Consider the following 119726-nt stretch of genomic DNA (forward strand, 5'->3'; position numbering starts at 1 on the left):
TTCCATTTCTATGAAATGTCCAGAATCGGCAAAACCATAGAGACAGACAGTAGATTAGTGGTTGTCAGGAAATGGGAAGAACAAATAAGTCATATTTTTGGAGTGATGAAATTGTTCTAGAGTTAGATAAAGTTGATGGTTGCACAGCATAGTGAGTACAATAAAAACGACAATAAAGATAGTACACTTTAAAGGGATTAATTTTATCACATGATATTGCTTATATGTGGAATCTGAAAAAATAATACAAATGAAATTATTTACAAAACCAAAATAGAGTCACAAATGTAGAAAACAAACTTATGGTTACCAGTGGGGGTGGGGGGAGGGATAACCTGGGAGGTTTATCCATATATACCCATATATATAGTGGTGTGACATATACACACCACTATATATAAAATAGATAACTAATAAGGACCTACTGTATAGAACAGGGAACTCTACTCTGTAGTGGCCTATATGGGAAAAGAATCTAAAAAGAGTGGATATATGTATATGTATAACTGATTCACTTTGCTGTACACCTGAAACTAACACAACATTGTAGATCAACTATACTCCAATAAAACTTTATTTTAAAAAAGGATGAATTTTCTGTTATAAGAAATATACCTCAGTTTTTTTAAAAAAAATACCTCCATCTTTAGTTCCACGTGTAGTTCTTTTTTTAAAACCTCCTCCCAAATCCCATAAATATATATATTTTGGTTAAATCTAATGAAATAACACTCTAATTCTGGCTTTGATCCACGTCGTCAGGATAATTTTAGCTATAGGAAGTCAGACATTTATGTTTTTGCCTGGATTTGGAAGTCTTCCTAAGGATGCCCATCACCCCACATCACTGCAGCGTTGCTGCGTAAAGGTTATCTAGGGCTGGGTAGCAAATCACATCACAACTCAGCCGCTTAAGACAACAGACTTGGGCTATATCAGAGCTTCTGGGGGTCAGGAATCTGGGAGCAGAGCTGGGGGGTTCTGGCTCATATTTTCCTGTAGGGTTTCTGTCAAGCTGTCTGTCAGCCAGGGCAGCAGTCCCTGCACCCATGACTACGGCTGCAGGACATGCTTTGGAGCGCCCTCCCGTGGCCGTTGGGCAGTGGACTTCAGGGCCTCACCATGAGATTCTTCATAGGGGCTACCCTCAACAGAGCTTCCTCCCAGAGTGAGCGATGAGAGAGAAAGAGAAATGCCAGCTGCTGTGTCTTTTTAACCTAATCTGAGACGTGACACCCATCACTTCTGCCATATTCCACTGGGCCAAAGACCAAGCTAGCAGAGTGTGGGCGGGCACTGCACAAGGGTGTGAACACCAGGAGGCAGGATCACTAGGGCCATCTGGGGGGCTGGCTGCTCCGGGGAGGCAGCAGCTTTCAGACTGGACATACCCCAAACTCAGAAACTCAGTGACACTTCCCGAAGTGCCGTCACTCAGCTAGACAGAGACCCCACTTGAGTGCTGTAAGGTGAAGGCTCCTGCTCAGCAGGAATGACACCCAGGGGTCCAGTTGTTAGTGCTGCTGCTGTGGGAGCTGCCCTGAGGACAGCACGCTGGGGGGCAAAGCGTGCCAGACCCGGCATGAGGCGTCTCTGAATCCGCTCTGCGAGCTCCTCCCTCCGTGAGCTTGGACAGGCCGCTGTCCCACTCCAGGCCTCTGCCTCCGGATTTGTAAAAGAGACAGTGTGATTAGACCAGTGTTTTTCAGTCTGCGATCTCTGGGCCCCCAGGAATCCAAGAAAGTACTGCCAGGTGAAGCTCTGGTTTGATCAGGCCCCATGTAAGAGTTCATTTGGTAAAAAAATAAATAAGTAAAAGTATAATGAAAGGAATGCAGGTATAAAAAGAACGAAGTGGGCTTGAAAGCCACCGTACTCTATGATGTTTGAGCCCCCTGTGCCTTCACTTTTTTTTTTTTTTAACAACTTTATTGGAGTATAATTGCTTTACAATGGTGTGTTAGTTTCTGCTTCATAAAAAAGTGAATCAGTTATACATTTACATATGTTCCCATATCTCTTCCCTCTTGCATCTCCCTCCCTCCCACCCTCCCTATCCCACCCCTCTAGGTGGTCACAAAGCACTGAGCTGATCTCCCTGTGCTATGCGGCTGCTTCCCACTAGCTATCTATTTTACATTTGGTAGTGTATATATGTCCATGCCACTCTCTCACTTTGTCCCAGCTTACCCTTCCCCCTCCCCGTGTCCTCAAGTCCACTCTCTAGTAGGTCTGTGTCTTTTGAATGTCCTGATCTCGGAATCAGCAAAGCCTTCACTACAGGATCACCGTCAGTCACGCTAAAGGTATGCAAAGAATGTGCAGTTATGTTCCATCCCGGGGTTGTCTAGCCAGAGGGAAATTGTCCTTGTATCAGATGTCACAGTAATTGTCATTCAGTCGTTTTCTTGTTGTCTGGAGGGGGAGTAATCATAAGGAAAGGGCGGTGTCCGCAGTGTTGAGAAGGGGCCAACATATCTGCATGGAAAGAGAAAGATCAGTCATGGCAGTTGGAAGCCCGGGCACCGGAAGGAGCGCGGGGGAGACCGTGGGTCTGAGAAAGGGCTGCACCTGGAGTCCTCTGAGCTCTGCTCTCCTCACTGTGATCACCTCAAGCGTGGCCAAGACGAGCAAATGAAGTCGTGGCTCACTTGGAAAGTGTATAAACAGGTAGTGCCCCAGTGGAGGGAGGCTGTGGTGGTGCCGCAGGGGAGAGGGCAGGAGGGTCCCCTGGAATGGTGGCAGCCTCCACCCACTCCCTCTCCACACGGGAATGCAGGCTCAGGGTTGCAGATCTTCACATTTTCCAGGAGAAGCCAGAAATCCAGGTTTTCATGTGAAATTTTCCAATTTTAAAACTTGCCAAAAAAAACTTATCACTGCACCAGACCTGATCCATTGGTCCAGTTTGCAACCGCTGAATTCCAAATGAGTGACTCCATTTTAATTAAAAACACCAGGAAAATCGGATTAAAATTTCCATTCTCCTTCTGAGAATTTGGAGGCACATCATTCAACTACCAAGTCCCTACTGTGTGCCAGGCACAGAGAGGATTCTAGAATGTTCTCATTTTCTCATCACCTTTCTGATCACAGAGCCCACTTTCTCCCTTGTTCCAACTGTTGCAGGAAGGGGGACCCCTTCCAGGGCCCGAGAGCGGGCTCTCGTCTAACACTCGGAAATGAATTGTCCGAGGAGACACGTGCTGACAAAGCAGGAGACTTTACTGGGAAGGGGCGCCCGGGTGGAGGGCAAGAGGGAAAGGGAACCCAGGAGGACTGCTCTGCCACGTGACTCGCTGTCTCGGGTTTTATGGTGAGGGGGTTAGTTTCTGGGTTGTCTCTGGCCAGTCATTCTGACTCAGGGTCCTTCCTGGTGGCGCGCATTGCTCAGCCAAGATGGATTCCAGGGAGGAGGATCCTGGGAGGTTGGTAGGACACATGGACTGGTGTCTCCTCTCTCCTTTGACATTTCTTGAATTCTTCTAGTTGGTGGTAGCTTTTTAGTTCCACGTTCCTTATCAGGAACCTCTGTTGTAAGAGAATTCATGCAAGTGGTTACTATCGGGGCTGGCCAGAGAGCATGGTTTCGGTCAGTGGCTCCCCTAACACATCCATTAAGTTTTCCATATGTGGGAAAGTGGGAAAAATAGAAATAGAAGGGAAGGAGAACCGAAGCCTGGAAGAAAAATTTGGCCAATGTCTCATTCCACCAGCGGGGGTAAAATTATGCCCCCAAAGTCACCATCTTTGTTCCCTCAGAAACTAGCCCAGTGCTCATTACATATTTATCGAAAGACTCAATAACGATTATAGCATACGTCGATGGATCACCCACTGTGTGCCTGCCCAGTGGGGGCATTATCGTATTACCATGCATTTTATTCCTCATAACAGGACTCCTTTGTAAGATGAGGAAACCAAAGGCTTAAAGAGGCTAAGTTACTGGCTGGAGTTCACAGAGCTCTCAAGCTGTGGGGCTGGGATTTAAATCCAGATGTGCTGACGCCAGATCACACATTTTTAACATTATACCGAATGAATGAATGAATGAGTGAGTGAATGAATGAGTGAGTGAATAAGTGAGTGAGTGAGGCCCTCATCCCTTACCCTTCCGCCTCACCCTGCCTCCCAACTCCTGCACTGGTTCTGAGACTTAAAGGCCTGAGTGACATATTTTCAGGTCTCCCAGAGGAATCTTGGGGCCATCAGTTCCCTTAGTGGCTCAGGAGGCTCCTACTTGGCACGGCCTCCCAGGAGCGGTCAGTCTTAAACAGGAGCTCAGCCCCCTTCCTGTCACGCTGATACACTTGGCATCATTTGCCTTTTAAACGTGGTGAAAGGGAAAGATTCAAGAAAGCTGCAGGTTTTATGCATCAAGGAGGGGTATTATTTACCAGCGCACTAGTTTCTGTTATTTTTTTCTGTACCTTAGTGTATAATCAGAGCTCATAAATGTGCTACTGTGTGGGAGGTCTACATTTCCTCCCGATTAAGCGCCCCCAGATGTTCACAGATCCTGACAATTTGTGCCTCCCTGCCTGCTTCAGCTCACCTTCCAGCATCACTCTTCCGCTTTGCTCCAGCCCAGGAGCTCGGAATGTCCCGCCCTGCCCCTGCGGTTGCCTAATCAGTCAGCATTCCCCAGTACTGCAACTCAACCTCTGCCTGTGTCTGTTTCTTCCTTGATGTGGTTGAGCATCTACTGTCTGCTTTGACTCAGAAATCTCTCCTTCATTAGAACCTGACTCCCAAAGGCAGTTGGATTTCCTTGCTGCTTTTGGAAAGCACCAATAGGACTCCCTTGGTGCAACCACAGAAGTCCCTATGTGATACATGCTGGCCTGATGGCTAGACAAGGGATCAGCAAACATTTCTCTACACCGCAGTTAGCAAACTCGCAATTTCAGGGGCTGTTGGGATGAAACCAGGAAATACTGTGGTCCTTCAGATAGGTCCAATGGTCTATTTTTGCAAAGTATCATACCCAAAGGATACTAGGGCTAACTCAAATAGGGGCCTCTCTCTTTTCCCCCAAATCCACCCAAAACAAGCTCCATGGGCTTTGGCCTTTATTCCCCAGGAAAAGACAATGAAAGGATCTTAGAATGACATAAGACTTGGAATCTGCAGAACTGGGGTCACATTCTCGCTCTGCCATGTATTGGCTCTGGGATCTAAATAAAATCACTGAATTTGGGGTTTGTTTTCCTCACCTATAAAAATGAAAGTAATAAGGACAAAAATTGCCTCACAAAATTATTGTGAGAATTACATAAATTGGCATCTGTGAATGTACTTGGAACAGAGTAGGTTTTTTACCAAATGTTAAATGAATTTCTTTAATGAAAGAATAAAGGTGTCCCCTTTCATTTTCCCTTCTCACCATTGAGGTGAAAGAAATATCATTACCTCCAGTGAGGAGCTCTGCACCCAGACCTGAGACCACTTCTGTCTCAGCATGATGGTGCAGTTCGGTCCATCCTAGTCCTGGTTTCTTCTCTCTACCTGGCCAAGAAGTCTGGTGTCACTTTTTACCTCTACTCTTTTACTTAATTTTTTTTATTATGAAAAATTTTACATCTACAGAAGAGTGAAAAGAACAATATAATGAACAATCTACCACCTAGTTAGCATTTTGCCATATTATATATTATACATATTATATATTTTATATATTATGTTATATATGTGTGTATATGTATATATATATATTTGCTGAACTACTGCAGAGATAATGACGCTTCATCCCAAAATATTTCAACAGGCATTTTCAAGAGAAGTCATTTTTTTATAACTAAATTAACATTATACACTAACCAAATTAACAATTTCCTAATATCATCTAATACTGACTTAATGTCAAATTTTCCCAAATTATTTCCAAAATAGATCTTGTAACTTTTTTTGGAATAGGTATCCAATCAAAGATGCATTTGGTTGTTATGTCTCTTAAATGTTTAAAAATCTAGAACAGACTACTTCCCACCCACCCCCACTCCCAGCTTGCCTGCCACATACACACACTTTCTGTCTCCTTTGATGCTAATTTTTTTAAATTAGGGTATAGTTGTTTTACAATGTTGTGTTAGTTTCTACTGTACAGTGAAGTGAATCAGCCATGTATATACACATATCCCCTCGTTTTTGGATTTCCTTCCCATTTAGGTCACACAGAGAACTATGTAGAGTTCCCTGTGCTATACAGCAGGTTCTCATTAGTTAACTATTTTATACATATTAGCGTATATATGTCAATCCCAATCATGATACTAAATTTGATTCCAGGGCTAAGATGGTGATCAGCCAGACCTCCACGTTTTTAAGGTAGAGTGCGCTCCTTTGTAATTAGCAAGGTATGGGGGCGAAGGGGAAGAGGGGCGGGGAGGAGGAGAGTTGGCTATTCTCTTTCCATTCCCCAGTTCTATTTGCTCTTCTGGTGCTGAGGAATAAAGAACATTCCTGGTTCTTCAGGAACAACCGTTGGTTCTGGGGAAAAAAAAATGGACCTCTAGGTGACTTTGACCAAAACAGAAGTTCAGGGAAGGGAGAAATTGCCACCCTAGGGAGATGATAGGAATATTCATTCATTAGATGGCATCTGAGTCAGCTCTTGAAGACTGGATTGGCAGATGTGGAGAAGTGTGTAAAGGGTATCTGGCAAAGGGAACAGCATGAGTGAGGACATAGAAGCAGGAAAGTCTGGCGTGGTGTGTACAAGGAACAGTGAGCCATTTACTTTAAATAGAGGGTGGGCTAGCCCTACTGATACTACCTACAGTGGTGGAAAATACATACAAAAGGACCCAATTGTTGTCAACCGTGGATACCCTCAGGGGTCCAGAGGTCAGAACAAGCATTGCTTTGCTATCCCCCTTGAGTCAGAAGTAAGGCTTACTGTACTTTGCAAGGGTGCAGGGGAGCTCTTTCCCCTTGGGTCTTCCTCCTTGCTGTTCTACTCTTTATCCCAATGGTCTTGGTTCCACGTTATTGCCTCATTCTTTACCTCTGCAGCCAAGCCCCACATCTCCTAGATCTATGCTATCTCCAGATAGCTCAAAGGAGGCAATCCATTCTCTCCTGCTAAATTGATTGCCTCTAATGACTTTAATACTTTATTATGATAAAATACACTAAAAACAAGGATGTTGAGAGTCACAGGGGTGTCAGGAACAAAGAACCCTGTACTGATGAGTGAGTCAGGCAGAATCTCCAAGAGTAGGAAGTAGGGTTGGAAGGGTTGGTTGGGATTTGGTCATCAATGGTTTCTGAACAAAGAAAGGACCAGATCAGAACTCCTGAAATGTATCAATCTTGCAGCAGTGCGTAAGTGCATAAAATGGCTTGGTGAAGAGAAGTGACCTGAAGAGGGGAGATTCGGGTAGAGACACCAGCTGGCAGGTGGCAGGTGACTCTAGAAGCGTGGATATCACTGTGCAGAGAGAGAATGTTGAGATATAGCAAAACAGCACCAAGGATGACTCCTCAGGGGACACCCAAGGGCTGGGAGGTAAAAAGAAGCACCTGAGGAGAAGATAGAAAAGACTCATCCTGAGAGGGAAGAGGTAAACCAACCCATCCCTGTATAATACAAGCAAGTGAAGACATTGCCTGCAAGGAAGGAGTGGTAATAGTACAGTGCTGAACTATCTATATTTTCACAGAGATAAGAGCTGAGCAAGAGACTTTGAGTTGGGTGGACATGTTTCTCCTCCAGCCCTACCACTTGCTCGTCTGCATCCATCTCCCTTTCCTGTGGTCCTCCTCTGCCATCCATAGCTCATCTCTCCTCTAAACTCTGGGACCATCTCTTTCTTCCTTCATTTTCCATCAGTCCCTCCTCTCCCTCTCACCCTGCTCGGCCAAGAAGAGGCTCAAAGACTCTTCTATCTTAAAAACACAAACCAACCAACCTTCCTCAATCTTATATCTACCACCAAATCTTGCCCTTTTTCTCTATCATTCCACATTTAACTCTGGGAGGAAGTTATCTTAGCTGCATCCGTTTGTCTCCTTTTACTCATTCCTTACTGCTGCCCAACCTCCCTTCACCAAAATGTTCTCATTATGATCACTGATGTCCATACAGTTAAATCCAATGGACAATGTTTGGTCTATATCTTATCTTGACTTTGTGAGTCATTGATAATATTAATTACTTTCTTTTTCTTGCAGTCTCCTCTTGCCTTGCCTCTGAACACCACTTATTCCTGTTTCCTCTCATGCCTCTCTGTCCGTTCCCCCTCAGTCTCCTCTGCTCATGCTGTACACACCCTTGGACACCCTCGGGAAGGCCCATGTTGACCACTACCATTTTTATTCTGATGAGTGCCAGATCTGTGTCTCCAGCCCAGACTTCTTCTTTGAGCTCCAGAACCATATATGGTATCTAACTGTCTACCAGAGAACTCAATTTTTATTCAACAAATCCTTATATACTCTGTAACAGGTACTGCTCTAAACACTTTATGATATACTAGCTTATTCACTGCCCCATCCCAAACTGAAAACCAACATGACCAGAATTGAACTCATCACCTTTCCACCCAGCCTCCTCCTTCTCCCCCTGTGAGACTGGCATTGTAGAAGGGCATCCACCACTCACACAGCTGCTCCAGCCAGGAATTACTGGCTCCTCTTAGGCATACCTCTCCCTCACCACCCAATCCTTTCCCTTTCCCTCCAAATACAACTAGTCTCCAAGACTGGCTGATCCCACTGCTTTATCACCTCCCGCTGCCACTGCTTTAATTCAGACCTTCATCACTTGTGACCTGGATCATCTAGAGACTCGCCTGCCTCTGGTCTGACCCCTCTCAAATCCACTCTCCATGATGCTTTCCAAATAATTTCTTCTGACATATAGTTTGAGCCTGTCTCCACCTCTGCCTTCATGTTTAAGTCCTTCCATTTTGCTTCAAGATTTAAAGATGAATAAAATTCTGAGACCCAGGAAATAAGGTTAGGAGGTCCAGGTGGGCTCCGGGATGGCTAGCTGTCTCACGCCTCTGAATATTCTTATTATGCCCTTCCCCTCTTCTCTCTATAACCATCACATACTCCTCCATATGTGACTTTTGCTCTCAGAAGACTTTCTTATTCCAATTTAAACCCCCTTTCTTGGTGTTCCCATAGCATACTTTGCATATATCTGCTGTTGTATATATCATTCTGTCTTTTATTTGTGGTCTCATCATTGACTGTAAACTTCTTAAGAGGAGAGATTAAACATTATGAAACTGTGACTCCCCAGTATTCAAAAAGCTTCTCTTGGATGAATGAACAAATAAATGAATGAATAGCAATAACTGAGTAGCATTATAATTAAATATTTAAGGATGTGGGGTTTTAGATCAATCTAGTTCAGTTCAATCCCAGTTCAACTATCATTTACAAGATCTATGACTTTGGACAAATTTCCTAATACCCAGTACCTTGATTTCCTCTTCTATACAGTTAAGATTAATGAGAGAACTCCATCGGTTCAATGTGATAATTAAATGAGATTATCTATATAAATCAAGTAGCAAAATACCTAGCTCACAGTAATGCTTAATAAATGTTTGCTATTATTACCATCTTTAAATTAGGAAATCAATTACTTTTGAGGAGCTTGGAAGTAATTTTTAAAATGTAGATGGAATATTCTCCCTGAAATGTTTAAAATTAATTTTCATACTTTTTACTAATTATTGTTACTGTTGTTAATTTGCAGAGTTAAAACTTAGTTTATAGCTTGGAAAAGTTCAGCCCAGCCCCTGGCATATCATCAAAACTTCCCCCAAAATGGAGCTGAATTCATGAGATGATCCTACTCTGTTGAAGGTCCCAGAGTCAGATGGCTACGGAATATAATCTTTCATTCCAGGAACTAGGGAATGTTGCCACTCACTTATGCTTTAAGCAGTTTCCTGACTCAGAAGCCAGATGATCAAGATATACATTTACCAGCACCCCAGATACCCACTAACTGTTCATCCCCAGCACATTTCAGAGACAGTCCTTTCTTTCACTGGTTGGAAAGGGCATGGGGATGCAAAGGTATATTCATATTTGTAAAAGCACTACTTTGGATGCTTCAGAACACTTAAATAGAGCAGAGTTAACTCTAAGACTAAACACAAATAGTTTCTGACTTAGCCACGGATTTGGAATATCCACGTAAGGAATACCCATCTTGAGCAAAAAGGAAAACCGACTATAGAATTTTGAAAGCCTGTCTTGGTTACTGAGAGCTCATTTCAACAACTGATTTAACAATATCACAAACTTAATTGACAAACCACTCATCAGCTCAATTTCTTCTATTAATACCCTTTTACCTGAATGTACATTTACAGTTGGAGCCAGTCCAGCTGCTGCTGCCACCAGATGGTTTATAGATGCATGCTGAGACGCATCTGAAAAGTAACATCTGGAAATCTTTGAATCACATTCTTCTTGCTAAAATATCCCTGGGGGAACAGGGGCCTCAAAGAGAGAAAAATCCAAACTTTTAATATATATTGTGAAGGATGTGAGATGTTAAAGTTTTTCTTCCTTAATTAAAAGTTCCAGAGAACAAAACAGAAATTGATGTAGAATTCTAATTGAAAAAGCATTAACACTATCGATAAAGGAGTATCACCTTTCAACTTGTATTATGATGTCATTTATGAGAGCTCATCTTTAATACAAGTTTATGAAAAAGCCCAACCACTCATAAGGTCTGCACTCAGAAACATTTGTCCAACCGTGGTGACAGATTTGCACTGACCCTCTACATGTACATTTGCTCCAAGGGGCCTGGAACAAAAAACTTCCCTGGGCTGTTCCCAGGTTTAATGAGATAATGAATGTGAAAGTGCTTTGTAGAATGAAGAACACTTTGTAAACTATAAAGGGCTACATTAACACAACATTAGTCACTGTTAAAGACAAGCTATTTGACAGAACTCACAGTACAGCAAATAATCTTGGGTAGAGCAAAGAAAAATGATTAGCTCAGGCAGATACAAAACCACAACTAAGTCTTTATTTTCAGACCAGTGATCAAACCACCACAATTTAAGGGTCGGCTCGCATTACAGACCTGGGGTGGGGATGGGGAGGCTGTTCTTGTTTTTTTTTCCCTAACTTTGAAAATACTGTATATAGAATATTATCCTAATTTGGGACTTCCTTCTCTACCTGTGATTTCAGACTTTCTGGGGCCACAGGGTTATTATCAAGTATCCATGGATCCTTATGCTGAGCCAGCCCTGAGAGTAGCCTGGACAATGTGTACTTACTAGGCTCTGGTAAATATTTATTAAATGAATGAATGAACCACCTCATTCATTTACATACTAGTGTATTTCAAATTATGTAAATACCATTGTATTTAGATTATCCATGGCTGCATAACAAACTACTCCAAAACTTAATGGCTTAAAACAACAATGATCTTGTCATTTCTCATGATTCTGTTGGTTGCCTAGGTTGTCCTGCTGGTTCTACCTGGGATCATTCATGTGGCTGCATTCAGCTGGCAATCAGCTGGTGACTGGACTGATAGCTCAGCTGGGACAGGTGGGCCTCTCTCACCCCTTGTGAGGCTAGACCAGCTTCCTCACATTATGGCAGCTAGGTTCCAAGAAGGCAAACCCCAGAGGGCAAGCACTTACCAAGCTATTGCTGTGTCAAGTTTATTGATGTCCCCTTGGCCAAGCAGGTCACTCAATCCAGAGTCAATGTGACAGGAAACTAAACCAAGAGGTTGATTTTTTTTGAACCAATAGTGTGACAATCTATAACAGTGTGATTAATTAATTGTAAATTCAGAGTTACTGAATTCATAAGAGCTTTTGGTCATAATGTTCTCTCAAGCATCAGAATGTTCATTAAAGTTCAGACATTCTTGTGAGGCTCCACTAAATTGTTTGGCAGTTTAAAGGGATCCTTGTAATCAAAAGAGATGGAAGGAATTTAAAGTATTTGATCTTATTGATATATTTGGGATGAGATTTGAAGCATTTGGAAAATATTGCTTTAATATTTATTATGTTCTCCACCATAGTAGGATGATGAGTGCTAACTGAAGAATGTTTAAAAAGTTAATACATTACTGCACTTTTGCTAGAGGAATAAGATAGGATGTTTGTTCTTTCTCATCCAGGGCAGAGCACATCACCCTTAACTCCTCAGGCCCACTGCTCCTATGACTTTAATGTGGCAGAAATCAAGGTTAAAGTACCCAAAGTAAACGTTTGCAAAAAAAAAAAAAAAAAAAGCGACATTGTAAAAAGCTGGCAACTGACAAATATAAAACTTCTACTTTTACATACTAGTTCTATAGTGCCAGCCAATAACTATAAAGTGAGAAAGGCATCAATCAGTAACAGGAGAGCAGGCAGGGGAAATGGCAGGGGAGTGAATGTGCCCATTGACAGAGAATCTAGTGGTCATCCTGTTCAGAGGGGTGAAATAAGAAGTGAGAACTTAAGTGTCTTGGTGAGTTGGATATTTTCCTTGGTGATAATGAGTCTGTGCTTTCTTTGGGCAATCAATCAACTAGCGATGTCGAGAGATCCAAAAGGAGACCAGTTCCCTTCCAGGGGAGTCTCCCTACAAGGATGCTCGCTACACGTGTGGTCAGAAGGCAACGCGTTGGCTTGTGGCCCAACTGCAGGCAGCACTGCTCTGGCTGACTGCAAAGGGCTGCCTTTGGGCACGTGGCCACCAGAGTGGCATAAATTGTTCACCCCATCTTTATTGGCACCTTCCGGACCCCACCCACACAGTTTTCTATGTGATCCTGATGTTTCTCTTAAGACCTTTCTAGCAGACCATTTTCCCAGTTTCTCCTCTGTGGCTCAACACTCCTCTCCAGTTTCCTCTTTGTTTACTTGTTCTTTCCATTAATTTACTCAACATGTCTTGAATGGCAGCTGTGTTCAAAGTTCTCAGTGAGGTCCTGGAGCTACACAGGGCAAATACTGTTGGTTAAGGAAGACATATCCCCAAATAGCCTCCAAAAAGCAGGAAGTGATAGCAAATGTCACACGTGGTAGAATAAAGGGTCAGAGGAAGGAACTGATCTTTTACCTCCATGACCACTGCTTCTCAGCTTTCTTCACGGCCCCTTTTCCTCTTTGCCAGGATTCACTTTCCAGCTGCTTCTGTCTCCCTCACCAGCCACCCAGCCACTCTGGCTTTGATACCTCATCCCAGCCCTGATCATTCTCCTTAAATCCCAGCCACCCTTTCCTCTCTCTATTAGATGTTGTCATTGAAGGATTCTGGGTCTTCAGTCAGGCAGCTTGGCTAAGACTGAACTTACTCTTCTGGGACCTACTGTCACTCCTGTATTCCCAGACTCAACAATGGCTACATGTAACCTACAAGAAACCTTAAGTAGTCTTGGACATATCCTATCTCTGGGTTTCTGAATCTACCTTGCCAGGTACTTGTGGGTTTTACCTTCGTTTTACCTGGGAAATGCCGCATCTCATCCTCTTCCTATTAATTCCCAGGACCATCACACCAACCTACTAACTGGACTCACACCTCCACCTCTTTCTTTTCTAAACTATACTCCAGAGACTTCCCGGGTGGCACAGTGGTTAAGAACCTGCCTGCCAATGCAAGGGACACAAGTTCGATCCCTGGTCCAGGAAGATCCCACATGCTGCAGAGCAACAAGCCTGTACACCACAACTACTGAGTCTGAACTCTAGAGCCCTCGAGCAACAACTACTGAGCCTGCGTGCCACAACTACTGAAGCCCACACACCTATAGCTTGGGATCCGCAACAAGAGAAGCCACAGCAATGAGAAGCCCGCGCACCACAAAGAAGAGTAGTTCCCGCTCGCTGCAGCTAGAGGAAGCCCGTGCACAGCAATGAAGACCCAATGCAGCCAAATAAAAAATAAAAAGCATAGGCTCAAGGGCCAGCCTGATAAACTATCCTCCACTGAGACCAGGATGATTTTTTTTTAATATATAAATTGATCATGTCACTTCTGTGCTTCAGAACTTTATCATTGTACACAGAGTAAATTTTTTGGCATGGCATAGAAGACTGTCCAGATGTGATGTCATTTCCAATATGTTAATACTTCCTCTCCACCCCTACACCCTGCCTGCACTACACACACACACACACACACACACACACACACACACACAGAGATACTTTTAACTCCTTCAGAAAGCTCCTAGGGAAAAAAAAGCATGAAACTCTCAAAAATGAAGAAAAGTGATTAGTAGAGTACCTTCTGTGAAATGCTGACCTTGCCTAGTGTGATTGTCAGGGACGGTCTAAATCTATACGGGCTGTGCACCTCTGATTGCCTTTGGTGGACCAGCCTGTTTCACAACTCTAGAATTAGAGGTTAAGTTGTGGAAAATGGTGGTAATGCAGATGTCCTCTTCCACAACAGGGCAAATGATTCCTTTTCATAACTATGCAAATAAATTTTGTCTCACAGAGGCCACAAACTACTGTAAGTCAAATCTTGATTCAAACTGATTTTAACATCTTACTGGTTCCCTCATTAATTAAAGCATTACATAACATCCTTGGTACATGTTAATTTTAAATTTCTGTGAGAGTCATGAATTTACCACTTGACAATATTTTGAGGATTTTGTCAGTCATCACCAAGATGCTCCAGTGTACTTTCCTGGGGGAGCAAGGGAAACTGCTTTGCAAGAGAAGTCTCCCTCCTGGGCTGCTTATGCCTAAGCCCATCTTTTCTTTGCTCCCAGAGTGCTCCTTAATTGACAACAGAACCTTAACATTTTCCCTCAGTTTTTTATATCAACAAAAATTATGTGTTGTATGCATCAGCTTACACATAATTTTCAATATTTTAGGAAACTTAAAACCTTGAACTGATACTTTTTTATGTAAATTTATTTTTTTTATATATTTATTTTGGGCTGCATTGGTTCTTCATTGCTGCACATGGGCCTTTCTCTAGTTGAGGCGAGTGGGGGCTACTCTGTCTCGGTGTGCGGGCTTCTCATTTCAGTGGCTTCTCTTGTTGCGGGGCACAGGCTCTAAGCACGCGGGCTTCAGTAGTTGTGGCATGCAGGCTCAATAGTTGTGGCTCACAGGCTCTAGAGCACTGGCTCAGTAGTTATGGTGCATGGGTTTAGTTGCTCCACGGCATGTGGGATCTTCCCAGACCAGGGATCCGACCCATGTCTCCTGCATTGGCAGGTGGATTCTTAACCACTGCACCACCAGGGAAATCTCTTGAACTAATATTAATTGAGCCAATAAAAGGAAAATATTGGACACAAGTATTGATTATTTATTTACTTTTGTTTTCATTTTCATAGAAATGAAATATAGAGTGGTTATATTGGGGGTCATTTAATAAACATGGTCATTTTTGCCACCTTAAGAAGGTATAAAAGGATTGGGTGGCAGTAGAAAGTTGTGTTTTGTGTATTCAAGATCTTTTTCTGGCCTGCTAAAATGCTTGTATACGACTAAGGTCAATCATCTATTGTGCAGTTTTCTTTATAAAACAGAAATTAATTACTTTGATTAAAAGTAATGGTAATATAAGTGGTTAAAACTATATAAGAACAATAGCGATGAAGAAAAACAACTCTGTGCATTTTTTATTTTCAAGGGAGAAAGAATAGTTTCATCCTAAAATAAGAGTTTGTTACAGTCAGAATAAGAATGAAGGACAAAACTCGAGAAAAGTACATTTTATTTGCCATGGTTTTGGGTTTTTTAAATTTATTTATTTAATTTATTAATTTTTGGCTGCATTGGGTCTTTGTTGCTGCACGCTGGCTTTCTCTAGTTGAGGTGAGCAGAGGCTACTCTTCACTGCAGTGCGCGGGCTTCTCATTGCAGTGGCTTCTCTTGTTGGGGAGCATGGTCTCTAGGCACGTGGACTTCAGTAGTTGTGGCACGTGGGCTCAGTAGGCTCTAGAGCGCACAGCCTTAGTTGTGGTGCACAGCCTTAGTTGCTCCGCTGCATGTGGGATCTTCCCGGATCAGGGCTCAAACCCGTGCCCCCTGCATTGGCAGGCAGATTCTTAACCACTGCGCCACCAGGGAAGCCCCTTGCCTTGGTTTAAAGCATCTCAGTCTGAAAATAAATTTATGAACTCGGAAAATTTTGATGGGCTTGCTTCCCTGGTTTATTAATGCCCGTGTTTACAACGTGAAAGGTTATTTACCATCTCTGTCATCTACCTAGAAATCAAAGATTGAATGTCTTTGCAGGATAATTTTCTGTGACGATGTTGACTTTATGATGTTTTTGATTATTTTTTTAAAGTTTCTTTACTTGCTCTTCCCTGGTGGCACAGTGGTTGAGAGTCCGCCTGCCAATGCTGGGGACACAGGTTCGTGCCCCGGTCTGGGAAGATCCCACATGCCGCGGAGTGGCTGGGCCCGTGAGCCATGGCCACTGAGCCTGTGCGTCCGGAGCCTGTGCTCCACAACGGGAGAGGCCACAACAGTGAGAGGCCGTGTACCGCAAAAAAAAAAAAAAGTTTCTTTACTTGTGAAAGGGCTGAGTTTCTATAGAATTGTATTATTTTCTTCTGTTTATTTTAAAATATTTTATTGTAATTAGATTAAGTTGGTAAGTTGGTATTGTTTCTCAATCACCCATGATCCCATTTTAATCAAGTGATTAAGATAGGATTAAAACTCCTCTGACAAGCTTTTTAATTTTGTCCTCCCAAGACCGAGCCTTAAGTTTAGAAAGAATAAAATAAAGTTTCCGGAATATTATTTACACCTAAACCTATCATTGAGATAACCTAAAAGGCCCATGGAAAATGGCAACAATTTGTTATTTTGCCTTATAAAAGGAGCAATGTTAGAAATAATTAGGTTTGTTGGCATGCCCATATTTCTTAACAAGCTCAACATTATTGTAAGAGCTGCCTAAGAAGAATTACCAAATCATGAAAAAATCTTCCATGAATTAAGTTAGAATAGGTAAACTTTATTAATATAAATTTTTAAAATTGTATGCTTTATGTGAAATCCCTGGAAACTTTTTAGTGTACTCACTGTCCATATGTTTTTACTTTCAGGGGAAACCACTGCTCAAACTCATATGAAATGTCCCCCAATAGAGGATTTCATTTTTCTATATACTGATATGATCAGTTAATGTAATAAATTAACCTCAGCCTTTCTGTCTTTGTCATTTACAAATAATTTTTGCTTTACTTTTATGCTTGCCTGATGGCTCTCTCATAAGCTATAAACTAGAGTTTCTCTTGTCAACTAAGAAAGAGTCTCAGAGCTTCATGGGAAGGATTGCATCAGGGACTTTGAACTATTGATACTTCAAAGAATAGATTCTCAGGGACAAGCTTCTGAGCTGACACTGCTTGGACAACTTCAGACCACACCAGTGGACTGGGTGGGATTTCCAGGACTCATTTTAGTCTGGAAGCAAATGCCTTTCTGAAAACAAACTGCTGACAGAAAACTTAGCAGCAGAAGAATTAATTATATCATTAATTTTGAACTATAGTATATTAAGAATTAATTACTTACATTAGATTGAACTTGATGAGCTAAGAGTGAACTTGATGAGCTAAGTTTAATTGGAGCTACTTCTTTGGAGTATTGTTCATGTTGCTTTTGTGTGTTTGTGTTTGTAGGGTTTTTTTCTTCATTGGATACATCAGAAAACCCTTTCTCTTTCTTCTTAAGCTATCTCTAACCTTCACTGTAGTAGACTCTGTTTTGCTACCTGAAGTTAAACAAATGGTACCCAATTCTCCCTGACACTCCTCTCCCCTCATCCTTCAATTCAGAAACTCTTATAGTCTCCTAACTTTCCTTGAACAATATAGCTATTGCATGGGTTTAATTAAAATGTCTTCTTTTTGCCAGAATATAATTTAAAACACTGACTTGACAACCAAAGCCATCCACTCTATTTAGAGAAAGACGGAGCACCATATTTGAGAAAGATTCCCGTTTAATTAGATATGAAAAAAGCAACATATGTGGAGCCAGTGCTCACAAAGCTCTCTATTAAGGAGATTGTGAAAGCTTTGGAAAGGGGCAAAGAAGAGGACCTAGTGTCCTATCTAGACCACCCTCTAGGTTATCTCTCTGCTATTCATTGTCTTTGTGCTGTGACACAACTCTGTATGTTGTAGAAATTAATAACACATTTTATTCTCGTCCATGGAAAAGCAAATTGTGTTTGGTGAAGATGCACTTGATTACTGCCCTGTGGATGCTAAGTGGTTTCACATAATTACGCAAATTTATTTCTATATTCCTGATGGCCTATATAAGTCTCTCCTCTTTGATTTCTCCTTTGAACTAGTTATAATGCCCTACTGTTTCCCATATTAATAAATGGGTTAAATAAAGCCTTTGGCATGACTTTATTATCATGATTTTACTTTTGTTAAAAATTTTTATTTTTTTAACAGTTTCAGAGGTTAGCCTAGCTACCCAATGGATTTACCTGACAGAACCAGGTAAATTGCATTGCCTCAGGAGTGCGCTCCATGGGGAGGTTAACCCAGATGTATCTCTTCTTGACACCCACAGGTGAGTTCCAAGTGACAACAGAATTTAACTTTGCTAACTCTCCCCTTCTCTGGTTTATTTTTATTCTTCCCTACTGGATTTTTGTTTTTGTTTTTGTTTTGTTATGGCCAATGAGTTAGTTCCCATTGTTGGTAGGAATGATTAGGAATTTGGTTTTATAATCTCACAATTTGGGTGATTTCTCTAGAAGGATGATAGACATCCATTCTCTGTTGGGAGAGATGACAGATAATTCAGTTCAGTAGGGTTTTTTTTTTTTTTGTTTATCTGTTTGTCCTTTTGTCTAAAATCAATTAATCATTTAGTGCACAGTGGGAGAAGAACAGCTCTTTGGTATATTTATAACAGTGAAATTTTTTTTTGTTTCTGTATTTATCTGTGGCTGAAGTTGCAGATTTAAAGCTATAAGCGCTCTGTGTGTCTGTCTGTCTGTCTTTCTCTAATTCAGAAAGGCCTTTATTGCTCATTGTAAGACTATGGAAAGATTTCCTATTTTTTGAAGGCTTAAGTTTTGTCATGAGTTTGCAGTCCAGCTATTGGCCAGGGCTGCAGTTTCGTGTGAAATCTCGACTGGGCAAGAATCTGCTTCCAAGTTCACTCATGTGGTTGTCAGGACTTATTTCCTCATGGGCTGGTGGGCAGAGGTCTTCAGTTTCGCACTGGCTGTTGGGCAAAAGCCTTCCTCAGTGTCTTGCTACATGGGCTTCTCTAGAGAGCAGATCACAATGTGGCAGCTGACTTTCCTCAGGGTGAGCCAGAGAGCAGGAGAAAGCACCCAAGAAGGAAGTCATGGTCTTCTTGCAACCTGGTATCAGAAGTAACATCTCATCACTCTGTCATATTTTATTCATTGGAAGCAAGTCAGTAAGTCCAGCCTACACTTAAGGAGAAGCAATTACACAAGGTATGAATACCAGGAGGCAGACTCAGTGATCGTCTAGAGGCTGCCTACCACAGATCTCAAAGAGCTTTTATATATGTGGGTTATAGAACTGTCAATATTTCCCATATTAGAAATTGATATTCAGAAATTTTACAAATATTTATTAATTGGCTCATTTAAAGATAGCAATGATAAATGCATTTCATGTTAACATAAATAACATCTTAGCATTACTATTAAAATAATTTCAACCTCATGGACCCCTGAGAGAGAACTGCTGTCTTAAAAGTGTCAGTTTGCTCCAGAATGTGAAAGAGCATAATGAAGAAAAAAGCTTGGAAAGTTAAGTTTCTTTTCCTTGGTTTAACATACCTGCATCTGAATAAAAAGTAATGAAATACGTTAAAATTATAGCAAAGTCCATTCAATGCCAATGGGCTTACTTGATTTACCAACAAATGCATTTGACTATAACATGAAAGGTTATTCTCTGCCTTCTTCATAACCTTCCTGTGTAGTAGAAACTCTGGGTCTTAACAGCATAATTTTCAGAACTTTATATTGACTGTATTAAGGCCTTTATTATTTAAGAAAAAACAAAACAAAGAGTCCTCACTTACAAAAGAACTAAGGTTCTTTTCCATCCCCTGTTATCTTCTATGTTTATCCTTTAATGTGTGATTGTCATTTTGATTGAGTAGGTAACCAAGTACTGTTTCTCTTCACCCAAGACCCTATCTTAGTCAAGTGTCCAAATTTCCTCTTACAACATTTTTTTAAAAAATTTTTGCCTACTCAAAATTAGATCCTAGATATAAGAAAGAATAAAACTTTAGGATCTCTCTTACATCTAAAACTATCTTTCCAGTTCCCTGGAAAATCACAAAATTTGTTCTTTTACCTTATAAAAAGAGAGGTATTAGAAAGAATTTGATTTATTTGATGTGCTTTTACTATAAGAGTTACATGGGAAGAGTTTGTCACATCAGAAAAAATACTCATTCTACCCTAGGTTAAATTTGGATAGATAAAATGTTATTAATATAAATATTCTGGGTATTGTATGCTTTGTGGGAAGTCCCTGGGTAATGGTCAATACCCTTGCTGTTATAATGTTTTTTCCCTCTAGGATAACTTATCAAAACTCTGATGAAGTAGTTTTACAACATTTTCCTACACTTGTCAGAGTCCTGGAGGTGATATTAGCCATATGCCTGATATTAGCCATAATAATTTTGCATATTATTAAAATGTTTAATTGGCCACAATCTTATTTTATTTGCATAAAGCATCTTCTAGGCCAGTGGATGTCAAGCCGGGATGCGCATCAGACTTATTCTTGGAGTTTTATAAAAATTCAAATATCTAGGCCCTACTCTACACTTACTGAATCTTTTTTTATATATATACAGCAGGTTCATCTAGGCCCTACTCTACACTTACTGATTTTTTTTTATATACAGCAGGTTCTTATTAGTTATCTATTGAATCTTTTTACTTAATATTCTAAGAAAAAAATATGCCTTTAGGCTATTATATGTTAACCTTAAGATTTTTCTCTTTATTTTATGTGCCATTGAAACAACCAAATTTCTTCAACCAGTGTATTTTTCATGTTACAAAACTTCATCAGACCTTTCACATTTGAAAATGGTCAATTATAAAATAACCATAGCCATTATTATTTCTGTGTTGTGGAAACTTTTTTTAAAAACCACTCAAATGAAAATAAGCAAAGCCTATTTTTTCTGAGCTTACTATAACAAGGGAGTCAGCCACCATTGCTTGCATCTTGGCAGAAACTCAAAGGCGGGCAGAGGAGTGGGAAAGCTCTATAGTGGGAAAAAAGGGAAGGCTTCAAGTGTGCCCTGATTGGAGGCTGTTGACCTGGAGAAACTGGAGGTGGCAAACTAGAAATGGCACATCCTGTGTGATTGGTTGCGGGGGGCATATTTGGCTTTGCTGGTTGTCTCTAAGTTGGAAGCTGGGGCAAAAATTCAGGAAGCTGTCAGTTTTTTATCAAGTGCTGGCCATTTGGGGCTGATTGCTACAGGAATTATCATTTGGCTTCTTGGATGGGTTGGCTTCTTGGTCTGGTTGCTGCAGGCTGTGGGTCAGAGTTCTACTTTTATATATAGTCTGGTCCTAGTCCATTGGTATATTCAGTCTCCCATCATCATTTACAGATAGCTTTTGTCTCACTGTCTTCAAGCAAATTGCTTGCTTGAAGTCTCTTCTATAAGCTACAGGCCAGTGTTTGTGTCTTCAGCAAAGGACAGTCTTAGAGCCCACCTTGTGGAGATAGACTGTACCAAATCCTACGAACTACTGATGCTTCAAAGACTAATCTCTCAGGTCCAGGATTCTGTGCTGGCTCTGCTTAGACAACTTTCAGAAAACAGCAAGATTTCCAGGACTGCTTTTAGTTCAGAAACAGACAGCTTCAGCTTCATGAAAACAGACTACTAACCCAAGATCCAGCAGAACAAGAATTAATGACATAAGACTGAATGAACTAATGAAAAACATTTTTGTGACTATTCATTTTGAATACTGTTGATATCATTTTCATGTATTTAAGAACGTCATTTTACTTTCTTCCTAAACTTTCCATAATCCAAATCAATTTAGTAAACTCTACTTTTGTAAACTGAAGTAAAACATTTAAAAATGGTATCTGGGGACTTCCCTGGTGGCACAGTGGTTAAGAATCCGCCTGCCAATGCAGGGGACACGGTTCAAGCCCTGGTCCAGGAAGATCCCACATGCCACCGATCAACTAAGCCCGTGCACCACAACTACTGATCCTGTGCTCTAGAGCCCATGAGCCACAACTACTGAGTCTGCATGCCACAACTACTGAAGCCCCTGTGCCTAGAGCCCGTGCTCTGCAACAAGAGAAGCCACCGCAATGAGAAGCCCACACACCACAACAAAGAGTAGCCCCCTTTCGCTGCAACTAGAGGAAGCCCGCACGCAGCAACAAAGATCCAATGCAACCAAAAAATAAATAAATGAACTAATTAATTTTTTTAAATGATATCTGATTATCACTGGACCCCAAATCAGAAGTTCTGAATTCTGACTTTCCTTACTTTCCGTGGCGATGCAGTTACTTGCACAAGTTCTTACCAGAATATAATTGGACAAATGGATTGTGCAACCAAGACCTTAGCTGGAGTGTCACATTTGAGAATGATCCTCATTGAATTAGGTATGACCAGCCTCTTTTAAGGAGCAAGGGCTGACTTTACTCATCAAGCTGATGCCCACAAAGCCCTACTGGAAGTATTAGTTGGGTTCCTGCTTTCTAGAGTCCCATTCTCACAGATAGTAAAGAAGGTCATTTCCTGGAAAGCCAGAAACCTTTGTCAATTTGGGGGACCTGGAGAAGAGAGGAATTTCCTATAGTTTATGGATACTGCAGGTAGAGTCTAGTGGAGAGGGTTTCTTGGGTTTGGCTTTCTAACATGCTCTTCCCTCTGCCTCAAGTCCCTACCTCTACTCCTCTATCAGAAGGATTCCCAAACCAAAGCCAAACAATCCTTCTAGACTGAACTAAAATTCCTCCTCCTCTGGGGAAGGCTTCCCGGCTCCTCCTCTAGATAGAACTCTCCCTCCAGGATTCTCAAAGCACTTGCACATTTTCATTATCCAAAAGGCCTAGAGCACAGCAAAGTACATGGCATCACATGGCAGATGAACAAAAAAGGAGGGAAGGAAGGAAGGCAGGAAGGAAGGGAGGGAGGAAGGGAGGGAGAGAAGACTTGCAGCTAAGAAGAAATAGTGTGTGGCTTAAATTTCAAGAGAGATTGGATTTTAAAATCGGGGAGGGAGCTCAGACTTAGGCTCTCAGTAATGCTACCTCTTAGTCACTTTGGCCTACTTTGGGGTCTGCTGCTAGACTCTCCTTTCCCTCCCTCCCTCTCTCCTTCCCTTCCAGGAATGGGGACATGAAACCCTGGTGTCAAAAGCTGGGGAGACATCTAGTCTGTAATCCTCCATCCCTTATTCCTGCGTGAGCCAGCAAGTTACCTAACCTCTGTCAGCCCTCCGTTTCCTTATCTCTGGAGTGGGAAAAGTGATATCCACGGCCTGGGGTGGCTGGTAAAGTCTGTAAAACCTTTTAGCCCGGGTTCCTGGCCAGAAGTAAAGGCTGGCTATTGTATTGCTATCATCGCCACTCCCCCCTCCAGGAATCCCAGTGCCTGTCCTATTAGCAAGTTAATAAGCAGCCTGACCTCACTGTGCTCCCCTGACACATTTGTAATCCTCAGTGGCCCTTCTGCCTGCCAAGTCTTCTCCCTCTGGAGGTCAGGGTCCGGAGTTAGTGATTTTTGCTAGCCGAGTGTGTTTCTGAGACTCTTGAGGCTCTGATGCCCACTCTGCTCCCAGTCTGCAGAACTGGTGTCCGGAGAATTCTCTGCAGCATCCCCTGGGCATAGTGTGTGTGTGTGTGTGTGTGTGTGTGTGTGTGTGTGTGTGTGTGTGTTTTGGCAGTGGAGAAGCTGGGCTGCGAGGCACAGCCTCTTGGGTGGACCTCCGCTGAGGCCCTGTGTTGGGGAAGAGCCAGCCGCCCACCGGGAGAAAGCAGGGAAGGCTGGGCAGCACCCCTCCCCCTCCCACCCCCGCCTTCCCCCCGCCCCCCTCACCTGCCCCCTCACCTGCCCCCCTCCGGCCACCAGGCTACTTCCGTTTCTTGAAGCTTCTATTTTTAAGAAATGGATAAATGCCAAAATGGGGTCATAAAAAGGGCAATTTATACATTATTCTTTGATGCTTTTTAACAAAAAAGCACCAACTGAATGACCACATTTGGAGACAATATGGGGGTCACATTTCAGGCTTACTGTGCAGGGGAGACCCAGGCTCGCCCAGCCCTGCCTCCGCAGTCCTTGCTGCCCGGTGTGGTCCTCTCCCGGCCGGCGGTGGACGTGGAGGGACGTGCGGTGTGTGTCAGAGGGAGCGGACTGTGCAGGTGATGGGAAGTGGGCGGGAACAAGGCTGGTGCTGGACCTTGCAGGGGACACAGCTTCCTCCCAATCTGGGTGTGCGGGGAACCAGAGGACCCCAGTCCTCACTTCAAAGCCCTACCCAGCCTCGGAGCCAATCCAGTCCAAACTCCAGTCATGGTAAATGGTCACTTCTTTGACCCTGAGGTCACAACCACGTCACCTTATTGCCGGAGCAGATCCCCACGCTCAGCCCTGGGCTCCAGGAGCACCGTCCGGCCCGCCTGGACTTGTGGATGTTCCCCGGGGCCCTGAGAATGAGAAGGACAGGACTGAGGAGTGGGAGGGCACTGGGGCGAGGGGAGGATTGACAAACAACCACGCAGATGATCGTGGAGACGTCAAGGCTCCCCATCTCAGAAAAGTAGAATTCAGGCCCCCGGCCTGTGTGTTGAAAGGATGGGTTGGGGGCCGCTGGATGGGCCCCGCCCAGTCTGACCAGGCCTGCAGCTGGCCTGCTGCCTCTCGGTCCCTGCACTGTCCTCGGTCCAGAGAATGCAGCAGGAGAGCCCTTGCACTTGCCCTGGGACCTAATGGCCAGGCTGAGGACTAGTCTGATTCAGTTCTAAGCCACTAGGCACAGCCATGGGAATAGAAGTCTCTGGCCAACCCTCTGGATTCCTAGGCATATAGGGAGGACATGGCAAGAGGAGAGACCCTTGCCCTGGGTCCCCCCATCTCCCTCACGCTGCCCCCAGCCAGGCTCGTGTGATAGGCCCACGTTATCTCTTTGAATCTGCACAAAACATGGAAGATGCACATGGTCGTTCCCGCTGTTCCACGTTAGGCATTAAGAAACCTGCCCCAAGTGTCTACCGTGGAGTAAGTTTTAGGGCCAAGCACACGCACCTGTGGCTCCCAAAATTCAGCACCTGCTCCCAACATCATGTTGAAATTGCGAAGGGCTGAACACCAAAGGGCGTCTTTCCTGGTCCCGGTCTCTTATGCTGATAACCTCTTCTTGTTCTTCCACGATCCCTGTTCTGCCTTCTCCTCTCTGCCCTCTGCCTTGGCTGAACTTCACACCAGCATCAAAGGCTCCCCTGCCCTCTAGCTTCCCACTGGGCTTGGCAAAGGGAGGCCCCCACGGAGATCCAAGGAAGAGAGATGGGAGGAAGCAGGCAGAGGAGACGCGAGGAAGGCAAGGTAGGAGCATTTCCCCAGCCCTGGCACTCCAATTCCCGGTTCTCTCCTACAGCTCCAGCTCTCCCGCTGGATTCCAGTCACTGCCCTTGCACTGGACCCTTGGCCCAGGGATGGTAATGGCTCTCTCGCCGCTGTTGCTAGCATTGCTGGAAACGTCATCTCTCGTTGGTTTTCCGTAATCCTGCCCCTTCCCTCGTACCCTGCTCCCTCATGAAACCCTCCTCGGTCACCCTGTTCAGGTGTATCTTCTCTCTCCCAGGGGTTCCTGACTGAGCTCTCCTGTTTGCTCCCTCTTCTCAGCTTGCGGTACTCTTGTCTTCCCTCTTCGCATACCCCGTGGTCCCCCGGGTCTACTCTTCCCTTCCCAGCCCCCCTCCATTAATCGTCCTCTGACACAAGATGGAGCTATTGCTTCTGAAGAAAAGGATACAGGATGCCCCTGGTTCTGCGGGGGGCAACCCAGGCCCTGTGTCTGACCATGAAACTTAAAGCTTGGCCTGTGCTGGGGACACATGGACACCCGGGTGGGAGCAGGCAGACCCCTGGCTCTCCACAGCTGTGCCTCTCACTGGGTCTGAGGAGACTCCTACCAATACCTCCTAGACCTGTGTGATGGAACAAGTGTGGTCCAAGGAAGTCAGTCAGTAGAAGATTCTACCTGCTCCTTACCAACCTAGGCTCTTCGGGGCAGACCTTCCTCGGGGTGACTGACAGTGTCAGTGTAGGTATTTTAGTCTTTGTCATTCCTTCACTGTGGGAAAGGGTTGGCAGAAATCCTCTTACAGAATTTATTTTAAAGAATCCAGAGGAGGCTTTTACAAGTCCTTTTTATATTCCGGCTGAGCGATTGAGTGCAAAACTGGAGATTTCATGTGGTTTGGCGCCATCTAGTGAGTTAGGAGCCACCTGTCTACCTGTGGGTCACTCAGCTCTCCTGGAAGTCAGTTTGCCTTCTCACTGGGCAGACGTTCTCTGACTTAGGTGTGCAGGAAAGTCATCCGTTTGCTTGTTAAAAATAAGGATTCCTGGGCTCTACCTGAGGTTTTAACTCAGTCAGGAGGGAATCTAGGAATGTGTTTCTCTAACTAGCATCTCAGATGTTTGTGAGGCAAGGCTCTGGCCCACACATTGAGAACAACTCTCATGAAGAACTGTATCTTCTAAGTGTCCTGCTTTGCGTGGATAATTATGTACACTGACATTGTTCTAAGAACTGTGCTGACCACTCCTAAATCTGTATCTTCAGCAAAAGCTCCTGAGTTTCAGGCTTGTGTTTTTGACTGGTGGCTTCATCACTATGACTAGAGATAGACACACAGATTCACCGTGGTCATCTCTGAATCTCTGTACCTCATCCTCAACCCCCTCTTATTCAGGGGAGGGTCAGTCTTTTTTTGTGCTATTCAGGCCTTCAACTGATTGGAAGAGGCCCACCCACGGTATGGAGGGCAATCCGCTTTACTCCATCTATCAGTTTAAATGTTAAGCTCCTTCAAAAACACCTTCACAGAAACACCAGGATAATGTTTGGCCAAATATCTGGGCACACCATGGCCCCGTCAAGTTGACACGTAAAATTAAGTAAGCATCACAAGGCCACCCTTGTCAACCTGGCACCTATCACGTCATCTTAAACCATATTTAATTTCCAAATAAAGACAATAAGAAGGTCATAATTCCACCTCACACGGGACAACTGTCCTATGTACAATTGAAAAATGCACTAGCTCCTCCTCCAGAAGAGGAAGTAAAGTCCTTGAGTGACATTTACTCTTCTTCTTGATATCTTGTAGCTTAAATACTATGATGTTAAATTAACAATACTTGGGCTTCCCTGGTGGTGCAGTGGTTGAGAGTCCGCCTGCTAATGCAGGGGACACGGGTTCGTGCCCCGGTCTGGGAAGATCCCACATGCTGCCGAGCGGCTAGGCCCGTGAGCCATGGCCGCTGAGCCTGCACGTCCAAAGCCTGTGCTCCGCAACGGGAGAGGCCACAACAGTGAGAGGCCCGCGTACCGCAAAAAAAAAAAAAAAATTAACAATACTTAAATATTATCATATAAAGTCAATACATGTTATGCTTCATGATAAAGGAATAAGACAGGGAAGAAAACAAAAATATTTAATATATGTATTATGTATCTTATATAGAGATATTATATATAATAATACAAATTATAATATATATAATATATATCTTCTTCCACTACTCATTCACTCATCCCATCTTCCTTTTGCTTCACGGTAGGGTGACCCAAACCTTCATCCCTGAAGCGTCTGAGCCATTCACAGTCCTGCCTGGATTGGGTAGCTGTCGTTTTCCATTGATCCTAATCACAGGGCATGGTAATATTTTAAAACACCCTAAGGAATCTCCCATAGTCCCGACATATTCCTCTTTACCGCCCTTGTGGAGTCACAGTCCAATTTCTCTTTGATAGTCAGGCTCAGTCACATAAGTCAGCACAGTAACTCGCTTCTCTGCCTGTTGATTCAGAGGCATGAGGAGCTCAAAGTGACTGAGCGGAAGTCTTAACTCTCAGTTTAATGGAATCATTGTTGTGTCTTCTGGGGCAAGCATTCCTCCCTCTGGAATGAAGACCTCTATGCCAGCAGAGCATAAGGTCATGGGAACAGGAAGCAAAAATTTTGCTAGTGGGTCACTAGGGGTCATCATGAGGGGTGACACTCCCATTCCCACCCCTTAATGCCTGGACTTGTGAATCTGGGCAATGCAAAGAAAGGCATCATATATTGGGTGCTGATTCGGAGCCTATGTAGCTTTCTGGAGAACCATGCCCCCGTCCTGCAACATATTGCCACCTAGCTGGCACTATAATTGAGTCTTCAAGAGGCCATTCCACTGTTGAATCGAGCCATCTGCTTCAGGGTGCTGGTGAACACGGCAAGACCAGTGAATTCCACAAGCATGTGCCCATCGCCGCACTTCCTCCTGCCTGACTGCCTTCAAACTGGGACGTCAGTGTTTTCCTGCCTTCGGACTCAAACTGAAACAGCAGCCCTTCCTGGGTTTTAAGACTGCCGGCCTTCACACAGGAGCCACACCATTAGCTCTCCTGGGGCTCCAGCTTGAGCTGGAGCTGCAGATCCGGGCCTTCTCAGCATCCATAATCACGTGAGCTAATCCCTTACAATTAAAAAAAAAAAAAATGAGTGTGTGTGTGTGGGGGGATAAATAGATAGATAAATAGTAAATATATATAAATATCTTCTATTGCTTCTGTTTCTCTGGAGAACTAATACAGATTTTGGTTCTCGGAGTAATGTTTGACCAAATAGCTGAGCACCCTATGACCCAGTAGAGTTGATATATAAAATTAATCATCACAACACTTTTTCCTTCTTTTAGATCTTTTAGGCACCACCATATTCCCAAACCATACCAGAAAACTTGAAATTATCCTTTAGACTGTCTTCTTCCTCATCCCTCAGACTGCATTGGTTGAAATCATGGCTCTACCATTTACTAGCTGTGTAAACTTAGGGAAGTTACCTAACCTCTCCGGGCCTCAGTCTACTCATATGAAAAGACATTTAATAATACCTACCTCATAAGGTTGTTTTGAGACTTAAAGGAGTTGATATTCAAGGAGCTTAGAAATGTCTAACGCCTAGTAAAGGGCTAAATGTTTATTAAATAAAATAAATTTTATAACTAAATAAATAAATCCAGGGACTTCCCTGGTGGTCCAGTGGTTAAGACTCAGTGCCTCCACTGCAGGGAATGCGGGTTCGACCCCCGGTTGGGGAACTAAGATCCCACATGCTGTGTGGCGTGGCCAATAAATAAATAAGTAAATCCACGTAAAGACTACAGGACAGCAAATAAAAAAATCTTTGAAGCAGAGAAAAGAGAAATTGGCTCTAAAATTGACAATTAAACAGATAACTGTCTGCTCAAAGACAATAATGAACAACAGAATATAGTGGAATTATATCTTTAATTTGCTGAGAGAAAAAATAACTAGAATTATGCAACAATAAAAAATATTTTTCAAATACAAAGATTCACTAAATTAATTTTTTTTTTTTTTTTTTTTTTTTTTTTTTTGCGGTACACGGGCCTCTCACTGTTGTGGCCTCTCCCATTGTGGAACACAGGCTCTGGACACGCAGGCTCAGCGGCCATGGCTCATGGGCCTAGCCACTCTGCGGCATGTGGGATCTTCCCGGACTGGGACATGAACCCATGTCCCCTGCATCGGCAGACGGACTCTCAACCACTGCACCACCAGAGAAGCCCTCACTAAATTAATTTTGAGGCAAACAAAAACTGAAGCAGTTGACCACCAAAGACCATCACTAAAAAGAAATCCAGAAGATTCTTTAGAAAGAAGAAAAATTATTCCAGAAAAAATATCTGATATGTAGAATAGAATAATGAGAAAAGAAAATAGTAAAGATATGAGTAAATCTAAGTAATATTGACTATATAGTACAGTAATAATGATAATGCCTTATGAAATAGAAAAGGAGAACAGTAATAGCATGACAATAGCAGAGAAAGTATGTGAGCCTTAAGCACTTTGGTGGTGGGGGGGGTGGTAATTTGGAAGGAGGAGGTATCCCTTAGAGGCTTGATAGTGAAAGGAAGGGAGGAAGAAACATTTGAATTTAAGTGTCCTTAGAAACAGAGAGTATCACAGAATCAGAAGCATGCCACCAATGATGGCACACACACCACCATTCATCAAAGAACCTGAACTCCATTGTACCAACAGAAGAGGGCACTGTTGAACTAAGAGATGCAGTAAGCCAGCCTCTCAGCCTGGGTTCCCACCACAGCAGAGTTTGAGACCAGGGCTTGTATGCAGATCCCTTGAGAAGTGATCGCAGGGAACAGATGCGAGGGACTAGGGAAAGAGTCAAAGGAAGGAGGGTAGATCAAGCCAAGGGTGCGCCATCAAGCTGGTTACTGCTGTAGGCAACTAGGGCTCAATCTTGCTGGAGGCCCTCTGTGGAGCCCTGTAGAATACAGCATTGTCTGCCCTAGGGATAGAAGGAGGGGGTATTTCATCACTAGTTTAAATGTAATTTAACCCCACTGGTTGATGTGGCAGCCATGGAGGTGTGCTGTTTGGATCTCCCCTCAAGAAAGAATTTGTCATTTAGTTGAAAGGAGGGCAGCCTCCCACTGCAGTGCCCACAGGATTGGCCTTGGCTTTGGAATGAGCTGTGTCCTTCTGGGGCAGCATCCAGTTAGTGAGTGAGCACAGTGGTGGGTCCTAGGACTTTGCCATACGTAGTTAGAGAATCTTTATCTTGTGATGAGAACTTTTAAGATTTACTCTTAGCAACTGTCAAATATGCAATACAGTATTATTAACTATAGTAGCCATGCTGTACATTACCTCCCCATCACTTATCTACTTTATAACTGGAAGTTTGTACCTTTTGACTTTCTTCACTCTTTTTGCCCAGCCCACCGACCTGTTCTCTGTATTTATGAACTTTGGGGTTTTTTTGGGGGGGTGGGGCGTGGGGATTCCACATATAAGTGAGATCATATAGTATTTGTCTTTGTCTGACTTATTTCACTTAGCATAATGCCTTCAAGGTCCATCCATGGTGTCGCAAATGGCAATATTTCATTGTTTTTTATGACTAAATAATATAATACATATTAATATACACAAATATATATTAATTTATATAATATATATTTTATATATCCATTCATCCACTGATGGACACTTAGGTTGTTTCCATAGCTTGGATATTGTAAATAATGTTGCAATGAACTTGGGGGCACATATATCATTTCCAGTTAGTGTTTTCATTTTCTTTGAATACATTTCCAAAAGTGAAATTGCTGGATCATATGGTATTTCTATTTTTAATTTTTTGAAGACCCTCCATACTGTTTTCCACAGTGACTGTACCAGTTTACATTCCCACACACAGTATCACGTACTGTTTTTAGCCTTCAGGCTTCAGCAGAAATTCTGACACCACCATAAATGTCCAATTCAAGATGAAAAGATGTTCAGCCTCTCTGTAGTCATAGAAATGTAAATTAAAGCAATAATAAAATATCATTTTTGACTCATAAGGTTGGCAGAAATTAATAAGAGCAATAACAACCAATTTGGGGCAAGACCTGGAGCAATCCTGCAGGGAGCTGATGAGAATGTGGCTATAATTTTTTTCTTTTCTTTTCTTCATATGGAGAAAGGAGACTTCTGTACCTTGAAAACACTAATTACAGTTCACTGTTTTTTTTTTCAAAATCTAATATGCAATATATCAAAGTGTTAATTCTTTTTTTTTTTTTTTCGGTATGCGGGCCTCTCACTGCTGTGGCCTCTCCCGTTGCGGAGCACAGGCTCCGGACGCGCAGGCTCAGCGGCCATGGCTCACGGGCCCAGCCGCTCCGCGGCATATGGGATCCTCCCAGACCGGGGCACGAACCCGTATCCCCTGCATCGGCAGGCGGACTCTCAACCACTTGCGCCACCAGGGAGGCCCTCAAAGTGTTAATTCTTAAAGCCTAGTTTATCTTAAACCTTCAAGCTCAACCTACAAATCAGTTTCTTCTGTACAAATCCAGCAATGAAAAAGAAGTATAAAAATTGTTTCTACTGGCTCTTTGATTAATGTCAACTAACTTAAGTGTAACAGATTAAATCCTTCTTAAACATTTACTTCATTTATTTTTTAATTAATCACACTTCCTCAGACATTTGAAAGTACAATCACGAATTCAATATATTGGATTCTTCCAGGTAATTGAAACTCCTGTCATGGCAGACTTAACAAGAGCAAAATTATTCTCAGCAATTATGAGAACTGCAAATTAATAAATCAGTCTTGCAAATGTGGTGTGTCAGATTCTCTTACCCATTTCCAACATCGTAAAAACAGAAAAGCAGACAAAGCACATATAAAGCAGTAGAATGATTTCAACACTTGTTACAAATCCCATACAAGATAACCCACTGGAAGGAATTCTGCATCCAGTGTTTCATTATCTCTATAGTTATTTTATACCTGTCTAGGGTTATAAATTGCTACCTCAGGAAACAAAATTATGATCTCAGCTGAATGATTCTATTCCAGCTGCAGGTTGAAAAGTTGACTAATTTTACTGCATGGTTTGAGATGTGTCTGCACCCTCTTTCTCTATTACTTGCTTACCTGTCTCATCGCCCATTTTTTCTAGAGTACTGTGTTGGCACAGGTGGAGGTGATGAGCCTACATGGGGTGGTCACTCCAGCTAATGGGGCCTCATCCATAACCACAGGCTGGCGAGTTTATACATCCTCATGGGAGAGCCTACCCTCTCCTCCACACCAGGAGGAAGGGAAATGTCATGCAAGCCCACCCCTTGAGAATGCATCCTCCCATTTTAGATCAACAAGGAAGCTTCTGTGACGGGCTTTCTTCTCTGTAAAATTTAACTCTTTGTTTAAAAACAAGCCCTCCTATACTCAGCCAGGGAGTACCAGTGGTAACACTCCTGTTTATGAATCTTTGGGGAACAAAGTCCTTTCTTATCAAAGTCAGCCATGGTTGAAACACAAATAGATATACACGCCCCTCATAAATTTTGTTGGCATATCATAGAGTTTGCCAATCGCCCTCTTCTCCCTTCCCTGTTTATCCCAGGTGGAGTCACAGACATCCTCCACCGGCCTTCCTAGTTTCTCCACTCCCCTGCCTGTCATCTGGGGGCTAAGAGTAGGTCTTGTCTACATGGACCCAATACTTGGCCACCAGGAATGAGCCTAAACAGGTTCAATTAGCAATTGAACCTACTGCTGCCTTGCTGGTATGTCCAGGGCCAGGCTTCCATCTCCACTGCCAGCAAAACTCACTACTAAAACACTGAAATTCTCCCCTAGTCCCCAGCCTCCTTGGGTGGGACCTTCCCTTCCTATACCAGTGTTTCTTCAAGGGTGGCGCCGGATCACTTGAAGCAGACTCATTTGAGGTGTTTGTTAAGATACAGAATTCCAGGTCACATCCCAGACATACTGAATATCGGGGATGGACATAGCTCTCCTTCAGTTTGAAAGGTGATTCTTCCACACACCAGAGTTTGAGCACCCTCGATCATCCTTGTCCCTGCCTTCCTTGGACCAATGGAGGTGGCATCCGAGTCCCCGCTGTGAGTGGCGTGGACCTAGGACTCTGTTGACCCTCTGACCGTGGGCATCACCTCTGACCAGCATGACCCTGGCAAGGAGCCACCTTTTGGGTGTAATTCTCAACCATTTTTACTTAAATCCCAGCATGCTCTGTATTCATGGCTTAACTTATATTCTTCCTTAATTTGACTTGACTGCTTTTGTTTTTTATTGCATGATAATTTATTCCATAAGTGCCCCCCTTTTGATAACTTGAAATACTAACGACATGGTTTAATTTCTCTCATAGCAAGTGAAGTTTCTGCCTCGTTAGGACACTCTCTGAGGGGCCACCAATCACAGACTGGCGGGTTTCAGGCCAAAGAACTATTTCCTTCAGTTAGTTGTAGAACTGGAAGCCTGTGCCGAATTGTGCAACTGCAGTGTGATCAGTGCTTTCAGGCAGGGAAACAGCCTCCTTTAGGAAAGGCAGTCAATTCTCTTAGGAAAATGGAGCTTTCAGGTTTGAGCTGCAAAATGAACAGGCCACTCCGCAGCTGGGATGGCCAGGCTCCTGGAGAGCAGGGGAGGGAAGTCCACTCTTTCTTGCTCTGGGCAGCAATGCAAAACCCATCTTCTGCCCCTTCTACTCTGAAGAGTAGCACCCACATCCTTCCACATGGGCTCTCACCCCCGCCCTTAGCACCCGCCTCTGTGGGTTCTAACCCTCAGGATCTTTCCTCTACTTCCCAGGTAGATAACTGATAGATGGACCACACAGGTTATGGATGGTTTGCTGTGTTACCTCTTTTTCTAAGTGAGTCTGAATCTCCATGAGACACGCACAGAGCCATGATGTGTCAGACCTTAAGATGATCTGGTCCAACTCCTCCTCCACGGACAAACAAATGAGCTCAAAGCAGACAATCATCTGAAAAAACACATACTAGGAAGGGGTGGAGCCTAGGTGTGAACAGTCAGAGCCCTGATCTCCTTCCAGTGCCTTCTTTATGCCCCACTACAGACATACTACATGGAGAAAAAGAAGGGACGGTCCCCAAACACTGACCTACCTCCCTCTGTCCACTGCTCTCTCCAGCCTTAACCTCTTCTCTGCATGCCAGACTCATGCATCCATCTGTCTGCTGACAGCTCCTCTTGGGTGTCCAACAGACATGTCCAAAACCAACTCGTAGCCCACCACCTTCAATTTCCTCATTTCAGTAACTGGCACGTCTGTCCTTCCAGTCGCTCAAGTCAAACACCTTGTAGTCCCCCTTGCTGTCCCTCTTATAACACGTTCCATTCACCAGCACATCCTGTGTCCTCCACTTTCTATGCAGGATCTGATCTCCTCTCACCAGCCACACAGTTGGACCAAGGTCCTAGACAACATTTCCTTACATCACCATGGCTTCCTGAATGGTCTCCCAGTGTCTACACCTTTCCCCTTCCTGCAATCTACACTCCACACAGCACCCCGGGTGAACGTGAGCCACCCCTCTCTCATGACCCTCCCACAGCTCCATCTCAGGGTAAAAGCTGTGGTTCTCACAGGCCCACAAGTCCTACAGGACATATAACACCCTCGGCCCCTCCTCCTCTCCCATGGCTCCCGTCCACACTCTGCTCAGGCCACCCTGGCCTCCTGGCCCTCCCTCATCCCTCACACTTGCCCAGCCTGCCACAGGCTCCAGACCTTTGTTCACTCTTTGCTCCTCCACCAACTATCTCCCCATATCTTTGGCACTCACACCCTCACATCCTTCAGGCCCTGCTCAAATATCACTTCAAGGAAGAGGCATTTGACCACCCCATATAAAATTGGAATGATGCTCCTTCCCCATACTCCCTACCCCCTTGCTCTGTTGTTCCCTGGAGCACTTACTATCTGACATACTTTATATTTACCTGTTTATTTACTTTTTTATCACCTTGTTCTACAATATGAGCTCCATGATGGTGGGGAATTTGCCCTGTTCACTGTTGAATGCCCGGCATGTAGAGGGGTGCCTGGCACTTAGTAGGTGCTCAATAAATATTTGGTGAATGAATGGGTGAATGGATGATTCTTGTGGGATATGCTGTGTGAGGCATTTTACGTTCACCATCTCACTTCATCCTCACATACCTGTAAGATGGGTATCATTGTCCTCATTTTACAGACGAGGGAATGAATGCTTAGAAGGGTTAAATACTGAAAACAAAAGCTTCACAGCGCTCATTGCTGGTAATTGGTAGGGTCAGGATTTGAACTCAGTTCTAATGAATTCAAAGCCCATGCTGTTCACATAAAACCAAACCAAAGGAATCAAACATATCACCCTTCTTAGATTTGCATTTTAAAAGACATGGTATGGAGGACATGGTAAAGTATTGAATCCCTAATCGTGGGATTTCATCCACTCTAGCATTAGACCTTCCATGACCCCTCAAGCCATTCACCTAGGTGTGCCTACCCTGTCTGCACCTCTGTCTGCAGCAGGGGCAGCCTCACTGGGTCCCTTTTCATGCAGCTGGCTTGGAAGAGCATCCCCAGCAAAAGCTGTCATCGTTACCCTGCTGTGCTAACTCTGTCTCATTTGTAGCTAGACACTTACGTCTTACCAAAACATTAGCACTGATGGATGAGATGTATCTCTCCAGGGCTGCTCTAGAGCTGTGATAAAATGAGCAAGCCCATTTTTGCCTGTCTCTCCTCCCCTCTGAGTGCCCTCTGAGCCATCCCGCACCTTTGCTGGGGTGCCCTCCTCCTGCCAGTCACACCCAGAGCCTTACTTTCATTTCACGTACACAATGCACACTGTTGCCCTCATCACTCTCTTGGATGGACACACACACAGATATAAACACAGAGTTGTTCCTCCCTATCTTCAGCTTTGGAAGGCAGACCTCAGGGCGTTTTGTGAGAGTCAGACAGGGCATTACAGGTTCAGGCAACACCTTGAAGAAGTCAATAATGTCAGGAAAGGGAGGAGTGTGTTTGAAAAACAGCAAGTAGGCTAGTGTGTCTGCATCAGGGAGGGGCATGGAGCAGGCTGGGAGTGGTGGAGAGCACAGCTGTGAAGGTCAGGGGGGCAAGTGGTGGAGGGGGGTGTGAGGCATCGTCCTGGATCCTGAGTGCAGAGCAGAGTTGTGGTGGATGCATCATCACCGTCCTCCACAATCCTCCTCCCCTACCCTGCATGGGTCAACTCCTAGCCAGTGATGTTTCAGAAAGCCACCCATGGGCTTCCCTGGTGGCGCAGTGGTTGGGAGTCCGCCTGCCAATGCAGGGGACATGGGTATGCGCCCCGGTCTGGGAAGATCCCACATGCGGCGGAGCGGCTGGGCCCGTGAGCCATGGCCGCTGGGCCTGCGCGTCTGGAGCCTGTGCTCCGCGGCGGGAGAGGCCACAACAGTGAGAGGCCTGCGTACCGCAAAAAAAAAAAAAAAAAAAAAAATGCTTAACAATTCTTGGAGGCCAAGAGTGCGTCGGCATGTCAGTTTGGAATAGTGGGGGCACTAGGCACCAGGAGAGCTTGCTTCACTTGTAAGCTCTTCTTCGTGAACCTCTACTGGGTGCTCACAAGAAAGATTGGGTGCAGGGGAGCAGATTGACGAGAGTCTCCTCTGACACAGGAGGGAAGAAGGTAATGATGGCTGAGTGGGACAGGCACAAAGCCCTGTTGCCTCCCTGGACCCTTTTCTCCTATGAAGCAAAAGCCTTAAGCTGTTGAGGGAGAGAGAGTGCACCTTATAGATGCATGGTTTCTGAGAGAAGAGGAGGAGTAAAATCCACCTTTCTTGGGAGAAGGTAGGAAACTCTCCCCCAGGAAATAGGCAAAGAACCATCACTGCTAGAAGAAGAGTAGAAGTAAAAATCCTCTACCCCCAGGGACAGCAAGAAAGATCTTGGGTCCAGAATTCTACGCTGATGTCAAGAAAACAGCATGACTGGGAAAAATGTAGATCAACGGAATAGAGAGCCCTGAAGTAGACCCATATGAATAGAGTCAACTGATCTTTGACAAAGGATCAAAGGCAATATATTGGAGAAAAAACAGTCTCTTCAACAAATGGTGCTGAAACAACTGGACATCCACATGCAAAAAAGATGAATTAGAATCAGACCACCCTTCACAAAAATTAACTCAAATGGATTAAAGACCTAAATGTAAAACATAAAACTATAAACTCCTAGAAGATAACCTAGGTGAAAACCTAGATGATCTTGGGTATGGTGATGACTTAGACACAGCAACAAAGGCACAATTCAAGAAAGAAATCATTGAAAATCTGGACTTCATTAAAATTTAAAACTTCTGCTCTGAAAAACAAAAACAAAAACAAAAAAAACTTCTGCTCTGTGAAAGATAATGTCAAGAGAATGAAAAGACAAGCCACAGACTGAAGGGAAATATTTGCAAGAGACATATCTGATAAAGCACTGTTACTCAAAATATACAAAGAACTAGTAAAAGTCAACAATAAGAAAACAAAAACCGGGTTAGAAAATTGGCCAAAGACCTTAAAAGACATTTCAGCACTGCCATACAGATGGCAAATAGTGTATGAGAAGATGCTCTACCTCATATATCATCAGGGAAATGCAAATTGAAACGAGATACCACCATGCACCTATGAGAATGGCCAAAATCCAGAACACTGACAACACCAAATGCTGGTGAGGATGTGGAGCAACAGGAACTCTCCTACATTGCTCATGGGAATGGAAAATGGTACAGCCACTTTGGAAGACAGTTTGGCGGTTCCTTACAAAACTAAACATACTCTTACCATATGATCCAGTAATTGTGCTCCTAGATATTTACTCAAAGGAGTTTAAAACTTATGTCCACACGAAAACCTGAACACAGATGTTTATAGCAGCGTTATTCATAATTGCCAAAACTTGGAAGCAACCAAGATGTTCTTCAGTAGGTGAATGGATAAATAAACTGTGGTACACCCAAACAATGGAAAATTATTCCACACTAATAAGAAATGAGCTATCAAGCATGAAAAGACCTGTAGGAACCTTAAATGCATATTACTAAGTGAAATAGGCCAATCTGAAAAGGTTATATCTGTATGATTCCAACTATATGACATTCTGGAAAAGGCAAAAATACAGACAGAAAAATGATCAGTGGATGTCAAGGTTTGGGAAGGGGGAAGGATGAATACACAGTGCACCAAGCATTGTTAAGGCAGTGAAAATACTCTATGATATTATAACAGTAGATACATGTCATTATACACTTGTCCAAACCCATGAAATTTACAACACCAAGAGTGAACCCTAAGGTAAACTATGGACTTTGGGTAATTATGATGTGTCATTGTAGATTCATCAACTGTAACAAATGGACCACTCTGGTGGGGGATGTTGATAACAGGGAAACCTGTGCATGTATGGTGTACATACATGGAGTACATGGGACATCTCTGTACCTTCCTCTTTATTCTCCTGTAAACCTAAAACTGCTCTAAAGAAGTCTTTAAAAAAGTAATGAATGAATTAATAATGTATAAAATGAAATCACAAATAAATAATTAATACAAATGAGAGCAAGAAAAGAAAAATAATGGAAAAGAACAAATCGAACAAACAAAACCATGAGCAACATAGTAGATATAAAGCCAACCAAGTCAATAATTAAATTACATGTAAATCATCCAGGAGTTCTACTTTTAACTAAGATGGAATAACAGTGACCAGATTTACCCTCCTGCCTAAAACTTTTAAACTGGACAAAATTCACAAAACAGTGGTTTTGAGACGTTTCACATTAGGCAACAGAGGACAGTGATCCCTGATAGATGGGGAACAAACAAGGTGAGACCTATGATTGCCCAGGCTTACTCTCTTGGGAGAAAACCTACTGTGGTTAGGAAAGGCAAACCTGGAAAAGCCCAGAAGACTGCATGAGATAAGGAGATATTTCTCTGAATGTCCAGAGAAACTAAGGTAGCTAGAGTTTCCAGTAGAGAGTACCAGAGAGGAGAGAGCTGCACAGAGAGAGAACCTCAGAGATTCTCAGAGAGTCTAATGACTTCTACAGAATACTGATGAGTGTATTAATGTGAGGAGAGAATTGAGACTGAGGAAAGAACCACTCAAAAGGATTAGAGGGACAAGTACCTGATGCTCACACTAACTAGGAACAGTGCCTGTTCCCACCTCATAATCCATGGGGTGTTGGGTAGAGTACTCAGAAATGTCTTCCTCAGTATTGGGAAGCAATTAGCCCTAGAGTAAACATGACTCTGGTCCCACATAACAGGTCTTAAAAGGAGGACCTAAAAGGATCAAATGACTTCCAAGTAATTTATCTGCATCCCAGAGCAAAGCTCAGGAATATTTATAGGAATACAAAACTATCTAACAGTCAACAAAAAAATTCACAATGTCTAGTATCCAATAAAAAATTATTAGACACCCAAAAAAGCCGAAAAATATGACCATAATGAGGGGGAAGAAATCAATCAGCCATTTAAAAATGACAAAGAATTGATACAGATGTTAAATTTAGCTGACAAGGACATTAAAATAGTTATAACTGCATTTCATAGCTTCAAAAATTTAAGTAGAAACATGGACAATATAAAAGAGACACAAATCAAACTTTTAGGATGAAAACTACAAAATGAAGAAGTACACTGGATGGGATTAACAATGGATTACACATTGCATAAGAAGAGGTTAACAAACTTGGATAGTTTCTTTTGCTATGTTTTCAAGTTCACTGATCCTTGTTCCTACTATGTCTAAGCTTTTGTTAATCTTACCTGGTATATTTTTTATTTCAGACATTATAGTTTTCACCTCTAGAAGCTCAACTTGGACTTCATCTTCCATTTCTCTGGTTATCATGTTTAATTTTCCCCCTAACTTTTTTTAAAATTAATTTTTATTGGAGTATTAGTTGATTTATAAAACTGTGTTAGTTTCTGCTGTAGAGCAGAGTGAATCAGTTATACATACATTCACTCTTTTTTAGACTTTTTTCCGATATAGGCCATTACAGAGTATTGAGAAGACATCCCTGGGCTATACAGTAGGTCCTTATTAGTTATCTATTTTATATATAGTAATGTGTATATGTCAATCCTAATCTCCCACTTTATCCCTCCCCCCCTTCCCCCCTTGGTAACAGTAAGTTTTTTTTCTACATCTGTGACTCCATTTCTGTTTTATAAATAGGTTCATTTGTACCATTTTTTTAGATTCCACATATAAGCAATGTCATATGGTATTTGTCTTTGCCTGACTTACTTCACTCAGTACGATAATCTCTAGGTCCATCCATGTCACTGCAAATGGCATTATTTCTTTTTTTTTTTTTTTTTTTGAAGTACGCGGGCCTCTCACTGTTGTGGCCTCTCCCATTGCGGAGCACAGGCTCCGGACACGCAGGATCAGCGGTCATGGCTCACGGGCCCAGCCACTCCGCAGCATGTGGGATCTTCCCAGACCGGGGCACGAACCCATGTCCCCTGCATTGGCAGGCAGACTCTCAACCACTGCACCACCAGGGAAGCCCTATTTCATTGTTTTTTATGGCTGAGTAATATTCCATGTATACGTATACCACATCTTCTTTATCCATTCTTCTGTCGATGGACATTTAGGTTGCTTCCATGTCCTGGCTATTGTAAATAGTGCTGCAATGAATACTGGGGTACATGTATCTTTTTGAAATATGGTTTCCTCTGGATATATGCACAGGAGTGGGATTGCTGGATCATATGGTAACTCTATTTTTGGTTTTTTTTTAAGAAACCTCCATACTGTTCTCCACAGTGGCTGTACCACCCCTAGCTTTCTGAATTACCATTTTAAAGGGGTTTTTATTTGTTTGTTTTACTAATTCTATCATCTGTGTCAATTCTGGTGTTTCAATTGATAGATTTTCCTCCTCCTTTTAAGCCACATTCTTCTACTTCTTTATATGTTTGGTAATTTTTATAGGATCCCTGTTACTGTACTTTGCTGGATGCTGCATATTTGTGTATTTCATAAATATTCTTGACCTTTGTTTGGAATTTAAAGTACTTGGAAACAGTTTGATGCTTTCTGGTTTTGCTTTTAAGCTTCGTTTGGGCCAACCAGAGCAGCATTTAATCTAGGTTTTTTTTGCCCCACTACTGAGGCAAGACCAGTCTGATTACACTACCCAGTGCTTCATGGATTGTGAGGTTTGCCAGCCTGGCTGGTCATAACAGATACTATTTACTGTGTGACTCTAGGTATTGCCCCCTTTTATCCTTTCAGGGTGTTCTTTCCTCACACACATACACTGAACAGCCCTCAACTGAGTACTTGAGGGGAGCCTCTGTGTTTTTCTAGAGTTCTCCTTACCTGCAGCTTTCTCATCTCTGTTACTTTGCCTCCTTAAACCCCATTAGCTCTACCTGTTCAGTGCAGGGGGCCCACTAGGCTCTGCTTGGTTCCCCCTCCTTATACCACAGCCTAAAAACTCTTTAGGCAGAAAGTTAGGGCCATCGTGGGGATTACCTAGTTGGTGTCCTGCATCTCAGGGATCACTGTCTTCTGTTACTTGATCCAATTTCTTGAATCCTGTTGTTTCATATATTTTGTCTGAATTTATAGTTATTTCACATGGGAGGATAAATCCAGACCTTTTCCTCTATCTTGGCCCTGGCGTTTTAAAAAAGCATTTAAAACGAAGTACATATTTGAAATTGGATTATTGCACTTAAAATGTAAAAATACTTATAAGTTCAGAACTGAAAGTTTTTGTAGTTAAAATAAGAAATTTTATTATATCCCGGAATTTATGATTTGTCTTTAGATTTTCACCTAGTTAAAAAACACACACACAAATAACAATGCCAAGAAATTTTTTTGTTTAAGGGGAAAGGTAGGGCCTTTCTGAACTACCCAGACAGGGGTCCATATGGTGCTGTTCTGCGTTCCCATCATAACCTAAAGGGAAACGTTCACAATATCTGGGGCCCTTGATGTCCTGCAAATAAAGGAGGAGGATGTCCTCAAATTCCTTGCAGCAGGAGCCCACTTAGGCGTCAGCAACCTCGACTTCCAAATGGAACAGCACATCTACAAAAGGAATCTACATGGCATCTATATCATAAATCTGGAGAGAACTTGGGAGAAGGTTCTGTTGGCAGCCTGCACCATTGCTGCCGTTGAAAACCTGGCTGATGTCAGTGTCATATCCTCTGGCCAGCGAGTTGTGCTGAAGCTTGCTGCTGCCATCGGAGCCACTCCTATAGTGGGTGCTCCACTTCTGGAACCTCCACTGACCAGATCCAGGCAGCCTTCGGGGAGCCAAGAGTTCTGGTGGTTACTGATCCCAGGGCTGACACCAGCCTCTCACAGAGGAGTCTTATGTGAACCTGCCTACCATCGCTCCCTGTAACACAGACTCTCCCCTGTGCTATGTGGACATTGCCATCCTGTGTAGCAGTAAGAGAGCCCACTCCGTGGGTCTGATGTGCTGGGTGCTGGCCTGGGAAGTTCTGCACATGCGTGGCACCACCTCCCGTGAACACCCGTGGGAGATCATGCCTGATCTCTGCTTCTACGGGGATCCTGAAGAGATTGAAAAGGAAGAGCAGGCCTCAGCTGAAAAGGCCGTGACCAAGAAGGGATTTCAGAGTGAATGGACTGCTCCAGCTCCCATGTTCACTGCTACTCGACCTCAGGTCACAGACTGGTCTGAAGGCACAGGTGCCATCTGTGCCTATTCAGCAGTTCCCTACTTAAGACCAGGGTGCTTAGCCCACCACTGAGGACTGGTCTGCAGCTTCCACTGCTCAGGCCACTGAATGGGTAGGAACAACCACTGAGTGGTCTTAAGCTGTCCTTTCACAAACTCTTACAATGGAAATAGGTTGATGGAAAATAAACAGTTGCTAGTAAATAAATAAATATATAAATAAATAAATGGAAAAGTAGAAGGAAAGAAAAGTGGTAGAGGATGGGGTAAGCAGTGATCATTAATCAGAGAAGGGAAGAGGGAATAAAGTAACAGCAAGAAGAAATCTGTCTTAGTTATCTACAACCATTGCAATGGGAAAGTCTGGCTAGAAACCAGAAAGTCTGGGTTTAGCTTCTGTGACCTTGGAAATGGCACTTAAACTATTTGAGTTTTTGTAAAAAAAAAAAAAAAAAAAAAACTACACTAGTGTTACCAGGAAAATATTATTAAATAATAGATTAAAAATGACTATTACAGGGCTTCCCTGGTGGCGCAGTGGTTGAGAGTCCGCCTGCCAATGCAGGGGACACGGGTTTGTGCCCCGGTCCGGGAAGATCCCACATGCCGCGGAACAGCTGGGCCTGTGAGCCATGACCGCTGAGCCTGCAAGTCCGGAGCCTGTGCTCCGCAACGGGAGAGGCCACAACAGTGAGAGGCCCACACACTGCAAAAAAAAAAAAAAAAAAAAAAAAAAAAGACTATTACAATGCCTGCCACATAATAAAAAACAGAATAAATATTAATTCCTTCTCTCTGCTTAATCATTTATATGGTTCACAAATGAGCAGCTTCAATAGAAACCCTGTTTTAAAATGTAGGTTTTATTATTATTCAGGTATGATAAGGCCAACAGATCAGGAGACAATTGCCTTTGAGAAGACAATTCCAAGAGGAGGGGGTACACTACACCAGGCAGGGCCACACAGAGAAGCACCAGGGTCAGTCAGGAGGCAGGGAGAGTGGGAGGAAAACATGGGCAAGAGCCTTTATTTTCCTGTGAGAGGGAACAAGTAAGGCAGGGTAAACAAGCTTAAGGATTTCTGGTTTAAATAATTTCAGCAGGTTCTGGGGTGTAGGGCCTGTCTCTACTTGTCCCATACCTGACCCTGGGGTGATTAGGGCAGATGGATAGTGGTCCAGAGTGTGAGAGTTGGATAGAGGATAAGGATGGGGTATGGGTTCTAGATTGGTTGGTTTGCATATGAAGAGCATCGCTTGTGTCTTTACTATGTCTAGGAATTAGCTAGCCCTGAGGGGGGCAGTCTCTCCTGGGGCAGCAAGGCCCCCAGATGTCAAAGCATTAGAAATGCAGAAAATAAAAAGGTATAATTAACTCAAACCCTGATCACTAAGATGGATTAATGGTGCTGTTCTTCTATGCCCAGACTTGGCCTTCCCCTTCTGCAGCAACCATGGAGACTATTGGTGACTTGTGGTGAGTGGATCTGGCTGTGGGCCAGAAGCCGAGGCCTTCCTTCCACACCTGTGTCTGCTCCACAGTCCGGAGTCGGAGCCTAGGCCAGGAGTGCCAGAGGCTGGTTCACCCTTAGGAAATAATGCCACCTGGTGTTAGTCCAAGTAATTAGCTTAACGCAGTATGCAGGGTGTTATTCAAGTGTTTCTTATAAATAGGTAATGAATTACTGACAATGACTCCCCAGATTAAAAACAACATTAAAGAAGAAACTTCCAGTCCCCAGAAGGTATTATTAGCCAGTCCATCCCTGCCCATGACTGGCCCTGAGTGTGATCCTTTGCACAGCCAAGGCAAGTGGAATCACCTTGGGAACACCTAGAAGCCACAGAGCCATGTGTTCTGACTGGTGTCTCCATCAGGTTCTCTGCCCCGGCTTCTCCCCTTTTCACTGATAACAAGTGAAAAGGAAGGGTTGACTGAAGCCTTGGCAGCATCCTGCTTCTGAGATCTGAGCTCTACCCGACATTGCGCTGCCTCCCAGCTCCCCTGGTAATGAGAGCCGCTGGGCCTGGGAGTCAGCTGCCCACCCAGGCCTGTGGACCAGCGCAGATGCCAGGGCTTGGCCCCACTGGGGCGTTAGTGCACTTGGTCCATGGGTCATGGCTGAGTGTTTAGGTCCCCCTTTACACAGAGCACATTTGCTTTCTTGTCCATAGACTACACTCCCGAGCCCAAGAAAGCTGTTGAATAGAATAGAAAATAGAAATAGAAAGTCTCATCATTTTCTCTGCTTTTTCAAGTTTCTATTTGGGCATCCCACTCTCACCTCAAACTTAACTCATTAAAGATAACAATTCTTAGACATGGAAGAGGCTGTAGAGAGGACAATGTCTGGGGTTCCTTAGAGGCCTTGAGTCTGAGTCCATTCAAATGGTTTGCAAAAAAAAGGGGAATGTGCATTTTCTGTGATTTCCATCCCAGCGGCAATCAGATGTTCAAAGGGCCCCTGAGAAGCCATCAGATATACCTCCTCTCTCTGGACGCCATCTCCTGGCCTCCCAGGCTCCGTTAGAGCCTCTTGCTTCCTACTTCATGGAGAATACTGAGATGCCCTTTACTCTCCATGCTCACATTAGGCTCACCTCTGTCTGTACATTTACAAGGTTAGTCCTTCCACCCGACCCCCAAGTTACCCCTCCCATCTTAAATTTTGAAATTTAAGATTTCTTCTCCCTGGTCTATAAACAGGCTTCAGAATTTCCTATTTCGAAACAAAACAACTATGACACCTGTCACTTCTGCATGTCCCTGTCATATCTCTCTGCCTCACACGTTCTGCAGTTTCCTACCCACCTCTTACTCTTTTCTCTACTTCATTGTCAACCACATGTAATCTCCGAAAACTGTATCCATTGTCAGTAGCCTGTCTCCTCCTGAGTTCTAAATGTACACTGCCAAGAAGCCATATAGCTGATGGATTAAAGGCGGGGAGTCTGTGGTCAGCAAAACTTGGGTCAAAGCCTGGCACCACCTGTCAGCTGCTGCATGATCTCCTGCTGTTTATTTAACCTTTCTATGCCTGAGTTTCCTTCTCTGTAAAATGGATATAGAGGATATAATACCTAAAACGTGGGTTGTTGTGAAGGATGAATAAGACCTATAAAATACTCAGAACAGTGCTGGCATATAATAAATGCTCAATAAATGTGACCTCTTATTGTTTGCACCTGCACCTCCCAAAGATACTTACACTCAACATACCTAAAATTGAACCTACATTTTCTCCTTGAACTTCTTCTTCCTCTCTGTTCCCCATTTGTGATTAATACTTGCCTCCAAAGGCTGCAGTAACTCAGGCCCATTCATCACTTCAGGCTCCCTATGTCTCTCCTATTTGGTCCCTCTGCCTTCACTCTTTCCTCAAAAAGCCACTCTTCAAACCGCAAAGTCAGCTCATCTTATTCCTTTCCGTAAAAATCTTCAATGGCTCCCTATTGCCTACCAGATAAAACCCACACTTTTAAGCTCACCACATAGAGCCCTGCGAGCTCCGGACTCTGCCCCCTTTTTCCAGGTCGTGCTGCCCCCTTCCACCCATCCCAGACCTGCTTCCTCCCGTATGCTCTCCCCAGGCCAAACTGCTGGCAGGCCCCCGAGGAGCTGTGCTGCTTCAGAGCTTCCTTCCTGTCCTTCCGGACACCAGCGGCATTTCAGTGCCTCACCCTTCCAGACCTGCGGCTCTGCACGGCCTCCTGTGCCACCCCGCCCCCACTCTCCTCCGGCGCATCAGCGCGGCACACCGTCAGACATGGCTTCCTGGACATACTCTGCCACGCTTCTGTGCCTGTACCCAGAATGCTTCCTCCCGTTTCCTCTGTCAAATACTCATCCTTCAAGTTTTGCTCCCAGGGTCATGGCCGGGTGAAGCCACGCCGCTTCTTCAGGCTAAGCTGGCCCCTTTCTCTGTGCTGCTCTGGTCCCAGTCCCAGCGCTCTCCTCTTCCACTGTGAGGCTCTGTTGAAGCTGCAGTAAGACATCCTCCAGGACAGGGAGGGGCACACCCCACCCCCACCCCTGTCTCCCATCCCGCTTTGTTCTCTCCTGGGCACTTGTTAAACCATCTGACATGCTGCTCATTTGCCCATCTCCCCTCACTAGAAAATAAACTACATGAGGGCAGAAGCTTTTGTCTATTTTGATGTATCCCCAGAGCCTAGAATAGTGACTGGCATGTAATAAGTGCTCAACAGGGACTTCCTGGTGGTGCAGCGGTTAAGAATCCGCCTGCCAATGCAGGAGACACGGGTTCGATCCCTGGTCCAGGAAGATCCCACATGCCGTGGAGCACCTAAGCCCATGCACCACAACTACTGAGCCCGCATGCCACAGCTACTGAAGCCCGAGCGCCTAGAGCCCATGCTCCGCAACAGGAGAAGCCACCACAATGAGAAGCCCGTGCACCAAAACAGAGTAGCTCCCTCTCACTGCAACTAGAGAAAAGCCCACATGCAGCAACAAAGAACCAATGGAGCCAAATATAAATTAATTAATTAATTAAAAAAAATAAGTGCTCAATAAATATTTGTTGACTAACTTGTCGAATCACGGATCAATGTTACATTATCTACTTTTGTTTCTCCGTAGCTCATATATTGTCTGCCTCTAGTAGGTACTAAGTATGTGTTTTTGAATGAATGGATGGGTGGATGAATACTTTATCACATTTACTAGCCCATTTTAAAAAGTTCAAATACTAATATTGGATTCCAAGTTCTCCATCTTCTAATCCTAGCCACTCAACTTTGAATCCTCTATGTCTCAGCATGAGCCCTTTTCTTGAGCTTAACCACTCTGCTCACTGCCCTTGACTCTATCTCAGACACTGTTCTCTCCACACCCCTGCCCAGACTCCAAACAGAAATACTATTTACCCATTTATTCAACTCATATTGATTAAGCAAGTACTTGAGATAAGCCAGTCACTGTTCCAGCCACTGTCCTCCACCTGTGCTCGTTCCACTTCTTTCTTTCCTCTTTTCCTTCTTTTCTTTTCTTGTCCTCATGGACAAGTTGACCTTGACCATTCAGACCCATGTGACTCTCCCTGTGGGCCCTAATAACCCATATTTTAGCACCTCATCACTGGCATTATTAACCTATAAGCAGATATTACACATATGTAGATTTTACAGAAAATGGACTTTTAAAGAACCAGCACTTAATATTTCAAACATTTTGTATGGAAATCTAATTTTTTTCAACATCTTCCGTCTTCTTAAATAGAGTACTATCTACAGAATATCCATCTAACTTTTATAACTCAAGGTCATCAGCATTCTGTGATGTGATAATGTACCAAGAGGAGTAACTGGTAAAAGGAAAGGGCATGAGTTTTGGAGTTAAACAGTCTTTGCAATGACCCCCCTTTGTGGTCCCTGGGGTCTCCTGAGGTCACCTCCTGCTCTCTTTTAATGTGTTGCTAACCTACAGTGGGCTTAGGAATCAGAGGACAAAGTTTATAGAAATATTTGTAAACTATATGTAAACAGTGTCTTAAGTGAGGGCATGAGAGATTCTCCTATGTATAAAATCTATTTGTTTTGGGTTTTTTAAAGTTTTATTTATTTATTTATTTATTTTTGGCTGCGCTGGGTCTTCATTGCTGCACGCGGGTTTTCTCTAGTTGCAGCGAGCTGGGGCTACTTTTCATTGCAGTGTGTGGGCTTCTCATTGCAGTGGCTTCTCTTGTTGCGGAGCACGGGCACTAGGCGCTCAGGCTTCAGTAGCTATGGCACGTGGTCTCAGTAGTTGTGGTTCGCGGGCTCTAGAGCGCAGGCTCAGTAGATGTGGCACACAGGCTTAGTTGCTCCGCGGCATGTGGGATCTTCCCGGGTTCGAACCCCTGTGCCCTGCATTGGCAGGTGGATTCTTAACCACTGCACCACCAGGGAAGTCCCAAAGTCTATCTGTTTTAAATCATAAATTTATGCAATCTATTCAGTTGATCAGAGGCCTTTCTCACTTAACTCCTGTTTTTCAGGTGTATTCAGAATTCTTGAGGCTGGATAAGTGACTTCGTAAAAAGTGTGCCAATAGTGCATTTAGCATTTTATATATTCTTTTGTTGTTAACTATCTTTATGTGCACATGTCATAACTTTCCAATTAGATTACTTTCCAATTAGATTATTTCCTGATTAGATTATTAATTTCCCAGGACAAGTGATATTTTATAGCCATTCATTCATTTGCTAAGTAGTTTTCAAAATGACTACTATGTGGAAAGACCTGTGACAGAAAAGAGATAAAGACTTAGCATTTACACATTATTGAGGAGTGAGACAAAATAACCAATACACGGTAGAAGGTGAACATAAAAATCCAGAGAATTCACATGAGGAGAAGAGAATGTTTTCTCTTTGGGGGAACTGGAGAAGGCTTTATAGAGACAGCATTTGTGTTGGACCTTGGTAGCAGGAAGAACTTTAGTGGGTAGCATTTTAGGGTTTGGGAAATCTGCAAGAATGGGTAGGAAGGGAGAGAGAGATATGCATGAATTTGTGGAATTACAGTCACGCTGTTGTCTTGAGAGCACCCAGTACATAGTACCCACTTTCCCCAACTGACTTTGGCCCAAATGATAAGACCAAGGAGTGGCAGATGGAGCCCCCAATATTACCCTTTTTACTGATTAAGGTTAAGCTAGAGTCTAGGCAAGAGTTCGGTAAGCCTGCTAACCGAACCCTAGGTTAAGGCTGACCCACTTTGTGACAGGTAATGGGAGCCGGGTTATACAGTCATTCAGTTCCTGAGAAGTTTTCCAACTCATCTTTTAAACTCGAATACTTAAGACTGTCAGATAAAAACAAACAGTAGATGGCGTTTAAAGGTGAATTTATTATCTTAAAAAAGGGTTTATTTTGCACTACCTCTCTTTCCCACAAAAGCACCACATGGTAAGGTAGACATAATACACTAAAGTGTACTAAAATCACTTTTCATGAAAATCCATTGAGGATCTGTATATCTCATGGGGGCTATTCAGTAATATCATAACTACAATTGGAAAACCCTGGCCTGTTATAACTTTGAAGGGTCTACACTTTAAAGATGAAAGAGACATGTTTTTATAAAACTCTACATTTCTGCACCTGAGCACTGATTCGGGTGGACAGACAATGGGCTTTACCCTTAGGAAGCTGGCTGCCCTCAGGAGACAGGTAAGAGGCTGGCGAGGGGGAGGGTCAGACGCCTTACACGGCCAAGAGTGAGCAGTAAGCCTGGTGGCCGGATGGGGCTGCATGAAGATCACCTACATTGAACATATAATGTCCTCAAGAAATATAATATATATGGGAGAGAGAATGGGGACTAGGGAGGATGGGGAAGAGGTGGTGAGGGAAGAGTGAGGGCTTTGGAGGCTAAAGTTCCGTAACTATGGCTAGCTCCGCGTGGGTATGTTTCCCCACCCCACTGCCCACACTACTTCATTATACACCACCTCTACTGGGCAGCGCTGCCATGTAAGCTGCTTTGGGTCCCAGCCAGACTCCAGACTCTCCACATGGATCCCTAACCCTATTCACCCACACAAGACAGCTAAGTAAGAAGAGTGTAAATATTCACATGAATAGTTGGCAACTGTTCAGTGTCTACTGGGCACCAGCCACTTTTCATAATCCTCACCGCTATCCTGCAAAGGCTGGCTTTATCTTCCTCTCTGCTTTTCAGACAGGGAAACAAAGACTTAGAAGCAGACCTGGTTGAATCAGGATTGGAACCTGGGGCTGCCTGCCTTCAGGGGTGTGCTCTTCTAGTAACTTCTAGGATACTGGGGTTGGGGGGGCAGCGACCACGCTGTTAAAGGGAGGAGGAGGGGTAGGGTCAGCTTTGGGGGCCTATGGGGGTCTAGGTGTGCATGGTTATATGTGGGGTCACTTCCTGAGCTGCATGTGAGTTTAAGGGTGACTGTGTATGTGGGTTGAGGTGTGGGTATATATGGACATTTGTGGGCTGGTTCTTGGAACATGTGTAGTTGAGAGTGTGTGTGTCGGGGGGGCGGTTAGTCCCTGGGCTGCTGGGCAAATGTGTTTTGGGGCTCCAGTGGGGGCAGACAGGCTTGAATTTTGTGCATGATTGTGAGTCTGTGTGTGCATGAGTGTGTAAGCTTGAGCGTGCAAGTATGTTGGGGTGCTGGGGGGGTTAATCCCTGACCATGTGTTTGTGATGTGTGGATGTGTGTGTGTGTGTGGTCAGCCCCTAGGGTCTGTGTGGGTACGAGTGTGCCTGCGTGTGTGTGCGTGTGAGTCGGTATGTGTGTTTGAGTGTGTGTGTGTGTGTCCGGGGCGCGTTGAGCCTGAGGGTTGTGGGGAGACGCCGTTGGGCCCCGCCCTGCGCTGCAGGTGGGCCGGGCCCTCGGCTGGGCCGGCCGCGCTCGCTGCTCTTGGCTCGCGGCCGCGCCGGGCTCGCAGGGCTGGGCTCGGGCTGCGGGGCGGCGCCGGGACAGGAAGCGGAAAGCAGCAGTGCAGCGGCGGCGGCGGCGGCGGCGGGGCTCTGCCTCTACAGGAGCCCAGTGCAGGCCGCAGAGTCGGGGCCGCTGCGAGCCGAGACCGCGGGCCGCGGAGCCCGCACGGCCGGCGCGGAGGTGAGTCCCGCCGCAGGCCGGGCGCGGCGGGGCGGCGGGCGCGGGGTGCAGACCTCCCGCGGGGAGACGCCCCCACCCGGACCCGCGACCCCGCGAGCCCCTGAGTCCTCCTCCCGCAGCCCCACCCCGGACTCAGACCCCGGTTCACTGCCCTCCTCCCGCCTCTGGCCAGGAGCCTCCTTCCCTCCCGCGGTCCATAGCCCGAGCCGTGCTTCCCGGGACCCCACTCCTCTCCCATCCCCGCGAGGTGCGCCCCTCCCTCCCCGGGGCCGCGCTCCCCGCGCACCCCACTTCCTCGGTCCGGGCATTTCCTCCCCACGCCTCGGACGCTCGCTTCTCCCCTGGCTGCACTTTGGGGTGCGCGCCCCGGCCGGCAGGGAGTGGCCGAGGGTTCCTGTAGGCACCCGCGCTGAGACACTGGCCCTGCGGGGCTGGGGCCGGACCGCCCTGCGCACCCCGGGAGCCGGGCGCGCTCCGTGGTTCCCACCCCGCCGCGGGGCTCGACACGGGAACAGCCCGCGCCCGGGGGCCCGCCCGACCCTGGGCCAGAAACCGGCACAGAGCTGGCCTGTGTTCCCACCTCGCTTACAGAAGGGAGCTGGCCCTGGAGGCGGGCGGGGGGCGAGTCCGGTTGCGCATCGGAGAGCGCAACAGGCAGGTAGGAGTTTACTTTCAAAAACGCCGGGGTGGAGCAGGAGGCGTCCGGCTAGTCTCTGCCCGAGGCGTCCCGGTTGGAGGCAATCTCACCGCCTTGGGGCAGTCTTCGCCACGGGCAGGACCTCATTTCCTCCTGCAGGCTTTAAACTGCCCCAAGCAAACGTGTCCGGGGAAGTGTGAAGCTTTATAAAAATTTAAACGCGTCGGTGGCGGAGGCAGGAGTGGGGCGGAGCCGCGGCCTGGCGGCCCGGAGATGAGCTAGTGAGACTTGGAGCCGAGAAACCTGTGGCAGTTTTCACAGCTTCAAACCAGGTATAAAGCCCACCCCAAGAAGGTGTTGTGAGCTCGTTTAGCCGCTTGTTAAGAGATGTTAGAGCTCTTTATTATGATGATTTTGTGGCTGGCACGTGCATTTTGTTAAACCCCTTTTGGGGGGCTGTGATTGGAAATGCATGTATTTTTAGACAAATATTCCAAAAGTTAGCAAGCTGTAAAGAATCTGGCATTTTCACTGATGTGTTTATAAATTTTACAGGGTTGCTGGAAAAATATTATAACTTGTGTCACCAATCAACAATGCTAATTAGCATTCTCCTTCCAGTGGGTGGGTTTGATTACACAGCTCCTAGTCTCTTTAAGTGAGATGGCAGAAACTGTCTGAATCCAGGGAGATGTAATTAGTCATTTTATGTAACCACTAATTAGAGTTTTTAGAGTTGAATTAAATCAATGTGATATAGTTGGGGCTTTGATTTGTGGGAGAAAACTGTTTATTCTCCAGTTCAAAGAAATAACACTCTTCACCTATCCATAAGCATTTAGCATTCCCAGACTTTGGTGTCTCTCAATATAATTAGTGAAACAGGTAGGGTGAAATATTCACTGTTACAGTGTTGGCAGTGTGACTTGGTTGCAACTTAATTTGTAAGTAAAATGGGAGAATTCTGAGAATGGCATATTTGTAAGGACTGCTTGCCAGGCAACACATTTTCATTGCCTTGTGTACTTGAGCAAAGGGATGAAACCGTAAGGGAAGGTTTCCTGACCGTGAAGCAATGCCAGGTCACCCTGGTCCACTGGAGAATAAACAAATGTTGAGTGAGGAAGGTATTCTCCCCTCCAGCCCCCAACACACACAAACACACACCCTGTTTGTTATCCCAGACGTCAGCAGCATTTGGGTTGAGTGGGCACTTATCACATTGTATTTTAATAGGCAGGCTCTACCTTTAGGGTGTGAGCTCCTTGGAGTTAGAACTATTTCAGATTCATTTCTTTTCTTTTGGACTCCCCACAATGCTTGGGACACTGAATCTGTGAGTAGGAGTTGAAATTGCAGAATTCTTTGTGGGTTATGTGTGGTTTGGGACAATTTGTGATTGTTGCCTCCCCTCCTCTCTGTAAATAAACAAGTCTGGTAATTGCTACATTGTTATATAGTTTCCATAGTCAAGGGTACAGGTTCTGGCATTAGACTCTCAGAGTTCAAGGCCCGGCTCCAGCACTTAACAGGTATGCCACCTTGGTTTTCTTAACTGTAACATGAAATTCACATTTTTTCTCCCATATAAGGCGTATTCTGAGGATTAAGTGAGAAAATTTATGCAAATGACTTAAAACAGTTCCTAATACATGTGAAGCACTCGATTAACTGTGAGCCATTAGATGATTATGGCCCTTCTCTCTCTATAAAGTGAACTAGCTGTGGCTAGGGGACTAGCTGTGTATGGGCATCGTGCTGTGCCATTTTCCAGAAGGTGGACAAGACAGGATTAGGTGGACGTGGGGCTGGACCATGTTTCTAGTAGTGGCTTTGGCCTCACCTGAAGCCTGATGAAAAGGTGCATGTATGTTCAGATGAGGTCTGTTATTGGTGTCCTTCTGAATGCCACTTATTGGACAGCAGTCATTGGACCCGGCATCATGGAATTTACAGGGGAGGTAGTACTTATGAAATTTACGTTTCCGAAGCTTAAAAATCTGGCAGGGGACGAGGGGGCGTCACTTGAAAACAAATATGCATCGTAAGAACTCCAGACACATTAACCATTCACAGCTTTTGGAAATCTATACCCAGCTGTTAAGGGTGTTTCAGAGGTAATTGATGACTGGAGCCAAGAGGAGATATTCTGGGAAGGTGAGTTAAAATCATTGGCAAGACAGGTAAAATGAGGTTGACATTTTCTTTTCTTGTGAATAGTGGCCCGGAATCACTCATTTATAAGAGCACTGTTGTAATGAAAGAATCACTGGGTTTGTTGCAAATGCCACAATCCTTCTGATCCCCACATCAGTGGCCTGGATGATGTGTTATGGTTTATAGACCACAAGTTCAGCAAAATACTTCTTCCCATCCTCCCTTACAACCCTGAGGTCCTCCAGATAAACCCAATAAAACACACAGAGCTTTCTCCGATACTCACTTCTAACCTGGGGATGGTAAAAGAAGGCCTGCAAGGAAAAGAATGGAAATCAATAAATTAGTTAACTATAGCTAATGGGATTCATTAAAGGTAGACTCACATAGACCAAAAAAAGTACATAAGTTTAATGAAAAGGATACATAAGTCATGTGCCTCACAAAGGTATTCTTTCCAATGGAAGGAATTTAACTTTACTAAATAGTAATAATGCTTACCAGTTGTGAGTGCTTACCGTGTGCTAGGCATTAGTCTGAATGATTATGAATGATCTCATTTAACCCACCTTGAGCCTATAAGGTAAGCAAAATATAATTCTGTTGTTGTAATTAGGGAAACAGGCACAGAAAGGTTAAGTAATTAATCTGAGGTCACACAGCTGATAAGTAGCAGAGCCAGGATTTGAACAGTGACAATCTAACTTCAAAACCTGTGCTCATTGCTTGTCCCCTGTAGAAGAAAAGTTGACTAAACAAAATTATCTAAATTATCCTTTTCCCCTTGAGTGCCACATAATTAAAAATGGGTACCTTGAGAAAAATGTTAGCTTGAAAACAATAAAAATAATAAATGGTATAAACCCTTTAGAATTATATATATGATAAAAATCAAATATTCAAAGTGATGTGCACAGTATATGTAAACACAGTTGTTTCCCTTGGAAATACATCCACTGCAGAAGGAGTAGAATGGCTCTTTAAATTCAGCGTGTGTCTCTGTACCCCTTGCAAGGTAACTTTCTACCCTCCAACCCAAGTTCACTTAATAGCTCTAGGCAGAGCTGTTAACATTTTTATAATTTCCTTTCTGAGAAGGTTAGCTTATGTTTACCACTGTCATTACCATAACATATTATTTCCCTCATATGATTTTCTGAACACTGTGTTTTCCTTTCAAGTAGGAGTCAGGTATATTTTATGTGAGTGAATGTGACTAGGGGCAGATTCTCTTCGAGGCCTCTGATCCCCACTTTGCTTTTAATAAAGGGGGGGTGAAGGAGGGTCTCTGACATTTTTGCTGGGGAATTCCAGATTTAAGATGCTGCCACTAAGTCAAAAGTGCTCTTGCACCTGTCTCAACACTGCCCTCTGACCTTCATGAGATGTGATTTGACAAGCTCTAGCCCTATCCTGGTGTTTGCTTGCAGCCCGGAAGGGATAAATGACAGGAGGACAGGGGGAGGCAGAGACTGATGCCAGTTCTTACTGTGTCTGGCATATAACCTTTGCCGCTGAGTAAGACTTGTGCAAGCAGCAGAGCAGCTCCACTCTTGGTGGTTCGGATATCACTGTGGAATGTAATCTCTGCATCTTTTTCTTCGGTTGTAAAACTGAGGATTTAAAATAGACGACCTCTAAGGTTTCTTCCACAAGTGAACCTATGGGCTCCACGTCCCGAGATCTGCCACCTAAACCCTTCCTTCATTCAGCACACATTTACAGAGAGCCTGTTGTGCTCCAGGAGCTGGAGAGAGGGTAATGAAAGAGGCCCCTGCCCTTGTGGAGCTTACTGTCTCTACAGGAGCCAGTCCCTGTGTAATTGGAAATTGGGATATCAAGAAGTACAGGAAGCTGGGAAAGGGCCAGGTGAGGCCGGAGGGCCAGAAAGGCCCTTGAAAGAAGCTGTATTTCAGCTGAGAGGGATGAGTAGGAATTGGGCAAAAGGAGGTGGGTGAAGAGTGAGTAGAGCAGATATACTGAGGCTGCAGAGAGCCGGGTGCCTTAGAGAACCTCGGGTAGAGAAGGAAAGCCCAGCTGGAGAGGTGGGCAGGGCCTGGCAGACCAAGTGAAGGATTTTGAGTTTTATTTGCAGTGCAGCGGAACACCGTGGAAGGGTTTTAAGCAGGGAAGTGACACCCACATCGTGATTTGAAAGATCACTCTGGCAGCTGCCCAGCCAGAGCCAGGCACAGTCTGGGTCATGTCAGGGGTCAGTGTGATAGACAGATAGTTCCAGATTCCAGGATCCACATTGACACCTTTATATGACCCTATCCTATTCAAGCCAGTGCAGCAGCCTATCAGTTTATTACCCAGAGAACCTGATTCCTTTTCTTTACTTTATTATCTTCCTGATAAGGCCTCCCTCTGACCTTATCTGAGTTCTGCTAATTTCTTGTGCATACAAGGGAACTATCTTGTAAATGTACTGCTGCAATGATAAGCTTCAGGATGTGTTTTTCTGTTAACTCTGTCGAAACTCTTTCATTGGCTTTTGAGATGAGTTCGCTCTGGATTTTGTCCCTCTGCCTCTGGTTGCTGCTTCTTAATCCTCACTGAGATCTTGGACAAGAATTGATAGCTCTGATAGAGACAGTGTGACTCAGAAGGGGCCCAAACCCTCTAGAGACTGGATTCTGTGAGGAAACCTGCAGGCTTTGTAATAGTTTAGCCCTGTGTCCGTGGAGCCTGGAGGAAGTGGGTGGCCTGAGAAATGGGAGAGTGAGGGGTGGATCCCAGGGGACAGAGGGCACTTAGTGACAGTAGAATGTGTGGGCTGAAGCGGGGAGAGAGTTGTGAAAATGGTGCTGGGTTGGCTGTATAGGGTCAGTAGGATGTTTGTATGGCGCCAGTGGAGGGAATTGAAAAGAACAGTCTGGGGCACCAGAGAGCATTGCAGGGGTGATGATAATCCCAAGCGGAGCAAGAGGCATCTGAGTAGGAAATGTGCATTGGGGATTTATCCTTTCAGTAAGTATTTGTTGGGTACCTCTTATGTTCAGTGTATCCTGGGGTAGGTAAACAGTAGCTCCTGTCTCCATGGAGCTTATCCTAGAGTAAATCCATGGACGGAGGAGAATAATGGGTGAGTTTTGAGTCTTAAAAGGTAACTTGATGGGGGAGAGGGAAAGGACTGTTGGAGGAGGAGTAGCATAAACACCATCAAATCGGAGGAGGACAGGCAGCAGAGAGCTCCGCGAGGGCAGCCGTGTGCTGTGTGCCATTGTCATCGCTGTAACCTAGCTTCACCTAGCAGGTCTCTCATAGCCCCACTAAATGTGGAGGCGGATGAATGAATACATGGGTTAAGAAGGTCTGAGGGAAGGAGGACAAGGATGGGACCTTTGGATTTGGCTCCTGGCAATCTCTGGCCAACTTAACGCTGTTTCAATGGAGTGTCAAAGATGGAGGATTGGGGCCTCCCTGGTGGCGCAGTGGTTGAGAGTCCACCTGCTAATGCAGGGGACACGGGTTCGTGCCCCGGTCCGGGAGGATCCCACATGCCGCGGAGCGGCTGGGCCCGTGAGCCATGGCCGCTGAGCCTGCGCGTCTGGAGCCTGTGCTCCGCAACGGGAGAGGCCAGAACAGTGAGAGGCCCGCATACCACAAAAAAAAAAAAAAAAAAAAAAATGGAGGATTGGGGTGACAAGAGGGAGGGAATGGCAGCATATGCAAACCACCCCTTTGATAAGTATAGTTAGGAATTGTGAGAGAGAAACCAGACAAGGGCAGCTGGTAGAGTGGAGGTAAAGCTTTCCCCCAAACAGCACTTGGGAGCCCGTGATTTCCTTTGAGGGACATGCCTGGAGTTGCCTTAACGGATGGCCGGAGGTTTTAATGAAGACTAAGGATGACGTCCTCTTGCAGTAGGGGAATGAAATTTGCATTAGCCTGTGCCAGAGGCTTTATTTTGGGAGCTTCCTTTAATGCTTAACAGCAACCGTAGGAGGAGATCATATTAAATGGCCTCATTTTATGGGGGTGTCGGTGGGTGGGAGGGTGGGGGGATAAGCTCAGAGAGGTAAGTGTCTGCCCCACAGTGTCACGGCCGGGGAGCATGAATAGGATCAGCCCAGGTCTTCGGGGCCTGGGCCACCTGCCTCTGAGACACCCCAGCAGCATTTAGCCAGAAATAGCTAGAAGCTGGGATGGAAAAGAGAATCGAGAGTTAATGGGTTGGAGGGCAGAAAAAAGTATAGATGTTGTGGATGGTCAATTCTGGGTGTAGAAGACAGCAGTCAGGTTTCTGGGCCAGGCAGCCGGGTGTTGGAACCTGCAGGTCAGCAGAGAGCTGGGTGAAGGGCCTTTGGGGAAAGAGGCTCATTCAGGGCAGGTCTGGAGATCTTGGCTCACCTCCTGAGGCTGGCGTCTGCCAGGTATGGAGAAGAACACGCAGCATAGCCCAGAGCAGAAAGGAAGTGAGAGTCTAAGGTGCTGAAAGCTCATTGGAATTGCTAGTGAACATGCTGGGAGGAAGAGTAAGGAGAAAAAAAAAGATGAGCCGGCTCTTAAAGTCTTCTGGAAAAGTGGGGGAAGGTCCAAGAGCAAAACTAACATGTTTTTAAAACGCCCACAGTGGGGTTTTTTCCACATTTGATTCTTTACAGTCACCCCACGAAATAGGCTGCTTTATTTCCATTTTACAGATGACGAGACCTGAGGCTCCGAGGGGGACACAGCTAGTTAGCAAGCTCTGGACTGCACTGGGATGCAAGCCCAGCGCTGTCTGGCCGCAGGTGAGCCTCAGGTGGGGAGGTGAGCATGGGCACCCACTCTGCCTTGCTCCTTTCCATGCCTTTCTCTTACTGAGAGAGACAAGGAGAGCCTCTAGGTTGGGGACTGGTCACGGGAGTCTTGATAACCCCAAATGCCCCTTATCCAGCGTATCGGAGCTGGTGCTGGGAGTGGTCACAGTTGTAGCTTGTGTGTTTCTCGCATGAGCCTTTTTATTCACCTTTTACAGATGTGGGTTCAGAGATTTAATAATTTGACTGAGGTCGTATAGCTAACAGGTGAGTAAAGCCTGGGATTGGAACCCAGCTCCTAATACTATATCAGCTTATATCTCCAGATCAACCCTGTGAAGCCCATGGCTGGTGGGTTTACCCCCATTTGACAAATGAGGAAACCGAGGCTCAAGAAGGCAGGTGACTTATCCCAGGTTGTACTTGACAGTGAGCAGCCCTGGCTAGACCCCGGGTCTCCCCACTTCTCCCCTTGGGCTCATGCAGGAGAGCAGACATGAAATAATGAGTCAGGACATCAGGACAAGGGAGGCTAGCTAGCCCTAGGTGACAGACCCTAGGGAATGAATGACAAGGGCAAACACAACCTAGGTGGTACTGAGGCTCGGACTGTGTTGGCCAGTGGTGGTTTGTGGGTGATTCCCTCCAGGCTGGCAGGTCATTGCTCAGGAGCCTTGGCCTCCTCCCAGTGGGGGTAGAGGTATGGCATTTGCAGCTTCTTTGTTTTTTCTTCACACTGATCTCACTGGCTCTGTTTGCAGTGTCAGCTTCCAGGGGCGCTGGAAGGAGGAGCCCTGTCGGGTGGAGACCAGCTCTGGGGCAAGGGGTGCAGAACTCCTTTCACTCGAAGTAAAGGTTTAGCATGTGGGGCTCAGGAATGTACTTGGAAACATTTCCAATTTATTTTTATTGCATAGCAATATTTAATGAAAATGTGGGAAAAAACCCGGGAACCTGCAGCTAATAAATCACCTGCTTTCATGTTCTGATGTTCTGCCATCCTTGTCCTTACATAAGTGATTTTATGTGATTGTAACTGGAATGTAGATTTCAGCGTCTATCTGCAATGCTGTATGTAGCCTGCTTTTTAAATTTATCCCTATATCATACAAATTTCTGTTCTTCATAATTAGCATTTTAAAGAGCTCTATGATGTTTCTTTGGGTGAATGAATCATGTTTCCCTGAGCTAGTCCTCTGTTTGGGAGGCATTGAGAGTGTTTCTTGCTTTTCACTATTTTAGACAATGTGCTAATAATAGTTTTTCTTTTTAAAAAAAGAGATTAGTTCCCTGAGATAAATTCTCAGGAGTTTGGATTCCTGGATTGAAGAGATTGAGAACGGTTTTTTTTTTCCCCCAGTGGCTTTCGGAAACTCTGAGCAAATCCCTTAAAAGCTGCTTCCCTGGGTATTGTTTTGTAACCAGCACACTGGCAGTGGGAGCTGGGCACGGTGTCTAGGGCTGCCAGGAAGGCCGGGCTGTGTCTGGGAGATGGCCAAGGGCCAGGTCTCTCCCACCTCCGGTTTCCCGCTGCCGCGGTAGGGGGTGGGGGGAGGGTTGGGCTTGCCCGGCACCCACCTGTCCCCCTCCCAGACACCTGGGCAAGCTGGCTGCTGCCTGAGTGGAGCATTTAGCACTCAGGAGCCTCACTCTTGCTCACTTGTTCCATCATAGAGACCCCAGAGAGGAGGTTGCTACTGTCACTTATCTTCTGGCCCCTTGGGTTTGGCTTTGAAGGTTGATATCTTTTTTTCCCCCTGTTTTCCCAGAATTCGTTCCTGCCGAAGAGTAAGTCCTTGATTCCCAGGCCCTTTGAGGTCTGAGGAGGAGTCCAGTAGGTGAGATTCTCTACCTCTAAGGAGAAACAGCACCTGCTCCTTCAGCAAGAGCAAGCTCTCCATTGCTATGGATACCGAATCCACGTATTCTGGATATTCTTACTATTCTAGTCATTCGAAAAAATCTCACAGACAAGGGTATGTAAGCTACTGCTTGTTCCACTTTTCCTTTGGGGGAAACTTGCAGGTTGCTCAGGCTGCCTGGGCTCACTTTCAAACAGTCCCACTGCAGGGCAGTTGACGCTGGAGGTTCAGTCCACTGGTGCATGAGAAGCTGAGCTTTAAGAGCATTTAACAGGCATGGGGAGAAACTACACCGCCAATTTACGTTTTTAGCCACCATTACAGTTGATGACTTTAATTTCTCACAATTGATTTTAAAGTAAAGTTTCTCCCTTCAGTGGAAATGTTTTTCATTTCTAAGTACTTTTCATAAAGACAGTTCTCTCAAAGCTTTACTAAGAATGTAAGTGAAAGTTCAAAAAAAAAAAAAGTGTTAATTTGTTGCTTCTCACCCAAAGCTGCTGACTCATTGTGCCATTATGCATTTGCCTGAGGCTTATCCACTGAAGTGGCAGGATTGGCCTAGTGCCTTATTTATTTCTCTCTGACTCTCTTCCCAGTGAGCAGGCCTGGGTTTTGAAAACTCCGACCTCGGTGATGGGACCAAATTTCCTCTCCTCTGTGAGGAATGAACAGGTCTGCACTGGCATTCATAAGGCCTGCAGTATTACAGACCTGCAGAATGGTGAGGAAATGAATGAATGAAGAGGTGGTACTGTACTGGTGAAGAGTGCAGTTGATAAAATTGCAGCGCTGCTTCTTGCTTAGAGCCCTCATTTGTAAAATGGGTATAGCAGGGCTGTTGAGAGGATTAAATGAGATTATGCTTGTGAAGCATTTAACACAGCACATAGTAGGTCACTAACCAGTGGCTGTATTAATGCTACCAATGGCCTTGGCATTTCAGCACCACACTCAAAGGCCCACCTGTGGTCACAGCCCTGCCATGGCTGGGAATGGTGATTATAGTGGTGTTTCCCTGACTGAGCAGTTCCCCATACAAGCAGCTGAATGCAGAACAGGATTTTGTTTTGTAAAACAGCAGTAAGATATGGATATCTAATTGATTTATTCATTTGTGAGCATGTATGGATGTATACACACAGAGAGGGATCTGGAAGGATAGAGTCCGAGCTGCCCAGAGTGGTCATCCACAGGGAAGGGGTCCACACAGGATGGTGACTGATAGGAACTTTCATTTATGCTTTATCCTTCTGCACTTGTTCAGTCTTTTACAAGTGTATATTTTGTGATTAAAAGTAGAAATGGGGGCTTCCCTGGTGGCGCAGTGGTTGAGAGTCCGCCTGCCGATGCAGGGGACACGGGTTCGTGCCCCGATCCCGGAGGATCCCACATGCCGCGGAGCGGCTGGGCCCGCGAGCCATGGCCGCGGAGCCTGTGTGTCCGGAGCCTGTGCTCCGCGACGGGAGAGGCCACAGCAGTGAGAGGCCCGCGTACAGCAAAAAAAAAAAAAAAAAAAAAAAAGTAGAAATGGAATGAGTGTAAAAGAAGGACTTTCAAAGATTATTTAATGACATGAGAAAATACATATGATGCCATGTTACTAAAAAACAAGATTCAAAACTTTGTACATATAATGGTTATATATTCTTATGATACAGTGAATGGTAACAGATTGACCATGCCTGTCTCTAGGTGTGCAACTACTGGGATTATAGTTGTGTGTGTTTTTAACTTTCCTTATTTTCTAAATTTCATGTATTGCTCTTATAATCATAACAATCTGGGGAAAAGAGGTACATGAGCTTGTGCTGGAGCCCAGGCAAGGCTTTCTAGTCAACATGGGAAACAGCAAGGAGGGCTGCTGAGTGAGGCGTAAAGTAACATGCCAGAGCCCAGATCCTGAGAAAGTCAGGAACCCTCTGGTGAGAAACATTTAATCACAAATTTCAATCAGTGGGTAAACATATCAGATTTGTTCTAAAATACTAGAAACAGCTGTGTAAAAATGTCCCATCTTTGAACTTAACTGGAAAAAGCAATTCCCTTGTCAGTGTGCCAAGCTTCCCCATCCTACACTGTGATGAGTGGAGTGGGAATTTGGGGTTCTCTTGGTGCTTGGGGATGAGTAGAGAGGGACGCCTTGCAGTGTTCAGAGGAGGAACCACCTCTGGCCTCCTTTATCTAGACTCGTGTCCCAACTGTCATTGCTCTGCACTGCTGTTTCCTCAGGCCCCTTGAGGCCCCCAGAAATGGATACTGCAATGCTCTTGTGGTAACTTTAGGAGACTGTAACTTTCAATGAAAACAGCACGCAGAACTCCGAGGGCCTTCTTGGACCCCTGCGGAAAGTACTTGGCAAATGATAATACAAGCTGAGACCTTGAATAATTTAATCAAGGGTGTTGCTGAATGCCTGCTCAGAAGAGCTCGGGGTGAGAGATTCGAGATTTATAGGTGAACTTCCTGGCATCTTTAGAAAAGCAGCAACCTCTGAGTTGGATTCCCTGACAGGCAGCCCTGTAGGGCATAGTGACTGTGGGGCAGAGGTTGTAATCCATAGAGAGTAGGTGCCGGGAGTCCTTTGTCAGGGTGGTACTGGGGAGTAGTAGTAGCCTCCCACAGGCGTGCCCTGGACCCAGCAGAGGGTCTGTGTCACCCGGGAGTGTCCCTTTGAGGGCTGCTTTGCTCAGGGATTTGTTGGGAATTTGAACGGCAGAGTAGGAAAGGAGAGGGAGCTTGCTCTTTGGGAATCTTAGTAGAACTGTCAGAGGGGAATAATGAAGAGCAGCAAACTTGATATGCCTGATGACACCGAGATCATCTTTGGAGGACTGGCTGGGTCCTAAGCAGATGACAAGTGACTCTTTTCTAACAAAGAGGTTAGTGGTCTGGTTTTGTGATACCTGCCATCTCCAGAGGGTATCCAATTAACTTGCTGGGAAAACGGCACAGACTCCAGCCGACCTCGCCTAACCTTTGGGTTTGGGAGCACCAGTTCCCTGAGTTCAATACAGCGGCTGCCAGTACTGTTGATGACCAGTTTGAGAGTGCCTGTGTTAGGACCCTTGGTCATTATCCCCCATCCTCACAGCTATCCCAGGACGGTGGGAGGTGGGACCCCCGTTCAACAGGTGATACAATTGAGACGCAGAGAGACAGCACTATCTGCCTGAAGTTATGAGGTTGGTAAGGACCCTCAGGTTTAAGGCCCCATTTAGCCCTCCTTTGGAAGCCATGCTTTCCTCCCTGGGCTGTGCTGGGTGGAGAGCAGCAGAGTAACTGATAGGGAAAAAAGGGAGTGGAGGGTAAGCCATGTGACTAATGTACTAAAATGCATTGTCCAAAAGAGGCTGCCTGAGCGGTAGCGGGATCTGTGCTTTTGTTCCGAGGCCGTTTCCAAGTCAGTTTGTGCTGTGTCCAGCACCGCCCCCGCAGGCAGTGCCGAGAGGAAGCAGCCAGGCCCCCGCAGTCGCAGTTGGTGGAGAAAGGACAGGTAGTGGGCGGTGGTAGACAAGGAAAGGGAAGATTAACCGATGGAGCTGCTTTCCCCAAATAGAAATAGACAGACAACAGAAAGAGGGCAAAATCATCTTCCCAGGAAATGCTGACTCTTAGTGGGAACGGTCTAGGAATCGACGGGGATTCTGGTCAGAGTGAGACGGGCTTTACAGCAGCACCCCCAGGGCTCAGCTCTAGAATCGCCTGAATACAAGCATTTACACACTCACACACGTGCAGTTACAGACACATGCCCAGGCCTCCAGCATGTTATTGCTTGCCCCCGACCCCTGACTTATCTTTACTCATATGGGCAGATGATGCATGGAGACAGGCTCAGAGATAAAGATACAAGGATTCCTTTGGCTGACACACCTGCCCAGCAAAGATGCGTAGGTGATCCAGACAACTCAGGTGGAGTTGGAAAAACACCAAATTCACATATGTTTGAAAAATCCTTTCAGTAGTTTGGTAGCCTACTCCCTGTCTCCTGTTTCTCTTAGACACCGTGGACTGATGGTCTTCACCACTGGCGGGCCCTCTCCTGGAGGGTACTTGGCACATCCTTGACATCACGGCAGTTGGAGCTCTGGGGATGAACGTTTGGGTACTGATGCAGTGAAGCAGCAGCCATACTGGCCTCAAAGCTCTGCATGCTGGAAAGCACTTGGACGGCAGCCTTTTTGTTGGACTTCTCTATGTAGTCCGGGCTCAGACAGTAATTCAGAGCAGTAATTCAGGACCAGTGATTTTTATAAAAGCTGTACAACAGGTCTTTTTCCCTTGACAAGGACCAGCACAGCATGCAGCCCACGTTGAGTTGATAGGGTGAGCTTTCCATCGGCCCCTTACTTGACAGTGTATGGAAGGCTCTCGGCTCTGGGCCTGATGCACACTGTCCTGAGTCCTGCTCCCAGCCTCACCCACTTAATGCTGTTTTAGTATAGAAGCCACACTGTACACTGCAGCATTGTATAGCTGAGCGCTGCACTCACAGCTCCCATTATTGAGCCCCGGCTGTATACAGGGCATTTTACAAACAGGGAAATTTCTGAGTAGTCTCTCCAATAACCTCCTCCCCCAGGAGCATTTGGGTGGGAGAGCCTTGGGCAAAGTTTCCTGGACCACCTGCCTCCTAATCACCTGGGGTGCTGATGAAAAGGGCAGATTCCTGTTGTCTCTCCCCTCTGGACTATTTCTCTGGGGATGGGGCCAGTGAATCTGTACTTCATCTGCACCCCAGGTGGCTTGTCTGCACATTCAAGTTTGAGAAGCACTGGTTTAGGGTTTTGGGCTTGGAGGATGAGAAACCTTCCTGGGGTGTCAGGTAATAGGCTCTTATCTGGTTTACCTCTGATGTTACCAGGGGAACTGTAGAGATCGCTTCTCCTTTGGGGACTGTTGGGCCCTTTAAGGGCCAGGCTGGGCCAGTTGGGGTCGGGTCGAGGAATGGCTGGCCCCTGAGAGGCTGTTTCCAGCCCTGGGTGGTTCCCTACCCACTCTGGCCCTGGTAGTGTTCAGCCTGCAGGAATTGGCACTCAGTGAAAGAATTTTGATTTCCAGTGGAATTTGTGCTGTCACAGGATTTGACCCGTGGGACCAGTGAAGAGATTGATGGGTTAGGGGAGCACATGACTTGGCAGATGGCAGGACAGTGATAGATGTGAGAGCAGTTGGAGAAAGTCGGAACAGAGTAAGAGGAGGAGTGCCTCGGTCTGGCCTGGCCAAGGTGGGGTCCTGGGGAACAGTGATTCCAGACTTAGTCTAAACAGCTCATTCTAAGACGGATCAGACACATGGGAAAACTTTCCCAAATTGCTTATTGTTTCTCACAGTGAGTCCTTTTGAAGTGGTTGTCTTTGGCAGCCCAGAGTGTTGGGTGCACTGCTTTGTGTTCTCCAAGGTCATGGTCCAGTCATGACTTCTAGCAGTAGCTTCAAAGGCAGATTCCATAGCTCTGGTAAGTTCATCGAGTTCAGGGTGTGAGAATGAGCATAAGGAATACTTGTGCTACAAAAGCTTCCAGTTGCTCTTCAAATCAGTGCAGCCGAGCGGGTCTGAATCGAGGCAGTGGGTTCACATCCTGCTCTGCCACTTGCTATGACTCTGGGGAGTCACTTAACCTCTGGGAGCCTCCGTTTCCTCATTTATAAAATGCAGACAATAATACCACTTAGGGTTATTGTTAGGATTGAACAAGATTAATATAAGAAAGCACTTGGTAAAGTGCTCTTTAAATTGGGATGGGGAGTGGAGTGATTGGCAGTGAGACACGCCCCTGGATAAACAAACATCTCTTAGCTGTTTCCTTAGTTGCCCAGTTAAAATAAAACACCAGAGTTGACCAGAACACATCTATTTCTGGACTCTAATTTAGCAATAGATTGTAGTGATAAATTACGCTACAGGGATTAGAGATGGTGTCACTGAAAGCGTCTCTGGAACAACTGAAGCCTCCCTGCCCTTTGAAGGAATTAACCAGGGCTTATCCTAGGGAGATGTTGATAAAGCAGAAGTTTGACCACAGAAAGTCTGCATGTGGTTTTGTTAGCTAAGTAGTAGGTTAATAGGAGGGATGCCGTGCAGGGGGAGGGGGTTTGACTGTGTGTTAAAAGCTTCTTTATCATCTATCCCCAAGGAACACATACTCTGCTTCACCAAGTCAAGTCACCATTCTTTGCCATGTGTGGATAGTAATAGCAGTAATAATAACCACAGTTATTTCACATCCCTGTGTCTATGTGGTGAGATCATTATCCCCATTGCATAGATGATGAAACTGAGGTTTTTCAGAGGCTTGTCAACTGAAATAAAACACAACATGAGAGCTGTGAGCTCACTTTTATTTGGGGCTTCCTGAGGACTAAAGCCTGGGAGACAGCCTCTCAGATGGCTCTGAGGAACTGCTCTGAAGAGGTAGTGGGGGAGGTCAGGATATATATGACTTGATGAAAGGGGTACATGCAAGCAGGCACACATCTTTTTTTGTTGTTGTTATTTTTGTTGTTGTTTTTGTTTTTTATTGCGGTACGCGGGCCTCTCACTGTTGTGGCCTCTCCCGTTGCGGAGCACAGGCTCTGGATGCGCAGGCTCAGCGGCCATGGCTCACGGGCCCAGCCGCTCTGCGGCATGTGGGGTCTTCCCGGACCGGGGCATGAACCCGTGTCCCCTGCATCGGCAGGCGGACTCTCAACCACAGCGCCACCAGGGAAGCCCCCAGGCACACATCTTGGTAGAAGTTTGCTGCTAGTCACGAGGAGCAGACGTCTCCATTAATGATTTTAGTGCTTTTCTAGGTATGAGAAGATACGAGAAATTGGGTTCATAAAATTTTCTCCTGAAAATGTCTAACTGTCTGAAGGGCTGTTCTGCCAGTTTTCCCAGAGCACAGAGTGCCTCATTCCTGATCTCTGCCCTGAACTCCTTTCAGGGTGTGTCGAAGGTCAGCAACTGCAGGGGCTAGTGACTTCATCCTTTTAGAGCCACTGGTGAGCGACATTCTTTAATTGGCAGGTTCAGTAACTTGTGCAAGCTCACACCTCAGGTAGGGGCAGAACCAAAATCTGACCGTCTGTCTCTGTAGTGTGTGTGTGTGTGCAAGGCTTCTGTCCTGCCTGGGAGACCTCGGGGAGGAGGGCTCATGGGTGAAGGAAGGAGGACTGATGTCAGGGCGGCCTGTGGGACGGAGTTTGAGGGAACTTATTCTTGGCCACTGGGGGGCTCCTTTGGTGGGGCTCCTGGGTTGACTCTTCACAGTTGGGGGTAGGGGTGCCAGTCTCCATAGGTGGTTAATGTCCAGGTCATGACCCCTGGGCTTTGCACAGTGGTTGATTCCTTTCCTTATTTCAGCATTGACCCACAGCAGGGTGCACTCATCGTCACCCTGGAAGACCACCCAGGAAGTTCATCTGGGGTAAAATGATGCAACAGCCTGCTTTCCTTAGGGAGCCTGAAAACACACACACACACACACACACAGACACACACACACACACACACACCCCTGTGTGTGTACCTCTTGGGGTCATTTGCTCTAACTTTTGCCTGTTTCTGTGGGTGCTTTAAGTTCATCTAGAATCTATGGGAATGGCTTTTAATTTTGAATTTGTAAGAATGAGAAGTAACTGATTCTCTGTATTGGTTTAGGGTTTCCTTTCTTCTCTTCTTGTCCAAAGGTGTAGGGTGACAGTGTGTCCCAGATTTTTTTGGACAGACCAAAGCTTAAGTATTTTGCTGTGTCGTCCCAATAGAAAAAAGTCCTAGAAAATAAGGTTAGGCGAATTATGATCAAATCAAGTCAGTAATTTTACAATGAAATGTGCCTTACCTACAGAAATTCTAGAGTTCACAGTATTAGGCTTTGACAAAATATGATCACTGTTGATAGAGAAGATGTGACAGTCTTTTTTCGGGTCTTGGAGTGGCAGAAAGAAAATAGTAAGTAGGGAGTAAAGATCAGCTTACTCTGCCGGGGGGGGGGGGGGGGATGGGTGGGTGTTGGCACCATGTGTGTGTGTGTGTGTGTGTGTGTGTGTGTGTGTGTGTAGAAGTTTCTTAAATTCAAAATGAAATTTATAACATGTTTCTTTTTAACAATGTATTTTTTTAATTTAACTAATTTATTTTTGGCTGCGTTGGGTCTTCGTTGCTGCGCACGGGCTTTCTCTACTTGCGGCGAGCAGGGGTACACTTCGTTGCAGTGCACAGGCTTTTCATTGCAGTGGCTTCTCTTGTTGCAGAGCACAGGCTCTAGGTGCACGGACTTCAGTAGTTGTGGCACGCAGTCTCAGTAGTTGCGGTACACGGGCTTAGTTGCTCAACGGTCTGTGGGATCTTCCCGGACCAGGGCTTGAACCCGTGTCCCCTCGGTTGGTGGGTGGATTCTTAACCACTGCAGCACCACGGAAGTCCTGTAACATGTTTTGATGAGGGTTAATTAACATGGCATAAATGTGCTAGCGGATTATCTTTTATTATTTTTTTTTCAGGGAAAGAAATAGAGAGAGGCACAAATCACCCCGGAATAAAGATGGCAGAGGGTCAGAAAAATCTGTCACCATTCAAGCTCCCACCGGAGAGCCCTTGTTGGCAAATGATTCTACTCGGACAGACGAAGCTCAGGTAAGGATCAAAGGCAGTCTGTAAGTACACTGGCACTTGATCAAGCCTCTTTTCTGTAAATGTTTTCCTAAGTCTTGTTGTAATAGGTTCTCTTGGGTTTTTATCTTTATTTTTCTAGCATGTTAATTAGTTTATCTATATCCTGTGGTTTCTTGTTGGTCTAAGGACAGCCTGACCTACCATTGGCTAGCTTGAGGATTCTTCTGAAGTGTGATTGGTTGGCCTGCTTTGAATGGTGTTGAAAAGAAGCCAGCAAGGCTGACGACAGAGCAGAGAAGGGAAAGTTGCAGGCTGCAGGCTCTGGAGACTCATTCCAAAGTAGAACAGTGTAAGAGAGAAGGAAACTCGCTCTCCAGAGACCCTAAGTCATGTTGGGAAGAAGAGCTCAGAGGTTAGGACAGCCCAGACGAAGCCTCACTAAACCTGGAGCTGTACACTTAGATGCCTGCTAGGGAAACATAGGTGAGTGAAATAGACCCTGGGTTACACAGAAGAGGCAAAAATATATCAGGCTACCTTGGGAGTAAATAGCAATCTGTGTGGCATGTCAGTGTCAGGGCTGTGGCGTGGAGTGATGGAATCTGGCACCTGGAGAATGCATTTCCTCTGTCAAGGAAACAGCAGGAATGCAGGAATTAAGTGTTCCTGGGTCTTGCAATATTTAAGAAAAGCTGGAAGTTAGGATTTTATGTGAAATCATCCAATTTTAAAATATGGACTTTTTATTAAATTTTTTAATACATTGTGTGTGTTCTTCTCTCTGGGTCCCAACTGTCTCACAGTCTACTTGATTTGAATAAACATCTGAGCTATACTCAGAAACATGCTTGCACAGCCCCTTGAAGTATATGCATGTCTAGCCTTAGCCCCAGATAAACTGATGTGTGCCCACACAGCTGTAAAGATATAGATAAGCATGTATCTGTGTGCACCTATGGGTACAGACAGATGTGCATTTATAAGCAGATATATGGACTGAAATTGGAATTCTTCAGAGCATGCAAGATGCTCTTAGAAGCCAAAGCTGCAGTTGTGGTTGAATGTGGGGTTTGTTCAGTGGTAAGTAAATGCCTTTAGTCCTTACTACTGCACAGCCTGCCTTGGCTCTGGGGCAGTCATGGGGATGGAGAGCCAGAGGGCCAGAAGAATGGTTGGATGGATGGGGCCAATCCTAAGACTGGACCACCCTCAAGTGCTGCAGGGGTCAGTTTCCTCCTGGATGTGAACTCAGAGGTGCTGGTGGCCCACTGTGAAGGCATTTCGTCTGTCATCTTCTCTACATCTTGTAGCTCACTAGGAAGCTACATTAGGAAGCTGTTGGTGTTTACACCAGGGAAAAGCATTGAAGTGGGCATTTGGAGGCTGTACTTCTCAGCAGCTATGTGACTTGACTTTGGGCCCTTCACAACCTTTGTGGGCCTCAGTTTCTTCATTGAAAATCCAGGGGATTGAGATAGAGGATCTAAGATCCTTTCTCTTCTAAGAACCTCAGTCTTGGGAAGATTGTTGGACATCTTCATTTATTAGGCACAGATGTGCACATATTCTTAAAATGGACAGGGGATTTAGTTAGCAACTCTTTGGCAGGAAAAAGGGTGAGTAGCTAAATCAGCTACATAACAAAATGACCACGATACTAGTGATCATTATTTCAACACTGATCATCAACTGAATATTAGGCCCAATACAAAACATGGAATCCAATATTTGCCTACACTAAGAGTGTTACAAAGTAACTTTACTGATCTGTAAACTCACCTTATGTTAAAGCAAGTTGTCCTTCTTTGAATGTGTGGCTGTTTCTTCTCGTGCTTGTGTTTTTTTCTTTTTCAAAATTGAAGTAAATTCACACAGAGAAATGAACAGATCTTAAGTGTACAGTTTGAAAAGTTGTAATAGCTGAATAAACCCATATAACCCACATTCCTATCAAGATATATTTCTTTCACTCTAGAAAGTTCTCTTATGCTTTCCCAGTCAATCCCTGCCCCCAAACCCCTCTAAGGCAAGCCCTGCTTTGATTTCTATCACTGTAGATTAGTTTTGCCTGTTTTAGAATTTAATATAATTGGAATCATATTCTTTTGTTTTGGACTTTTTTTCACTCAGCATAATAACTTTGAGATTCATCCATGTTTTGCTGTGTTTCAGCAATTCATTCTTTTTTATTTTTGCTGAGTAGTGTTCTAGTGTATGAATATACCACAATTTGTTATCCATTCTCCTGGTGGATAGACATTTGGGTTGCATCGTTTTGGGCATGAAAATAAAGATGTAAAGAACATTCTGGTTCAGATCTTTTTGTGGACATATGTTTTCATTTATTTGGGGTAAAAATCTGGGATTAGAATTGCTGGGCCATACGATTAAGTGTAAATCTACATTTATATGAAACTACCAGACCAGTTTTCAAGAGTGATTGTACCATTTTAAACTTCTACCAGCAGTGAAAGAGTAGCGGTTGCTTCTGGCTGTTATCTTAACTCGTAACTTCCCTCATAGTACTTGATACTTGTAACTTTCCCAGTTGAAGAACTATTGTTCCCAGGTCCAAACCTTCCCTGCCGCCACCACTATTTCTTGCCATAGCTTATACATTTCATGAATCATAATTTTTTTTTTTTTTTTTTGTGGTACGCAGGCCTCTCACTGTTGGGGCCTCTCCCGTTACGGAGCACAGGCTCCAGACACGCAGGCTCAGCGGCCATGGCTCATGGGCTTAGCCGCTCTGCGGCATGTGGGATCTTCCCAGACCGGGGCACGAACCCGTGTCCCCTGCATCGGCAGGCGGACTCTCAACCACTGCACCACCAGGGAAGCCCTCATAATTTTTTTGATTGTTACTAGATTTGAGGTTATCGTTTGGCTGTGAGATCTCTATCTTGCTGATTCAGCTATTAACTTAGATTTTTCTAAATTGGTATCTTACGCATTAATTACACCCAACTTACCACCATGGCTGACTGTTTTTTCCAAGTTAAATCATATAGTCAAATTTCTGAGGCAAAAACCTCTTTGGACCCAATGTGGCTTTTCATTGTCTTCTTGCTCTTTTGTTGCTTTGGAACGACGTCGTAGTTGCTAGAGAAGTAGAGAAATTGTTTAAAACCCTGGCAACTGGATCATGTTAAATGAAGAGACAATCACTCCAAACTACCTCAGACTTTAAAAAGCAAGAGAAAGTGAGACAGTGAAAGCAGGAAAGTAAAAGGCACACATTTTAGTAATCTCAGTATTTTTATGCTCTTGATGTTTAGTTTGCCATGAGAACATGTGTTTAGGCAGGAATTTTTGAGCTGTCCTGGCCAGAGATACTTGTATCTGTTTAGCTTGTTCAATGAGAAATGTTGTCAGATTTCTTGATACTTATTGAAAACATCATGGAGTTTTAAAAAATGTGTGTACCAACTACAGGTGACTTTTGATTTGTATGTAGCCATGTAAGTTTCCCTCCTGTGCAAGATCTTCCCTTCTCAGAGCTCCTGGAGGGCATAGTAATACTCCCCACTCAGGGGTTGGGCTTTAAAGTAAACCTTTATCGCCCAGCCATGAATCAAGAAGGAAATGCAGAGGGTTCTCTCCTTAGGCGGTAGGTGAGCTCGCACACGTTAGTCTAACAGCAGGATTGTCTATTCCCGAGCCTCTCAGGGACGCCAACACAGTGGATGATAATCACTGTTGTAGTCACGAATCACCCAAACACGCAAACAGGTCAAATTATGTTTTCTCTGTTTGAAAAGTTAAATATATAGTACATTTTGAAAAATTTCAATGAAAATTGTTAAAGTTAAAAAATTCCTCTATTTAAAGAGCTAAGCCTCCATTTCCCAGGAAGCCCACTCATGTGGGTTGGTTGAAGGAGGAGGACCCTCCCTGTCCCCCGTGCCTCCGCGGGCTTTGTGGCTTTTACACGTGACCTGCCATGTGGGTCTTCACCCTCACTGTTCTCTCGCTGTCAGGATGACAACTGGGGGGAGACCACGACGGCCATCACAGGCACGTCAGAGCACAGCATCTCGCAGGAGGACATCGCCCGCATCAGCAAGGACATGGAGGACAGCGTGGGGCTGGACTGCAGGCGCTACCTGGGCCTCACCGTCGCCACGGTGCTCGGACTCCTGGTCTTCCTCACCCCCATCGCCTTCATCCTGCTGCCCCCCATCCTGTGGCGGGAGGAGCTGGAGCCTTGTGGCACCATCTGCGAGGGACTCTTCATCTCCATGGCATTCAAGCTCCTGATTCTGCTCATTGGGACCTGGGCACTGTTTTTCCGCAAGCAGAGAGCCGACGTGCCGCGGATCTTCGTGTTCCGTGCCCTCTTGTTGGTCCTCATCTTTCTCTTCGTGGTTTCCTATTGGCTTTTTTACGGGGTCCGCATTTTGGACTCTCGGGACCGAAATTACCAGGGCATCGTGCAATACGCCGTCTCCCTCGTGGACGCCCTCCTCTTCATCCACTACCTGGCCGTTGTCCTGCTGGAGCTCAGACAGCTGCAGCCCATGTTCACGCTGCAGGTGGTCCGCTCCACTGATGGCGAGTCCCGCTTCTACAGCTTTGGACACCTGAGGTGAGGGGGATCGTCTAGGGGCAGAAGGACCACTGATGTCTTGCTGGAAGACAGCTAGTCTTCAACAAGTGAGGGGTGACGGCAGGCGCCAAGAGCCAGGACCGGGCTCTGACTCTTTTTTTCAGGTTTTGGGGGGAGGAGGAGGGGTGTGTGTGTGTGTGTGTGTGTGTGTGTGTGTATGGCAGGGTGGAGGTGGGGTTGTTCATGTGCATTGACTTTCCTCATTTTTAGATGGGGTGGCACAGGTACTGGCTCTCTTCCAGCTTGGAGTTTTGTTGGACCTATTTCCAAAGTTGTTGGCAGCTCTTAAAAATGATGGAGAGGGCTTCCCTGGTGACGCAGTGGTTGAGAGACCGCCTGCCGATGCAGGGGACACAGGTTCATGCCCCGGTCCGGGAAGATCCCACATGCCACAGAGCGGCTGGGCCCGTGAGCCATGGCCGCTGAGCCTGCGCGTCCGGAGCCTGTGCTCCGCGACGGGAGAGGCCGCAACAGTGAGAAGCCCACGTACAGCAAAAAAAAAAAAAAAAAAAAAAAAAAATGATGGAGAAAGGAAGCCTTAGTGATGGCTGCTGACGTTGCTCCAGAAATTGTCCTGTGAACGATAGAGTCATCAGCTGTTCCATTTTGTTCATAATGGTACATCTGGTTTACACCATTGTCCCAGTGGAATTATTAATCATTCCTTTTCTCCCCACTCTCAGAAGTGTCCTGGTTTGGGCAATAACTTATATGGTCACCTTAGTGATCCTCCAGTAAAGACTCAAGTACAAACTTGGAAGAGTTGAGTGTTTTAAAAATGTATGCGCATGAGAAGAAGTTAGAAATACATTAAGATGTCATATTTTAAATCTGTGCATAAAATCAATTATTTTGTGGTTAACTAAAAGAGTGATCATCATTATTTATTTTATTTTGTTTTTATTTACCCCGAGGTAAGCACTTTGTATAGATTGTCTTCACAGAACTCTTCGGTGTGGGTACTATTAATCCCTATATTACAGATGAGGAGATGGGGGTTTAGGGAATTTAAGTAATTTATACAAAAGAACATGACTAGCTTTGTTTAGGATCCACTAGATGCCATGAAGCCAGACCTAAGTTAATGCCCGCATTATGGCATCTCTCACTTGGTGTCATTGGCCCATTTTTCTATGTTTTTTTCCACAAACTGGGGGCTCCCTGAGGACAGGTGCTGTGTCTTACTCTTCTTTGCATCTTCAGTGCCTGGCCTAGAGCATGGCACATGGTTGGCACTCAGATGGTTACCGGATGAGAGAATGACCTGGGATGTGTGACATTGTCCTCTCCTAGGGCTCTCCTCCCTCCTCTGCATCAACATGTATGTCGACGTGTGTAACCTGCTTGGCGTATGGTAAGCACTTTGTTGGTTGTAGCTATTACTGCTGTGATACTGCAAAGCAGCCAAGATGGCAAGAGCACCTTAGTGGAGATCAGAACAATGGGCTTTGTCATATTTTTGGCTGGGGCCCGGGGAGGTGGCCCAACCTCGGTTTGGAGTCAGTGATACTGCCAAACCATCTCGGTGTTGGCACGAATCTTCTTTCATTCCTCTGGCTCAGATGTACCGCCTGAGGACTGGGTGGTTTAGCATTGAAGGCCTGTGCCACTTTGACCGATCCTTGGAGGGAATCGGTGTCTGATTCACAGGCTCTATGCAGCGAAATCAGGTGTATTGAGTCCTTTGCAGATGCCAGAGGGGCTCTGAAGGCAAGTAAGTCTCTGCTGCCTATTCATCTTAGGCAGCTTTCTTTCCCCATATTTTACATTGGAGAATGACCAGCAGACTTGTATTAAACGTCTGCTGCGTACAGAGCCTGGACCTGGGGACTCTGGAGACACAGGGTGGCTGCCTCCAAAGCTGTATTCCGGAACTCCTTGGAGGGGGGCCAGTGCCACACTGTGCAGTGCACAGTTGCAGACACAGGCCTTGGAATGGGTGACGGGAACACAGGAGGATGGGGTGGACTTCAGGCAGTGACAGAGATAAAGCCCAGCCACACATCTATCTCAGGACTGGACAGGTTTTGCTAAAGGTCAGGAGGGTGGAGAGAAGTCCAGCTCTGGTCACAGAGAGATGAGTGACATTTGGGACTCTGTAAATGTAAGTAGTTAATACACTGGCCCGTGGTGAGGCCTGCTGTGGTTTTGTGTTTTGGCTCAGCCCTAGTTGTGTGAATCCCACCTGCGGAGGTGGAAAAGGGAAGGGAGTCTTCCCACTTTAGGTAGTCCAGGCAGTGGGGCTGGCTCCCTCCGTGGGCTCCCATGTCCCTCCTCCCTCTAGGACTGCTTGCTCTGCATGCTGGATCAGGGTGGAGGTGGGGAGGGGACACGCAAAACAGCCCCAGGGCAGTGTACCACGGTATGTTCAGAAAATTGTGGGTCGTCCTGGTTCCTCACCAGATGGTTGCACCAGCCAGGGGTAGACCTGGGCAGGAGACGCAGGGCCCACAGTGCCGTGTGGCCCAGGGCTTGCCGCGGACCCCTCGGGGTTGTCCTAACCATGACCAAACAGCTGCCTAGTCCTTACTTGCTATCCCTGAAGCCACTCACCCTAGCTCCCCAGGGAGACGGAAGGCGGCCCGGGGGTGGCCCCGTATCTTCCTTCTGGCCCCTCAGCAGGACCATTTGTTTTCCTTCTCTCCTGCCTTCATAAGGCCCCTCTTGCCCCTCACATGGAGACCCTGGTTGTGGAGTAGAAAGATGGCCAGGGAAGGAGAGGTGTCTTTACTCCCGGAGCCCTCGGGCAAGGCCAGCCACCCACGCGACAGCCAGGCTGTGAGATCTGGGGCGGGCTCGGGATCCGTCTCTCCCTGCTGTCCCCCGTGGGCCTGTCACCCGCTGAGCCTTGGGCTAAATCTGGTCTAAACCCATTGGTGGCTGGAAGAGTCACTGGGTCAGAAATAGAACTTCTAAGCCCTTTTGTAAAGTGTCGAAACAGGAGGGAAGGGGGAATCGGAATAGACACAAAGCAGGTTCCGGGGATCAGAATAGCAGGTCATCCCCAGACCCACCCGGAATCAGGCCAGTCTGCTCTCCCGTTATGTAAGGCCCTCCCCGGAGCAGCGGCCTACTGGGCTGAGATGCAGAGCGATGGTGAGTTCTTTTGTTGTTTTGTTTTCAAAGGTGATTTTATAAAGTCAACTGAGCTATTTTTGAGAGTAGTCAGAAAAATATCTATTCTTTAGTGTCTTAAAATATGTTTCTCCTTAGCTCTCATAAAAGGTATTTGCAGGGACTTGGCTTGTTGGCAGGAATGGGAGTTTGGGCTTATTTGAAAACTTTCAGAAATGTAAAAGGTTCCAGTTGTACAAAGTGAGACCCCAAAGTAGATTAAGATACATCCCAGTGACGTAGGGATTACCAGGGCTCTTCGGGATGTCTCCCTTTCCCCTCCTCGCTGCTGTCAGGGGTGGGGGCAGGTGCTGTGGTGGTGTCGCTCCTTTACAATTGAGGGCCCCGAGCCATAGGTTCAGGGACCTGCTTGAGACCGCAAGGAACCAGCGCCTTCCTGTGCATCACACTCCGTCCCTGTGTTCTCTGCAGCATCCTGAGGTCTTGGCACGTTGGGTTCGTAATTCTCCACACATACCTCACGTGTCACTTTTCTTGGCCAAGTTCTCGCAATGAGTTGCTAACTTTTCCAGGATTTCACCAAACACTAGGTTTTGATCTGACTGTATCTGGGGAGAAACCCAGAAGAAAAAAGAGACTTAAAATGACATTTAATGATTCTCATTAATGATTTCTCAGCTTTGAAATCTTTAAAGGTAAATCCTGTAAATATTGGAGCATAGCAGCCAGTGTAATTGACTGACTGAATCCAAGATGCAGAACAAAGCAACAACAATGGAAACCTTACCAGTTAACACTGACATAGACCTTAACGTGTGCCAGGCACCTTCTAAGCTCTTAACATGTAACCCATTGAATCGTCACAGCAATCCTGTGAGGTAGGCACTGTTACCCTCATTTTCAGGTGAGGAAACTGAGGCTTGGAGGAGTTATGTAGGTTGTCTATGACCACACAGTTTGTAATTGTGGGAGCCAGGATCTGAGCCCAGGCTGGTTCCAGAATGATCTTAACCGTTTCACCATGGTGCCCCTGAACAGATGTGTTCATGTTCACATCACTGCTTTAAGAATGCATGAGTGGACTTGTAAGCATTTTTTGAGTGCTTACCGTGAACTAGGCTGGGTGCTAGATATTTTTGTACACCTTATTCTATCTCATTTAAATCATAGCTTCAGGGCTGGAAAGGAGGGTGTGAAGAGGATTGTCAGAGGTTGGCTGGCTCCCATTCTACGGTCGTTCCTTAGCTCCACTGGTTCTTTTATTCAGTCGCTCAGCAAACAAAGCCTCTGCCTTATAACCACAGTAGTAAGTAGGTTTGAGCCTTTGTCTGGTCAAACTTTTTTTTTCTTAATTTACTTTTGGCTGCATTGGGTCTTCATTGCTGCACGCGGGCTTTCTCTAGTTGCAGCGAGCGGGGGCTAGTCTTTGTTGTGGTGCAGGGGCTTCCTGTTACGGTGGCTTCTCTTGTGGAGCACAGGCTCTAGGCACACAGGCTTCAGTAGTTGTGACGTGCGGGCTCAGTAGTTGTGGCTTGCGGGCTCTAGAGCGCAGGCTCAGTAGTTGTGGCGCACGGGCTGAGTTGTTCTGTGGCATGTGGGATCTTCCCGGACCAGGGCTCGAACCCGTGTCCCCTGCATTGGCAGGCGGATTCTTAACCACTATGCCACCAGGGAAGTCCCCTGGTCAAACATTTTTAGCTTTCTGTTTGTCACATGTCCTGAAGAATAGCGGTCCCCAACCTTTTTGGCACCAGGGACCGGTTTCATGGAAGACAATTTTTCCATGGATGTGAGCGGTGGCGGGGGAGGGTGGGGGGGGAAGGTCAGGAGGTAATGCGAGTGATGGGGAGCGATGGGGAGCGGCAGATGAAGCTTTGCTCGCTCGTCCGCTGCTCACCTCCTGCTGTGTGGCCTGGTTCCTAACAGGCCGAGGACCGCTACTGGTCCGTGGCCTGGGGGTTGGGGACCCCTGCCAAAGAAGACCTCTTTTAACTATGGCTGTTAAAACCACCCCAAAACTTAGTAGTTAGGGCAACATTATTATCATTTCTCATAGTTCTGTGGGCTGGGCTCAGCTGGGAGGTTTTTTGGCTGGTCTGGCCAGTGGTCCCTGTGCAGTCATGTGGTGAATCCGCTGGGATTTTGCTGCTTTCTTGTCCAAGGTATTCTGTGGTTCTCCCCTTCCCCAGAGGGCCTTCCCTCTGGGGGAGTAGTGTCTTCATTAGTGTAGCTAGACAACTTCTCAGGGCTCCTAAGAACACACAAGCAGAGCTCTCTAAGCTCTCCTTTAAGGCTTAGGCCTGGAACTCACCCAGTACTACTTGCACTGCATCCTCTTCTTAGAGCAGGTCAGAGCCCCAGCCCAGATTTAAGGGGCAAAGGCTGCACCAGGTGGGGGCTATTGGAAGCGTTGGTTCATCGGGGTTCACTGTGTGGCAGGCGCCCACAACAACCTCAGGCCCTCATTCTCAGAGCCTGCATATTCTTATAGTTCTAAAAAATTTAATTATTGACTTTGAGATCTCCAAGAGTCCAGAAGTAACATATTTCAAGTCAGGGAAAGAGCTGCTATAAGGAGGTACGTGAACATCAATGGAGGGTGATAGCTGGTAGTCATCAGCAAGGACAGAAACCACAAAAGCAGATTGAACTCTCGTCTCAGTCCTCTGGGAAACTTGTCTATTCACAGTGACCCATTCTGTAAGATATCCATGTTGCCGAAGCCCCATTGTACCTAATTCAGCCAGCAGGTTTTTTAACTCAATGCTTCATTCATTGAGACTAAAAGTATCTTAGTATCAAAGTATCAAATCGGCATTGACTGTGGACCATTTAATCGAAGTCCTGGTCACTGATCACAGAACCACCCATGCTTTAGAAGAAATGATTCTTGGATTGCTTTTCAAACAGTGGAAGTTTATGATCATGTATGGTTGTAGCATTGTGTTGAAAAGGAACGAATACAGACTGAATGTGTTCCTTGAAAAATTCATAGCTAGAAATGAGGAAACAAGGAACATGTTATTGGATGATGGAGAAAAGGTGATCTTTGTAATAAAATGGCAAAGAACTTGGTGGGATTATGTTTTGCAGGAAGGACATGAATTTTGGGGGAACCAGAGGTGGAATGTTACCCCCAAATTCATTGGTTGAAGCTCTAAACCCCAGTGTGGCTATGTTTGGATATAGGACCTCTAAAGAAGTAATTAAGGTTAAGGGAGTTCCTAGATCTTCTAAAATTAGTGGCCTTAGAAGGAGAGACACCAGAGAGCTTGCCTGCATGCTCTCTCCCCTGGTGCACACGCACTGGGGAAATACCATGTGAGGGCACAGTGAGAAGGCAGCCGTCTGCAAGCCAGGGAGAGAGTCCTCAGCAGAAACTGAGTTGGCCAGACCTTGAGCTTGGACTTCTAGGCTCCAGAACTGTAGGAAAAGTCGCTTCTATTGTTTAAACCACTCAGTCTCTGGTATTTTGTTATGGCAGCCCAAGCTAAGACAGGAAACGTTAGGCACCCTGGTGACCTTTGACCCTAAAGCCCCAGGAAACCTCGGATCAATGAGCAGAGCTTAACCCCATGAAACAGAGCTCCTATTGTCCTCTCTCTAGCTCTAGCCTGCATTTTCCCAGCTTGAGTGGGGGCCTTGTTTCTCTGGATGGCACTTTGGTTTTCTAGTTAGAAGTGAGAAAAGGAGTCTCCTGGGGACGTTAAGGTTACTCCAGTAACGCCAGGATACATCCAACTCCACTGGAAATCTTGCATCTGTGATTCTGGGTCAAATGATACCAAAGCTGGTGATTACCCCACTGATCAGGCTTGGCTGTCACGCTGGGCTGTGGGCCCCTCCCTCCCACGTTCAAGACCGGCACCAACTGTCACGGGAGGGCCTGGCTCCATCGCCTGTGAAGTGGGGGCGTGTTTTAAAATGACCGCCAAAGGTCTTGGTTCATGTTTTTTATGATCATGGTTTCCCATGCAGTCTCAGTTTTAGAAATGTGCCTTCTTGCATAGCTGCTTTTCAGTAAAGATATTAGCAGTCCCCACCCCCACTCCCTAAGGAAACAAAGGATGAAAATGAGTAAGAGCTAAAGAGTAGCGTGTGCAGATTTTTGCTCAGGCTCTGCTCTGCTGTGGGAGAATTTCGAAGGCGGGCTCAGAGCTGCCGTTTGTGGTTTGGCCCCGTGGTGCCTGTTAAAAGTGGCTTTAATGAGAGTGGAAGGTGCCGGACACTGCGGGCCTGTGTTTGCTCAGCTGCCTACTGGCAGCAGCCACAGCTGGGAAGGCTGCCCTCGCACGGTGTCTGCCCACAGATCCTCGCTCCGCGGCGGAGAGTATGGGAAGGAGCCCTGGACGTGAACCTGGTTTCCATGGTCCCATCCCCACACCCCCGCCGCCAGGTGGTGGATCCGCACTAGAGTGGTGTGTGGTCCGTTTTCCCAAGGACTCGCCCCTCTGCCTGCCTGGCTTTCTGCACGCTCCCGCACGGATTGATGGGTGTGATTTGGTTCAGTGTGTGTGGTACACTAACACTCAAGAGGGCAAGTGAACAGAGTCCCCTTTCCCTGTCCTGCTCCATATTGGCCTTGCTTGGTCTCTGTAAGCAGAGATCCGTTGGCTAGACTGGTTGCCCTTGGCCTCCAGACCTTTCCGTTTGGGTGCCTGCGGTTCTTCCCAGGGCCAGAGGTACCCGTGTCAAGAGGATGTGAGGCTAGATAAGAGCAGGCCAGCCGAGCATCTTGGGTGGGTCTGGAGCTGCTCTTGGTCCCGATCTAAATCTGCTTTTCAAGGCACCCAGAACAAGTGGTTGTCTTTGATGTTTATCTGGTGTAATTTAGCTCAGTGATTTAAAGCTTGGAAGGCTGATTTCCCATTGCAGGCATGGCAGGTGCAGCCCAGGTTGGATGAGGGGCCTGTGCCCTGGCCTGCAAGTGGGCTGCGAGCTCTCTGGGCAGATGTGACCATAGCCAAACCTGCCACTTGAGGGGAAGCACATCTCATAGGTCCCCCCGGTGCAAGGGGTCTGCCAGCATCTTTCTGTTATGGGACAGCCAGCTATGACTGGATCATCCCCTAGGTGGGGGCTTTCTTATCAGTTTTGTCAGCACGCTCAGAACAACCTGGTGGTCTCTCCGTGTTGCAGCCTAGAGGAATGACACACGTCTCGTTGTTTAGTTGCTGCGACCTGGAGGACCAGGGCGTTGCATGTAGCTGTTGGCCACTTCTGTGCTCACAGACTCCTGGTGCTGGCAACGTGGTCTCCTCCCAGTGTGACTTTGCTTGTTTTATTAGAGAGGGTGTTTCCCAGGTTACACTTTCTTAGCAGGAACTTAAAGCGGGACAGTAAAGGGCTTGGAGAAGTGCCCTGTGTGGCCCGCCAGACAGCACATTTCACCTCCTTCCCCCATAGGACTATGCGGCTTCTGGTCTCAGTTTGCTATCTTTCAATGGGGATCCCCTGCAGCACTTGTCTGCAGCTGGTGTTCAAAGCCTCGTGCAGGGACACCTGCCAGTTTTCGAATCTCGATTCAGAGAACTTGGTCGCTGAAGCTGAGGAGCCGGCATACCTGGGTCACTGGAGAATCCATGTGGCCTGGAGAAGGGCCTCCATGGGCCTCCCCAGCAGGACAGGGACGCTGGCCACTGTCCCCTCTCAGGATGGGCCTCGCATCTCAAGATCTCAGGCAGCCACATGTCCCCCGCGCTCTGTCATGAGAAGGTCCCAGAACATCCTGCCTTTCTCCCAGATCTTCCTGCATCCTAACCCAGACCTGTCAGTAAACAGGAGCCGATTCCAGTTTTTGCCGCTCCCTGTCCTCAAGTTCCCAGGTGATGACTGCCTGTTATCTGTGTGGGACTTGTGTAAGCTATTGCCCCCAATGCAGCTGTAAGACAAACATTTTAATTGAAGGACAGGAGGGCCAGGAGGTATGAACACTCATGTGTCCGGTTCTCAGTAGAGGAGGTGGTAGGAACGTTCAGGGGCTAATTATATGTGCGTCTCTGGGACTCACACGAATGTTACTGCAAATGCTCCTGACTCTCGGTCACAAAGTCCGTTTATCTCCAAGTCCAGGGAGCAGTGAAGCCCACACATTCAGGAAGATGTAACCCTTGTTGACTGTCCTGGGGAGAAGTAGCAGTCGGGTGAAACCGAGGGCATCAAGCTCTCTCCCAGGGTGGGAATTTTCCCAAGAAGCTGAGTCAACTTTCATTTTGGATCCTGCATTTTAGAGTTGTCTCAAAGACCTGGGTTCCAGCCTAAAATTCACCCACCAGGTAGGCATGCCTTAAAGAGCAGGAGATGCGGTGGCCGTGGTTCCCAGGCTCCTTTACGGCCATTGTCCTCTGGGTCTTCTCAGCTGGCTCACCCTCTCTGCTAACCCCCATGCCCCCACCGACCTTTCCTTCCCTTGTCCTCTCTCCTCACCCTCTCCCCTTTGCCATTCATGCAGCGCCTCGGCCACCGAACCTTAGCTCAGCCTTGCCCTCTACCTGCCTCCATCCTGCTTTCCCTAAATACAAGTGTATTCTCTTCCTGCAGCTGCTGGCAAAGGACCACAAACTGAGTGACTTGAACCAATTTTCTCTCTGAGTTTTGAAGGTTAGAAGTCCGAAATCTAGGGCTTCCCTGGTGACGCAGTGGTTGAGAGTCCGCCTGCCGATGCAGGGGACACGGGTTCATGCCCTGGTCTGGGAAGATCCCACATGCCGTGGAGAGGCTGGGCCCGTGAGCCATGGCCGCTGAGCCTGCGCATCCAGAGCCTGTGCTCCGCAACGGGAGAGGCCACAACAGTGAGAGGCCCGCGTACCGCAAAGAAGTCTGAAATCTAGGTGTTGGTGTTGGTAGGGCCGTGTTCCCTCTGCACCAGGGAAGAGCCCTCCCTTGCTCCTCCTCGCTTCTGGCCACTGCCTGCAATCCTTGGTGCTCCTTGGCTTGTAGCTGCATCTCTCCAATCTCAGCTCCGTCATCACACGGCCTTCTCTGTGTGTCCTATTTTCTTCTTATATAGACGCCAGTATGACCTCATCTTATTAACTAATTGTAATTACATCTGCAAAGACCAATAAGGTCACATTCTGAGTTTCTGGGTAGATGCGGATTTTGGGGAGATGCTCTTCAACCCACCCCATCAGGTTTCTCAGAGCTGTCCTAGGACTCAGCACTGTGACCCCATTGCTCTTGTTGTAGCCATTTAGGTGGATTGTTGAACACCAGCCTGTTTCTGCCTACGTTGCTTCCTCTGCCTGGAATTGGCTTTATAGGCTGTCGTCCACATGGTGTGACCATCGTTCATCTTTTGAGACTCCGCTTTGCCTCCTCTTTGGATCTTCACCTGAAACTCCCACCCCCACTCACATGCTCTGTCTTGGCCCCCAAGTCACTCAGCTGTACTTACCTGTTGGGTAAGGTTGGGGTGGTTGTCACCGATGGGAGTGTGAGCCCCTTGAGGTATCATTCACATCCATCCCAGCACTTGGGACTTAGCAGGTGCTCATAATTCCTACTTGCCTTTGGATGGAGTGGTCAAGGCTGGTCATTAGAATCTTTCTGAATGTTAGCATCCTTAGTTGACTGGCAGGATAATGAACACTAACCCTGAAGGGGGGCCTTTGCAGATTTCACTCTATGACCAGCACACTGTCTCTCCAGAGCTTTCCTGTCAGCACATACCCAGGCAGTCAGAATAAAGGCAGCTAGCTAGTGTTTATGTGGGGCTTTGGTATGTAGGAAGTGCTTGTTCATTTTTCACACAGTGGGAAAGCTGTTTTTGTTGACAGAGCTCAAGGGAGCAATTAACATTTGAAAAGAAGTGGCTAAAACCTGAACAAGGCTTCCCCACCTGGCCCTATCTCTCACCTTTTCTCCCTGCTCTGGGAGAACTTAAAGCTATGGAGTGTGAGGCCTCTGACTGGGTGAGCTCTTACAGCCTTAATATTTCTGATTTTAATAGCATGTGCTAGTTTAATTGCAGAAGCCACAATCAAATCCGAGGAAAGTGAATGAATAGGAAATAGACAACTCTGTATGGGGGGGGCAGGGTGGTGTGCACATACTTTTTTAGGCCTCAGGGCCCTTATCTTCAAAATAGGAAGGTTAAAAGGGAGGAGGTTTATGTCCACAGTTGTTTTCTTCAAGTATATGATGGGCTTTCACAAGAAAGAGGGGCTTGGGTGCGGAAGGAAGCTGTGGGTGGACCAATGGGTAGAACTTAAAATAAGGTCATTTCAGTACAAAGTGAGAGCATATTTTCTTTTCAAGCAGAGGCTGAATGATTTCTGGGGTGTTTTAAAGAGTTGGTGCTTGGATTGCGAGTTGGGACTAGATGGACTCTGATTTCTTCAATTCTTGAGTCTATGCTTGGGAGAACGCTAAAACTCTCTTCATTTCAAGAATTTTCTGATTAATGTAAGTAGAGGGACTTCCCTGGTGGCACAGTGGTTAAGAATCCGCCTGCCAATGCAGGGGACTCGGGTTCGAGCCCTGGTCCGGGAAGATCCCACATGCCATGGAGCAGCTAAGCCCGTGCGCCACAACTACTGAGCCTGCGCTCTAGAGCCCGCGAGCCACAACTACTGAGCCTGTGTGCCGCAACTACTGAAGCTCGCGTGCCTAGAGCCCGTGCTCTGCAACAAGAGAAGCCACCCAGTGAGAAGCCTGCACACCGCAACAAAGAGTAGCCCCTGCTTGCCGCAACCAGAGAAGAGCCCGTGCGCAGCAACGGAGACCCAACGCAGCCAAAAATAAAATTAATTAATTAAAATAATAATAATAATAATAATTTTATATATATATGTGGAGATTGGATCATGCTTTTATGTCCAGGAACTGTGTGACTGTTTTAGCCAACAACCAACCCCATCCCTTGATACAAAATGCTCAGACTCATTAGTAATATGATACTACTTTATATTTGTATAATCCTGTAAGTTTATAAATGTTTTCACTGGCAGTATTTCATTTGCTCTTCTCAACAACCAAATGCAGTAGTTGGTATTCCCTCTCTATCATCAGCCAAGAGACAGGGCCCAGAAAGGGGAAGTAACTTACATGGTTTACAGAGTAGCAGGATCAGATCTGGAATCCAGGCCTTCTGACTCCAAGGCAGTGCTTTTTCTACTTTTTTGTACCACAGATGCCTCTCAGTAGCTACAGGTTTGATTTTTCAGGAGGCTGAGAGTTGGCAGCAAATACTGCATAAAAACAGAGAGTAGCATGACTTTATGGTCTAGGTCCCTAAGGAAAGCAATGGCCCTGGCTCATTTCCTGTAGTAGTGCCCTCGTGGTAGCCCTTGGTGGGGAGGGCAGTACAGGTACACATAGGGGACAGATTGGCCTCCCCAACAAACACAGATTTGTAAGCTCACGGTGCTACCATTCATAAGCCATTTGCTTTGGGTCAGGCACTTTAAAATATATTATCTCATTTAATCTTTAACAAAAACCTAAACCAGGCAGGCAGCTTCTCCTTGGGAAATAGGAAAGTGGAGGGTGGACGCCTGAGTCTCCAGTATTTTTCCTGGCCTCAGTGCCAACTGTTGAAGGCTCAGAAAGTCATTGAGTTTGGAATTGTCCCCATTGACATTTAAGCTCATGAGACAACTACCATGGGTGACTCCAGACCTCAGCCCAAACCTGTATATTTGGGTCTTGCAGTCTGTCACTAGATTTTCTGACCAGCTACTTGCACCGGGCTGGCCCAAGTCACTTCATTAACCTTTTAGTAATACATGTACACAGTTGACTGTTTTGGAGCCCACTTACCGTGTTATAGCAGGGTTTTCTGTGTTGTTATATTCTCGTCTTACAGATGAAGAATCTGAGCTTTGGAGAAATGAGTTAACTCGTTCAAGGTCAAAGAATAAATGGAAGAGTCAAGGGTCGTGCTCTCTGGGCCCTGAGCCTGCACCATCTACAGTGTGCCTCCTAAACCCACAGTCAGAGAGAGTGGAGAGGCTGTGGAGGTACAGATACGTAGGGCATCAGTTTGGTTTTGTTTTTCAGAATTTATTTTTCAAAAACATGTCTTTCAGAGTTTTATGAACTAAAATTTGAACTGTGTTCGGAGGTGCTTCTCTCCAAATGTGTTTTAGAAATGTAGCACGAGGGTGAGCCCTCTCCTCCATTGCCATGGCAGTTTTGTATGACAGTTGTCACTGACACTGGAAGATGTTCTGTAGCTGATTAGACATAGCATTTCACATTGCACCCTCTTTGTCCTGAAAAGAAAATAGACCAGTAGAGTTGAGGGGGTTACTTTCCCACTGGGAACAGCATCAACTTCTTCTGGTTCTCATCATGGCTAGTCCATCATCCATGTTGTCCTTTTCTGGGCGTATCTGGGATTCCTGTACTTGTGTTTTTATGTGCAGGTCTCAAGTGAATTTCTGTTACGAGCTATGCATATCCATGCGCTGTTTTCCACAAATATATGTGGTCTGTGAAAAGGGGCATTTCCCTGGGAGGGTGTATTGGAATGCAGTAATTATTGAGCTCAGAGTTCTGTATCTTGGGAAAGTGCTCCTTGCCATGGGTTTTTGGTGTGGCCATGTCCACAATCAGTCTGGACATCAGGCTCTGCCTGCCCGTATACACGGTTTCTGCATGAGGATCATTTAATCAGGTTACTGTCTTTTGTCTATGACTGTGGTAATCATAAGAGAGGCAGCAAATTTCTTACCAGCTCAGTTTTTCTTGCCTCCCTCCTTCCCCAGAGGCAGTCTGGTCCGGAGACTGGGGCTAGTTGAAGGGTTTGCTTTTGTTCATCTCTGAGGCCCCTCTGCCTCTGAAACTCTATGGTTTTATGAAATACATGCTCAGAACTGATCCTATACCTGTGGCAATTACTAGGGTTTCCTAAATGTGCAGGTTGAGCCAACGAGTACCGTGCACCGTAGGGAAGCCACTGCAGGTGTCCCTGTGCGTGGGGGACTTTCCCGGGGCTTGTTGGAGAGCGAGCCTCGCCCGTGTGACTCCCCTGACAGGTCAGTGGGGACCGGAGGGTTGGAAAAGCCTTCCTGAAAGAAATCAGCCCTGCTTTGGCCCTGTGAGATGCCATATTTGGAAGATGCCAAGGAGCAGAGGCAGGGGGCTTCTGAACCCCGACACTGGCTGAGGACAGGGGTGCTCCTGCATCCTGGCATTATTGGCTGAGGACAGGGGTGCTCCTACATCCTGGCATTGTGGAGCCATAACTTAGGCTGATGCTAGGGTGCCCTGCAGGGTGTCCCCTCAGTAGATGCCAAATGATACAGTAGTCGTAGATTTCTTTTATCCTGAAGTTATCTAACAAACTCAACCAGTCCAGAGCATGAATCAGGAGCCAGAACAGAAATGGGAAAGCCCTTAGACTTGGGATTGAAATCGACATCGGACTGCCGTACTGGAGCGGATATCACTTAGCCCGAGCAGAGCGCCTCACTCCGGTGCGGCAAAGCCCATTTTCTCTGTTTATACCAAGGTTGAAGGTGTACAAGAACAGAGGATCATTGCCTGAGGCAGCTAGGTTGACAGCAGCTAGGAATGACTTTGGTAGCCAGTAGTGAGAGATAACATGGTGAAGAATGAGAAAAAACGGCTGTGAGTACTCCAGGTGACTGCAGCATGGGCCCCAAGAAGAACCCCTGCCTCCTAAGGGCTCTGACATCCCCCTCTGATACATACGAGGCACAGCCCAGTACCTAATTCGGGCTGGTGATCACCCTGACTCACCAACAAGACTTACATCATATATTACGTAGTCTGCTCTCTTCAAAAAGGTAAAGAGGGGCTTCCCTGGTGGCACAGTGGTTGAGAGTCCACCTGCCGATGCAGGGGACACGGGTTTGTGCCCCGGTCCGGGAAGATCCCACATGCCTCGGAGCGGCTGGGCCCGTGAGCCATGGCCGCTGAGTCTGCACGTCTGGAGCCTGTGCTCCGCAACGGGAGAGGCCACAACAGTGAGGGGCCTGCGTACTGCAAAAAAAAAAAAAAAAAAAAAAAAAAAAAAGTGAGGATAGGCAGATTGGATTTTAATCCAATTTTAATCTCAACTTTTTTTTTTTTTTTTTTAGCTCCCATGTTGGCTTGTCAGCCTGTGGAGGTGGGCAGGTCCACAGCTGATTCTGGGGCTTTCTGGTGCCTCTCTGTTGAGACGGGGCTGAAGGAAGAAAACGTCACCTGAGCTCTGCCCCTTGTTTGGTTTTCTGAGCAAAGGCTCCAGAGGCTGGGGAGGCTCCTGTCCAGTCCCTGAGCCCTCCCCAGGCCACCTAGGGCTCTGGCGTAATGCTGATGGTGGACTTGCCCAGTTTGGAGAGCAAGGCCCCTGCCAGAGCTGGGTGTGGACCGACATCCCTTCTCCGGGCAGCATGGTGGTTTTGGGGGTAGAGAGGTTGGGAAACAGGGCTGCCAGGCTCCGGTCCAGCCGTTCCCTCTCTGCCTTGCAGGCCCCAGCTGAGGTAGTGTGATGCCCTGGGCCCCTCCTTGCGGGCTGGCTGAACAGAAAAGCCAAACCCCACAACCACAAGAGGGTTTGCTTTGAAGACGGGCCTGAGCATAACCTCTGAGTTGCCTTTTTAAGTTTTAAATCTTGATCAGGGAAATACTTCTCTGCTGGAATCCAGGCCCCTTGAGATGTGTCCATGTCAGCACAGGAGCCTGGGATGAAGTAGCTTGCACGCGGCAAGTCTGTGCACATGAACAGACCTACTTCTGTGTAGAGGGGCTCCTCATCTCCAAGAAGCCCAGAGACTTTGGAAAAGCAGTGCCTGGGCAGGCGGGTGGGGGTGCATAGGAAGGAGTGTTCGTGTGTGATCAGCAAGCAGGCAGAGGCCACCGTCAGCCTCAGGATGGAGCAGGAGGTGGAGAAGCAGCACGTGCCCCGCCCGTGGGAGAATGTCACGGACACAGGGACGGAGCCGAGGCTGGCCATGCTGAGCCGGGGATCCGCCGGGCAGGGTGTCTGTGGAAGCCAAGAGGACTTCTGCACAAAGATCTATGACACACAGACCTCAACTCGAGGGCCACTTCGCTTCCTCAGGAAGTTGCTCTTACGCCTACGCAAGTCCTAGGTGCTTAGAAGCCCTCCTATGCTCTTCCTCAGCCCGTGTATTCCAGCTGGTGGTCACAGAGCTTCTGTTCCGCATACGCCGCCGGCAAGGAGAAGCTCCTCCCACCGTATCTTTGCATTCCCAGAGCTTGGCTGACATAGGTTCTTAAATACGAGTGGTGAGTGGGTGACTGGAAGACTAAATGACTAGGGCTTTTGAATGTGGATTTGCTCTTAGGAATCTTATACTTCTGGAAGTTGGTCTTCCCAGATTTCCCCAGCCCCGCATGAGTGTGCATATCTAGGTTGATACTAAGCCCCAACTGAATGTGGATCACGGATCGAGGCACTGTGGGGATATGAGTAAGAAAGCATTGCCATGACTCTGCTCTCAAGGAGATGAACTGATTGACTTCTAGATTGTTTTCCGACTCCATGTTAAACTCTGGGGGCACAGCCCCAAGGGGAGCTGAGGACTGGGTTGGCAGAGTGTCAAGCTGATGGGTTAGGGGCTGTCTTGTCTTGGTGTGAAGAACCCTGAGCCGCTCGGAGAGCTGTAGAAGGCAGTGTGGTCATCCAGGAATTGAAGGCAGCCCTATCCTGGTGCCCAGGCTATTGTAAATAATTCTTATACGCTCACCTACTTAGCAGGGAAACAGGAAGAAAAATATAAAGGGCAAGATGTAAATAACTATGTGGAGTTTAGCACACTGGTGGTTGGTGGACATCTAAGAGACCTGGAGAGGTCCGTGCATACGTACACTGTCCTACAGTGGCCACACATCTGGGAGAAGGAACAGATTGGAGTTCCAGCTCTGCTGTTTGGTAGATGTGTCCTGTTTGCAGGTCATAGATTTTTGAGCCTTGGTTTTCTTCCCTTGAATGATTGTGAGGGTCAAATGAGATGAGGTATGTAAAATCCCTGGCTGTGCTATTACAGGTCACTCTTTGAAGGGGTGAGTGTCCTGTATCTGTGTCCAAGAGCATGTTCTTTTGCAACCAATACCGAGTATGGGTGCCCCCTTCACCCACCTGCTACCTCTTCTCTGCTCCTCTGCTGCTCCCAGAGGGGCCAAGCTGGTGACAGGTTAGAGATCGCAGGACACTGGCAAGTGGAGTCCTCTTCACACACCCCTGCGGAGGACTGGAAACAGCAACCCACGGAGCAGGAGGCCTTGTAGACCAAGAAAGAGTGAGGTCCCATCTGAGGCCTCAGGGGGCTCAGGGAAAAGGATCTTGTTTCCTCTGAAAGAGGGAACTCTTGCTGGCCTGGGATGGATGGGATGCAGAGTAGGAATCAGGATTAACTAGTGTTTGCAGCCAGTATTTTTCCAGTGCACTTTGCCCCGTGTGGGTGTTGTTTTGACCTACAGAAAACTGAAAACCCTACATTCCTTCCATCAGCGGCAATGAGGTGTAGGTAGAAACACTGCTCTAGGACCTGACAAACTTGAATCTACACTTTGTTGTTTCACTCAGTAGCTCTGCAGCCATCTGTAAGTCCTTGACCTTTTTGGGGTCCTCAGTTTGCTCTTCTGTAAACTGAGAAAACGAGGAATGTTCTGTGTAGCCTCAGCAAGTCTAAATTAGAAGGTATAACATTCCTTTCTCGCCTATTGGCTAGATGGGATGCGGCTAATGATGTAGCCTGGAAGAAGGCACAGAAGCCACTGAACGATGGGACTTAAGTTTCATCTTTAAATTCTTGTCCTGGAGACGAAAGATGTGGTGAAACCAGGAGCCTTCTATGTGCGGTTACCCTTGGTGATCTGTTATTTTACCTGACTCCAAAAGAGGATTTTTTTTTCACATAAGACCTGCTTGGAAAAACTGCATTAATTTTGCCTTCTTTTCTCAGTATCCAGCGAGCGGCATTGGTGGTTCTGGAAAATTACTATAAAGATTTCACCATCTATAACCCCAACCTCCTAACAGCCTCCAAATTCCGAGCAGCCAAGCACATGGCGGGGCTGAAAGTCTACAACGTAGATGGTATGTGCCTTGAAGTGGTGTCTCTGGTGGGTGCAGGGAGCAGTTGGCCAACCCAGTACTTAGATTAAACTGTATGTTCCATTTGGTTCTACCCCTCTCAGGGTCTGCCTTTATGGTACATTCTCATTTCAGAACAATTTTTCCTTTTTTCTTTTTCTTTTGTCTTGTCTTCCTTTCCTTTTTTTTTTTTTTTTCCTGACAAAGATATTTTTAGAGAAATGTTGATTGATAGTCTGCATATGTGGGAGATTCATTCATTTGAGGATTTTATGAAAACGACATGAAACAGTAGTGATGTGGGTTTCCTGCCTCCTGCTGTGAACATCTTGCATTGAAAGCTCATAGGAAAAGGCTGCTTTTCAAAATTTGGATAAATTACCGAAGATTCAGCTACTCCAATCCATTAAGACTATAATTCAGACCTCTGGTGAGATTCTTACAGGCATTTGTCAGTCCTGGCTGAGAACCAGAGTTGAGTGGGTGGCTGGAGGCCGGAGGCCAGGCTGGGGACATCAGAGCTGTGTTTCGGGCTATCAGATGGTTAAGTGCAAGAAACAGGACACGGTGTCATTTCTTGCCAGGTACCTTGGGTCAGGGCAAGAGCTTTGCAAAGCCTAGAAGAGGATCATATTGTTAACAAGTCGAGTGATTTATAGGCGGTGTCAGTTTTAGTGACAATATCCTTCCCCTTTTTTTGTTTTTGGCTCTATGAGATGTGCACTCGCTTGTGAATCCTGAAGGATTGGTAAATTTCACAAACCTAGTGCAGAATCCCACTAGCAAGCCAGGCCATTAAGTAGATGATGCGTAAGGAAGCATATGATCTGCCTCGTCCTTCTGAAAAGTTAAGGCAGTCCGTGGTCAGGGGAACGAGACCAGGAGTTCTAGGTGTGTATTAATAAACATGACATTTTGCAAGACCCCAAGCCTGGGTATTTTCTGTAAAAGTTGTGGCTACCATGATACTCCAGCACGTGTGTGGTCAATGTCTCCGTGGCCATTGACTCTCTTTTTCCTCTGTCCTGTTCCCCTCATCCCTCTCATTCTCTCCCATTGTCTTGTTGCTGAAATGAATGTTCCAACTGCCCTTATGGCCAAAATGGAACTTTATGTAACAGATGGTAAGTAACATCTTCAGCATAGTCTGTGCTATTTTTGGCCAGCATTTTAATTGTCATCTCCTTGGGAGTTCCATTTCCACTCATCAAGTTGGGGTTTGGGGAGATTTCCTTCTTCTTGTGAGCATTTTGAACGCAGATCAGGGGTCCTGTTCACCCTTCTGGGAAGTTACTTTTGGGATTTGTGTACGTGCTTCACAGGGGATGGGTGGACGGTACTGACAGACTGTGGACTAGTTTTCTGCTCTGTTTCGCAGCCCCAAGGCATTAAAACTGTCCTTCCTCCATCGTCCTTTCCCCCAAAGGCCCCAGTAATAACGCCACTGGTCAGTCCCGGGCAATGATCGCCGCAGCTGCTCGGCGCAGGGACTCAAGCCACAACGAGTTGTATTATGAGGAGGCGGAACATGAACGGCGGGTGAAGAAGCGGAGAGCAAGGTACACTGCCCACCTCCCAAAACTAGCATGCCTGTAACACTTTTCTTTTGAATGGCATACTAACTCTCTTTTTCAAAAATTTATTTTATTGAACTATAGTTGATTTACAATGTTGTGTTCATTTCTACTATACAGCAAAGTGACTCAGTTATACATACATTCTTTTTCATATTCTTTTCCATTTTGGTTTATTACAGTATGTTGAATACAGTTCCCTGTGCTATACAGTAAGACCTTGTTTATCCATCCTATGTATAACAGCTTGCATCTGCTAATCCCAAATTCCCAGTCCTTCCCTCCCCCAACCCCCTCCCCCTTGGCAACCCACAGTCTGTTCTCTGTAAGACTTTTTTTTTAACCAGAATGAAATTTCAGTTTATAAACATGACCTGCTTGGGCCTTTGGAGGGAATCTTGCTCCAGTGTTTCTCAAACTTTAGCATTCAAAAGCATCACCAGGAGGACTTGTTAAAACACAGATCTCAGGTTCCGGGCCCTACCCGCAACGGATACTTAACTTTTCAGTAGGTCTAGAGTGGGGCCCACCCAAGAATTTGCATTTCTTTAAAATTCCCAACTGATGATGAAGCTGCTGGCCCTCAGCCCGCACTTTGAGTGGCCCGCCCTATATCCCCAGGCTCTTGCTGATTTTCAAGATCTGATCACATTAGCCGAAGTGGACAAAGATGGTTTTCATCATGTCTGCTGGGCCCCTTCCTTCTTTTCTCCCAGGGGCTGCTGGTATGGGCGGCTGGATCCGGGGATACAGCTCTGGCTCTCTGTAAGGCTGATTCTGCACCACCAGCCACCTCTCAGTGCAAGCAGAGCCTTTTGTAGCCGGAGTTTGAGGGGCCTTAAAACTCTTTTCATCTAACCCTTGATTGTAAAGATGAAAGGGACTGAACTGAGTCTCCCAAGTAAATTAGTGGCAGAATTGAGAACAGAAGTCATCTCCGACTCCCAGCCTCCTTCCACCTCACCCTGGAGCCCCCATTCCACGTATTATTTTTGCCTTTGCCTTCCTTTCCCCTTCCCTCCTCTCCCAACCATCTGGAGTGACAACTAAGAACTGGAGCCTTGGGTGAGCTGGTGGCAGACTGGGAGGAGTCAGCCCACGTTCAGTGTGACTCTGTTCTGAAGCCCTGCACCACGGTCCTGACTGCTGTGTTTCATCGCCTGCAGGCTGGTGGTTGCAGTGGAGGAGGCCTTCATCCACATCCAGCGTCTCCAGGCTGAGGAGCAGCAGAAAGCCCCAGGGGAGGTGATGGACCCCAGGGAGGCCGCCCAGGCCATCTTCCCCTCCATGGCCCGGGCTCTGCAGAAGTACCTGCGCACCACCCGGCAGCAGCACTACCACAGCATGGAGAGCATCCTGCAGCACCTGGCCTTCTGCATCACCAACAGCATGACCCCAAAGGTGCGACTTGTCACCGAGCTTGGAAAGTCCCATTTTAGGGTATTACCAGGAATGATAAAATCAAAGGCTTCTCTAAAGCACCAACTAATAAGAATGAATGATTCTCACTTATTTTATGTTGTTTTGGTACAGTCGTTTTTAAAATGTGCCTTTGAAGGCCTCTAGATTCAAGCAGAGGAAAGACTTTCACTTAGAGACAGTCCAGGTAGTAGTTCAGGTTACTCTGCGGATTCTGGGGCCAAGTTGACTCACTTTAACCTGGCACCTCCACCAACTAGTGGGGAACCTTGGGCCAAGAGCCTAATGGCTCTGTGCCTCAGTTTGCTAGTCTGTAAGTTGGGGATAATACTAATATCTACCTCATTGGGTTGTCATGAGAACTAAGAGAGTCCATTCATGTGAAGTGCTTAAAACAGTGTCTGTCATCATATAAGGACCAAATAAATAGCCATTATTATCAACAATAGAAAATGTGCCATCACTTTGGTGTTTTGGCTCTTAGGGGGTTAGTTTTACTGAATGCTCTTTTGGATTATGACATGAGCACACTTTTGGGGCTGTTACAAGAAACAACCATGCATCTAATAGAGGGTTGTGGCCAAGGAGGCAAAGTAGAGGAAGGGTTCAGCAAAGGACCTCTCTTCAAACAGAAGTGGGTTCAAATCCCGGCTCCAGGGGCTTCCCTGGTGGCGCAGTGGTTAAGAGTCCACCTGCCGATGCAGGGGACACGGGTTCGTGCCCTGGTCCGGGAAGATCCCACATGCCGCGGAGCGGCTGGGCCCGTGAGCCATGGCCACTGAGCCTGCACGTCCGGAGCCTGTGCTCCGCAACGGGAGAGGCCACAACAGTGAGAGGCCCGCGTACCGCAAAAAAAAAAAAAATCCCGGCTCCACCACCTGATTGGTTTGTGACTTTGCCTAAGTTACTCTTCACTTGTTTCCTCTTTTGTAAAATGGGGATAATAATAGTATCTACCTGATAGGATTGTTGTATGAGAATTATATTAAATGTGGCAGCATGACATGTAAATCATGTGGTAGAAAGTAAGTGAGCTTGCATCCAGTACACATGTAACACTTGGTAGTGATATTAGTAGTATAAGGACCTGTGTTCATACATTGCCTTGTAATTACAACTGCTGGTTGCATTGTCACTAACCAGTAACGATCCTTAGGAAAGCAATATGGAAATATTCAGTAAGAAGCCATAACGTTTCCCATATTCTTTGACTCACTAATCCCTCTCCTAGAAAAAGTACTCAGCACAGTCAGCTATACTCATGAATATATAGGCACGTGATTTTTGCAAAATAATCTGTATTAACTCCAAGTTGGAAATAACTTAAAAATAGAACAGTGGCTTACATATTACAGTATTTCACCTGTTAAAACATGGAAGAGTCTTTGTTAGAATATTAAGTTACAAAAAACAGAATGCAGAAAGCTTTGAACACTGTGGTTGCAAGTGAGTACAATATGTCTGCATGTGCAAAGTGATAGCTCATACCACATAGAATGGAAGTGGTGGTTTTCCTTTTTTCAAGGTTTTTTTCTTTTTTTAAAGTTTCCTGGTTGCTTTCTTTTTCATTTAAAAAAAGTATACTTTTCTGAATTAAAACTAATAATCTTTGTATAAAAATCTAAACGTTAAAGAAAAGTATAATGTACAAAGCGAAGTTTTCATTCCCCTAGCCCAGACAGTTCTTACTGATATAAAGAGTAGGGGTATGTTCTTTCAGGTGTTTGTGTGTGTGTGTGTTTAAAGCAGAAATGGTTTAAAAAAAAAAAAAAAACAGAAATGGGATCTCATACCATATAGGTAAAGTTTGGAAACTTGCTTTTTTCACTTAAAGCTGTCTTTTGGCTATATTTCCATGTCAGTACTTCCCAATCTCCGTCATACAGATCTGACTCATTCCCTGTAATAGCTGCATCTTATTCCACTGAATACCATGGTTTGTTTAATGGATTGCCTACTGATGCACATTTGGATTAAGATCTTTCATTAGTGTAAACCAGGGGTTGGTGGTTTTTGTTAATCGAGTTTTATTGGGACACAGCTACACCCTTTTGTTTACAGATTGTCTACGGCTGCTTTCTCTCTACTACAGCAGAGTTGAGTAGTTGTGACAGTGTGTGCCTTTGCAACACCAAAAATATTTACATTTAAAGAAAAGTTTGCCAATCCCTGGTCTAAACAGTGTTGCAGTGAATACCTCTTTTTTACATATGTGTTTGTGCATTTATGCAAGTATTTCTGAAGGATAAATTTCTAGTAGAGGAACAGCTGGATCAAAGGTACAGATCCTGCCAAATTGTCCTTCTAAGGGGTGTTACTGTTTTACACTTTTGCCTTTAGGATATGAGACCGTTTATTTCCCCCTTACCCTTGCCAGCATTGGATGTCATCATTCTTTTTGATCATTGCCCATCTAAGAGGAGGGAAATATATTTTCATTATTTGAAGTCATATTTCTTTAACTATTAATGTGATAGAACATCTTTTCATGTCTTAATTTTCTATTCTTTTATGAATTGTCTTATTAATTTCATTTATCTAACTGTTGAGCTGTTTCTTTTCCTTATGATTCATAAGAGTTGTGTTTTTTGTTCTTTTTTTGGCCGTGCCTCATGGCTTGCAGGGTCTTAATTCCCCGACTAGGGATTGAACCTGGGCCCCAGCAGTGAAAGTGCTGAGTCCTAACCATTGGGCCTCCAGGAAATTCCCACATAGGAGTTATTTTTATATGAGTGTGTGTTGTGGTAGAGGCACAACTCTCCCTTCTGCCTTAGAATATATGCTTATAGATCAGAAATAATGTACCTGGCAGCAGCAGTGAGGTGTGGTTGGAAAAGGATACCACTTAGAAACCATCTGTGACCTGTGTTTAGGACCAGAATGTTTTATCCTAATATTTTCTATCTGGATCCCTGGTTCGTTCTTTCTTCTTCTTTCTCAAAGCTAAATTGATGCATTTATTGATGTAACACACATGCTGTTGAGCCCCCCAGCATATGCCAGGCACGTGGAAAATCCAAATTGAAAAAATAGTTCCTGCCTTCCAGGAGAGTATAGTTTAGTGTAGGCCTCAGATAAGCAAGTTGGCAGTAATTGTTCAGAAAGTAAAATGTCACACGGGAGTCATGCCATGATTAGAGGCCCTTAAAGGAGGACATGTTCGCCTGTCTGAGAGGTTCAGGGAGTAGTGTGAGAAGATTTAAAGGGCCAGGAGGAGTTTGCTGAAGGACGACATCCAGCAGCAGGAACAGCACATGTCGAGGGGAATGTCGAGGAACCCACGGAGCTCAGCCCTACTAGAGCCGAGAGAGAGGGAGGTGGACGTGGGGCCCGGCCATCCCCCGGACTTGCCACGCACACACTCCATCCACCATAAAACAACCTTGCATCGTGAGATGGTTAGAGTCAACCACTTCGTCCTCACAGCAGCTCTGTGCATTAGCCCTGTCATCTCCTCTACCCACAGAGAGGTTAAACGGCTCACCCAGAGGCACACAGCAGTAAGGGCAGAGCATGCGTTTTTGTGTGTGCAGGTATATCCCTGTATTTCTTCTGCTCACATTCCCAGAGTGCTTCTCCGTGCCTGGCACTTGCCCCGAGGAGCTCTTGGGATGGGAGGAGGCCAACCTATGAACAGGTACAAGCCATGGCCTGGGCCGTGGGACCCAGGCCCTTAGAGGCGGCTGGTGCCTCAGCCACGGCTTCTGGGCAGACGTGGGTACCAGCCACCCTGCCTCCCTCGCCTCTGTGCTTACCACTGTTGGCACCCTCTGGTTGGAGAGTGAGAAAGTAGGGGAGCCTTCCCTCCCCAGCAAGGACTCCGTGGGGCAGGCCTGATGGAATTGGGTGTGATCTACGGGGCCATCCTGGTTTGTTGGGAGGACATGTTTTCCCAGGAGTGAGAGCAGGCAGCCCCCAGCAGCACCGCCTGGAGCGGGTGCTCCCTCCCTAACAGCATCTCCACTTGTCATTGCAGGCCTTCCTCGAGCGGTACCTCAGCACGGGTCCCACGCTGCAGTACGACCGGGAGCGCTGGCTCGCCATGCAGTGGCGGCTCGTCAGTGATGAGGCCGTGACCAGCGGGCTGCGGGATGGACTTGTTTTTGTCCTCAAATGCTTGGACTTCAGCCTCGTAGTCAATGTGAAGAAAATTCCATTCATCATGCTGTCGGAAGAGTTCATAGACCCCAAGTCTCACAGATTTGTCCTTCGCTTACAGTCTGAGACGTCAGTTTAAAAGTTCTATATTTGTGGCTTTATTAAAAAAAAAAGAATATATAGAGAGATATATATGTATACCAGAGGGGCATCTTTGTTTTTATTATTCTTCATTGCTGACTGAACTGGCAGATGAGAGACCAGGGTCCTTTGACCATCTGCACTTTATTTGGAAGGAAGCAGAAGATGTCCGTCCTGGAAAAAAGTGACTGATGACATCTGACTTGGGGATGGGACGTCTCAAGAAGCCGTTCCCTGGCGCTTCTGTGACAGCTGCAAACCAAAGCGGAGCTGGAGGTTCTTGGGAACCTCGCCTTACGACTCGTCCCTGCCTTTCGTCCAGCACCCAGCCCTGCCCTGGCTTCTGGCCATCCCACTCGTGGGCCTCTGGGGACACGTCTTTGTCCTGTTTCAGGGAACCAGACAGGACATGTCCACACGTGTTTGTAAACATCCGGCGCCACGGGCTGTTCACGAAACGCCTGCCTTCATCTTTGTTCTCTGTTGCCTTAGGTTCTGCAGAGAAAGATCGCAGTGACAAACGTGCACTGTCAGTTTACAGCTCTTAATGATTTTATTTTTTTCCCCAAAGAGAGAATCTGCCTGCCCCGGTTTTGACCTGCTTGCCTACCAGCTTGAGCAGGTAGCCCTTTCCCAACCCAGTGATGGCCTACCTGACCCCACTGCATCCCTCCCTCACCCCCCCAAAACACACCACACCCTACCTGGCTCGCAGCCCCGGCCAGGGAGCCCAGCTTTCAGAGCCGCCCAGGACCTGGCTCTTCACGTGTGCCCTCGGGCTCCATGCACGGCCTCAGGTCCGCCCCACGGATTGTTTGTTTACGTAGGGAAGGGTGAAGTACCCCCCAGGTAGGTCCCAGGGAGGGCATGCCAGCTAGGATGTCCCTTTCAGGCTGCGGCAGGAGCCCCTCCCCCCACTGCTCCACACCCACCAGGGGGAGACCCACGCTGTGACTCAGGGACTGGCAAGTTCAGCTCGGAGCCTCCATTTCCCGGGAGATACGTCCTCACAGCTCCATAGCAAGCTGTCCTGCCAAGGGACAGCTGCGGCGTCCAGCCCCTGACTTCTGACCACCGTCACTGTGTGCTCATCACCTCCGCCCCTTACTACCTGGGCAGGGGCTCCTTTAGGCCCTGGTGCTAAATCACTTGTAGTTGGCAGTAAAGTGAGGAGAGGGAATGGGCAAGCTGCAGCATTTGGGGAAAGGAAAGTAGGGAGCCGAGCTTGTGATCCAGAATGAGCCCGGCCTGGTCTGTTTCTTAGATGGTTTCAGTGGGCTTGCCTGGGCCCGGGCCCAGGGGAGCAGCCGGGCCGGACGAGTGGAGGCGCCAATGGACAGAGCCCTGCAGCGGGCTTCAGTTCCTCCATCTGCCTTCCTGTATCCACGGCAAACCTTTGCAAAGTGTTCACTCTCGCTTTTCCCCAGTGTTTAGGGTAACCAGTCACCTTGCTATAGCCATGGATGACACTGTCAAATGCTCTTTGCGTATGTGTTCGCATGTACCCTTTCTGGTTTATGCATTCCACAAGTGGTGCAGTGTTTGTTATTACTGTCTTAAACCAAAATTGGCTTTCGATACTTGTCACACACCTATACCTGAAAAAGTAAACAGCGTTCTTGAATCCACAGCCTTCAGGTCAACAAGAAGATGTGTTGGAAAAGCAGGAAGGAGAAACCATGGTGTGGAGCCAAGACATACTATTTAACTACATGGTTTCCGTTTATGAAAAACACATACCATGTAACCATGGTGCTTTTGTTCTTCTTAGTTTTGCCTTTAGGTCCCTTCAAGCTGGACATTCCTTTTGATAATGTCTTTCTCAGGAATATATTTTGGGAGACTGGGCAAGGGATGGTGAATGTATAAGAGACTTTGGCTGCATAAAGGTTATACTGTCCCAGACTAAATGTATCAGAGGCTGCTGCATCAGAAACCCAGCAATAGAAGTGCCATACATGTATATTCATATGGGTAACAATGACACTATCCATCAACATTCTAAAAAACTGTGCTTACAACCCTGTCCTCAATTACCAGTCCAGAAGGGGTTAAGTTGGATTCATGGCTTTGGTGCCTGCCGTCCCAGCAGGGTGAAGAAAGGTTTAAATTAAGGAATTTCTTTCCTCTCTCTCCCAGTCTTTGCATAGGAGAATGTCAGACTTTGTGAAATTATTGTTTCTGTTTTAAATTGAATATTGATTTTTTTACACTGACTTTGTATTGAGTCCTTTTCCAAAGAACAACGTAATAAAATGCAGGATCTTTGTATCAAGCCTTTGCACTTGCAAACTCTTAATAGCTTGAGTTACTGGTGCAGTGGGAACAATGTAAATGGCATTTTTTTTTAAATGTAAGTTTTCAGAAAAGCTGTATCATACAATTGAACACAGTCCTTTTCAGTTCTTGCAGTCAATAAGCTCTTCTTTTGGAAAGGAGTAAACTGTGCCCTGGGCTAGTAGAATTAGAAGATAAGTTCACATTAGAGGATACAAGATTTTGTTTGCCTGAAATCTTTATAGATTTTCTATAACTTTCAACCTGTTATTAAAATGTGAACGTTAAACAGTAAGGGGTAGAAAAACTTAATGAGGAGTATATGTCTGAGGTCGTTCTCTTCCCTGGTGATGTTGTAACCAGTAGATAGTTTCTGTTCTTAAGTGTGTGCTTTTGAAGATAATGACATTTTTAATCGTCCATGAACTAAACGTTGAAGTCTGCATTCTTAGAGCTGGAAGGGGTTTTAAGGTTTGGTGATTGATCCATCCTTTGCATTATCAGTTAAGTTAAAACGTGTAATAGTTTTGAGAAAGTTTTTAAAGTAGGCCCTAGAGAAAATGCTTGACCATTTTTTGCCCAGCTGTCATCATCTCCCTTCCTTCCTCTCTGTCCTCTGTCTATGCACAGGACAAATTCTGTACAGCCAATGGATAGAGGAAAGTGGCCGTAGTGTGTGTGTGTGTGTGTGTTGTGCTGTGGCTCATTGCCAGAGCTCGGGCCTCCTTTGCAGTGGGGAGACTGTGGCTGTTCGGATGTGTGTTGGGTGGGCATGAGATGCTCCGCTGTCTTCACCATAGTTGGTGGTAGTCGAATACTCTCTTTCTTGTGTCTCCTGGTCGCTTTGGTGTGCATGTATATAGATAAGGCTGTAGCCCTGTGGGAAGCCACGAGCCTGTTAGGCTGACAGAAACTGATGACCCTGCCCCTCCTTACTTTCTCCCAGGAGAGTGAGAGTAGCAGCTGCCCAGTGAAATCAGCAAAATCAAGTCCTTGGTTTACTCTCATCTGTGTGAACCCTGCTGTGGAAGGCTCCCTACACTGGGACACATTATTTGTTTGTGGGTGTGTGTTTCTATATATGTGAGCATTTCTCTGAGTGTAATTACCAGATGGACGGCATGTTTATGTTAGCCATCTGAACATCTGTGTTAATCTGTAACAGATGGGTACACAAATAACTTGTGGATGTGTTTATATAGATGAGTGTGTGAAAGTACATGTGTTTCTACATATGCGCTGTGTTTCAGAGATATCCTAACAGCACCCATCTTCTGGGAGGTTACTCTAAAGCCAGATACTTCTCCCTCCCCTCCTTTACTCCTTCCCCTAGGTTACACTGGCTTCTCCCCAGGAGTAAATGGCTTTAGCACAGCAGTGTCTTCTGGAGAGCCTGCTGTCCTGTAGGCAAGTCCATTAGACTTTCTTGCCTCAGGACTTTATGACCTGAAAACAGCAAGAAACAAAGAAAGAAAAGTCAAGCTCCATGATAATGACTGCTCCAACTTCACTACCCCGGAAGCCTTACCATAGATTTCTCAATATAACTTAAAAATTGAGCTTCATTTAAAAAAAAATATTGATTACTAAAAGCATCACAGAAATGGTGCCATAATATTCAAATAGTCCAGCAGACACCCTGCAATTGTAAAGCGATGTAAGTATTTCTGGGTAGTGTTTGTGCTTTGTGAGTCTTGTTTTACAAAAAATAAATCACTACTGTGAATTTACTGCTATGTAACCTTGTGGTCATAAGCCATTATAAATAAAATATGAGTTATTCTTAAGCCCATAGCACAGTTTTTAAATGGTATTCAGTGCAGTAGTGAATAAGGTACCTTAGACACTATGTTGAAATCTACATATTGAGCTTTAACCAAATAGATGCCCAGAAAATTAGATTTGGGGTCACATTTTTGACAAAATATATTTTGGTCAAAGAAGGAAGAGAAGGGTAATATGTATCTATCAGGTATCGTATGTTAGGCGTTGTCTTAAAATGTGAATTCCTTTAAGGTAGGTGTTAATCTGAATTTTACAGGTAAGAAGAGGGATGATCAGAGAGGGAGGAACTTGCTTAAAATCTCATGGCTAATAAATTTCAAATCTAATGTTTGATTCCAGTCCCTCGGTCACTGTACCTTGAAGTATTACCTAAATAATTTGGCATTTTCTGGATGTGGAGGAGAGACCTGAGGATACTTAACCTTGAATCAAAACCTGGGATTGGGGGTTCGTTGGAGGTGGAATCACATCTGTTCTTTGACCTCGGGTTTGCACCAGAGCTGTGGCTCCAGGGAAAGCTGCTCCACCGAGCTGGCAGATTTCTCAGGAATTTTGATGGAAAGAACTTGAGAATCCTCCTTCCCTTAGGAGAACCAGCCCTGCTAGCGCTGCACCTGCTGGGGGACTCAGGTGCTATTGTTGTGGCAGCCACCCTTGGCTTCTGCCCCTCTCCCCCTCCACTCCCACCCTGCTGGCTTGGGCAGGTGTGCACCTTGGGGAGGTGTGCAGGGGCTGACCTGGCCTCCTTCTGATCTGAGGAGGCCTCTTCCTGGTGCTTTGTCAACATTATGCCCCAACAGCTTCCACTGGTTGGGGTGGGAGAGGGACTGCCTGCAGCCCAGCCTAGGGAGGTTTGGGACTGGAGCCCCTGGCCTCCATCCTTGACTTCATGTTCTCAGCAAGCACTTTGCATCCCACTATTTTCCCCACATTTGCCCTCTAGAGTTTTAATCACTAGGCATAAAACAGGACTCTGAGCACACTGTTTCTCTCTATTCCAAAGTCTTGAGGTTTTGGTTTAGTTGTGCATAAACTACCTTCTCTCCTGCTGTTTGCTTTCAGTAGAGGATAGGAAAGGAAAGATGACACACCTCTCAGCATTGCTGCTTATTAGGAACGAGTAGGACACATTTTCAGAGGGTAAATAGGGAACGTATAACTACTGAATAAAATTAGATTTTAGTACTCTGTGTCCCTTTTACCAGGCCTGTCCCATTTCTACTTAGATAACCCAATTTGTTTTGATTCACCTGTAACATAAATCTCTTCAATGGGTTGTTTTAGTCTCCCCAACACAACAACAGATTTCTGACACCTGAAGCAGCACAGTGAAATGTTACTCCCAATATGGCGCCAGGAATCTACAACTGATATGTCTCTCAGCTTGAAAACATCAGTGTTTTGTCCTTGTTTTAGTGGCATAAAAACACTCTTAAGCCTTGGGGACAAATGTGACCAATTCCCAGGCTTTTCTCTTGAGTGTCTTTGGCACTTCTTTTGGCACTGAAATAATACTTGGATAAAAATATTTGAATGTGCAGTGTCTGGTTTTGTATTTGCTTGTATTTATCTGAGCTTTCCCTTGTGCACATGAGCTTTCATTCTGAAGGAGGTCATCCTTTAGGAGTTTTTAAACCCCCAAAAGCCCTCACCTTGGGAAAACTTCATGTCTGAGGCCAGAGACTCTTGCTCAGGGAATTAGTAGTAGGACCCGGGCATCTGATCTGCGGGTGTCAAGTCTAGTTCAATTCATGTTGTAGGGAATTTAAACAGTTATACACCATCACCATTCCAGGGGCCAGGTGGAGAGAGGTGGCAGTTGCTTTCCATTTGCCAGCGCCCCTCAGTTACAGAAATAATGGAATATTCACTTAGTGTTGATCATCATTCTAAAAAAAAATCCAAACTTTTTGCTGATAAGTCCTTATTTTTATAATGGATTCACAGTAGCCTTTAACTAAATAGCAAAGTCCTCTGGGACTCCTAAATTATGACATGTTTAACAAAATTTGATTTCCAAGCAGTTGTTTATGACAACTATTGCATAGAGTGCAGGACACCAGCCAGGATGAGGGCAGTGGTGGATACTGGCTCACTGGGGTGGTGAATTAACTCATGTTGTGATGACCACTTCCTCAACAAAGATGCTTGGGAGAAGACCAGAGAGGCTGGGGCCAGGTCTTACTCAAGGGAAGTTTATTTGACCATCACTTTTGTGTTGAAAGGACTTTACATTTCTGGATTTAGAATCCAGTATCAACCCAGCAACTTCAGTGACAAAACCATCTGTCTATCTGATGGGGCCATAACTGTTTGTGCAAAGATGTGGCCAGGGGTCTTTTTCATTCTCCCTTATTAGTTAATACTGCACTTTGTAACCAGAAGGGAAGTTTTGCTGGTTAGCAAAATGCACAATCACTAGATATGTATGACAAAGTCTGAGTGTGACTTCCTGCACAAACTAGGTGGTGGGCTCTATTGAGACATTGCAAACATGTGAATGAATGAATTACACTACCAGCAACCATCTGCCCAAGTACATTTACGTATATTCATAAGATGTATGCAGTGAAACCTCTTTTCATTGTAACATCAGTAACAATGTTAGAGTCTATGAGGGGCATAGTGTACCTGGCATCCAAGTTATTTTGTTCTCTTTTGAGTCCCCCATTCCAATTAATTGTAAAACATTTTACATGTTACATTTTTTATACTGTAAAACTCGGAAAATAAAATGAAATCCCAAATTACATTTTGTTCCTTTTTTTTCATGTGATTACTTCAATCTAAAAAGTTTTATTTTATTTATTTTTTTATTGAGGTATAGTTGATGTACAATGTTGTGTTAGTTTCAGGTATACAGCAAAGTGATTCAGTTATACATGTATATATTTTTTTCAGGTTATTTTCCCTTATATGTTAGTACATAATACTGAGTATAGTGCCCTGTGCTATACAGTAGGTCCTTGTTGGCTATCTATATATTTCATATATAGTAGTGTATATATGTTAATCCCAAACTCCTGATTTATCCCTCCCCCCTTCCCCTTTGGTAATCATAAGTGTTTTCTACTTTTTAAGGAACATTTTCACTCTTGAATAATTTTGATACCCTCTTAAATATAACCTGTCAAGTTTCTCTGAAAACCAAGATAATTGTAATGATAGATTGAACAGGAAAGTGGAATTGCCATTGTAAGAAAAACTACAGGTTGCAATCATTTTATGGTCAAGAGAATGTTTTAAATGAATAGATTACTGAAAATTAAATTCTTAGGCTTTAAAACTTGGAGGTGAAACAGGGCTTCTGAGTAAATCAGCAAGTGAAAAAAGATCTTTGAGTCAAGTAAGGAGGGAAGAAAATGTCAGACCCTGGAACTGTGAGGAGGGTGAATGAATGTTGGATTGTTTTTGCAAATGGCTTGCTAATTAAATTTAAATTATTGACTTATTTTCGATAGGTCTCTTTAAAGGGAACTTGATTATTTGACAAAGAAATATTGGAGCTTGCCTTCTGCTACTCTCAGCTATCCTTACTGAATGCTGGTAGCACACAGTCAGATTCTTACCTGTTGCATGGATAAAGATCAGAGAAAGTAATTGATTTGATGATATTCATTGTATAGATTATTGACAAACTCTATTTCTCTGGGCCAAGATGGGCACAATTTACACCTGCACAAGCAAAACCTACTAGAGAAAAGATTAAAAGTGTATGCAAACATAAACCAAAGACTTCTCTTTTTCATTCATTACCCATAATACAGATATAGAATTTTGGAAGAGGTTCGAGAATGTCAGATGATAAACTGAGATTATGGAAGTGGAGTGAGGGGTATCAGGATGGCATCAGCTACAGCCACTGCCTGCTTGCCCGGTGCCAGAGACGAGACCCACCAGTAGTAGTGTGGGAATGGGCAGTATCTCTGCACAAGAGAGACTTGGTAATTCCCTATTGGTGTCATGCAGCATCTTCTAGTTATGCAGGCTGATGCTGACGTGGAAAATCAAAACTGTATTTGCCTTCTGGATGTGTTCTCTATTTTTACATCTGAACGTGTTTCTGCAGTTCTGAGAATTCATAATGTCTCAGACAAAATGATGATGCATATGTAGAACAGACACGGGGGCTTTAAACATGTTTCCTTGCTCAACTCTCCCATCTTACCCACTCAGTTTTGCCTTCTGTGATCCACATGTGGTAACGAGGTTTATGGGTCCATTGACTGAATATTGGAATGAGTGAATGAATGAATGAGAACGTGGCAGCACACTCAATGCTAAAACTACTGGGTGTTACCTAATCATCTGTGACTAGGGTGATCATTAAGAATACTGGTCATCACTGCTCCAAAGAGTTCTGATCAATGAAATACCAGGTTAATTTGAAAAAGGTCCTTAATTCACCTTGCAACCATTTGGGTCTGCAGGTGCATTAAAATAAATGCATGGACACTTAGGTGGCTGTGGTCATTCCATGCCCAGAGAATGGGGCCTGGGACCTCTGCTATCATCCCCATGCTGCTTTGCTTCCCATCATGATGGCTATATTGCTGGGGGATTTTGCTAACCTGAGGAAAGAGAACATCCCCCATTGGAAACCTTCTTATTGAGCCAAGGAGATAGTCTTCCTATTTCTTCAGCAATTGGCTATCCTCAGCAAACCTGAACAGATGACACTGTGTTGCCAAAAACTTCTTGGGATAAGATAGACTTTCGAGTATCAATAGCACATTTTAATGGTGCTAATAGTTGTTAAATTAGCTTTACATTGGGGCTTAGAGAATATTTAGTCAAACAAGTTTAAGTACCAAGATCACTGAGGCTGGTTCAAGATGGCAGAGTAGAAGGATGTGCTCTCACTCTCTTGCAAGAACACCAGAATCACAACTAACTGCTGAACAATCATCGACAGGAAGACACTGGAACTCACCAAAATGATACCCCACATCCAAAGACAAAGGAGAAGCCACAGTGAGATGGTATGAGGGGTGCAATCACAATATAATCAAATCCCATAACTGCTGGGTGGGTGACTCACAACCTGGAGGACACTTATACCACAGAAGTCCACCCACTGGAGTGAAGGTTCGGAGCCCCACGTCAGTCTTCCCAATCTGGGGGTCTGGCAATGGGAGGAGGAATTCCTAGAGAATTAGACTTTGAAAGCTAGTGGGATTTGTTTGCAGGACTTTGACAGGACTGGGGGAAACAGACACTCCACTCTTGGAGAGCACACACAAAGTAGTGTGCACATCAGAACCCAGGGGGAAAGAGCAGTGACCCCATAGGAGACTAAACCAGACCTACGTGCTATTGTTGGAGGGTCTCCTGCAGAAGTGGGGGGTGGCTGTGTCTCACTGTGAGGTCAAGGACACTGGCAGCAGAAGTTCTGGGAAGTACTCCTTGGCATGAGCCCTCCCAGAGTACGCCATTAGCCTCACCAAAGAGCCAGGTAGGCTCCAGTGCTGGGTCGCCTCAGGGCAAACAACCAACAGGGAGGGAACCCAGCCCCACCCATCAGCAGACAAGCAGATTAAAGTTTTACTGAGCTCTGCCCACCAAAGCAACAGCCAGCACTACCCACCACCAGTCCCTCCCATCAGGAAACTTGCACAAGCCTCTTAGATAACCTTATCCGCCAGAGGGCACACAGCAGAAGCAAGAAGAACTACAATACTGCAGCCAGTGAAACGAAAACCACATTCACAGAAAGACAGACAAAATGAAAAGGCAGACAACTATGTACCAGATGAAGGAACAAGATAAAACCCCAGAAAAACAACTAAATGAAGTGGAGATAGGCAATCTTCCAGAAAAAAAATTCAGAATGATGATAGTGAAGATGATCCAGGACCTCGGAAAAAGAATGGAGGCAAAGATTGAGAAGATGCAAGAAATGTTTAACAAAGATCTAGAAGAATTAAAGAACAAACAAACAGAGATGAACAACACAATAACTGAAATGAAAACTACACCAGAAGGAATCAATAGCAGAATATCTGACGCAGAAGAAAGGATAAGTGACCTGGAAGACAGAATGGTGGGATTCACTGCTGTGGAACACAATAAAGAAAAAAGAATGAAAAGAAATGAAGACAGCCTAAGAGACCTCTGGGACAACATTAAACACAACAACATTCACATTATACAGGTCCCAGAAGGAGAAGAGAGAGAGAAAGCACCCGAGAAAATATTTGAAGAGACTATAGTCGAAAACTTCCCTAACATGGGAAAGGAAATAGTCACCCAAGTCCAGGAAGTGCAGACTCCTATACAGGATAAACCCAAGGAGAAACACGCTGAGACACATAGTAATCAAATTGGCAAAAATTAAAGACAAAGACAAATTATTGAAAGCAGCAACAGAAAAACAACAAATAACATACAAGGGAACTCCCATAAGGTTAACAGCTGATTTCTCAGCAGAAACGCTACAAGCCAGAAGGGAGTGGCATGAAATACTTAAAGTGATGAAAGGGAAGAACCTACAACCAAGATTACTCTATCCAGCAAGGATCTCATTCAGATTCGATGGAGAAATCAAAAGCTTTACAGACAAGCAAAAGCTAAGAGAATTCAGCACCACCAAACCAGCTCTACAACAAATGCTAAAGGAACTTCTCTAAGTGGGAAACACAAGAGAAGAAAAGGACCTACAAAAACAAACCCAAAACAATTTAGAAAATGGTCATAGGAACATACATATCGATAATTACCTTAAATGTGAATGGATTAAATGCTCCAACCAAAAGACACAGGCTTGCTGAATGGATACAAAAACAAGACTCATATATATGCTGTCTACAAGAGACCCACTTCAGACCTAAGGACACATTCAGAAAGAAAGTGAGGGGATGGAAAAAGATATTCCATGTAAATGGAATCAAAAGAAAGCTGGAGTAGCAATACTCATATCAGATAAAATAGACTTTAAAATAAAGACTATTACAAGAGACAAAGAAGGACACTACATAATGATCAAGGGATCAATCCAAGAAGAAGATATAACAATTATAAATATATATGCACCCCACATAGGAGCACCTCAATACATAAGGCAAATGCTAACATGTATAAAAGAAGGAATCAACAGTAACACAATAATAGTGGGGGACTTTAACACCTCACTTACACCAATAGACAGATCATTCAGACAGAAAATTAATAAGGAAACACAGGCTTTAAATGACACAATAGACCAGATAGATTTGATTGATATTTATAGGACATTCCATCCAAAAACTGCAGATTACACTTTCTTCGAAGTGCGCATGGAACATTCTCCAGGATAGATCACATCTTGGGTCACAAATCAAGCTTCAGTAAATTTAAGAAAATTGAAATCATATCAAGCATCTTTTCTGACCACAACGCTATGAGCTTAGAAATCAATTACAGGGAAAAAATATAAAAAACACAAACACATGGAGGCTAAACAATACATTACTAAATAACCAAGAGATCACTGAAGAAATCAAAGAGGAAATCAAAAAATACCTAGAGGCAAATGACAATGAAAACACGACAATCCAAAACCTATGGGATGCAGCAAAAGCAGTTCTAAGAGGGAAGTTTAGAGCTATACAAGCCTACCTCAAGAAACAAGAAAAATCTCAAATAAACAATCTAACCTTACACCTAAAGGAACTAGAGGAAGAAAAACAAATAAACCCAAAGTTAACAGAATGAAAGAAATCATAAAGTTCAGAGCACAGATAAATGAAATAGAAACAAAGAAAACAATAGCAAAGATCAATAAAACTAAAAGCTGGTTCTTTGAGAAGATAAACAAAATTGATAAACCATTAGCCAGACACATCAAGAAAAAGAGGGAGAGGACTCAAATCAATAAAATTAGAAATGAAAAAGGAGAAGTTACAACGGACACTGCAGAAATACAAAGCATCCTAAGAGACTACCACAAGCAACTCTATGCCAATAAACTGGACAACCTGGAAAAAATGGACAAATTCTTAGAAAGGTATAAACCTCCAAGACTGAACCAGGAAGAAATAGAAAATATGAACAGACCAATCACAAGTAATGAAATTGAAACTGTGATTAAACGTCTTCCAACAAACAAAAGTCCAAGACCAGATGGCTTCACAGGTGAATTCTATCAACATTTAGAGAAGAGCTAGCACCCATCCTTCTCAAACTCTTCCAAAAAATTGCAGAGGAAGGAACACTCCCAAACACGTTCTATGAGGCCACCATCACCCTGATAGCAAAAGCAGACAAAGATACTACAAAAAAAGAAAATTAAAGACCAATATCACTGATGAATTTAGATGCAAAAATCCTCAACAGAATAGTAGCAAACAGAATCCAACAACACATTAAAAGGATCAGACACCACGATCAAGTGGGATTTATCCCAGGGATGCAAGCATTCTTCAATATATGCAAATCAATCAATGTGATACACCATATTAACAAACGGAAGAATAAAAACCATATGATCATCTCAATAGATGCAGAAAAAGCTTTTGACAAAATTCAGCACCTATTTATGATAAAAACTCTCCAGAAAGTGGACATAGAGGGAACCTACTTCAACATAATAAAGGCCATATACAACAAACTAACAGCAAACATCATTCTAAATGGTGAAAAACTGAAAGCATTTCCTCTAAGATCAGGAAGAAGACAAGGATGTCCACTCTCACCACTATTATTCAACATAGTTTTGGAAGTCCTAGCCACGGCAATCAGAGAAGGAAAAGAAATAAAAGGAATACAAATTGGAAAAGAAGAAGTAAAACTGTCACTGCTTGCAGATGACATGATACTATACATAGAGAATCCCAAAGATGCCACCAGAAAACTACTAGAGCTAATTAATGAATGTGGTAAAGTTGCAGGATACAAAATTAATGCACAAAAATCTCTTGCATTCCTATACACTAATGATGAAAAATCTGAAAGAGAAATTAAGGAAACACTCCCATTTTCCATTGCAACAAAAAGAATAAAATACCTAGGAATAAACCTTCCTAGGGAGACAAAAGACCTGTATGCAGAAAACTATAAGACACTGTTGAGGGCCTCCCTGGTGGCGCAAGTGGTTGAGAGTCCGCCTGCCGATGCAGGGGATACGGGTTCGTGCCCCGGTCTGGGAGGATCCCATGTGCCGCGGAGCGGCTGGGCCCGTGAGCCATGGCCGCTGAGCCTGCGCGTCCGGAGCCTGCGCGTCCGGAGCCTGTGCTCCGCAACGGGGGAGGCCACAACAGTGAGAGGCCCGCATACCGCAAAAAAAAAAAAAAAAAAAAAAAAAAAAAAAAAAAAAAAAAAAAGACACTGTTGAAAGAAGTTAAAGATGATACCAACAGATGGAGAGATATACCATGTTCTTGGACTGGAAGAATCAATATTGTGAAAATGACTATACTACCCAAAGCAATCTACAGATTCAGTGCAATCCCTATCAAATTACCAATGGCATTTTTTTACAGAACTAGAACAAAAAATCTTAAAATTTGTATGGAGACAACAAAAGACCCCAAATTGCCAAAGCAGTCTTGAGGGAAAAAAAATAGAGCTGGAGGAATCATACTCCCTGACTTCAGACAATACTACAAAGCTACAGTAATCAAGACAATATGGTACTGGCACAAAAACAGAAATATAGATCAATGGAATAGGATAGAAAGCCCAGAGATAAACCCAAGCACCTATGGTCAACTAATCTATGACAAAGAAGGCAAGGATATACAACAGAGAAAAGACAGTCTCTTCAATAAGTGGTGCTGGGAAAACTGGACAGCTACATGTAAAAGAATGAAATTAGAACACTCCCTAACACCATACACAAAAATAAACTCAAAATGGATTCGAGACCTAAATGTAAGACTGGACACTATAAAACTCTTAGGGGAAAACATAGGAAGAACACTGTTTGAGATAAATCACAACAAGATCTTTTTTGATCCACCTCCTAGAGTAATGGAAATAAAAACAAAAATAAACAAATGGGACCTAATGAAACTTAAAAGCTTTTGCAAAACAAAGGAAACTACAAACAAGATGAAAAGACAACCCTCAGAATGGGGGAAGATATTTGCAAATGAATCAACAGACAAAGGATTAATCTCCAAAATATAGAAGCAGCTCATGCAGCTCATTATTAAAAAAAACAAGCAACCCAATTAAAAAAATGGGCAGAAGACCTAAATAGACATTTCTCCAAAGAGGACATACAGATGGCCAAGAAGCACATGAAAAGCTGCTCAACATCACTAATTATTAGAGAAATGCAAAATCAAAACTACAATGAGATATCACCTCACACCAGTTAGAATGGGCATCATCAGAAAATCTACAAACAATAAATGCTGGAGAGGGTGTGGAGAAAAGGGAATCCTCTTGCACTGTTGGTGGGAATGTAAATTGATACAGCCACTATGGAGAACAGTATGGAGGTCCCTTAAAGAACTAAAAGTAGAATTACCATATGACCCAGCAGTCCCACTACTGGGCATATACCCAGAGAAAACCATAATTCAAGAAGACACATGTACCCCAATGTTCATTGCAGCACTATTTACAATAGCCAGGTCATGGAAGCGACCTAAATGCCCATCGACAGACAAATGGATAAAGAAGATGTGGTACATATATACAATGGAATATTACTCAGCCACAAAAAGGAATGAAACTGGGTCATTTGTAGAGACGTGGATGAACTAGAGACTGTCATACAGAGTGAAGTAAGTCAGAAAGAGAAAAACAAATATCGCATATAAACACATATATATGGAATCTAGAAAAATGGTACAGATGAACCGGTTTGCAGGGCAGAAATTGAGACACAGATGTAGAGAACAAACCTATGGACACCAAGTGGGGGAAGTGGTAGGGGGTAGGGTGGGGGGTTGTGATGAATTGGGAGATTGGGATTGACATGTATACACTGATGTATATAAAATGGATGACTAATAAGAACCTGCTGTATAAAAAAAAATTTAAAAAAAAAAAGATTAAGTACCAATCTGGGTTTAGACACTGAGGATAGAACAGAATCAGCCAAAGTCTTTTCCCTAAGGTTGCTTTCAGACTAATGGCCGGGGGGTGGGGGTGGGGAGACACACACTTAATAGTACAATACATTGCAGGTTCTATAAGAGGCCTCCACGGGGCGCAGCGAGGCCTCAGCAGAGGAGGTGGTCCATTTGCCTGGGGCGTGACTGGAAGTGTCACAGAGTGTATCTCTATAGGAGTTTGCCAGGCAGGCACAGATGGGGAAGGACAGGCTTTCCAGTAGATGGAACAGCATGAGCCAAGGCTTGGAGGTGTTAAACAGCCAGGCAGCTTAGCCAAGTTCAGGTTCTAAGAGTAGAGGGGCAAAGGGGCAGTTGGTTGGGAGGTGTCATGAGACATGAGGATGGTAAGGTAGACGAGAGACACTTCACATAGACCGCCGGTGTCCTGTAAAGGAAATCAGTTTTTACCCCATGACAAAGCTGGTCCTGACCCCTTAGCTCGCTGGCAGTGGTACTCACCCCACTTCTGCTTAAATAACAACTGGGTGCTATAATCCAGATGAGGCATTTGGACGCCATCATTCCAAGATGGCGGTCCACATTTGCAGCATGGATCACCCCAGCTAGGCCAGTGCTCTTCTCATCCCTGAGCCCAGATATCCCCAGCATCAACAGTACTCAGACTTCGCTTTCCTCTTGTGGAGGAGAGACTCTTCAAGGACTTCTAGTTTTACAAGCCCTACTTCATTGTTCCTCCCCAGCCTCATGCCCCACGGTCTAGACTCTACGTTTGGCCGTCAGAAGACTGTCCATTCATTACTTGCTCTTTGGCCTCATAATCTTTAAAAACAACAACAACAACAAATCTTAAGCACCTATTGGGAATAGAGAACCACTGAAGAATTTTAAGCATGTGTGTGACATGATCAGTTTTTCATTTTCAAAAGATCGTTTGATTGCAGTGTGCAGGGCTGGAGATGGAAGTACAGTCAGAAACTTGTGGTCACACAGCTGAGAGATTGTAAAGCCTCAATTACACAGTAAGAGCAAGTGAAGAAAAGAGGACTGGACTTGCTCCCTATTGGATGCGAAAGTGGGAGACAACAACATGGCTCTAAGGTTTCTGGCTGGGACATTGTCAGAGGGGGATGCCTCCTCCCCACTCCTCTGCTTCTGTGAAGGACTTTCCCCAAAATATTGCTGGCCTTTTGTCCAGTCCTTGTTCCCGTCCTGAGATGGAGGAAGTTACCTGGTTAATAGGCGGTAGCCATTTCTCCATGTTTCTTAGAGTGAAGTGCTTAGGGTGCAGTTAGTGTGAGGGATCCACTCCTTTTCTCCTGCCTCTCCATCCTTGAGCGCTGAGAGCACTGGTCCTCTCTGCACACCTGGATGACCTGCACTTGAAGGTTGGAAACTGGCAAGCCCATTCTCCTAATCTCTAGTCTCCAAATTACTGCTTCTCTGTAATCAGGGTGATATTTTGGACTGCTGACTTTTGGAGCTAATTTCTCAGTTGGTTCAGATCTCAGTCAGGAAAAGAGAGCTATCAATACAGTTTAAGGGCAGTCCCCCCTTAAAGCCCCAAAGCTGTGTTGGTCTAAGGTGCCTATGGGACATCCAAGTGATGCTGTCCAGGGGAGATGGCTGGAGAGAGGGGCTTGGAACTCAGGAGAGGCCTGGCTAGAGACAGAGAGAGTTGGAAGCCGTAGGCTGGATGAGATGACTGGGGGGAGTGGCAAGAGCAGTGGTCAGTGCTGATTTGCATCCATCCCCAGTGACTCTTGTTAAAAAGGAGAGGGTCAGGCTTCCCTGGTGGCACAGTGGTTGAGAGTCCGCCTGCCAATGCAGGGCACGCGGGTTCGTGCCCCGGTCCGGGGGGATCCCACATGCCACGGAGCGGCTGGGCCCGTGAGCCATGGCCGCTGAGCCTGCGCGTCCGGAGCCTGTGCTCTGCAACGGGAGAGGCCACAACAGTGAGAGGCCCGCATACCGCAAAAAAAAAAAAAAAAAAAATGGAGAGGGTCAGGCCCCAACTCTGGAGACGTATATCAGTAAGTCTGGGCTAGTGACAAGAGTCTGTGTTTTCTAAAATAAGCTCAGACATGATTCTGATGCTCACTGAGCAGGGTTGAGGAGCCATGGTGAGAGTGGGAAGTTCGAAGACAGGCCAAAGGACCCACTCAAGGGATGTGTGTGTCTGGGTGTAGCAGGGATTATTGATCAAAAGCTATTCGATAATGACCTGTGACTGGTGACATCATTAACAGAAAGGGCTTCCTGGGCAATACAAACTAGGGCCTGGACAGTATACAACCTTGTTACAGAAGAGACAAGCTCATTTCAACTATGAGATGATGTTCTAAAGAAATATATTTAAATGATTGTGCATTCTTGATAACACAATGATTTTTTGTTTTATTTTGTTTTCTAGCAAGATGGCCAGATCTCACAGTTCTAATTAGCCTACATTTCTAGTACTGTATAATTGATTACTTGCCTCCAGAATGAAAGGGGAAAGGGCATCTTGGCTTAAGCAGTAAAAAGGATTACAAGAAATTCACTTGAGTCCATCTTGGGACACCATCTGAAGAAAAGAAATGGAATCCTTTGATTGCTTAATTTAAGGAATTAAATATAGTTTAAATCCTTGATTTAACTATAAAAATGGGGTTACATTTACACTCCTTTAAAGTATTTGTGTGACCCTGGGAAAATTACTCAAGGCCTCTGTGCCTCATTCAGTTTCCTCATCTGTAAAATGGGGAAAATAACAAAACTCATCTCATAAGATCTTTGTAAGGATTAAACGAGACAGTACATGTGAAGCATATAGCATAGTGCTCTGGGCACATACCATTCAATAAATATCAGCTGAAAAATTTTAGACCAATAACTAAACAGCACTACTACTTACAGATAGTACTAGTTTAACACTCAGTGCTTCTAGCACAGGAGCAGCATAGCATGTTAAACTTAATGCATATTACTCAGGCCTGTAAGAACCAGGGAATTTTCCTGGGCTGGGAAATAGACCACTTTCATGACAGAGCACACTCCTTGGCTATTTGAAAGGTTAGCTTCAAAGATCACTTTGAAAACTCACCTCCCCAGGAACTTATTTGGGCCTGTCTGGATGGCAACATAGCCCAGCTTGGGAAGTGTCTGCCTTGTTTTGTGAGGCGAAGGGATAAAAATAAGGAGGCCTTGGAAGCACTGTGATCCCACAGTGCTGATCAAACAATTATTCACCCATCGGTTCAACAAATGAGTATCTACTTCATGCTGAGCAAAGTGCTAGGTGTTGGGGATACAACAGTAAATAAATTCCTTGTCTCCAAGGAGCCTGTGTTTTAGTGAAAAGACAGACATACAAATATGTGCTACCATTTAAATGATGAGTGCCAGGATTTGGGGTATGCACAAAATGCCATGGGAGCAGAGGGGAAGGGGACCCCTTCAGACCACCCAGGCAATTGGACAGATGGTGATATTAATCATTTGAACTGCGGCTCCAAGAAGAGGAGGAGAAGTTTAGGAGAGAAGGTAATGAGTTTGGCTTTTGTGATGTTGTCTGAAGCACTTGTGCAACATCCAAACCAAGATGTCCAGAAGCAGTTGAATGAGTGAGTCTAAAGCTAAGGAGAGAGGTCAAGGTTAGAGACCCAGACTTGGAAGTTATTAGCTGATGGACATGGATGATAAACTGTCTTGGAAGAATGTTAGAGCTGAGTGATACTGTGGAAGAGTAACATTTAACGGGCAGGCAGAGGAAGAGGGGCCAGAAAGGAAAACAAAGGAAGAATAGAGAGGAAGAACAGGAGCCCAGAGAGAATGAGCAGAAACAAAAAATCAGGAGAGGATGTTCAAGATAGTCTCAGTATTTTCAAAATATAACTTTAATGACAGAGTTAGGTAGCTACTATTCCATAAAGGATTGTCCTATTTTCAAAGAATTTGCAGTCTTACACGTGTGTTAAAAGATTGAGAAAATAAATTAGAACATTATAATGCACACTTAACACTAAAACTACCGAGCACAATATAACTTTTAGATAGTTTGGAAGGCACTGAGGGATTTTTTTCAGTGCCTCAGGGTATCATTATGAACTCTAATTATTATGTTCTGTTCAACTGTGGGAGCACTGATAGATGGAGAGTTAATTGCCCTCTGGATAAACCAACTTTGAATGGGAAGGCTGCCTAGGAGCAAAAGAGAGGGGGTATCAGGGTCCCAGCTCAGGCTAGGATGCCAGCTGACCCAATCAGAGACCTAAAGCCATCAGAAAGAATGAAAACAAACCCCTGTGTGTCTATGCGAGACACTCACCTAGAGGGAAGTTCAGAGAGCAAATCAACCTCCCATCCCAGTATCCTAATATACTAGAAATGATGGTGACATCAGTACACATGTTTTTCAAGACCTACCTCTCAATAGCCATCCAAAGGTTTGGATCTCAGTTCATAATGGTCCGACCTACACTTAAAATAAGTTTAATAGAACCACGAGAAGCTGATGTATAAACTTGTTTCCAAGCCTGAGCCTTCCCTAAGAGGGATCCTCTTGGCTTTAGGAGGGATCCTAACTGATGTTGTAGGCATGGGGGCTAAATGGATTGTGTGTCTTCCCCGGGCTCTGGTTATAAGGTCACACCATGCTTGTGAGTTAGCAAGCTGTGAATTCTGTTACTGCCATAGTCAAAGACAACAAGTAAATTTGAGTCAAGGTGTTAGGGGATTGCTCTCCCCAGACTGCCAGATTCGGGCACTGCCATGGCCACTGATGATCTGGCAAA

At 45.3% G+C, this 119726-nt stretch overlaps 1 protein-coding gene and 1 pseudogene across 2 annotated transcripts; both read left to right on the forward strand.

The window, feature by feature from the left end:
* The first annotated feature begins 25172 nt into the window (after positions 1 to 25172).
* LOC132503518 (small ribosomal subunit protein uS2-like) lies at positions 25173 to 43490 on the forward strand (annotated as a pseudogene).
* An 8348-nt stretch (positions 43491 to 51838) lies between these two features.
* Positions 51839 to 102161, forward strand: VANGL1 (VANGL planar cell polarity protein 1). Of its 2 annotated transcripts, XM_060090317.1 has the most exons (9): positions 51839 to 51952; positions 59396 to 59485; positions 61264 to 61470; positions 69846 to 69978; positions 73938 to 74545; positions 92524 to 92657; positions 94081 to 94213; positions 95395 to 95629; positions 99624 to 102161. In XM_060090317.1, the coding sequence occupies exons 3-9, from the start codon at positions 61400 to 61402 to the stop codon at positions 99882 to 99884; spliced, it is 1575 nt and encodes a 524-aa protein (XP_059946300.1). In that variant the 5' UTR covers positions 51839 to 51952; positions 59396 to 59485; positions 61264 to 61399; the 3' UTR covers positions 99885 to 102161. The 2 variants fall into 2 exon arrangements, with proteins under 2 accessions (XP_059946300.1, XP_059946299.1); XM_060090316.1 differs by lacking the exon at positions 59396 to 59485.
* Positions 102162 to 119726: the final 17565 nt, after the last annotated feature.

Source organism: Mesoplodon densirostris, chromosome 2 (assembly GCF_025265405.1).
Source record: "Mesoplodon densirostris isolate mMesDen1 chromosome 2, mMesDen1 primary haplotype, whole genome shotgun sequence".
Classification (NCBI taxonomy): Eukaryota; Metazoa; Chordata; class Mammalia; order Artiodactyla; family Ziphiidae; genus Mesoplodon; species Mesoplodon densirostris.

Excerpts from the sequence above, each read along its gene's own strand:
- VANGL1 (XM_060090317.1), top strand. The coding sequence starts at position 61,400 with ATGGATACCGAATCCACGTATTCTGGATATTCTTACTATTCTAGTCAT. Across the intron at positions 69,979-73,937 it reads CTCGGACAGACGAAGCTCAG|GATGACAACTGGGGGGAGAC; the intron begins GTAAGGATCAAA and ends TCTCGCTGTCAG. Across the intron at positions 95,630-99,623 it reads CCAACAGCATGACCCCAAAG|GCCTTCCTCGAGCGGTACCT; the intron begins GTGCGACTTGTC and ends TTGTCATTGCAG.